General features: G+C 39.2%; 2 protein-coding genes and 1 long non-coding RNA gene across 9 annotated transcripts; 2 read left to right on the plus strand and 1 right to left on the minus strand.

Moving 5' to 3' along the window:
• Nucleotides 1–51863: 51863 nt before the first annotated feature.
• On the plus strand, nt 51864–68386 carry LOC131251514 (prohibitin-3, mitochondrial). Of its 2 annotated transcripts, none has more exons than XM_058252268.1 (2): nt 51864–52896; nt 54789–54867. In XM_058252268.1, the coding sequence occupies exon 1, from the start codon at nt 52023–52025 to the stop codon at nt 52872–52874; it is 852 nt and encodes a 283-aa protein (XP_058108251.1). In that variant the 5' UTR covers nt 51864–52022; the 3' UTR covers nt 52875–52896; nt 54789–54867. The 2 variants fall into 2 exon arrangements, with proteins under 2 accessions (XP_058108251.1, XP_058108250.1); XM_058252267.1 differs by lacking the exon at nt 54789–54867 and adding an exon at nt 67919–68386 and having other exon boundaries at nt 51865–52896.
• A 2395-nt stretch (nt 68387–70781) lies between these two features.
• LOC131251515 (uncharacterized) lies at nt 70782–107441 on the minus strand. 6 transcript variants are annotated; one of them, XM_058252270.1, is made up of 12 exons: nt 106873–107441; nt 105172–105429; nt 96578–96820; nt 96254–96400; nt 94567–96074; nt 84260–84333; nt 84089–84170; nt 83893–84018; nt 83249–83355; nt 74415–74575; nt 71511–71732; nt 70782–71076 (listed from the first exon to the last, which is right to left on the minus strand). In XM_058252270.1, exons 1-12 carry the CDS (start codon nt 107311–107313, stop codon nt 70975–70977), a joined length of 3471 nt encoding a protein of 1156 aa, XP_058108253.1. In that variant the 5' UTR covers nt 107314–107441; the 3' UTR covers nt 70782–70974. The 6 variants fall into 6 exon arrangements, 5 of the variants coding, with proteins under 5 accessions (XP_058108253.1, XP_058108252.1, XP_058108254.1 ...); XM_058252269.1 differs by lacking the exon at nt 70782–71076 and adding an exon at nt 71085–71238; XM_058252271.1 differs by lacking the exons at nt 70782–71076; nt 105172–105429 and adding an exon at nt 71085–71238.
• LOC131251517 (uncharacterized) lies at nt 70968–71453 on the plus strand. Its single transcript, XR_009173923.1, has 2 exons — nt 70968–71084; nt 71120–71453. It is a non-coding gene; the product is annotated as an uncharacterized LOC131251517 (long non-coding RNA).
• Nucleotides 107442–144179: the final 36738 nt, after the last annotated feature.

The following is a 144179-nucleotide window of genomic DNA, read 5'->3' on the forward strand; positions in this document are numbered from 1 at the left end:
TCCAATCACCGGAATGGACCCCACAGGGCCATTTGAAGATCGGAACCGTTTACTCAAACCCCATAACCGTTCATCCGTTTGTTTTCAAATTTTATATGGCCCCTCATTGGGCCATAAGGCACTTACACACCAAATTTGGTGGCCAAGGGGGTGTTGGGTCCGCCCCAAAGCTAATGAGGAATCATAGGGGGCCATTGTGGGAATTCATTGAAACTTAAGGCCAGAGGGCCCAAATCTAACCGACCCTTCGCTAACTAATCAAGGCAAGCATGACTAAATTAAAGATCTAACCGGGGCAGAGTCAGATAAGGCCCGGATCTTGAATAATAGACCAAATCAACCCCATTACTCTTTTAGCCTAAAACCGACGGCTTAGAGTAATCATGACCAAATCTCCACTTTCACTAGTTATAAATAGGCCACCCTATAAATATAGTTAATCCAAACCCTGATCATTGCCCACGAGAAATCTCAATACCTAATTCATTCCAAAAACGCCCCGATTTTTTGAACAAGCTCTAGACCGCTCGTTGGTGGGCCATTAGTTCCAAAATTATAGAGTAATGTTCGTTTTACTGGGCTCGACGTCCATCGCGGGAGTCGGACCTGGGTAGCGTCCAGAACCGCTCAATTTGAGCTGAAGGACGAGTGCATGAGAAGCACAAATACCCTAAAGGAAGAAACTGAAACTTAAGTGAATTGGGTTGTCCACTTTTATGCAAAGTTAAGAGTTTTGGACCATCGGTTTGCGACCAAACTCCACACGTGAAGTAAGAATATTTTCCTACTCATCTCCGTATAGCCGCGACCCCAATCGACTATCGGTGACCGTTGAATAGACTTCTAATCATATCTGTTGATCGGCGCATCCAAATGGCGGGCCAATCATATTCATACATAGATCATCGTTAGGGCTAACTATCCTATGGTGTAAATTAATGCGTACACCTCATAGTGGGCCCTAAAGCTTAGAAAGACCCTCCTATAGGTCTAGTATAGTGAAAACCTAGCCTTTGGGGCCATTTATGCCAAATCTGGCATTATAAAAGTGCCTCATTTGGGCACCCCCTCTCCCCATACGATTTTGCCCTAGAGGAAAGGAAGAGAGAAGAGAGAAAAGGGAGAAAGAAGAAAGGAGGAAGAGAGGAAAAGAGTGAACGTGAGCAAGGTGGACCCTAGATTGAGGTGGGGCCCAAGGAAATCAAACCCCACAACTTTCTACCTCGTCTCCAAGAGGAAACCCTCCTCCGCGACCGCCATTTCATTCCGTTGATCGCCTAGGTAAGATCCATCACCCATTTTTCTTGAAAACCTTATGATGAGGAGGGGTTTACATGGGATTCTAACATGCAATGCTTTGCTTTAGGGATTCCGGCCAATCGACCCAAAATCCACACTCCTAGGTCGTTTCCAAGTCTTCAACAATCCATAGGTGCGGACTATTGTTCTTAGGTGGCCTAGCACCAATTTTAATACGAGATTAATGATTTTAGTTGCTTGGATCTTATATTTGGAGAATCTAGAGAAGCCTAGAAATTTTAGGTTTGTTGAAATAATATGGAATTGTTGGATTGACTCTTGTAATGATTGTTCTTGCCTTTCACATGATTTGGTGTATGGATGATTACACGTTCATGCCTTGTTTAATTTTCCCATGTGATGTTGCTTCATTGGATGCATGATTTATCACTCTTGTACATATGATTTCTCAAGATGGAGGAAGTACTTAGCTTCCTCACAAATCCACACTATCACATGCACTTTGTTCTTGATAATGTTCGCTTGCTTATAGGAATATCCATTCTTGTATGGTTGAGATGTCTGTGAATATGATATTATTATGCTTGTTGATAAGTTAGTTAGTTGACATGTTATGGGTCCCCTCACTCTCCTTGGGTTGGTCAGGAATTTGAGAAGCGACGGTAGTCCCATCAATTGGACTATGCTATGGCTAGACCCATGCGTTTGGGCGAGTGTTTGCGGGTGGCTGTAGTTCGACTACATGGGTCCTTTGTGCCTGATGTCACTCGCCTCATGCTCGCCCGACTCGGGTGGTCTAGCCTACTATCTGACCAACCTTGATTGTTAACCCTGCTTGTTCACACTTGTATGGAACCTGGAACACCCTATAACCGTTGTAGCTCATCAATAACCCACTTGAAATTTGGTCCACAGCCTCGTGAGCCGGGCATGGTGGAATGGAATACTGTGTCCGAGCTGTCGGCCTATGATGGGGTACCGCGCCTCCCCGTAGTGACCGCGAGCAATCCCTTTCTCATGGCACTCCTCATGTGCTTGAAGTCAGGGATGAGGAACCCGACGGGATCAAGGACCGCGGGGTCTCGGCCTCACGCATTGGGGGGTCTTGGCCTCGCAATCCGTTTAGGGCATTGATACGTGGGGTGTACCAAATTCCCAAATCTGCTGGATGAATGGACCTAACTAATCACACGGCTAACATGATCATTGCATCGCACTAGTTAGGGTGGCGACTTGGCAGTCAAGGTCGCACTGAGGGAGTGTTGGCATTGGCGATCGTTAAATGGTGTCGCACGAGGGAGCGTTGTGGAGATGGCATGCATCATGTCATGCTGCATACATGCGCATTAATAAGATTATTTTAAAACACCAACCAGACTCGTTTATAAATGCAGGTGACTCAAGGCTTGAGGAGCCTAGTGAGGCGAGCTTCGAGGAGGAGGACGAGCTGTCCTACTTCTAGTTGATGGACGGTTCTCCTCCAGCTTGAGAGGCGGGATTGGATCGCTGAGCAAGGGCTCAGTTTTATTTTTTTTTGGAGTTACTATTCTTTTACGATTTTATTGGGTAGCATCTTATGCGACCCATGTATTCTTTTGGACATGTATATATATATATATATATATATGTATTTGGTCTCTTTCATTTCAGTGGACTTGTGTGGATGTACTTCATGTTCCAGGAGATTCCAGGCTGCGCATTTAGACTGGATCGCATATTAATGAAAATTGGCTATAAGTGACCCTAGGAACTCGGGAGTCGAGTATATGCACAACCCCCGATTTTCAGGGTGTTACAAAAAGCCCATCATATAGAATTCTTACATTCTCCTACTTGGGCTATATTGAACAATGTCAATGATTAATTTTTTAAAATATTTTTGAAAACATGTTTTAATTTTGAAAAAATGTCCAAATGGTTAACCAATATAATTGTTGGATAATACCAGCAACGCTATTACAATCTTGTCTATTAAGTTTACTAATATCAGATCGTGATAGCCATCACAACATTTAATCATGGTGAAGTAAGACTAAGCGTGGTCACAAATATTGGAAACTAAGAGGTGTGGTATAAGGATTACACATGTAGTGTGATGATATGTGTCAATGGGATCTCTTCAACATATATGAAAACAAAACACGCTCAACTCCTACTAATTGAATACATTTGTGGGATCAATGACTTACATGGATGTTACATGCTCTTGAAATGATGTGATGAGGAGCCCTTTACTGAGTGGATCTGCAATTATCTGCTTAGTGTCGATGAACTTCATAAACACTAGACGATTTTGAACTATTTTCTTCACAATAAGATAATTGATGTCGATATGCTTCGATGTTGATGAACGTTTGTTGTTACTAGAGAAGAAAACTGTAACTGAGTTGTCACAAAAGATTCTCAATGGTTTCAAGATATGATCCAATATCCACAAACCTAAGAGAAACGTTGTAATAATAATGCATGACTGGATGATTCATGACAAGCAATGAACTCAGCTTCCATGGTGGATGAGGTCATGGTTGATTGTTTCACCCTTTTCAAGACAACCCTACTAACCATCATAGTGATGTAACTTAAGATGAACTTATTTGTATCAACGCAGTTAGCATAATCTGCGTCTAGGTATCCAACCAACTCTAAATTATTAGATCTTTTACATGTGAGTCTGAAGTTTTTTATTTTTTGCAGGTAGCGCAACACCATCTTTACAGCTATCCAATGTTGCATTCCTGGATTGGATAAATATCTGCCCATTATTCCAACTACAAAGGCAATATCTGATCGCGTGCACACTTGAGCATACATAATGCTTCCTACTACTAACGCATATGGAAAATCCTTCTTTTGATTCTTTTCCAAATCATTCGTAGGACACTGGAACTGGATGAATTTATCACCCTTTATAATAAGTGGTTGTCCAGGAGCACAGTTTTGCATGTCATACCTTTCGAGTATTCTATCAATATAGGCACTCTGTGACAAGCTAAGCAATCTGCATAATCTCTTATGACGTATCTCAATGCCGATCACATAAGAGGCGTCACCAAAATCCTTCATTTCAAATATTTGAGATAGGAATTTTTTTATATCGGTCAACATTCTTGCGTCACTAGTAGTTAGTGAAATGTCATCAACATACAAAACTAATATAAAAAACTCACTTCCATTGATTGTAACATAGATACAATCATCTACAGTATTTTTTACAAAACCATATGAGAAAAATCACTTCATGAAACTCTAGGTACCACGATCATAATGCCTATTTCAACCTATAGATGAATTTCTTTAGTTTACAAACCATATATTCTGAGTAATCGGGCACAAAACCTTTAGGTTGCAACATATATATGTTATCGTTTAAATCTACATTGAGAAATGTAGTCTTTACATCCATCTGATATAGCTCCAAATCCACAAGAGCCATAAGAGCCATCATGACCCTGAATGAGTAAAGATACTGGTGAAAAGGTCTTCTTAAAATCAATGTCTTCACATTGGTTAAAATCATTGAAAAAATTCTGGCTTTTTTATATCTTTTGACATTACCGTTGGAATCACTTTTGATTTTAAACACCCATTTATAACTAATCGGCTTTATTCCTTGGGGTAACTTAACAAAATCTCATACTTTATTATCCTTCATGGATTTCGACTTGAAATTGCGGTTTAAACTGCTGATATCGAAGTAAGAATGTATGACAAAGGTCCTAAAGTGGGGGTGAATAGGACTTTTCAATTATTATGCCAATTTAAAATCTTAATTGCCTAACTTAAACTAATTTGCAATTAAACCGAGCAAGGTAATATAATTCTAAAGGCTTCCAAGCCAATAAAGGGTCCAATCACATAGGCTACTCAAGATATGCGAATTAAGTAACTAGACTATAATATAATGAACATGTGTGTACGAAATATGCTACCTATCAATCCTAGGCATTCATCTAATCATGCATATATAATTAACGATTCAAACACATAAACATAATTAAATAAATGCCCAAATGACAATTCCAAACACAAGCATATATAGTCGTTCGGCTACGTGTCTACTCCACTCCCGGTGGATGCATCTCTCCTAGAGTATACTGGATTTCACTATTAAATGATTTTAAATTAGGTTAACCATCAACCTTCACAACCTACACAAGGTTAATAAGGAGCCTACACAAAACAACCTTAAATGGCTACACAAGGCAACAAGTCGTACACAAGGACATAATAAGGAGCCTCCGTAAGGCTACCTTAAACACCTACATAAGGCTAACCAGTCCTCCACAAGGACTTGATGTATTCTCCCGCTGGAGGCCTATGAAGGTCTTAGCGATTTTGTGAATAAACTCTGAAATCAGATCCTACACAAGGAGAAGGTTTCAGACTCTTTAGACTCTAATACTCACTTGTAAGTGGATGAGCCCTTCTTTGTAGCTTGTAGGTCGTTTGATCTCTGCTTTGTTGAGCTTCAATCAGCTCCTGGGTGCTCCCTCGATCACGATGCTATGGCTGATCTGATGTTTTAACTTCACAATTGATTTCCTTGCATATGATGTTCCTTTTTGGGTAAGCAAGGTAATGAGAGTAGGTTGAATCTCCTATAACTTGATCGGAAGTGGATTTCTTAGGGGATTCAACTGATGGATGCACTAAAGTATGAAAGAGACTAAGAATATACTAATAAGTTTGGTCTCAATACTCTAGTGAAGGTTTGAGATCATGTTCTTCATTAATAAAAGCTTTGAATACTCATTGAGATGATGAATCACAATGAAAAGAACATGAATCTCATATGGATAAAGTCTAAGATGGCTATTGTAAGCTTGGGATGCACTAGGGACTCTAGGATGCCTTAATCCATGGTTTTCATGAAGTTCTGGATGCTCTTTTTATAGAGAAAAAGTCATAATAGATCTATAACGGTTATATTTCAGTCCTACCGAGGGATCCTTCGGTCGCACCGAACTATCGTCAGTGGGACCGAATTATCTCTTGGTGGTACCGAATTAAGTCCTAAAGTTGTTGGAAGATTTTGATCACTTCAGTGGCACCAATGGTTGTCTTTGGTTACAGTCAGTGGGATCGAATATCATATCGGTGGGACTGAATTAACACCCAATGTTGTTGGACTGTTTTGGTTACTTTCGGTGGCACTGGAGGTTTCTTCAGTGGGACTAAAGATGTCATTCAGTGACACCTACTCCAATCGAAGTTAAGATAGATTTTCTATTTTAAGTTTTTGTCCTGCAATTCTTTCAACAACTTTGAACCTACTAAAGCTAAATAAAAGGATAGAGGATTTTTGGACTTTTTATGGCTTAAAGGGATGATCTAGCTGGTGATTTCTAATTTGGGTCAAGATCATCTAAGGGGTATAGTTTGTTTTGAGGATAAGAGCACCTTTCTACCCTTTGAATATTGTTCGATTCTTCTACTCCAGTTGTGTCTTCGATCTTCATTTTCCAAGGGCTCACCGGTCTTACTTGACACAACAATTCATGTGATTGACAAACAAGTGTATAAGATGAGTGCACTAACAATCTCCCCATTTGTCAATTACGTAACAAAAATAAAATAACCTAAGACCATGTCATCGTCTATACCAATGACATAGCAAAACAATAAAGATTACATATCCATATAGAAATTTACAACTCTAAAACTTTTTAGACATGTAACACAGTAATGCTTCCCCTTTGAATTTCTTCCATGATCATCCTGCAAAATAATTGTCCCTGAAGAAGATATTGGGTTGTTTTGAAGGGTTGATTTTTCTCCCCCTTTTTGTCAGTCATTGGCAAAGGGTCGGGCAGAGAAACTAGCCAATAAAACTAATGATTAAACTCAGTTTAGAGGAAAAATAGACAAATCACATAATTTTAGAATGTAGAAGCAGAAAATATGTAAACATTATGTGAAAATCTCATGTCAAATGAAAGATATTAAAGTAGAATAAATGACATGAACATAAAAGATATCATCATGAAACCTAAAAAGTTTAATCAAAATAACTACCCCAGGCTTGGGTAGTATTATCATCATCCAAAAATATGTCAAGCCCTTAGGGGCATAAGCATCCAAAATAGAGAGTACCATGATGCAGCATCAACATGGATCTCTTTGGAACATTATCTTGAAGACCCACCCTTATAAGAAGGAATGTGAGTGAAGCGAGTGAGAAGTAGCTCCGTGATGTGCTCCCCAGTGTGTTGAAGAGAAATTCAATTCTGGAGAGACAATTATCACATTGTCGGAGGTGAGCTTCCACATTGGACTGTCCTTCAAGAAGTTAACGAACGAGATCATTTTGGTGAAGGAAGCACCCAGTGTTGACTGAGATTGGACTTGGAGTTGGCACTGGGGTGCAACATGAGCCCCGAGTAGTGGCCATGGGAGTGTCTTGAACATCTTCTTCACTCCCGCAGTCATGGTTGTCCTTAAACACTTTTAATTGGAGTAGGGTTTCCTTGGTAAAGCACACTGTAGGATATACTGTATCATGGGTAGGTGGCAACCCTAAAATTTTAGATGTTTGCAGATGACGCTTGGAAAAGGAAGACTTGTGCGGTGAATGCCTTTGACAACTAGGATCAATTGTTTCAAAATGAGAGTGGGTAGGCATATGTCAACTCTCTGATAGATATCATATAGGATATTCAGAACAAATGGAGAGAGTGTATCTCCGGAAACTTCACATGGATACTCATTGGTACCTAGTATATTATGGAGCACTTTTGTGTTTGAGTCCAGATGCGATGAAGGTAAGTAGTTTCTTTTGTTCCTGGGAATCATTGAGTCATCACACAGGGTTCTGGTCACTTCTCCCCAAACACCTAGATGATTTAAGGAACATTCAGTTGGTGAGATATGTGTGACTCTAAGATTTAGAAGTTGGCTCAGCATCAAAGGAGTGATCTCCTTAGTTTTATTCATGTAACTGATGTTGATCGATGGAGGATCATCCTGAGTATCATGACAAGAATTCAAGAATTGATGAATGAGGTCATATCGAATCTCTCCTCCTAAGTAAAGTATGTTATCCCACCTAATTGATCCTAAATAGATGTCTATCGCATATAGTTTTATGAGAAATTTTTTGACAAATCGATCAAAGACAAATTCGTTTGCCATAGCCATGGTAGTAGGATTCGAGTAAGGAGAATGATTTCTAACTCTTCTAAAGGAGGTTTCTCCTCATGCATGTGCTTTGCCTTTGTCCTTAACCATGTTGTGCTGAAATTATATGTTAGAAACAATAAGCACAGATAAGATAAATAAATGAACTTAAATGGAGCTTGTATCTAAAACAAAATTGAGGTTTAAATCTCAGATTTTCAAATTAAGCACATATAGAGCATATAGTGAGTTCCTTAGATGTCTACTTTAAAAACCAAGTTCAAAATATATATCCAGTTATAAACTTTAATATCCAAAAATTCACAGCACATACACAAAGAAATCCTAACATTAAATTAATTGTGATCAGCCACACTCCGTGACATCATCCTACTGACAGGACAGACGCATCGCAATCTACTGTACCGTCCTTTGAAGTGAGTGAAGTGCCTCGCCCATCGACTGCACCATCTGCTTGAGTCGGGACTGATGCTTCAGAATTTGCACTTGTTGCTCCTTAATGCATGCAAGAGTGTCATCCGTAAAGGCAGGGGTTGTAGGTGCAGTGGGTAGTAGCTGAGTGTTAGTAGCTTCCTCGGTAGCATCATTCGCCTTGTCCCGATTTCCTTCTTCAGATATCGGACCACCAGAATCATGCAACGAGAAGAGATTCATCTTCCTAATACTTTGTGCAGTGAATTTTAGTGCCGACAATGATCGTCCATAAGGTTCGCTCAACCCACATTGACGAGCCGGTTTACACAATAAATGCCCAAATGGTATTGCTGTGGAGTTATATTCGAAAGCTGAGATTATCTGGTTGTATATCAATGTGGATAAACATACAGGCTCACCTTTTCCAATGTTGTAAAGGGTCTCCACCATGAATGGCATGAGTTCGGTATAATTGTCGTATCGAGGATAGACATTTGAAATACAAATGAGATGGAGAACATGGAAATCATGCGACATGTTGGTGGCCCACAGCGCATTACCATGATGCCAAGGTACATTCTGTCCATTGCACAGAAACTTGGTCCAAACAACCCTTTTTTTTATTCTGTGGGCAATTAAAGTTTAGCAGGTTATTAAGAGCATAGTGGTACCTTTGTGATTGTTGATATACGATATGGAGTAATCTTAACCATTCGACCTCTGCAATCAACTTCAAAACACATGGAGTCCTTGTCCATAGATTGTGAGAATGTGATAGAAAAGATCGAACCAGATTTTGATTTACAGGCCCCCCAAATGTCAAAATGGGCAGCCATCCTCGACGAGAGAGTATGTCCTGGACATTGAATCTTTCGAGACAATCTAAATCCACATTTCTTTCACAAACAATCTTCCTTTTCAAGAACCTGAAAACAATGAGTCTTGGTGGTATTGGTCTGGATGGATTAGGGTTTGTAGGTCTAGAGGTTTGGCATGTGGTTTGTGTTGAGGGTCAAATATTGCATATTGGACCTCATTTATTTCTTAGTTTTATGAACATGATAATGCTTAATGTTCTATTTTAATCATGTTTGTGTTGCAAGGTGAATTTAAAGAGCTTGGATGGAAAAGATGTTAAAAGCATGGATTTAACGTTCAAGAATCACCAAAGCCAAAGATGCATCTTAGGAGACTAAGATTGAAGAATTCACATGCCAAAGATCTAAGGAAACCAAGTGATGAAGGAAGAGAATCGAAGATTTGAAGTGAAGAAAAGGAAGCCTGAAAATTATCCTGAAAACAGATTCTGGGGCCAAAAAAGTCTATTTTTGAAAAACTGCCAGAATGGTCTTTGATATTATCGAAGACCTGTAGATAATATCGAAGGGACATTGACAACCCTTCGATAATATCGAGAAATTCAGGATTTCAGACCAAACTCGCTGAACAATTCTGGACCCATTTTCGATATATCGACGACTGTTCGATAATATCGAAGGACATACCGAGGACATATCGAAGACCCTTCAATAGCATCGAAACTGCGTAAATTTGAGGCGGTTTCTAGATTTTTCCAAGTCAATGCGAAAGGAGGTGCTGCAAAACTATAAATAGGATTCTCTAGGGTACTCTTGGGCATTATCTAGGGTTTAGAGGAGCAAAGCACAAGGGTGGAGAGCCGTCGCCAAGAATTTTTCTTCCTTTATTCTTTAATTTTTCATGTTTTTTTCTAGAGATTTTAGTTCAATCATGTTTATGGTTGGATAAACCTCTTAGCTAGGGCTAAAAGGTGAAGCTTGTAGCGTGATGGGATATTTCTATCATTTTGATTCATATTTATATTGAACTCTCTTTGATTCTAGTTTGATTATAAGGAATACTTTCAGTTTTTAATAGTTTTTTGTGCTTCAAATTACAATAAATCTGTGATAGCTTTAAGTATGTTCTTTTCATGTATTGAGATTGTGAAATTAGGAAATCTCGTTGTTCACCACCGTCCCTTGAGCATGGTTGGATGATGGAATCCTTCCTAACTTTCACAATTCCCTCGGATTAATTGTGGGATTGGTAAATCCTGTTATGAGTCATTGTCTCATAGGTATGGTTTTGTGATGAAATCACTTCTAGTTCTCACACCGCTCTTCCACTGAGAATTAGGTCAAAGGAAGTTCAGATTTGATTTTACTTAGATATCGTCCAATTGGATAGGATAGGACTCCGATTCCAATCATGTGACTTGAATTAAGCATAGATCTCCCTAATCTCTATAAGTAGATCCTTGGAAATCCTAGTTTCCCACCTTTGAATTTCTTAAGTTTTTCATTTTCTCACAATTACTCTCTCAAATATTCTAGATTTAGGTTTTCATCTTTTTCTAATTCTTCTTCTAGTTGCTTTCAGAATACTCACGAGATTAGTCCTTATGAATTTGACCTCGGTCTCACCGAGATTATTACTACATCGCGACCCTACACTTGGGGTTGTGAACAGTTTTCCCTTGCTTTGTGGCACAAAATTTCTATCTATACCCAGATGTTTCTCCAATGTCGTATTTTTTCTTGGATCGACCTTCACTCATGGAGATTGATTCCGGATTGTCCATGATAGGGGCAAGACTCGTAAGGATGGGACAACCGAAGGAATCAACTATCAAGAGACGTGGGAGAAGGAACGAAAATGGCAAGAAGAATTACTTGAATAGCTGGGTTCGGTAGGAAGCCTCCAGCTGAACTCAGGAAAGTAGAGAAATGATATTTCAAAAAAAAGAAAAGAAAAAAAAAGAGCATTTAATTGAGGGTATTTAAATACCCAATCGTGGTTTGACCGAAATGTCCTTGGAACACAAAAAGGATGCAAAAGCAAATTTTCCTATTTTATATATATATATATATTGTGTTCTAAGGTAGGATTCCATGATATGTGAAGTAGCGATGATCTTAAATGGAATCACAAAAATGACTAGAGGCCAAGAGTCCTCAAATCTAACATTTAGAACAAACATAAGGCTTAATCCTTTGATTTAACAATGTCCAATTGAGAGGCAAGAATCCTCTAATTTACCAATAAAGCTTATATAGGAGGCATGATCCTCTGATATACAAATTTAACTCAATTAAACTCCATATATAATGAAGCTATCAGTCAAGAATTAGTTTGTAAATTGATCCCAAAAGGAATATGCTATTTAATGTTCTTGAATCAATTTTATGAAAGTGTGATTTACTTCTTGACCAATTTCTTTAATCAATCCTCAGAATTTTTATGGCTCACTTTTACTATCAACATCTCCCTTTTAAAGTATCTGATCCATTGCAAGGAGTATCAAAAGATGGGTCAAGGTAACTCGTTGATTTACTGGGAGCAGTCGTTACAAAGGCCTGAGTTATTTTCAGGGCACTTGCATCTATTTTGTGTTACTCATTTGGTAACCATTTTCTTTGAGCCAAAAGAATATTTCTCTAAGTGACTTCTGAATGATTTAGATGTGACTTTGAGATTTGTCTTGGAAGTTGCATGAGGATTTTTAAATATAGGAAATTCCCATTTGTAGTGTCCTATCTTTCCACAGTGATGGCAAGACGATTCAACTGATTTTTATTTTTTTTTGTTTGAAGTAGTTGAATTTGTCATCTTTGATGAGGTAGAGGAATAGTCTGATTCATATCCTAGGCCTGTTATATTTTTGGTCATTTTACCAATGCCTAGGAGTTTCTCAAACTTCTTATTGCTTTGAGTGAATTTTTGGGTTAGTTCTGATATATGATCAGAATTTTGTCTTCATCACTTTCTGACTCACTTGAATCTGAATTAGAGTCATTGGTATCATCCCAAGTGGCTGTCATAACTTTCCCTTTAGACTTCTTTGTAGGACATTTCGTGGAGATGTGACTACATTTTCTACAGTTGTAGCATTGAAGCTCTTTGGACTTGTTGAAGGTTTTACCTGTTTGGCGCTTGTGGTCCAGTTGAGCTCCTTTGTTATTGTATAGTCTTCCATGACTCCTATTAAAGAATCTTTTAAATTTTTTAGCTAGGAGGGCAACCCCTTCATCTCCATCGTCGTTCTCACTCTCTTTTTCCTCTATTGTATTCATGTTTTTAGAGGTTTTGAGAACGTTATTTTTAGATTTTGTGGGTGGTTTAAAGTGTAGTTCAAAAGTTTTTAAGGAACCTACTAGTTCTTCTACTTTTATTTGTTCTATATTCCTACATCCTTCAATGGTAGTGACTTTGGAGTTAAAAAGTTCTGGCAAAGATCTCACAATCTTTCTACAAATCTTAGATATGAGAATTCTCTCCCCAAGTCGCCCCATGGAGTTACATATGTCATTCAGCCTTGTGAAAAACTCCATGAATGTCTCATGTTCTTCCATCTTTATGTGTTCAAATTGGGAAGTCAAGAGTTGCAGCCTTGACATTTTTACTATGTTGGTTCCTTCATGGGTTGTTTCTAATAACTCTTATGCTGCTTTTGAAGTTCAACACATGCTTATTTGATTAAACACTTCTTGTGAAACTCCACGGTAAATATCATTCATGGCTTTGGCTTCACACATTCTCATTTGTTTATCGAATTGAGTCCACTTCTCTTTTGGTTTTGGTTTAGAGATTGTTATGCCATTTTTGAGTACTATTTTTTCTGTAGGTGCAACATATCCATTCTCAACAATCTCCCAAATGTCATGATCCAAAGCTTGAAGAAAATATATCATTCTTGCCTTCCAATATGCAGAATTTAAACCATTAAAGATGGGTGGTCGTGAGACTGATGGTCCCTCTCCTTTGCTCATAATTCTAACTTCAGTCAAGATCTACCTCTAGGTTGTTAAACCTTTCCAAAGGAACCGTCTCTAATACCAATTGAAATTGTGGTTTAGGCTGCTGATATCGAAGTAAGAATGTATAACAAAGGTTCTAGAGGGGCGAATAGGACTTTTCAATTATTATGCCAATTTAAAATCCTAATTGTCTAATTTAAACTAATTTACAATTAAACTGAGCAAGGCAATATAACTCTAAAGGCTTCCAAGCTAATGGAGGGTCCAACACATAGGCTACTCAAGATAGCCTATAGCATAATGAACATGTGTGTACGGAAAATGCTACCTATCAATCTTAGGCATTCATCTAATCATGCATATATAATTAAGGATTCAAACACAATCATAATTAAACAGATACACAAATGACAATTCCAAACACAAGCATGTATAGTGGTTCGGCTACGTGCCTACTCCACTCCCGGTGAACACACTCTCTCTTAGAGTATACCGGATTTTACTATTAAATGGTTTTAGATTAGGTTAACCATTAACCTTCACAACCTACACAAAATTAACTAAGGAGCCCACACAAGCCAACCTTAAATGGCTACACAAGGCAATAAGTCCTACATAAGGACATGACAAGGAGCCTACGCAAAGCAACCTTAAATGCCTACACAAGGCGAAGCCTATACAATGCTAACCGATCCTACGCAAGGACTTGACATATTCTCCCATCAGAGGCCTATGAAGGTCTTTGCGAGTTTGCGAACAAACTCTGAAACTAGATCCTACACAAGGAAGAGGTTTCAGACTCTTTGGACTCTAATACTTACTTATAAGTGGATGAGCCCTTCTTTGTAGCATGTAGGTCATTTGATCTCTGCTTTGTTGAGCTTCAATTAGCTCACAGATGCTCCCCCGATCACGATGTTGTGGTTGATCTGATATTTTAGTTTCACGATCGATTTCCTTGCATATGATGTTCCTTTTTGGGTAAGCAAGGTAATGAGTAGTTGAATCTCCTATAACTTGATGGGAAGTAGATTTCCTAGGGGATTCAACTGATGGATGCACTAAAATATGAAAGAGACTAAGAATATACTAATAGGTTTGGTCTCAATACTCTAGTGAAGACTTGAGATCATGTTTGTCATTAATAAGAGCTTTTAATGCTCATTGAGATGACGAATCACAATGAAAAAGACATGAATCTCATATGGATAGAGTCTAGGATGGCTAGGGTAAGCTTGGGATGAATTAGGGACTCTAGGATGCCTTAATCCACGGTTTGTATGAAGTTCTGAATGCTCTTTTTATAAAGAAAAAGTCTTAACAGATCTATAATGACTATATTTCGGTCCTACCGAGGGATCCTTCGGTCGCATCGAACTATCATTGGTGGGACCGAATTATCTCTCAATGGTACCGAATTAAGTCTTAAAGTTGCTGGAAGATTTTGATCACTTTCGATGGCACCAATGGTTGTCTTCGATTACAGTTGGTGGGGCCGAATATCATATCGGTGGGATTGAATTAACACCCGATGTTGCTGGACTGTTTTGGTCACTTTCGGTGGCACTGAAGGTTTCTTCGGTCTTCGGTGGGACCGAAGATGCCATTGGGTGGCACCTAATCCAACTGAAGTTGAGACAAATTTTCCATTTTAAGTTCTTGTCCTGCAATTCTTTCAACAACTTTGAACCTACTAAAGCCAAAACAAAGGATATACGATTTTTGGACTTTTTATGGCTTAAAGGGATGATCTAGCTGATGATTTCTAATTTGGGTCAAGATCATATAAGGGGTATAATTAGTTTTGAGGATAAGAGCACTTTTCTACCCTTTGAATATTGCTTGATTCTTCTCCTCCAGTTGTGTCTTTAATCTTCATTTTCCAAGGACTCACCGGTCTTACTTGACACAACAATTCACGTGATTGACAAACAATTGTGCAAGATGACAGCATTAACACAACTCGTCCTTTGTAGCATTAAGCTAATGAGAATGGTTGGTACTTTTTTTATCTTATATAAATGATTTATGATCTTTTTCCACTATTATGTTAAACTCATACTCCTGTAGATATACGATGTAATCGTCTTAATTCACAGGCCTCCTCTCTCTTTCAAATCTTCTCAATGGCTCACCCTCTTGAATGTGATTTTGATTTCCTTCATCAGTTGTAACGTTCTGGATTTTTGCTATTTTGAATTTTCAAATACCCTTGAAAATTTCGATCACTTAAACATCGAGTTTAGCCTCGGGATTTGTTCACGTAGGGTCCAAATCTAGCCGATTTATCACTAACTAATCGAGACGACTGTAACTAAATAAAGACCTGCTAAAAGCTAAGACAACCAGGGTCAGATCTTAATTAACAAACCAAATCAATCCAGTTACTCCTTTAACCTAAGAACCAACGGTTTAGGATTATTATGATCGAATCATTGTTTTCACTAATTACAAATAGGACACACTATGAACTTAGCTAATCCAAACCCTAATTATTATGCACAAGAAATCTCGACACCCAATTCATTTCAGAAATGCCCTGATTATCCAAACAAGCTCTGGACCACTCGTTAGTGGGCCAGTGAACTCAAGGCTATAAAAATACGTTCGTCTTAGTGGGCTTGACGTCCATCGCAAGACAACGAGTTGAGATCATGACTTGAATCGCTCAACTTGGACTTGCAAGGTCGATGCATGAGTTGTGTGAATATTCTTGAAATTAACTAAGAACTTAAGTCACTTATCCGCGTTCGATCTTTACCCAAGTTGTGGCTTTCAGACCTTTAGATTACGACCAAATTTAGGACAACAATCTAAGTCAATATCTTGCACATATCTGTATAGCCGCAACCCCGATCGACCATCGAAGACTGTCTATCCATCAATTGACGCATTCAAATGGCAGGCTGATTATGTCTATGCATAGATCATCACTAGGGCTAACTTTCAACAGTGGGTGTGAGACTCGTATCCTAGCCCGTACCGTTCCGTAGGGTTTCGCGGTCCTCCCGGTCGAATTTTGGCAACCCTCGACCTGTATCCAACGTTTACACTTGAACCTGAGTCGTGTCTCATCTATTAGAGTCAGCTCGACTCGAGACTTGTATCCTTGCAATTGCGCCGTCGCCATGGTTCCGACACCGCGTCTCGCGCGCCGATGGGATACTCGAGCCTGAAGATATGGGCCAACATTCATTTCGAGAAAAATGTCATGCGTTGCGAATTCTGAGAGAATCTCTATAACCTGTCACATCAATCAATCAAGTATACATCAATCACAAGTCAAGTACACCACCATACCCCATGCCACCTCACCCCTCACAAGGCAACTCTCTCTCTCTCTCTCTCTCTCTCTCCACCCATCCCTCTTTCACCCAAATTTTAGCTAAGCCCATACTCAAACCATTCCTTACAACATCCATTCCACTCATCCCTTATCATCCCATCACTTCTCTCTCTCCCTCATTTTTCAAACAATTTCCCAAGCAACCAAGAGATCCATCGTCCAAGCTAGCTCCATGAGAGAGAGCTTTGTGTGGCTCACTCCCTACCACCCTATCTCCCATCTCCACCCTTGGATTGCCATCTCCACCATTGAAGGAGCACTTTTGGTGCATTGGAAGGCTAGGGAGGAAGAAGAAGGATAGGTGGGTGATTTTATGATTTGAGAGCCCACATATGATGGGACCCATCTTGATTTATGCATTGTATTGAGGGGCCCATAGTGGCGAGGCCCCTCCGCTATTCTGTTCTTTCTCTTTGGATGTGTGTGGCCCACCCCAATGCACCCCATCATGAGGTATGTATTATATCCATGCCATCCATATGCCGGGCCACCTTGCTGGGCTGTCCAGCAGTAGGCCTGCTGGCCTGTCCGTCTGGACAGGCTCAGATGAAGAGAAACCACAAATATTGGCTTGATAAAAAAAATTTGGTGGGTCCCACACGTATGGACCCACCTTGTACACGTATTGTAGCTAGGTCGTCCAGAGCAGCACCTGCTGCTGTTGACAACTCACGTGGACCTCACCCTGATGCATTAGATCTACATCTAAACCGTCCATCTGCGGATGGTGGGGCCTGGACGAAGGAAACACACGGATATCATCTTTATCCAGATCTGTGGGCCACACGTGTGGCCCACCTTGTTGAGGTACTTATCCAAACCACCCGTAGAAAGCTAGGACGGTGGGTCCCTTGCAGCAAATGCTGCTGGATTGTTAAATCCACACCGTCCATCCAGACATGGGTCTGGACGGTGAACCATTTCAATACACACACACACATAAAATAATAATAATAATAATAATAATAATAATAAAATAAAAAAAATGAGGCAGATTCAAATCCTTGGTGGGCCACATGTGTGGTCCTCACCCTGATGCACTTAATCTCCACCGTCCAGCAAGGACGGTGGGATCCACCATGCTGTGGTGTTTTACCTAAGCCGTACGTCTGACGGGCCCCATGATGGATGTGATGTATATCCATCCAAACCGTCCATCTACATGTGGCCCATGCACGTGATTCATCCTCACCGTCCACTGATTGGGACGGTGGGAATCCCACCCCGATATATATGTTTTATATCCTTGCTGTCCGAGCATGGGACATGGGGCTACCTTGATGTGGCTGGTGGGCCACACGAGTGTGGACCCCACCTTAATGCTTGTGCTGTAGCTGCACCAGCCATCAGGGGACGTGGAGCCCAACAGTGTTGTATTTATTATACTTGCACCGTTCATTTGTGTGGGACCCACCTGATGTATAAACCGTCCAGCACGTGGATGGTGGGTCCCACATTGATGTATATGTTGCATCTACGCCGTCCAGCTGGGACAGTGTTAACCCACCTAATGTATGTGTTGTATCCACCGTCCAGCTGTTGGACGGTGGTATGCACCGTTGATGTATGTACTTCATCCACACCGCCTGAACATGATCGATGGGCCCACCTGCCGTGTTATCGCAGGGCCCACCATAATGTACATGTTTCCTTTATGTCATCCACTTATGCGGCCCAAGGATGCCACCCTCTTGATGTATATGACGCCCATTGGTGCGGCCCATGTGTTGTGGCCCACTTGATGTATATGAGGCCCATTGATGCGACCCACTCGATGTATATAAGGCCCATATGGTAAGGCCTCTTATGATTGTATGAGGTCCATTGAGATTGTATGTGGCCCATTATACTATGTAAGAGACCCTTGTGTGAGGCTATAGGCCCAATATATGTTTGGCCCTATGAACGCCACTCCTTAGGAGCAATGTTGGTTAAATGTCCATATTGATGGGCAATGATGGTTAAATGTCTATATTGTGGCCTTGTCTTAGGCCGATTCTGATTGTCGAGGCCGATTATCGAGGTCGATTTCGATTCTCGAGGCCGATTCCGATTATCGAGGTCAATTTTGATTGTCTAGGCCAATTATCGATGTCGATTATGAGTATGTGAAAGCATAGCATCATGATACATGCCCATGCGCATCATCTGCATGTTTGTTATGAGATGTGGTTGACCATTGCATATGTCATTGGGCATGTTGTTATGAGACTCCCTGATAGGCGAAGATTGTCTCACATGAGCACATGGTATGCATAGGATTGATGCATGACTAGATTGTATGACTTATGCTTCTTACATTGTGTATTGTGATTACTGTATGCCCTAGTGACATCAGGGTCGTAGCCTCCACAGGCATATCATGGATGACCAGATGAGACACTGAAAATCTATTACTAGCATCGAGCTGCCATAGATGTCCCTGGGTGAAAATTCCTAAACCCTCTTGGTACTAGAGGACGCCCCAACGTCTAGACCGAGTGGATATATATGAGCGCATGAGGGCCGTATACTAGTAGGCCGGGTCTCCTACTGTGTCGTAGTCGGTTGGAAGGGAGTGTGGCCTTACCCGCTTGAGGGAGTAGGCATAGCTAGGTTGAGTCTGACCAGCTCGTAAATGAGTTCACTATCGATGAGCCGGGCCAGCATTGGTAGGCGAATAGTGAGGTCTCTTCCACTTACCCAGTTGTATTGTGTGCTTGGTGGGGTGGCAAGCTGGTATGAAGTGTACTAGACCCCGGTGACGATCCCGGAGATGTACAATACTGATATATAGACTTATTGAGCAGGAGTTGCATACTCATTTATTCATTCATTCACTATCCACTCGGGCTGGTGCTGCGCAACTATTTGTCACGTGTACCTTCGCAATGGCTAGAATTTCGGTTGGGACGCGCGACTAACTTGAGATTAGGAGTCTACCACATTGAATTTGACTATCCAAATTTAGATATGAGACTAGTTTGGATAGAAGTCCCCTGTGATGGACCCCATAGCCTGCGATACTACGTACTATCATCCCGACTTCACACTCCTACATGATCATTCGCACTGCATATTGCATTGCATCCTCGGTATTTGATACTTGACTCTTTATGACTACTCATTTGCATAGCTAATTTGTATTGCGTACTCTAATATTGATGACTTATGGACTTGTCAGTATTCCGCTTACTCTGATATCGTATGATTCATGATCTTACCAGTATTTTCAATATTGTATGATTATGGCATCGTATTAAATACTTGGCACTTACCTTATGTACACACTTATACCACCCTTTAAGCTTGCTAGAAGCTTATGCACGATAGATGAGTACTGGTGATGTTGGGTTGCAGCAGCGTGGAGCTTGGAGCATGTAGCTGACTTCTGGAGCTTTGATTTTGACATATATATTTCCCTTTCAGCATTGTATTCAAATATTTATATTAGTGGATATATGATGATGATGTTATTTTTTTTTTATGATTTGGATAAACTTGTGGTTATGTTTCTTACGAGATAAATGTACGTTGAAAAATCCTCCTTGTAGGATCCCAGGATCGGAACCTGGCATATGGGCGCTTGGAGCTGAGAATGGGGTACTACGGAAGCTGTCGGCACTGGATTCGACGATCGGGATTCCTGTGAATCCAATTTCTGGGTTTGGGGTATGACAGTGGGTGTCAACTCCTATGCCCTGTAGTGGCCCCCCAAGGATAGAAACACACTCTCCTAGGGCTAATATAGTAAAAACCCAGCCCTTAGGGCCATTTTTACTAATTCCGGCACTATATAAGGCCCTTGTTTGGGCACCCCCTCCCTCCATATGAATTTTATACCTTAGAGCAAGAGAAAAAGGGAGAAAGGGAGAAGAGAAAGAGGAGAAAGGAGAAGAGAGAGAGAGAGAGAGAGAGCGAGCTTGAGGTATGAATGTTGGTGCACATCCACCATCTTATCCTCTCTAGTCGCCTCGCCATAATCGGAGCCATCGTTGGAGCTTTCCCGGTAATGATTGGGGGTAAGTGTTGAATTCCACTTGTAATCTAGGGTTCAATAGTTGTTTATCCATAATCTCATAAGCTTGTATGCTTGTTTACGCCTTTCGATAATCTTTTCCTAACACCATTACCCTACAAGCACCATGAGCCAAGCAAATCATCACAAGGTGCGGACCATTATTCATACGTTATTTTTTATCGACCCTTGAGGGTCTCAGTTAATGATTTGTTGATGTAAATGACTTGGTTTATATTAATATATTCACATTTAGACTTGACTTCAACATATGTTATAAGATGTTAATAGATGCTCACATGTTTGATGAATTGTCTAAGTGCTTGAGTTGTGTTGTTGTTGCTCACATGTTTGATGAAATGCCTAAGTGTTTGAATTCATTATCTCATTGGTGTTCACATGTTTGATGAAATACTTAAGTGAACGTATTGCTCTATTGATGCTCGCATGTTCGATGAAATGCCTAAGTAGTGTCATTAAACCTATGCTATGATGGAATGACGTATTACTAAGTCCATAGTGATATTTAGGATTACTATAATGTTGGGTCAGTTGGTAAATTGCCCAAATCAAGGAGTGACCCAAGTTAGGTAGGCCACCCTAGGCTTGTTCAATCGACCGGGGTCGAACACGGACGACCGAGAGTAGCTGGACTACACAGGATGCTTGCGCCCAATGCCAGCTGCGTTCGGGTTCTCCTAGGTCAATCAAATTAGTCCACTAGCCGACTAATTATGTATGTTCATAATGTATAATATGACCAAATTGAATCTAGAATACCTCGTTCATAATGGATGAGTCCATTCATAATCGTTAGTGCGATACGATCCCACTAAGACTCATGAGTCGGACATGGTGGTATGGGACACCGTGTCCGAGTTGTCGGCCTATGTTAGGTTGACGAGCCTCCCCATAGTGACTAGTGAGCACTGATGTAGGTGATAAATCATTGTTCGAATAGCCCCCATCAAATTACTCGACCGATGGTTCCGTGCTAGAGTACCGTTCGAACAATCTGAGCATGGATGAATTGGGTAACGAGTCATTTCCTTATGGTGATTTGGTTTTATGTGATAAGCTCGTACCTCGGAATTGAGTAATCATACTCGGTTTGGCTGACGACCCATACTAGATTGATCCTCATACATTTAAGTATCATGTCGTACCTTTGGAATCATTGATTTGTGAGATAAATAGGTGACACCTAAATTTGGATCAAGGGACACTGGTGAGGAGCCACTACGTGGCGCAACGAGACACGTGATCCGGATAAGGACTAGTGATATGACATCGGTAACCTAGCTTCGCCAATATGATGGATGAATAGAACTTAATAATTACTGGGCCAACATAAACATTTATCGCATTAATTTAGGCTGTGGCCACTTAGGTGTTGTAGTCGCGTAATGAGGGAGCGTTGGCATTTGCGAAATAGGCATTGAAGTCGCGTGTGAGGGAGTGTTAGATTGTAAGGTGCATGCATCATTTCATTATCTCATATATGCATTTAACAAGAATATTTAGGAAATGCTTAATTGGTTGTTTATCATTAACTGCATTGATTGTGTTGATAGTATGTGTAACTTAGGACTAATGGAACCACTAAGTTAGTTACTCACTCCCACCTGGGACGGTGTTTTAAAACACCAACTAGGCGTCGTTGTTGTTGCAGGTGCTATCGAGGTCTCCTGTGGGTAGGCTTAGATCGGCTTGTACCACTGCCATTATGTTTTAGAGGATTGGGTGAAAACTGGAAACTTTATACTTTAATCGTCTTGGGTATGTATATTGTAGCTTGTATAATCCTCATTTGGGCGGACACCACTTTTCAATTATATTTTGACTGTTTGCCCTACATTTATTAAAAAAAATTATCTCTACCTTGCTTTGGTTCCGCTAAGTTGAATTACACAGCGCTGATTATTCATGTGCGGACTTAACTTGAATTAAAATAAAGATGCATATATTTTATTAAGTTAACACTTAGGAACTCAGAACCGAAGTCTATGTACTCGAGTGCCGATTTTCGGGGTGTTTCATCAATGAGTTATATAAGAGGTTCATCATGGTGATCCGTAATGAATACAGGCTCGATTGTAGGATTCATACTAACGTGGTCCAGAATAATTACGACCGAAGTTAGTCCTTTCTTCCTCAAATGCAAAATCCCTAATGTTTGTACTACCACTATTTTCAGTATCCTCAATGAATCTGACATTCCAGTATCAATAATCCTAATGAAGTGGGAAGGGTAGTAGATCGATAATATTTTGACTTTTCCAAGTATCCTATAAAGAGAATTTATGGTTATGTGATCAAGTTTTCTTTCCAGCGGGTTATACATCCTCAAACATGTAAATATCGGAGACTTAGTTTTCTCTCATCCCACAACTCAAATGGGTTTTACTTACAGCCTTGCTGAGAACCTTGTTAAGGATACAAACTACAGTTTTGATTGCATCACCCCAACAGATTCTGACAATGTCGAATTGCTTATCATGCTACGCACTATATTCATAAGGGTGTGATTGTGTCTTTCAGCCACACCATTATACTCTGGGGTCCTAGACATGGTGTGCTGAGCGTCAATGCTACGATTTTGTAGTTATTTAGCAAAGGGCCTTGGATTGCAACCTGATTCGTCATATCTGCGATAGTATTCACCACTTATCGAGTTGATTTTCAACTTTAGCTTTATAGATTTTAAAAGCATTCAAGACATCTGATTTTTCACTGATAAGATAAAGGTAACCAAAATGAGAGTAGTCATCTATAAAGGTGATAAAATATTTGTGTCCACTCGAAGATGTTGTAGGGAATGACCCACAAAGGTCTATGTGTATCACCTCCAAGAGTCCTGCACTCCTTGTTGCACTATTTTTTTATTCTTATTTATTTACCCTTAATGCAATCAATACACATTTTATAGTTGGAGAAGTCTAGAGAATTAAGAATCACTTCTTGTACCAGGCAATGATGAATCCTTTCTCGCACTAGGCTATCCAATCTCTCACGAGAGATATGGCATAATCACCTATGTCACAACATGAAAGAATTTTCATACTCTAGTCTTCGTTTGGATCCTACTTTATTCCTATACAGAGCATTTACATTGTAGACGTGTGAGGCATTCAAGTCTAGTTGGTATGGGGTGTTTACCATAGAGTCAGTGCCGATATTAATTGTATCAAAGTAAATACTCAATATTTTATTATCAAATTTAAACGAATAACTCAATTTATCTAAATGAAAAATAGAGATCAAATTACCCCTTATAGAATGCACATAAAATGTATCTACTAGATCTAATGAATGACCTAACCTCAACCTAAGCCTACAGACTCTAATTGCCTCAATGTCAATTTTCACATCGTTGCTTACGTATATTGAGCGTTCTGCATCAGTTGGTGGCCTGCTCTATAACAAGTCTTGCATAGAAGTACAATGTGAATAGTTGTTTATAAATCTATCCACCAAGAATCTTGCGACACATCAATTAGATTGGATTCAAAACAGACCAGAATTGAATTATTACCATTTCTTATGAGTCATTGCTTGTACTTTATACAGTATTTCTTATGATGACTCGACTTCATGCAAAAGAACCAGTTATACTTTTTAGCCTGCTTATGTTTTAATCTGTTTTCAGGGTAATTACCAGCCGGAGAACCTAAAAGACCTGAGGATCTCTTATCGGAACTATGTTTCCTTTTTTTTTATTTCCATTATGTCCACGTCAATGTCCTGAGATTACAATATTGACATTCTGTACAGTTTTAGATGATTTTAGATGTTCAAGTTTTTCCAAAGCAAGGTCCAACTATAAGTGTCTCAGGACTATCTCTATGGACTCTTTCTGTTGAACATAGTTTGACCCAGTTAAGGAAATAACATAATTTGAGTTGGAATTGTAACTGATTAAAATATTATCACATTAACAAATCGTTCACATAAAATAATTCATGAACAAAAGTAAATATCAGACAAATTTTATTATAAGTTCAATTGATTGGGGCCTTCAATCAAACTCCATAGGATAAAGATGGGCCCAACCAATCAATCCTGGTGAGAATCGGTCACATCATCATTACTTAGGATACTCTTTCCATGGGAGGCAATAATAACTTGCAAGTGACTCTCCTGAACATGAAGCCAACTGATCACAATCATGTAAATTTAGGATACTCAACACCTGCGAGTGAGATGAGTGTCTATGCCTTATATCACCAGCACCGTTTACTTCATACCGTCCAAGGCCTTGTCAAATGGTGATCGTCTATGTTTTCGTCATTGTCTGCATTAAACATAAATGTAACTTTATGTAATCCTTTAACTTTATCACAATATTACAAGCCCCAATTCATGAAATTTTTTTACTGATTGAGGTTACTATGGTGGCTAACACAGCCAGATCTAATCTCATGAATTTGGATTAAGATTACGATTTTAATCCCGCACTCAACAGATTATCAATCAAATGGTTCAATTTGGCCTAGTAAGCAGTTGACATTGAATATTGAAATACAGGAAATACATAAGGCGAAACAAACGGCAGGGTTTCATTAGACATTTCAATAGTTCGTGTTAGTTCCTAAAGATAGGTAATGAGTCCACAACTGAGCCGAATCGAGACTCTATATGATATGAACATCATCAATGAATATTTCAATTTTGACCATTTAATATTCACAAGATAGACTATCAAATCCTTTCATTAGAGTTCATAAAATGGACAATTCATGTTCAATACTCAAGGTCCATATCATGGAATTTTAGACACTTAACTGTCTTCCTAATGAACAGTCCAAATTATATGCTCATTATAAATTGAATAGACATCTAAATATAAAATAAATACCTATGAACACAACAAAAGGGAAGCCTTAAGTAAATGTCCAAAATAGGGCTCCATGATGGGCATCAAAGCAGCCCCAAAGATTAGGCTTGGATTAATTTAGGGCAAGGGTCTAAGATATGGCTGAAAAAGGTCAGCTTATGGGCCTAAATTGGAAATCTTAAGAAGTGTGAATTCAGTCCACTGACTTGCCTAGAGAAATTGGCTACAACCCATGTACATTGAACTCAAGCCTAATAAAATCCCAACCCAAGTTGGCCCATGACAAAGAAAGGGTCGGAACCAGGACAAAAACAGGACCTAAAATACTTCAAACAATAGGCTCGAATTAGGTCTCGAACATATGGCCCAATCATGTGGCTCACCATGTAATGACTACAAGCTAAAGCCCATTGGAACTCTGACCTATAGAGATGTGCCAATAAGAATGGTTGTCAACCATTCGATTGGTCTGAAGATAGCCCACAAATAGAATGAAATGGGCTAGTAGATTAGCTAGACAGCCGGGGGGGGGGGGGGGGGGGGCCTTAAGGGCTCATTTTCAAGTAGAACCAACAAATAAAAAAGTAGACAGGGGAAAAACCCTAACCCTAAAGTAGCCTCAACCTCATCCCCTATCGTTCCTTTGAAAATTGGCCACCGCCACGATTTCCAGATGAAAAGTTGTACTCAATGATGATTGTAACCCTCTTGACCACGTCAGAAACAATGGCATATGATTCAATAGCTAGAGAGGAGACCAACAATCGTATGCCGGAATGCAATAGTCTAGCCAGGATGCTTCTGCAAGTGGCCAACGTGCGTAGGAATCCACGATAGCAGCAAAACGAGGGTTCGAAGTCCATATCCTCCATTGGATGTCGCTCACTACCACCATCAATGACCACCACTATCTTCTTAAGTAAAGGAAAGGATTTTCGAACATGAACGACAAGTAAACCCTATGTCGTTGTCTACAATGGCTGCCAATTTTCAACGACCAAAGAAATAGAGGACTGCATAACTGCCCATTTCAAACATGATAGCTATTGGACAACGACTGCGGGTGTGAAATTAAATGTCGTCCATGCTCACCAAATCGAACAATCGTAAGTAAGGTTTTTTTTAAAAAAATGCTTGACCAACAATGACGTTGACAGTGATGAACGGATGTGGCTAGAAACCACCCTCAAAGGGTTTGGAAAATCCCAATCTAGATCTTATAAACAACCCAAAGATTGAACTATATAAAAATGTCATCAAAATCCACTGCTTAATGAATGGTGTGCCTAACATCCCAGATCTGGTCTTGAAGGTTTATTGATGAATCATTCAGATCTAGTCCTGATAGGGTCATAAACGATTCTTTGAAAGATCCGCCATAACTGATGCATAGTAGGCTCTGATACCAGCTATAAACTGTAATGCAGAATTGCAAAGGACCGAGCTATGCATCGTATGGAGATAAATGAAGATGTATGAAAGGTATACTTGATTGAGAAGCCATAGCCATAGGAGATGGCCGGAATCTTCCTCACCTTACACCCTTAAAGAAGCACTATGATGGGATGAAAAGCTTCAGTCGTATGTAAGCATGGGGATCCAACCCTATTTATATAGCTTAAAGGGTTAAGGAGTTTGGAACCCATCGAAACTCCTCTCCCTAAGGTTCCACACGAATTTGTTAATCGTAGTCCAACTAGAACACTATCCATGTGACACAATTGTAATGCACCACCCCTTACACGATTTTAGATGAATCACAACTGAGTGGGTCCACTGGTACTCCTGATCACACCAACCAACCCTTAGGGTAATCCAGATTGTTGATCAATAAGGCCCACCTTATAGAATTTTTACACTGGGCATAAAACTTTGATATGTGGACCATGTCCATCGACTATCTCCTTCCTAATGATAATGGGACTCTTGGATTTTATTATGATAAAGATATACAACAAATGCTTAAATTGAAGTTAATAACATTAGATGTCTATTTCATTGTTAGAGATGGTATTAATCTTTGTGGATCTGACTTAGATTACTACAAGGTGTATTTTTTTAATTGTAGCTCCTACATTTTGAGTTGAACCATATGTGAAACATATTGTTGCTTTTGATTTATAAGATAACTATAACAAAAAATAAAAATAAAAATAATTAGTTATCTCTGATAATTCTACTAGTTCTAGTACTAACGATATCATAAATCAAAGAATGATAACCTTTTTTGGAAAAAAATTATCACTTGTGTCGCCCAAGACTTGCACTTTTTACAAGTCATTGGGCAAATTTGTAGCTTGTGGCTTGTTGCACAGCATGCCAACAATGCTAGTGAACTGAGATCTAATCTTCGGTCTCACCCACAAAATGATAAACAGGAAGAAAAAATAATCTAGAAGTAGAATCCAAGCATACCAACAAACCACAAGACAGAATATACGTGGAAAAACCCCAACAAGGGTTAAAAAACCACGGGTGCAAACTTCCACTATGAAGAAAAATGAGATTACAATCAATATACTAACCTTGGACGTATAGAAAACCCTTAGCCTTGCTTTAGAAAAGAAAATCTTTTTTCATGCCCTAGAATAACCTTAGGACCCCTATTTATAGTTTAAGCAACTCCCTTCCGCACCTTGGCGAAAATCGCCTCAAATTTACGCAGTCCGCACCAAATCCGGACTAGGATCTGCATAGCCTCGACTAGTCAAGCAAGGGCCTCGACTGGTCGAGCGGCCTACTCGACTGGTCTAGCACCCCACTCAACTGGTCGAGCACAATGGAATTCCAAAACATTAGCTCGTTGGACTTTGAGTCGAGCACCGCTCAACCGATCAAGCGGCCCACTCGACCCATCGAGTAGTCTACTCGACCCATCAAGTAGCCTGGTGAAAGGCCTCCATTTTTCAACAGGCGCATTAGTGTGCTGGCTCCACACCTCAACAATCTTCCACTTGGAGACATATCACATAAACCTTTGTCTTCTACATCCGGAGTGCACCATCTCCCCGTCTTCAAGCCTAAAGACCAATCAAAGCTAAACAGAGCTTCAGCTTCTCCCATGTGACTACCTTGGTCAGCATATCCACAGGGTTCTCACTTGTATGGATCTTCTCTAGAGCAATCGATTCATCTTCTAGTAACGAGCATATGAAGTGATATCTGATATTAATATGCTTGGTCCTTGAATGAAAGGTTGAATTCTTAGCCAAGTGTATTGCACTCTGACTGTCACTGTACAGCTTGCAATCTGCTTGCTTCTTTCCCAACTCTTCCAGAAAACTTTGCATCCACACCATCTCCTTGCACGCTTCTGTAGCTGCAACATATTCTGCTTTCGTTGTACTCATGGATACTATCTTCTGTAACTAAGAGACCCAACTGACTGCACACTACCCAGAGTAAAGACATACCCTGTAGTGCTTCTTCTATTGTCGATATCTCCTGCCAAATCTGAATCTACATAGCCTTGTAGCTTGATTTCTGATCCTCTATAACACAACCCTACATTCACATTACCTACCAGGTATCTAAGGATCTACTTCACAGCTTTCCAATGTTCCTTCCCGGAGTTGTTCATGAACTTGCTAACAACTCCCACTGCTTGAGTAATATTCGGCCTCGTATTTACTATAACATACAAGAGGCTCCCAATAGTTGATGCGCATGAGACTTTAGCCATGTAGTCTCATTCCTTCTGCATCTTCGCACCTTGCTCCTCAAAAAGCTTGAAGTGGTTGGCTAATGGAGTGTTAACCGGCATAACACCTCCCATACTGAATCAATCAAGTACCTTAAATATGTACTCTGCCTGTGACAAAAATAGTTTCTTGTTTTTCCTGTCACATTTTATCCTCATGCCTAGGATTTGTTTTGCAGCTCCCAAATTCTTCATGACAAATTCTCTAGACAGTTGTCTTTTGAGATCTGAGATGTCCTTCATGCTTAATCCGGCCACAAGCATATCATCAATGTACAGAATAAGGATGATGTACGACGTATCAAACTTCTTTAAATAGCAACAGTGGTTTGCATGATATCTCCTAAAATCGTTTCCCGACATGAAGCTGTCGAACTTCTTGTACCACTGCCTCGGGGCTTGCTTCAGGTCATATAGACTCTTCTTTAGTCTACACACCTTGTTCTCCTTTTCTGGTGCCACATATTTTGTCAGCTGATGCATATATATCTCTTCTTCAAGGTCCCCATGAAGAAAGGTTGTCTTAACATCTAGCTGCTCTAGATATAAGTCATCTGTAGCCACTCTACTCAAGACCATGCGAATCGTAGACATTTTCACCACTGGTGAAAATATTTCAGTGAAGTCGATACCTGCCATTTGTTGGAACCCTTTCATAGCCAATCTGGCCTCGTATCGTTTCGAACCATCTTGTTCTTCCTTCAGTTTGTAAACCCACTTGTTATGAAGAGCTGTCTTACCCTTAGGTAGAGTGACTAGCTCCCACGTACGATTGGACTCAAAAGAGTTTATCTCATCATCCATGGCCTGCTCCCACTTAACACGTGTATCTAACTGTAATGCCTCTTCAAAATACTCTGGTTCACCATTATTTGTCAGCGGTAGATAATGTAAGAAGAGTGAGTATCGGACCTTGGGTCTCCTCTCCCGAGTAGACTTCACAACCGGTGTCTGTGGCTCTACCTCATTGTGCTCCTGGGCATGCTCATCCTGTAGCACTGTAACACCCATGTCCGGTAACTCTTCCAACTCTACAAATTCTTTCTCATCGGCCTTATTTTGTTGCACACTGTCCTTATGCATCACTTTTTCATTGAAGAATATGTCTTTACTTCTGATAATTTTTGGTTCTCTATATCCTAAAAACGGTAGCCAAAATCATGTTGTCCATAGCCTATAAACGTGCACTTCTTTGACTTTGCATTCAGCTTGTTTCTGTGCTCAGCATCAATGTGAACATATGAAGTGTAACCAAACACTTTGAGATGTGCAAGGTTCACTTCTTTCCCAGTCCACGTTTCTTCTGGTAGCCCACTATCCAATGGTGTTGAGGGACTTCTATTGATGAGATATGCGGTAGTATTTACAGCATCTGCCCAAAACGTCTTAGGCAACCCTGCACGTAACCTCATGCTCCTGGCGCGGTCAAGGATAGTCCGGTTCATGCGTTCAGCCGCACTGTTCCACTGTGGTGTCCTTAGAATTATTTTCTGATGTTTAATTCCATTTGCTGCACAATACTCCTCAAACCTCTTATCATAGTACTCTCCCTTATTATCTGATCTGAGACATTTTACTGTTTGTCTCATTTTCTACTATTACTTTCCACTTCTTAAATACATCAAATACATCAGATTTGTGCTTTAAGAAATAGACCTACAATTTTCTACTATTATCATCAATAAAAGAAACAAAATAACATGAGCCACCAATAGATGATACCCGTGCCGGTCCCCACACATCAATGTGTACAAGCTCCAACAGATGGGTCTTTGAAGCGCGTTCTATTTTTTTGAAACTTATCCTCTTTTGCTTGTCATACATGCAGCCCTCGCAGAATTCCAAGTCAATTGACTTTAGCCCTGGTAGCTTCCATTTTGACAATAACACTTTCATTCTCTTTTCACTCATATGTCCCAACCTCTGATGCCATAACTGGCCATTCACTCCAGTTGATACGACTGCGAGTGAATCATACGATCTGAAAGTCACGTACAAAGTACCTTCCTTCTTGCCTCGAGATATCACCAGGGCACCTTTTGTGACCTTCCAGGTATCACTAGTGAATGTCGTCACATATCCGATATCGGCCAACTGTCCCACTGAGATCAAATTCCGTCTCAAACTCGGTACATGTTTGACATCCTTCAATTTCAAAACCATTCCATTTTCTGACTTATATGAACGCCTCCTTTTCCAACAATACTGCACGGCTCATCATCACCTAGATAGACTTTTCCAAAATCATCTAACACATAATCACACAGAACTTCCTTACACGAAGTGGCATGAAATGAAGCACCCGAGTTTATAACCCAAGACTCATTCCGCGCATCAAGAGATAAGATCAACGCCTTTTTGTCACTCTCCTCAAATAGATTCATTGAATCCTTCCCAACTTGAGAGTTTCCTTCTTGTTTATTAAGGGCCCGCAATCACGTTTCATGTATCCCTTCTTCCTGCAATGCCAACACTCATACTTGTCTTTCGGTCCTTTAGACTTCTTCCTCAACTTAGAACGTCCGTGTTTATTGCCTCCTTTGTTCAGTGATCTTTCTCTTCCTTCAACGTTTAGAGCATTCCCTGAATCCCCTGAAACTCCTTATGTCTTTCTTCTAAATTCTTCGCTAAGAATTAGACCAGCCACATCATCGAACTTCAGCTTTGTCGACTTTGAAGAATTGCTCACGACAATCATCAAATCATCCCAACTGTCTGGCAAACTGGACAAGATTAATAACGTCCTGATCTCATCCTCAAAAGTGATGCCGACGGATTCTAATTGGGTCGTGACTGTATTGAACTCGTTTAAATGTTCAGCTACGCTCCCACCATCTGACATCTTCATATTGAATAGCCGTTTCATAAGATGAACCTTGTTGGACGCTGAGGGTTTCTCATACATCGTAACTAGGGCTTGTATTAATTCTTTTGTGGTCTTCACTTCGGATATATTGAAAGCGTCGCTCTTAGATAAAAAGAGTCAGATCGTTCTTAAAGTGTTCTAATCCAATAAAGACCATTCATCATCTGTCATCTTCTCTAGTTTCTTCTCTTTTCCTCCTAGAGGAATATAAAGGTCCTTCTAATACAGATAATCCTCCATCTGCATCTTCCAGAAGGTAAAGTTTGAACCATTAAACTTCTCAATTCTAGTCTTCTCTTCTTCTGTCATCGCTCCCACTTGAACTAAACCAATAACTTTGATACCAGTTGTTGCACAACACGCCAACAACGCTAGTGAACCGATATCCAATCTCTAGTCTCACCCACAAAATGATAAACAGGAAGAAAAATAATTTAAAAGTAGAATCCAAGCATACCAACAACCACAAGACAGAATATACATAGAAAAACCCCAACAAGGGTAAAAATCACAGGTGCAAACTTCCACTATAAAGAAAAACGAGATTACAATGGACGTATAGAAAACCCCTAGCCTTTCTTTAGAAAAGAAAAATATTTTTCATACCCTGTAATAACCCTAAGACCCCTATTTATAGTTTAGGCAACTCTCTTCCGCACCTTGGCGAAAATTGCCTCAAATTTACGTAGTCTGCACTAAATTCGGACTAGGATATGCATAGCCTCGATTAGTCGAGCAAGGGCCTCGATTGGTTGAGCGGCCCACTCGATCGGTAGAGCATCCCACTTAACTGGTCGAGCACCGCGGAATTCTAAAACATTATCTCACTGGACTTTGAGTTGAGCATCGCTCAACCGGTCGAGCAGCGAGGTGAAAGGCCTCCATTTTTCAATGGGCACATTGGTGTGCTGGCTTCACACCTCAACATGGCCACCTACAAGCCACAAAGTGTTGGATTGTGGCATAGTTAAGAATAAGTTAAGAGAAACATTGTCCTGTAAGTTTAGATAAATTACTTAATGTTGGTATTATGGTTATAAAGGCTTACAATATTTAATAGTCACAAATGAAATTATCTAAACACAATATTATGAGGGCAGATTGCACTCTTGAATCAAATTAATTTCGAAATTAGAGTAGCTACGAGCTTGATTTTGTATGGTAAAGTGTGATGAGGTAAAATATGTATAAATTCAGAAAATGACTTCTAAAATAGTTTGAAATTAAAGATATAGACAAGGAACCATGGTGACGGGAAAAGGAATATTTTTCTGTATGTTGCGGTCTCTACTTGGTGACAAAGAGAATTTAGTTTTAAACAAGAAGAATTCTTGCACTAGAGGAGAAATGAAGATATAATAAGAAATTATAACACATACAAATCAAAATAACAAAGAAATGGAAATCTCAAACTCCGACTATAAATATTTTTAATGTTGTTGGGGGGATATCTTTGATATACTCTTATACGTTCAAATTTGTACTTCAAATCATATTAGAAAGGTTGTCAGAGCTGAATCTCAAGCCAAGAGGATGTAGAAACCTCACTGATCAAAACACGTCCATGTGGCTTTTGACTTTAGTGGCCATTGATTTAGGTGGTCGTACACACTGAAATTATGTGGTGGGATAAGCGTATATTATAACGCATGCGGAAGCTTGGCAGAACTATAAAATTATGGCTAAATCTTAGAGAGAGACGATTAGGACTAATTTAAAAGTATACAATTAAAAACACAATTACCTACTTAAATTAATTTATAAATTAAAAATAAGTAAGACAAATGAACATTAAGGCTTTCAAACCAAAGTGGGTCTAATCACATACTAGTAATTTTGTGTATATAAGCAATAGTAATTTTGTGTATAGTATGTGCTACCTATCAACACCTAACATACATCTAATCATTATATATAATTCATCAAATTAAGTTTATTAGTATAAAGAGAAATGTGCTCAAATGACAAATCCAAACACGGGTATGTATAATGGTTCTGTTTCTCTACTCTACCCCCGGCAGATCCACTCTCCTCGAGTGTACCGGTATTCACTATCAGGGGTTTTAAATCATGTTCACTTCTAACCCATACAACCTTATACAAGGACCTAAATGTACATTCCTTTTGGAGGCTCCCTCTGATACTTAATTAGTTTTCTATTGGAGACTTAGTTTTTTATTGGCTAACCAACAACCTCAGTCTTAACCTAATGACCAACGTTTACTTCCGTCAGAGGCTCTTGCGGATACTAACACGTACGCACTCGTGTTCGATGAATTTGGCCATACACAAGAGCCCAGTCATACACAAGAACTTATTCGAGTTTGGGTTACAAATTCTTACACTCAACCCTACACAATGAAAGAGTGTATGTAGAGTCTTAAAAATGACACTTACTTGTCGGATTGAGCTATTTTGTAGCGCCTTGCTTAAATCCGCTTCTCAATTGCTTCCACGTTTGTTGATGCCGATGGTTCGGCTCTACAAACAAACACTTTACATGCGATGCTCTATTAAGGTGACTAAGGTAATGGAAGGATGATGGAATCTACTACAACTAACTAAATAGTTGATTTCCTAGGGGATTCACTTAAATGAGTGTTATAAGGTGTTTAGACATGGGATATGCTTATAAGCTTGGATTTAGTATTTCAAACAAGGTGGTGATTGAGTTCATATTTAATGTGGAGGTTTAAATCCTTATTAAAATGGTTAAGCTCAAGAAGATGAGTAAAAATTTATTGGTCTGGAGGCTTAAGATTAGGGATATAAGTGAGGAATATCTTAGGCTTCTATTGTACCAAAAATCCATCCATATGCCCAATAACTGAATGTTATATATAGGAATCGAGTTCCAATAGTCAAATAACGGGCAAAATTTTACACTATTGATTGACTGACCAAAGGATGTTGATTGATCGACACCCACACCAATTTAAACCATTAACATATACTGCAACAATTAGTTCGATTCGTGAGAAGTTAGGCATCAAGCATTACAAAAATAAAATCTAAGATATTAAGAAATAACTATCATTAGGTAAAAACGATGCTCGAATAAGTGAATTTGGATGGGACAACACTTGAAAGTGTGTTACTGCTGAACCACAAGTATGTGATGCATGCATCCAGGTAAACTAATAGAAATTATTTTTCACACAAAATCTTTCTAGTTGTAGTAATGTTAATATATGTGTGTGTATGTGTCTGAATTTTAAAGGCCACAAATGCAATATAGAACAAATGAGTTTTGGAACAACCCATTTTCTCAATATGATAATATGGTTGTCACGCCTTGAAATTTGGGGGTCGAGCATATCTCAGCTCCCGAGTTTCAAAACATCACTTATGCAACATATTTAATGATGGATGTATGTTGTCTGTAAGAGTACATAAAACATGGGATAGATTAAGCCAAACTGCAAACATAATTCAGGGATAAGTGAAGGATGCAAGCAGAAGACTTATAGAATCATATGTGTACATGTACAAGTCCCTGAAATACGTATACATGCCAGGTCATACTTACAAGTGTTACTATTAAAAGTACAAATATTAAATGACATCATCTATTACAATAACCCAGAATTCCCCGCACATCAGGACATGGCTCACAAGAACCCGCCTGAGAACTGCAAAAAAGAAAATGCGGCCTCATCATCCTCGAACTCTTGCTCTGCCTCAGAAGTCGCGTCAACATCTGCATCTAAGATAGTCTGGTTGGTGTGTACAACACCGCCCCAGAACGTGGGAGTGAGTGATCAACTTAGTGGAACAATAAAGCAAAGGTTAACATGTTTTCAATTCAATCAAGCAGTAATGATAAAGCAAAACAATCAAACATGTCCTAACTACTGTTGTTAGTGCAAGAATGTATGTATAAATGATGCATGCCCTCGCCTTCCTCCCTCAACGTCTTTATCTTACGTTACGCATGACATCCTCCCGCAGTGCCAACGACTTCCACGCACATGCAAATGTGGTGTATGAACATGATTACTAAGTTGTTATTAGTCCTTTTCATACAGCAGGATTGGGAAGCTAAGGTACCTTCCTCATATTAAATTCCACATAGTGATCCATTCTAGGGTCGTCAGTCCCAGGCCATCTCATACGATCATATGGTTTTAGGTCGTTGCAAAGGGCTCGTCACCAATCAATGTACGCCTATCATACCTTCGTTATTACTCTAAGGCTCGTCGCGTTAATGCAGCATCAAGGTATGCTCAAGGTCACTACAAAGGGTTCATTACCAATCAATGTAGGCCGACGCACGAATATAGTGTCTCATACCACCATAATCGGCTCACGAGTCTAGTGTGCTCACTAGTCACTACGGGGAGGCTCGTCACCCCAGTGTAGGCCACACCAAATTCAGACTAGGATATGCATAGCCTCGACTAGTCGAGCAATGGCCTCGATTGGTCGAGCGGCCCACTCGACCGGTCGAGCATCCCACTTGACTGGTCGAGCACTGCGAAATTCTAAAACATTAGCTCACTGGACTTTGAGTCGAGCATCGCTTAACCAGTCGAGCAGCGCGGTGAAAGGCCTCCATTTTTCAATGGGCGCATTGGTGTGTTGGCTCCACACCTTAACATGGCCACCTATAAGCCACGAAGTGTTGGATTGTGGCATAGTTAAGAATAAGTTAAGAGAAACATTGTCCTGTAAGTTTAGATAAATTACTTAATGTTGGTATTATGGTTATAAAGGCCTACAAAATTTAATAGTCACAAATGAAATTATCTAAACACGATATTATGACGGCGGATTGCATTCTTGAATCAAATTAATTTCAAAATTGAAGTAGCTACAAGCTTGATTTTGTATGGTAAGGTGTGATGAGGTAAAATATGTATAAATTCAAAAAATGACTTCTAAAATAGTTTGAAATTAAAGATATAGACAAGGAACCATGGTGAAGGGAAAAGGAATGTAAGGCAATTTTTTCTGCATGTTGCGGTCTCTACTTGGTGCCAAAGAGAATTTAGTTTTAAAAAAGAAGAATTCTTACACTAGAGGAGAAATAAAGATATAATAAGAAATTATAACACATACAAATCAAAATAACAAAGAAATGGAAATCCCAAACTCCGACTATAAATATTTTTAATGTTGTTGGGGGGATATCTTTGGTATGCTCTTATACGTTCAAATTTGTACTTCAGATCGTATTGGAAAGGTTGTCGGAGCTGAATCTCAAGCCAAGAGGATGTAGAAACCTCACAAATCAAAACACGTCCATGTGGCTTTTGACTTTAGTGGCCCTTGATTTAAGTGGCCGTACACACTGAAATTATGTGGTGGGATAAGAGTATATCATAACACGTGTGGAAGCTTGACAAAACTATAAAATTATGGCTAAATCTTAGAGAAAGGCGATTAGGACTAATTTAAAAGTATACAATTAAAAACACAATTACCTACTTAAATTAATTTATAAATTAAAAATAAGTAAAGCAAATGAACATTAAGTCTTTTAAACCAAAGTGGGTCTAATCACATACTATAAAAGATATGCCGATGAAGCAATTAGTCTATAAGCGATAGTAATTTTGTGTATAATATGTGCTACCTATCAACACCTAGCATACATTTAATCATTATATATAATTCATCAAATTAAGTTCATAAGTATAAAGAGAAATGTGCTCAAATGATAAATCCAAACACGGGTATATATAATGGTTCGGTTTCTCTACTCTACTCCCGGCAGATGCACTCTCCTCGAGTGTACCGGTATTCACTATCAGGGGTTTTAAATCATGTTCACTTCTAACCCATACAACCTTACACAAGGACCTAAATGTACAATCCTTTTGGAGGCTCCCTCAGATACTTAATTAGTTTTCTATTAGAGACTTAGTTTTTTATTAGCTAACCAACAACCTTAGTCTAACCCAATGACCAACATTTACTTCCGTCAGAGGCTCTTGCGGATACTAACACATACACACTTGTGTTCGGTGAATTTGGTCATATACAAGAGCACAGGTCATACACAAGAACTTATTTGAGTTTGGATTACAAATTCTTACACTCAACCCTACACAATGAAGGAGTGTATGTAGACTCTTAAAAATGACACTTACTTGTCGGATTGAGCCATTTTGTAGCCTTGCTTGAATCCGCTCCTCAATTGCTTCCACGTTTGTTGATGCTGATGGTTCGGCTCTACGAACAAACACCTTACATGCGAAGGTGACTAAGGTGATGAAAGGATGGTGGAATCTACTACAACTAACTGAATAGTTGATTTTCTAGGGGATTCACTTAAATGGGTGTTATAGGGTGTTTAGACATGGGATATGCCTATAAGCTTGGATCTAGTCTTTAAAACAAGGTGGTGATTGAGTTTATCTTTAATGTGGAGGTTTAAATCCTTATTAAAATGGTTAAACTCAAGAAGATGAGTAAAACTTCATGGGTCTGGAGGCTTAAGATGAGGGATATGAGTGAGGAATATCTTAAGCTTCTATTATACCAAAAATCCATCCTTATGCCCAATAACTGAATGTTATATATAGGAATCGAGTTCCAATAGTCAAATAACGGGCAAAATTTTGCACTATTGATTGACTGACCAAAGGACATTGATTGATCGACACACACCCCAATTTAAACCATTAACATATACTGCAACAATTAGTTCGATTCGTGAGAAATTAGGCATCAAGCATTGCAAAAATAGAATTTAAGATATTAAAAAATAACTATCATTAGGTAAAAATCATGCTCGAATAAGTGAATTTAGATGGGACAACACTTGAAAGTGTGTAACTGCTGAACCACAAGTATGTGATGCTTGCATCCAGGTAAACTAATAGAAATTATTTTTCACATAAAATCTTTCTAGTTGTAGTAATGTTAATATATGTATGTGTGTGCGCGTGTATTTTAAAGGCCATAAATGCAATATAGAACAAATGAGTTTTGGAACAACTCATTTTCTCAATATGATAATATGGTAATAATAGTTATGACTAATTACACTACCGGCAACAAATCAGTGGTATATATTGAGTCCAACAAAATTATTGAAAATCCCACATGAGGGGGCATTTAGCTCAAAATTCATTTGAAAAAAATCTCAAGGTGCGTTAAGGGCATACTTTTTTTATGCAGGTTCGCAACATATATCATCACCAATATTTGAAATGAATAATATTTCACAAGCTAAATCATCTTCAATGAGACCATAACAGGAAAAAAGAAGAAGCTATTATTAAACCTGAAAATGATGCACAAGATAGAGTGTTTAGCCTCGCCTCTCGAAGTGACCTAAGCGATGTTGATAGAGATGTAAGCCAAACTCAATAATTTTATGGATACGCACCATATTGCTCAAAATGATAAAAGTAACCTCCATCAATACATAATACAGTATATGAGGGATATTGTAAACATAAATAACTGTATAGGTGCCAAACATTAAGGTGTCTTACAAAACATAGAGAGTTAACATTATTCTTCATCGAATTACCTATTGAACCAATATTAGAGTTTCTGGTAAACATTATTTGAAATTTGAGGGTGTCACATTCTTTTTATAACTTTTATTTTAGGTAATTTCATAATTTAGGTCTATATAATTCTAAAAATATTTTATATTTGTTTCTTTTTTATTAATATGCGTGCACATATGTTTTATAAATTATATGGTGTGTATGTTTTGACTACTCAAAATTAGAGTATATATATTTTTCTTAACATATTGTATTTTGCTTCAGGTGGTAAATTTTAGTGGGCCCACTTTTTATGGCCCACTTGAAGTTCAAAATCACATTTTTTTCAAAGTATGTATTTTGATGGGCTTATTGCCATAATTATTTATATTGTATACATGTTAACCACTTTAGGGTATTATATATAATTTACTCAATCATCTTGAAAATTTATGTAAATATACCACAAAATTTGAATGGATTTCAAATCCATATTGCCATACAGAATTTTTTTAAACTCTAAGTTATTCTAAATCAAAGGTGTCAAATGCAACTATTCTAAATTCAAGGTATTCCAAATCCAGGGTGCAAAACACAACTTAAGTATTCTAAACCGAGGGTATTCCACATTTATGGTGCAAAATATACTAGAATATTTCAAATTTAGGGTATTCTAGATCCAAGATATTTCAAATTCACACTCCCGAACAAGGTCTTAATACTTGAATGTATTTTGAGGGAGCATAACTCAAATACTTGGTGTCAGGGTGGCTTAAAACATGCCTTAGCATTAAGTACAAGATTTCCCTTCATACTCGTAAGGCTTGTTAGATAAAAGAATTGACAAACCTACAACACCATGACGGACCCCACAAAAAAATAGTGGTAAATGTCCCCATTCCAACTATTTCGTATGTTGTGACTCACTTGAATTCTGGATCAATATGACTTTTGGTTCTTATGGTCAACATGAGGTGGTGCACCTAAAGGGAGTCGTTGATTGCATGCACATTTCCTTTAAGTGGCAATGTGAGGCACACTGTAACCATTTCTATAAGAAAATAGCTGAATTAATGTCACGCTCCAAAATTTTGGTACCCGAATAGGGTTACTTAATATCCAAAGTCCAAGCACGTGAGCTAAAATTTATATATTATCATTAATATATAAGTAAATACTCAATCCTACAAGGCTATGTATATACAAAATAAAGAAGGACAACTACTAATTCCAAACTTAATTAAATAACATTGTACCGTACTATCTACAACTTAAGCAACTAATTAAATTAAATAACTTAACTTATTACATTAACATTTGAAATTTCAAACTAAACCTAATGCAACTAATAAAAAAGACCCGCCTGCTCGAAATATTCCAACTCGGCACTTGTATGGTTTAAATTAACGTGAGTATAATGACTCAGTAGGATCGTCTCAAACACAAATCTGAAGTTCTAAATTTCTTATGTCTTTAAGTAAAGTAATATATTTGAAATAAACATACAAACAAAACTTATAATAACATCAAGTAAAAGGAATGTAAAAATGATATACATGCGATACTATTCATGATTCCACATAAATAATTAAATAAACATCCATTATTAATTACAACACCGTACTCAATGTATGGCCACATCGCATTAACGTTCACGCACCGATACTTCGTGGTGAAGGACCCATTTATACATTAGCTGGTCAAACTACTGCTCCAATTGTACTTCTGATGTATGTCCGCACACACGATTGTACTCATACGCCGTATACAAAAGACACTCCAAATGATCCAAGGGACACGATGGCCCCAATTGCTTTTACCAATTTATTCTTTTTTTTCATCGTTTCATAATAAATAGAAATACATGTATGTCATGAATGAATCCAAAATCAGTAATAAAATGATTCAGTAAATTATATTTCCCTACAATAATGTAGGTTGTATACAAAATTTGTGGAAATTCAGTGTTGTTAAAATTTAGTCCCTGAAATTACCTAAAAAACTGTTTACTGTAAGGGACAGTAAATTTAGATTTTCTGAGGGTATAGGCCGTGTTTTGTAACTGTGAAAATTTATTCCAAAACCCCTTGACTTTTCTGCAGCTCGACCACGGTGTCCCATACCACCATGTCTGGCTCATGAGTCTTAACGGATCAAGGTACAACGGTTAACGGAATTTCATCGGTAAGTTTGGTACCCTAGATTCAAGCAATAGCATCCATACATGTTTAACATACATCGGACAATCGGCTTACTTGACGAACTCGACTAGCATGAGCGCACGTTGAGTTGAACGACATAGAGTGCGCAAACACTCCGTGTGGCCAAACCACTGTCGACAACTCTAATACCACTCGGGTTCGTCAAATCACGTCCTTCGTGGCGAAAGCAACCTCAGCCACAAACTTAAGGCCGATTACCGATTTTCTGGACTATTTCATAGTCCCAAACACATTCCACTACAATAGATATTCATATCAACACTTAAAACAGTAATGGAACAACAATTCAAATCATACAGTATGTGAGCATTTGAAGCATATCAACTTAACATGGATTTCAGCATAAGTAATACTTGAAGTTAAACAACAAAGAATGTGACTTGCATGTAGGAAATCATACACACTAATAGGAGTGTTGAGAATCGCTTCTCAATGCCCGCAATTAGGATAATATATTACACTTTAGACCATTCAGACATTTCTACAAACACTTAGACTACATAGGTCAACATACATGATGTATGTTGGAATACACGCATTTGGACCATTCCTTTTGCTAAGGAGTTGACACACATACAACTAGCACAAATACACAACAGTTAATTATGGTAAGCACGTATTCATATTTTATACGTATACGATACTTCCTACATATACATAGAATACACAAATCTCAATATAATACGTACATATCAGGAACGCAAACTGAACATAGCATTTGGCATGTGAAATTGCACCCACAACAAGAATAAACCATTAACTAACATTGAAAGCCTTGAAAACCATAACCTATACGAATATAGTCCGCACCTTAAACCAGAAAAAGCACACCGAACTGATTCAGACGATATGTCTTCGTCAACGACGACTAGATAACCTAAGGCAAGAATAGAAATGAGCTACATCAACACATAGACTCTTCTAAGCTCTAAAACAGATTAGGATTAGATTAACTTACCCAAGAAGGAACTTAGAATCCCCGAAATAACGATTCAAAAGTGATGGTTTAAGGATGTAGAATAACAGGAAAGAATCTTGAGATGATTCACCAACTTCTCTTTCACTCTCTCTCTTTTCCTCTCTCTTTCTTAACTAGGGTTAGGAAATTCGTATGGAAAAGAGAGTGAGGGTTTTAAGGTCTTTATATAGGCCTAACATTGATGAAAATAGCCCCAGGGCCAAGGTATACTTAGGTTATAACCAAATCAGGCCTTTCTCGATCCAACGGAGCACTTCTGGTGGTCCTTTTTCCACGTGCGGTCGGACTTAAGCTCACTGACCATGTATCTAGGTCGTGAGATTAATTTAAATTGTTCGGATGGATTACAGATCAGCCGTGGCGGACCACTCTCAATTCAATGGTCACCAAAACTCGATCAGGCCCACAAGCATCATGACATGCCTGGGCCATCTTCCCTGATCCGAGGGTGAAATTGGGTCAGAATTCAATGGTCAGATTGCTTAAAATCGTCGCGCAAGCGACACGACTCAAATTTCATAAAATCATATTTAATTTCTCACCATTCTCACACTCTTCACTCCGGCCTTAATCAAATCGACCCAGGACATCATCTGGACTTGATTTTTGAGGTGATGGTCAAGTCCAACATGGTGACCATAAATGTCTAAGATCATCACTATCGGACTTTCGACGCGTGGTCCAGGTCCGAACCAAATCTTCTAAAAATTCCCAAGAGCAACTGGATTTCGCGTTGAATCCCAGATTTCAGAGTAACATAGCGCTAACGATTCTACAGGTTTTGAGTCCTGCAGATCAAATTTAAAGTGATTGATGCTAATTTCACAAGCAATCGAGTTTAGCGCTAAATAACCCACAAATAACTTCTAAGGAAAATAGAGGTAGTACTCGGGTCTTAGCACGAAATTTTTCGGGTCATTACAATGGTATTAATAGTTATGACTAATTACACTACCGGCAACAAATCAGTGGTATATAGCTCAAAATTCATTTGAAAAAAATCTCAAGGTGCCTTAAGGGCATGTTTTTTTTATGCAGGTTCGCAACATATATCATCACCAATATTTGAAATGATTAATATTTCACAAGCTAAGTCATCTTCATTGAGACCACAACAGGAAAAGAGAAGAAGCTATTATTAAACCTGAAAATGATGCACAAGATAGAGTGTTTAGCCTCGCCTCTCGAAGTGACCTAAGCGATGTTGATAGAGATGCAAGCCAAACTCAATAATTTTATGGATACTCACCATATTGCTCAAAATGATAAAAGTAACCTCCATCAATACATAATACAGTATGTGAGGGATATTGTAAACATAAATAACTGTATAGGTGGCAAACATCAAGGTATCTTACAAAACATAGAGAGTTAGCATTATTCTTCATCGAATTACCTATTGAACCAATATTAGAGTTTCTGGTAAACATTATTTGAAATTTGAGGGTGTCACATTCTTTTTATAACTTTTATTTTAGGTAATTTCATAATTTAGGTTTATATAATTCTAAAAATATTTTATATTTGTTAGTTTCTTTTTTATTAATATGCGTGCACATATGTTTTATAAATTGTATGGTATGTATGTTTCGACCACTCAAAATTAGAGTATATATATTTTTCTTAACATATTGTATTTTGCTTCAGGTGGTAAATTTTAGTGGGCCCACTTTTTATGGCCCACTTGAAGTTCAAAATCATATATTTTTTTTCAAAGTATGTATTTTGATGAGCTTATTGCCATAACTATTTATATTGTATACATGTTAACCACTTTAGGGTATTGTATATAATTTACTCAATCATCCTGAAAATTCATATAAATATACCACAAAATTTGAATGGATTTCAAATCCACATTGCCATACAGAATTTTTTTAAACTCTTAAGTTATTCTAAATCAAAGGTGCCAAATACAACTAAAGTATTCTAAATTCAAGGTATTCCAAATCCAGGGTGCAAAACACAACTAAAGTATTCTAAACCGAGGGTATTCCACATTTAGGGTGCAAAACACACCTAGAATATTTCAAATTTAGGGTTTTTTAAATCCAAGATGTTTCAAATTCACACTCCCAGACAAGGCCTTAATACTTGAATGTATTTTGAGAGAGTATAACTCAGATACTTGGTGTCAGGGTGGCTTAAAACATGCCCTAGCATTAAGTACAAGATTTCCCTTCATACTTGTAAGGCTTGTTAGATAAAAGAATTGGCAAAACCTACAACACCATGACGGACCCCACAAAAAAATAGTAGTAAATTTCCCCATTCCAATTATTTCATATGTTGTGACCCACTTGAATTCTGGATCAATATGACTTTTGGCTCTTATGGTCAACATGAGGTGGTGCACCTAAAGGGAGCCGTTGATTGCATGCACATTTCCTTTAAGTGGCAATGTGAGGCATACTATAACCATTCCTATAAGAAAATAGCTGGATTAATGTCACGCTCCAAAATTCGGGTACTCGAGTAAGGTTACTTAATACCCAAAGTCCAAGCACGTGAGCTAAAATTTATATATTATCATTAATGTACAAGTAAATACTCAATCCTACAAGGCTATGTACATACAAAATAAAGAAGGACAACTACTAATTCCAAACTTAATTAAATAATATTGTACCGTACTATCTACAACTTAAGCAACTAATTAAATTAAATAACTTAACTTATTACATTAATATTTGAAATTTCAAATTAAACCTAATACAACTAATAATAAAGACCCGCCTGCTCGAAATATTCCAACTCGACACTTGTATGGTTTAAATTAACGTGAGTACAATGACTCAGTAGGATCGTCTCAAACACAAATCTGAAGTTCTAGATTTCTTATATCTTTAAGTAAAGTAATATATTTGAAATAAACATACAAACAAAACTTATGATAACATCGAGTAAAAGGAATATAAAAATGATATACATGCGATACTATTCATGATTCCACATAAATAATTAAATAAACATCCATTATTAATTACAACACTGTACTCAATGTATGACCACGTCGCATTAACGCCCACGTACCGATATTTCGTGGTGAGGGACCCATTTATACATTAGCTGGTCAGACTACTTCTCCAGTTGTACTTCTGATATATGTCCGCACACACGATTGTACTCATACGCCGTATACAAAAGAGACTCCAAAAGATCCAAGGGACACGATGACCCTACTTGCTTTTACCATTTTATTCCTTTTTTTTCATCGTTCCATAATAAATAGAAATACATGTATGTCATGAATGAATCCAAAATCAGTAATAAAATGATTCAGTAAATTATATTTTCCTATAATAATGTAGGTTTTATACAGAATTTACAGAAATTCAGTGTTGTTAAAATTTAGTCCCTGAAATTGCCGAAAAGACTGTTTATTGTAAGCGACAGTAAATTTAGATTTTCTGAGGGTATACGCCGTGTTTCGTAATAGTGTGAAAATTTATGCCAAAACCCTTGACTTTTTTTAAAAATTTATTTGAGCTCTTAATTTGTGATTTTCTTTTTATAGTTTTATATATTGATAGAACTAATTATCTTTTAAAATTTTAAAATAAAATAAAAATTTATAAGATTAAAATTTCAACTTAAATAATTAATTAACCATATATACTAACGTTTATATTAATCGCTAAACACCAAATTCTATAATTATCAACAATTTCATAAATAATCTTAATCTCATTTAATTAATTTTAAATAGATTTAGTTCTTAATATTTGAATTGAATTCGTATTACAAGTGAGCGTAATTACTATTAATCTTATAATAGTAACTACAAATTAAATTATAATATAAACTTATAACTTAATTAAACATCTTAAGGTAATTCTTAATTTAGGTCAATAGATTGACTAAAATAAAGTCCTATATCTATATTTTGTATATATTAAATTTATTGAATTAATTATTCTAATATTTTAATCAATGCATCAAATTAAAATTTTAAATTCTTCAAGAGGATTTATGTTACTAATTTAATTTTTATATATCAAATTTTTTACAATTTGTATTTAAATTAATTAATTTATAATATTAAGTTTTTTTCTAGAAATTTGTGAATTAATCCGAAGTTAAATATAATTTTTTTAATTAATTAACAAATTCAGAAATTTAAAGTGAGTTTTATACTATTGATGGTAAAGCATTTCAATTCAAAAGAGTCTATAATTTATAACAACTTGAAACCATAAATTTACGTAAAAATTTTGAGCAATAATTTAAAATTAATAATTCTTAAGAATTTTATATTTTAAATTAATTATATATTAACATTTTATATAAAAAATTAATAAACAAAAGATCACCCCAATGACACAGAATAATTTATTTAAAAATTAAATGATTAATTAACATATTATATAAATTTTAATTATTTAATTATAATAAAATTATATGAAAATTCGAATTTAAAAGCATACATATCTAAAATTCCAAATTCGTATAAGATTACCAACCTTAATTAAAATATAAAAAATAAAAAAAATCTGTTGATGCAACTTGACAGGGCCTGATTCAATATCGATATCTCTCTTTTGATTTCCAGAGTTCTCCTTATCTTCTCTCTCTTTGTTTTTTTTTTTTTTTTAATTGTTTATTTGTTTTCTCTCTCTCTGTCTCTCTCTCTCTCTCTCTCTCTCTCTCTCTCTCTCTATATATATATATGGGGTGGATATGGGACGGTTTATATTAGTGGGAGGGTCCGGTACCCATTACTGTATGAAGAAGAAGGAAGAAGGGCGAGGAGTGGGTTGGTTCGGGCTGTGACATGCTTTCGCACGTCACTGCTGATAACTTTTTTTTTAAAAAAAAAAGATGTGGTGGGTCCCATTGATGATATTATAAATCTACTCCGTCCATCATCTTGGCCTGGCCATGAGAGTAAAGGAATTTTTTGGTTCTTGGTATATCTAAAATGGAACACATATGTATCATCTATTACAACAAAAGTATTAGCTGTATTTGCATTTGTCATGACCTAGGATCTAGCTAACTCCCACACTTTCTCAGTTAAGAGGTATCAAATGAAAGGTTTAAATATTCAATCATACACAATTAAAATTCAAGAAGAAGAAGGAAAAAAAAAACTAAAGATTTAAAATTATCAATGAATGTGATTTCTATATATTTTTAATGACACCGATTCTTAAAATTACTTTGATTAAATGATCTAATGAGAAATTGTTCTTTTTAAAGACAATGTCATGTGGACGCTTATATTTTGGCTGAATTCCAAAAACAAGCTTGCTTTTAAACTGTTTCATAAAACACTCTTAAAATTTTAAAATACAATAAAAAAGCCACATAATTTGACTTTGACTCATGACTCTTATAGAATTCTGTTTGTTGTATTTCAAAAAGACAATAATGCCCCTTTTGTTACTTGTTATGCTTGCGGAATCCACTCCTTTGACAGGAAGTTCTTGGGCAGAAAGGTAGGTGGGGCCCACTATGATGTTTAATCCACCCCATTCATTTGTTTTTCAAGTTCATTTCAAGACATGCGACAAAAAGAGCTGGATCTACTACTGATGTGGGCCACATGAGAGGAAATAATGGGATTGAACAACTACCATTGAAACATTTGTATGGACACAAAAGTTTTGTATCAAGATTATTTTTTGTGTTTTTAGTTCATCCCAGTGGGAATGGCATTATAAACTGTTTGGATGACATATAAACATTAAGGTGGAGTCCATGAAAGTTTCAATTATATTCATTTCATTGCCCACTTTTCCCTCTCGTGTGACCCACTTGAGTCTTAAATTTAGGTCATTTTTATCACGTCTTAAAATGAGCTTGCAAAATGTAGATGAAGTGAAATACTCACAGATATCACAGTGGGTACCACCTAACTTTCCAATGCAACTACTTCCTACAGAAGGCTTTTGTAGGAAATATGAATGAACTAACAATGTGGCAAAAGTAGATTGCGTGATTTGAGGCACACAACGGACCAAGCAAACTAATATGGGTCCCACCATAATGTATGTGTTATATACACATTGTCCATTCATTTTTTTAGACCATTATAGAGCATGAGACAAAAAATGAGGTAGATACAAATCATAGGTGGACCACGTCACAAGAAGCATTGGTGACAATGAGGCCTATTGTTGAAAACTTCTGGGGCTAGATGAGATTTGGAAAAGGCCGATATTTGTATTTTTCTTTCATCCTTGTCTATGAGACCCCCATGAACAGGTTGGTTGGCAAAAAAACATGACGGTGGGACTTAATAAGGTTTCAATGGTGGGTGTCATTGTTCCCACTACTCCATGTGGTGTGGTCCACTTAAGCTTTGAATTTGCCTCATTTTTTGGTTCAAGCCTTAAAACGGTCGCGTAAAATGGATGAACAATGTGGTTATAACACATACAACATATTTGGAGCTACAACAATTTTCCATGTCAACATACCATGGGAGGTTGGTGGTGTGTGGCACACTTCGCAAGCATTTTACAGGAAGTTCCATGTTGGGATGCTATGTGGGGCCCACCGTCATGTTTTTGAGAAATCTACACTGTTCATCCATTTTCCACATCATTTTAAGATGCGAGGCCACAAAATTAGGTGAATCCAGAACTCAAGGTGGCCATGCCAGAGGGAAAACCAGAGAAAGAGTTTCCCATCGTTGAAACGTTCTTGGAATCTACCTTGATGTTTATATGCCATCCAAACCATTTATAACGTCATTCCCACAGGGATGAAGTGAAAACACCATAATCTTAGATTGATATGAAACTTCGTGGCCATACGTGTGTTTCAAATGGTGGTCACTAAATCCTCATTGTTTCCTCTCGTGTGCCCCATTGAGCTTTGGATCCACCTGATTTTTTGTCTCATATCTTAAAATGATCTGAAAAAATGGATGATCGGTGTGGATTTCTCACAAACATCACTATGGCCCCACATAGCCAACACAGGAACTTCCTGCAAAAGGCTTTCGTAGGAATTCCGCTTGAGCCAGCGACCTGACCCATAGGCCCCACCTTGATGTCCCATAGTTCCCACCCGATCGTAGGATTTAAGCAATGGTGGGTGGTTGTGTGGCCCTGAGAAGGTTTCACTGACACGTGTCATTATCACCGCTTATCTTCGATGATAGAAAGATTTGGGTGAGACAATTTCAAATGTGTGAGAGGGAGCCTTCGGGTGAGATTTTGAGATGGAGAGAAGGAGAGGAGATAAAGAGAGGGAAGGGAGAGAGATTGTAACATTTGACGGTTCGGGCAGAGAGAGAGAGAGAGAGAGGTGTGTTTTATTAGAAGAGTGTTCTGAGAATTTTCTTTCAAACTATTATTATTTTTTAAAATATACAACGCCGAATACGTGACATTGTCAGACAGTGAGCTTTTTTTCACTAACGAATAAAAAATTTACGCAGATTTTAAGAAACATTATCTCTTCTTTTTTAACATTATATTTGTAAATTAATTTTATCTATGTAATTCTTAATGATTATTTATAAAAAATATAATTTGATTGACTATACTATGATTCCTGTGGGGCATGATGAAATCCACCAAGCAGGTCCAATATTTGCCAGACCTTTCTTACCACAGTACACGTGGCATGGAGAGGTATCAATCGGGGCTGTTCATCCTCTGGGTCCTATGATGGATGGCACACGTGTCCAGAATCGCAACTACCACAAAATCCAATCCATCATCTAATGCACTGTTTATACTGATCTGATGTCTACAACCATTTGATCCATTCTTCTTTCGAAAGAGGACCCATTTGAAGGAATCGAAACTAGATGGACGGTCTTCATCGATTCATCCCCGCCGTGTGTACCGCAGAAAACAGATCAACCATATTCCCTTCTTGTAACTGTCTGGATTCTTTTCGATCTCGCACGCTCCCTGTCCCCTCTCATCTCACGTGACACATCCCTTTCTTTATCCGCACTCCACCTAACCAATCCATTTGAGAGAAAAATTCAGTACACTAGTAGAGAGTAGCGGATGATACACATGCGCTCAAGATATTACTTATAAATTGCATACGTGGCATAGAACTAAGTCAATAAACTGTCCACATTATTATTCCCAGCGTAGACGTATGATGAACCAAAAATAAAATCTCGATCTGACCATCAAAACTGGTGGACATGTATTGGACGGTTAGAAAGAAAATCCAATGATCCAATTTCAACAAATTAGTGTCCATGAATCAACCGCTGGCTTTATCGACGGTAGGTTCCACTATTTATCCAGTTTAATTGGAGTAAATGTGTACCACCTGAGATCTCCTGACTGCTTGCGTATCAAGCGTCATATGCTACCTGAGTAACATATAAGTAATGACTCCCCTTTTAATGAAAGGGATCCGAGCCGTCTGCACCGCCTGTTTAGCTAAGCTCCGTGCTCCCCACCATTTTCAAATGTGAAATCCGCTCCGTCCATCAGGTGAGAACACTCATTTTCACCGTACAAATAAAATCATCCTGATTAAAAAACTCAGATGGGGACACCAGAAGAAACAAGGTAAAATTGCACATAAAACTCCAAATTCACATGGTGTGTCCCGCCTGAGTTTTGGATAAATCTGATTTTTGGTTATTCACTTCATCCTAGTGCACCAAACCTGATGAATGGATTTGATGAAAAGTAAACCCACGGTGGCCCCACCAACAAACCTATGGTTGGCGTTCCATCTCCATTGTTTCCTGTGGTGTGGCCCACCTGAAATGTGTAGTTAGTAGTATTTCATCCTGATACTTAGAATCGAGGAGCGCACCTGATGGACGGAGTGGATGGAAGACAGACAACATGGTGGTCCCACAGATCTTCGTTGTTCTTCGAAGGGGTTGCAGGGGAGAGGGTTTAGGGTTTTAGCTCTCCCTCCCTCTCAAGCTCTGCCACATTTCATAAACCCTACCAATATAAAAAAACAGAAAAGAAAAAGGACCAAAATCTCCCTCTCCTCCATTTCTATTTACTAAGGATCTCTCTCCATTTCAAAAACCCTACCAGGAGTTAAAAAAAGACAAAAATCTCCCTCTCCCCCCTCTCTATTTCCCAAGAATGGGCAGCAACCAGGCAGCGGTCTCCTTCCTCACAAACCTCGCACGTGCGGCCATTGGCCTCGGCGCCGCCTCGACCCTCCTCTCCTCCTCCCTCTACACCGTCGACGGCGGCCAGCGCGCCGTCCTCTTCGACCGCTTCCGGGGAGTTCTTGACGACACAGTCGGTGAGGGGACCCACTTCCTGGTCCCCTTACTCCAACAGCCGTACATCTTCGACATCCGTACTCGGCCCCACACCTTCTCCTCCATCTCCGGCACCAAGGATCTCCAGATGGTCAATCTCACCCTTCGCCTCCTCTCTCGCCCTGACGTCGAACACCTCCCCCACATCTTCAAAACCCTAGGCCTTGAATACGACGAGAAGGTCTTGCCGTCCATCGGCAACGAGGTCCTCAAGGCTGTCGTCGCCCAATTCAATGCCGACCAGCTCCTCACCGATCGGCCCCACGTTTCTGCTCTCGTCCGTGAGTCCCTCATCCGCCGTGCCCGTGACTTCAACATCGTGCTTGATGACGTCGCCATCACACATCTCTCCTACGGTGCTGAATTCTCCAAGGCCGTTGAGCAGAAGCAGGTTGCGCAGCAGGAGGCTGAGCGGTCCAAGTTTGTGGTGGCCAAGGCTGAGCAGGAGCGGCGGGCTGCGATCATCCGGGCTGAGGGTGAGAGTGAGTCTGCGAAGCTGATCTCGGACGCCACTGCCGCTGCTGGGATGGGGCTGATTGAGCTCAGGAGGATTGAGGCATCGAGGGAGATTGCCGCCACGCTGGCGAAGACACCTAATGTCGCGTACCTCCCCAGCGGGAACAACATGCTGCTGGGGCTGAACCCGTCCCTGGCACCAGGGCGTTGATGGGCCAGAATGACCTGCGGCGGTGATTGAATCTTTCACTCTGGTTTGATTGTTATATTTCTTAGTTTTTTAGCATATCAAGTTGAATGATAAATTGGAGGATTTTGAGTAGCTTCCGACTTTCCATTGGGGGATTTTTCAATTCTCTTTGTGACTGTTTCTTGTTCTGGATTTTTGGCCTAGTCCTAATTTTTGGAACATGGGTTTATGAGAATAGTAACAAAGGTCTTGATTTCAGTTTATATCTGTACTTATTTTTTTGTTGATGTTTGTGGAATGTGTTGGATGATTTTTTATTTTTTTTTGGTGTTTTTTATATTTTCAATGTTTGTTTTGAATGACAATTTCTAATTTGAGTATGATTATGCAGATTTCTTTTGACAATCTTTGGTTTTGTATTCACATTTCACGAATGTTCGATGATATGATTGTATTTAGGGGCATTTGATAGCATGGATTTGGGTTCTGACTCAAGGATCCAAATCCTGGATTTTGGATTATTTCAGTTGTGTTTAGCAGCCTGGATTTTCAATAATGTGGAATCTAGACATTTGTGTTTGGCAGCCTGGATTTTCAATCATGTGGAATCTAGACATTTATGTTTGGCAACCTGGATTTTGGGCCTTGAAGAGGGGAGGATAGAGCAATGATGTCAGTTGGAGAGGATTGAAAATCCAGGATTTTGCACCCTGGCTTTTCTCTCGGATTTTAAAAGGGGCCCTTCCGAGGGTTTTCAGTCTAAGTTGTATTCGAAATAGATGATTCTGGGGAGGGCGAAACATGATTTGGATTGAAAATCCTGGATTCCAGTTCCTAACTGTCCAATATCCATGCTGCCAAACGGCCCCTTGCATTATTTTTGTTGGACCTTATGTTTTCGTGTAATCACTGCATTGTCCATGTTATATGTCTAAAATGGCGTTCTTTTGGTTTTCCATTTTGTTTATTATGTTGTGGAACTGGTGTTGAAAAAATTTTTATTTTGAAAATTTGTATTTTCAGTGTTGAATTTGAGTAATTAATGAAGTGTATTCTTGGCATGTTAGAATTGGTTATGCCGGTTTGATTTTATGTTTATGTTTCATGAATTGTGTTTATGCAATGTATAAGTGATGTATGTAAACATGCTGTTGAATGTGTGGAAGCAAAATTGCTTGATTAGAATAAAATTTGATAGCTAGTTTCTTAACTATTTGTCGATGCGATCAAAGCTGGTTTGCTTAGTAGGTGTAGAACCATGGACTAGTTTCTAGATAAAGTGTTGCTTCAGGTATTTGTTCTCACGGTTGCAACAATTGAGGCCCATGATCCCTTTGAAATAGTGCTGAAAAGTGACATTAGGGTATTTTGATCTGTCTTGAATCTTTCCAAATTCATTAGTGCAGTTTTTGACATTTGCTATTGCGCTATGTTTGGAAGTCCCCAATTCTTGAGGTTGACTCAATGGGCATCAGCCAATATACAAATGAGATACATTCTGGACTTTTCTTGTGATTTGGGGCGGAAAGTGGGAAAACGGAAGTAAAGATTCATGTTGGTTCTACTTTTTGAATTTCCTAAATATCAAACCTACATTGTTAGCTTGGAAGTCATGCCAAGTGCATTGTAGCAGTACATCTAAACATTTTCATTTACTTTCCTCATGAAAAATCTACCACTAGTAAAGATTTTGAAGGGATCTTATGTCATTAATGGTTTTCTATTTCAAGAGATTTGAGTCTTAGGAGATCTTTAATAGGATATAAAAAATACTTGAGGGTATCTTTAATAAGATTTATTAATATCTTGGAAGATCTTAATAATATAAGTTAGAGATAAGTATAAGAGAATAAATGGGGAATATTGAGGTCCATATATTTGTGGTGTTTTTGGATTCTTTTTTCTTAATCTGTGTGTGTGTGTGTGTGTGTGCAGATGCCGTAGGTCAATGAAGATTGGAATTAAAAAAGAGTTCAAGTTTAGGGAGGAAGTATTCTTTTGCAGAAGGAGAAATGTGCGTACGTGCATGCATGGAGAAATGTGCGTACGTGCATGCATGCATGCACGTGTCCATGCCTCTGTAGATGCTGTAGGGCAATGAAGATTGGAATTAAGAAAGATTGTAAGTTTGAGGAGAAAGTATTCTCTTGTAGAGGGAGAAAACCCAATAAAATCAACCCTTTGATTGTGGTGTGTGCAAAATCCATTCTTCTCTTCTTATTTTCTTTCCACCATCCTACAACAGTGTATTGCCATCCTCTTCCCATTTCTGATGCACGAGTGACCCATGATGAGCTTGGGATGTATGTGGACCGAAGAGCGGTTTGCGTAGATTTAGTGAGGAACAAAAATAGGAGAAGATGCAAGCAATGGAATGTGTGCTAGATGGAAAGATCCTCCATCAGAGGGGACCTAAAATAGAGCCCGAATAGGGCCCACAACCAACCAAACAGCAAGAACAGGAAACATGACAATAAAGCACCGTTATGTTTGAAAAAACTTGGAGAAGAAATTGTCATTTCGGTGCATGTCCCTAGGGATGGCTTGAATTCGCAATGAACTAGGATGGATCACCTAAGGTTCTTGTAAGTTGTTATGACTAGAAAGATTGCAAATTTGAGCAATGCCACCTAGAACAACCTACATCTCAGGTGAAGTTTAAACCCCCATCTCAAGATCAAATAAGAGCGACCTCGTGGTTCAGGGAAGTTAAAGCCTACATCTCAAGTGGGCCTTGGATGTTCTCAAATCGATCCCCTCCAACCTTGAGATCCCCTTTAAAAGCCTCCAATGCAATTCCTTAAGGGTGTTGTGTAGGTTAGGCTTCATGACCTCCTAATATAGTTTTGGAACTAGCCACTGTTAGTGAAAATTCCTAGGGTAGCATGCTTGTCTCTAAAACCCTAATCTTGGACTCAATTAGTTGCCAATGTTCTCTTTTATGACCTTGGCGAAGCAGGTCAGTTCAATCCTAGACATCCCATCAATTCATCAAAGGCTTCTATCCATAAGCCTGTGTGGAAGTACCCTTGGCCTCCCCTTTGGCTAAGGGAATCCTCATCAAAAGCCATGGCCTTGTGTTTTGGCAAGTTCTGAGTATTAGTCCCTACCCAAAGTATGCTTCAATTATGACTGATCGACAACACTCAGGACATCTAAACGATGCTCTTACCAAGGTACCAGCAACTACTACTGTTGGGATGGCCAATCTTGACATAGTTGAAGAGGAAATATTGAAGCCATATGGAGCTTCGATCCTAGGACGAAAATGTTAGTTTGGGAAATCAGGGCTTAAACAACGCCAAATGCCAAGTTGCTAAGGCAAATTAAAATGGAATTTCATTGAAGAAAAGTCGATTCCCATGCTCATGTGAGACAAACAAGTACATCCACCTCATAACCCAACCTTACACATGGTGCCATAGTACGATCTTATCTCCTCAACACACAACACTATGTATTTATAACCACTTTGTCCAAATTTAGAATGGAGAAACAAAAGAGGAATTTCCTTAACTCCAATTTGACGCCCAACCAAACCACAAATAAATAGTACAACCCACATTAGAATTTTCAACACCACCAACTATAATCCTCTGGAAGAATCTGTCATTAAATTGAATCAAATGAACCCACCCAAAGAACAAAATCAGCTATCTTGGTGAAATGGGATCTACTTGAACTCAAGATTCTATCAGCTGACTTTCATGGCTCTGATAGGCGTCATCAGGGATGACTCGGGACATTGCATGTTCAAAATGGTTGCCTTCCTATTCGCCAATATTGCAAAATGCATTGCTTTCTTGCATGAATCTCTTTGGCAGCAAAGCTCCATATCTAAAGTTGGAAATTGAGGGTTGCTCAAAGCTACAAATAAAATCTCTTTTGAAACAAATAAATTTGACTGTTTGGATTGAGGCAAAATGAAGGAAAATTGAAGAAAGCAACAATTTTCCTTTGATACGACATTTCCTCTATTTAGGAAACATAAAAAGAGAAGGAAATAAATTTCCTTTCCTCGGGAATAAAGTAATTTTTTTTAAAGCTAGTTTGTGGGAAAAGAGGTTTCACTCTGATGTAACGTTTTAAATGGTAAAATTGGAAGGAAAGATGTTTCCCTTTGAAAATTGCAACCTAAACACTAAAAGTGAAAAATGGAAAGTACTTTTCTTCACAATTTCTATAGCAAAATAAATAGGGGTAAGGTATTTCCTTTCCGTTGTGCTCATATCAACTTTACACTCTTATGCCATCAACCATAATTTACTCTCTTGCTCTGTTTTCAGCCAATCCAAACACTGACACGTGGATGACTAGACATGTTATTGAAAGTGAGTAGTGTAGTGGATGTTCCATCGAAATCTACTTAGAGGAAGTATCAGGAATGGTGGTGGGGTTCACCCCATTTCTCATTTTACGTAAACTTTGATCCTTTTGGTTGTGCTTCCTCCATTCTCTATCATGGTCGTGCATCAAGAATGATTGACAAAAGACTGCAATGATATCAAGGAGGAAGTTGTACATAGGCTTTGGGGTTTGAAGTCGTCAGTAGAAGGTTGATATCTTGTGGTCATGCAACATGTGTTTGGCAAAAGGAATAAAAAACAACGAAAAACACAAACTAAGAAAAATGAAAAGAAGAGAGGAGAAGGTTGCGATGTAGGTAGCCTCCTAATGTCAGGAGGACAATTGATTTAATATATTTTTTTATGGAATGGAAGAACTTGGTTTAAATGGGGTCAAATGGTGTTGCCTTTTTTGTGACATTGTGACAAAATAGGGCCAAATCTTATCATCCAATAGTGACACCGTGATAAAATAGGGCCGAATATTGTGGCCAGATGGTGTAATTGTGATAAAATGTGAGCAAATGATGGAGCCAAACGATCTAATTGTAATTAAATGGGGTCCAATGGTGTATCTGTGATAAATGGAACCAACTAGTGTAGTCAAATGTTGAATTGTGATAAGATCAAATGGTGTGATTGCAACCAAATGGGCCCAAATGGCATGGACGAATGATGAATTGCGAGCAAATGGGGCCAAATGGTGTAACATAGACATTATATTGGCCAATCATAATCATTCATTGAGAGCGTAGTTCAAATGGTGAATGTTGTTTGCAAATGACATAGTTTTGATCGGATAAAAGAGGGAAGGTGTAAAGACAAAGCCATATTAATGGTGGGATGCTTTAGAACTTAAAGATTGCTGACCAAGTTCCCAAAATGACCGCGCTCAATACATTGGGTTAATAATTCATGAGAATAGAGAGAAGAAGGATGTTGCCTATAGAATTCAAGATGGGCGTAAGAAATGGAGATGTTGCTCTGGAGTTTTAGGTGATTGTCATGTATCACTCAAATTGAAGGGGAAATTTTATCGGATAGCTATAAGATTAGTCGTGCTTTATCAGATAGAATGTTGTGCAGTTAAAGCACAACATGTTCATAGGATGAGTGTTGTTGAAATAAGGATGTTAAGATGGATGAGTGGCATCATAGGTGTGCTCCCCACAGACGCGAGTTCGATACCCGATGCACGTGGTTTACGGGTGATTGCATGCATTCGTAAGTAATAGCCTTGCCTCAAAATGGGGTGGGAACACCCTAATGTTATTATAAAAAAAAAAGATGGTTGAGTGGCAAGATGAGACATGATAGAATTAGAAATGAATACATTAGAGGGAACTTAGGAGTAACTCCAATAGGTAATAAGATGAGGGATAGTAGACTTAAATGGTTTAGTCACATGCAACGGAGACCAAGAACCACTTTGGAATAAGTGGTTTTTTTTTTAATGACGAGAGGGTGTCCCCGCCCCTTTAAGGCGAGACTATTCCTTGCGGATGCACGCAATCACTTGTCGACCACGTCCATCGAGTAATCCGCGGGGAGGGGAATCGAACTCGTGTCTTTGAGTTGGTATAAGATTAAGGCTCTAAAAGGGAAAGGGGAAGGCCCAAAGGATGTGGACAAAGGTAATAAGATAAATACTTGATGACCTATGGTCTAAATGTCTGGACTGTGATAGAGTGGAATGGCGGAATGGGATTCATGCAGTCGACCCCAATTATTGGGATAAGGCTTAGATGATGATGAAGATGATGATTATTCATTTGTGAGTGCATGTCTTGAAGAAAGAACCATCAATGTAATGTGTAACATGCACTCTGGGGCACTTATAATGACTATTATAACATTCTTAGAAAGAGAAAACCATTGCTTACATCCTAACCCTTTGATTTGTATGCATCCGCTTTGTGCTGTTCCAAATTCTAAAAGGGAATAAGGATGCGTAGCAATAAAAAAGGATGGGTTTAAATTTGATCCTGCCTTAAAATATGTATTAAAAATGTATTGATGCCACTATAACCACAAGAAACTCTTACAAAGAAATACTTTGTCCTTTAGGGCGTGTTTAGATTGAAGAAAATAGAAGAAGGCAAAGGAAAGCCAAGATGGTGATATAAGCGGAAAGAAAAGTGGCTTCATTGCTAAGGAAAGGAAATCCTTTACACTTGTTTGTGTTGCTACAGAAATTATCCTGGAAAATGCTTTCCTGTTTTATTTTCCATTGTTTGAGTTGCAATTTGGAATGGAAATTTTCTTTTTCTACCAATTTTGTCACTTAAAACGTTACATCAGAGGGAAACCTCTTTTCCTACAAATTAACTTTTTGAAGAAAAGGTTTTACTCACTTTTTGAGGAAAGTAAATTAATTTCCTCTCTTTTTACGTTTTTCAAATAGAGGATGTGTGACATCAAAGGAATTCATTTTGTTTTCCTTAATTTTGCAAGGTTTTCATCCAATCCAGACACGCCGTTAAGTTCTTTTTATTGAGGATTGTGGCTAGAGTTGGGTTACCATAGAGCAATCCGTTTGTGCTCTTCTCAAAAACGTTGGGCAGAGATTGAGGAACATCATATCCTCGATCTTCTTGCTAGGTTAAATCTCGAATTTGAAAGCATATGTACCCAGATTCTTAGTAGGGAGCCCATTCTCTTAGAATTGTCTTACTCCTCTTTACTTTAGCTAGAAGAAAGTAGTTGAAATTATGTTAGAAGCTGTCTCTAGTACTGATGATAGATCGGCCCTTCTTAACTCAATTACTGGTGTAGTGGACAGGGTAGCAAAGGGAGGTCTGATTGAAGTAAGCGATTTGGATCCAACATGGCTATGATATGAGTCGAGGCTACTTTAGCCTTGGTCGTGGGGATGTGGGTTGTGGCTGCCTTGACTCTTGACTTAGTTTGAGGACAGAACACTTTGTCTAGTGATGAGAAGAACAAACTGGTTTGCACTCATTGTGGCTATCCCAGATGTACGAGAGATACTTGTTTGGACTTAGCTGGTCAACTGCCAAGACGGCTTATGCTGCTATTGCTAACTCTGAAGTAGTTAGGGATGAATATCAAAATATGATGTGAAAACTTTTAAGTGGCACTTATGATTCTCCAACTGAATAAATTACAAACCTTCATTGTTCTCTGGAAGGGGCCTCCTCTCATCCGAGTCACCCTTCCTCGTCGAGTATATTGGCATCTGCACATCTAGCGTCAATCTCTTCTCCTCGTCTGTCCTAGATAATTGATTCTGGCGTATTAGATCATATGTCTAGTACAAACTCTCAATTTCACTCTTATTCATCACTGCCTTCATCAGATAGTCATGTTAAAATAGCAGACGGCTTTTATACTCTAGTGGAGGGTATGGGCACCATTAAAGTATGTCCATTCTACATTTATCTTTTGTTCATGTTTCCAACCTGTCATCTAATTTATTATCTGAGTTGCCTTGCTCAGTTTTTCAACTATATTGCAACTTTCTACACTTCTCATCATGGACAAAGGATTTGGATGGCGGTGAGGGAGGTGGCCTCTATCTTTTTCATCTGATGGATACTGTCAGATCTGCCTTCCAGATATCTAGTTAAGCTAGATGCGGATTATGTACTGGCATTGTTGCATTCAAACTAGCATTTGAAGTTTTTGCACACGTTTTTTATTTGCATGTAGCATAGTGTGCATAAGTTATTATGTGAAACATATCAACTTGCTAAACATGGTCGATCTTATTATGCTGATAGCTCTAATGAAACATGTGATGCTTCTTTCAATCTTATTCATTCTCAAATGCGGGAAACCCCTCTTTGTTCCTTCTATATTTGGTTACAAATACAATGTCTCACTGATTGATGTTTGCACTCGAACTACTTGGGTTTACCTTATAAAATCAAATCTTATGGATTTCGATTCCGGATTTTTGAACGGGTGGTTGTATGTACAAGATGAAGTCTTCTCCATCTTCCAAATTTTTCATGAGATGGTTGGCAATTAGTTCAAGGCCAAAATAAAAAATCTTGGGAAATGCATTTCATCTACCTTTCAAAATTATTTCATTGAGAATGGCACTGAATCTCTCAGAAGTTGCCATATGTCCTTGTAATTCGGAACAAAATGGGGTGGCTGAGAGAAAGAATAGCACCTCCTTGAAGTGTTGTGTGTCCTCCTTGAAATGGATGTCCCTAATAATCTATGGGCCAGGGCTATTTTATGTGTTGCATACTTAATAAATCGGATGCCCACTTGTATCCTTAGGGGCAAGACACCCATTCAAGCTTTGTAACTGGAGAAACCCATTTTTCTCATTGCTCCTTGAGTGTTTGGATGCATGTGTTCAAACTATTTAGATGGCAAAGCAGTCAAATGTATCTTCTTAGGTTATTCATGTAACATCTCAAGGGAAGTATATTAGTTATCCTTCTTAGGGGGAGTCCTCAACACCTCCTTGCTTACCGCTGCCTATGCTTGACTCTCCCCGTAAATAGTTTGAACTGTACAGGAATAATGATCAGTTTTAGCTCGAGTGGTTTGTAGGGGAACCCTACCTTTGATCCATTTGACACCACCATCCCGTCTGCTTCTCCATTGTGAATATCCTCCTCTGCAAGCTAGGGGTGTGAAGACATGTTTGATGGAAGAAAAATGATACTATTTTCCCTCTTGACACTCGTCTCCAGTCCAATGTTCCAGATCTAGGTATGTCCTACAATTATGATTCCCATGATGTTCCCATTGCATGCACAAAGGAAAGCGGTCATGTACTGCCCATCTTCCTGCCAATTTTGTTTTGTATGCCTTCTTTCCCTATTGTATTGTACATTCCTTTATAATATTGCTTCCATCTTTGGTGGTCCTTGGATGGACTCCTGCTGTAATTTTGGTTCGTATTTAGTGTTTTGATTGTGGTAATTTTGTTAAGAGGATTGAGTCTAGGGGAAACTAATTGACGTGGGTGCCACTTGTAGATTTAATGGTTCTTTGGAGTTCTCTAGAGATCTGTGTCCAAGATTGGTCTATTTGATTGGGATGTCGCATGGGTCCAGGTGTCTTGCAGGAGCATGGGTTTTGGTGTGCCTCCATGCATGTGTTCTTTGTCTTGAATTGGCTGGAAATGGAATCATGGCCTTTGGTGTTGTTAGACCTTACTTTTGGAGTGCCATGTTGGAGCTTTGATCCAGGTCCTGTATGATTCAGAATCTTCTTTATTTGAGACATTGAGATTGGCCATTTCTAATTTCAGGAAGGAGTTGCATATGCAAGGGGGGTTTTTGGTGGCATGGGAATAAGCTTTGCATTGGTAAGTTCAACTGTAAAAACTGCCCATTATTTGTTTTCAAAATGCCCCTTTGGCTATAGTTCCAAGATGACCACCACACAAGCCTGGACCTAGTAGGGCTTAAGCAATTGCCCGTGTTTACAGGTGGCATTGGGCTGGCAGCTCGGCCCGGCCTTGTAGGGCTAGGATTTGGCCCCTAAATTTAACCCGAAGGCCTGTGCTTGAAATCTAGGCCTGGTGCCCAAGGTAAGGGTAAATGATGAATGACCGGCCCAAATCATTGGCCCGGTCCAGTCATCAAGTGATTAATTAAAAAAAGGATGGAAGGAATAAAGACACTTATCGTTCAAGGGGGGAAAAATGGGATTAAAGACAATTGTTAGTGGTTCCCATTAAACATACATGTGTAGTTTAAGGACTATTGTTGTCATGTGCGACTGCATATGTGCATATCCATATGCAGAAATATGCGCTGTATGCAATCACATGCAACATATGCATGCGATTCCATGTTGGCCAACGGTTGGCCCAATTTTATTTTATTTTTGTAAAAAAACAACTTTTTGCCTATAAATAGGGCTTCAAAACCTCCTCCATTTGCAGTATTCTCACGTCAAAACTCTCTTACTCTCTTCTCTCTGACATTTCTTAATTCCAAGCGGTCTCTCTCTCTCTCTCTCTCTCTCTCTCTCTGTCTCATTTCCTACTTCCAAGTGGTCTTTCGGGCTATTTGATTTTTTATTTTCATGGTAAATGCTTGGGAAATGGGTTATTATTACTCCCTAAGCATGTTTGATTTTTGCGAGTATTTCCACCTCGAAAATCAGTTCAAAAAAGGACTTACTTAAATTTGTGGGCCCCACCATGATATATGTGAGATATCTATGCCATTCATCTGTTTTACTGGAACATTTTAGGGCATGAGCCCAAAAATGAGGCAGATCCAAAGCTCAATTGGCTCACGCCACAAGAAACAACGGTCGTAAAAGTTCTACCGTTGAAAGGTTTTTTCTCCTAGAGCCCAAAAGATTGTTTATTTATCATCTAATCTATTCATAAGGTCTTCGGGACATGGATAAGGGGAAAACACAAATATCAGTATGATCCAAAAGTTCCTGGGCCCTCAAAACGTTTTTAATGGTAGGCCTTCAATTCCCACTGTTTCCTGTGATGTGGTCCGCTTGAACTTTAGATTTGCCTCATTTTTAGGCTCATGCCTTAAAATCAGCTAGCAGAATGGATGGACAACGTGGATAAGACATATACATCATAGTGGGCCCCACATGAAATTCCCATAAATGCACATTTCCTATATATTTAACATGGAATTGAGAAAGAAAACATTCCCTTAATCTCTCTCTCTCTCTCTCTCCCTCTCTCTCTCTCCCCTTTATTCCTTCTCTTGGAAGTTGGAAGATCAAGATTCAAGCACTTGTGTTCAATTCATTGTTTAATTGATTTTATCTCCCAAATGTATTTTAAGTATGTAAAATTAGCTATCCATTAACTTAGGAAAGTTTTCCTTAATTTCTCATTTTTTTAAAAGATTTTTTTCCCATATTTTTGGATTTTTTTAATTGTTATTATTTTTAAAAAAAATATGCGGTTGCATATGCGGTTGTGCAATCACATATACTCATAGGCATATGCGATCACGCATGATTGCATATGCGATTCGACAACATTGTTAAGGACATCTATTGGATTTGGTATCATGCTTCGATGATTGGATCATTGTTATGATAGGACTCATTGTGGATGGGGGATACTCTAAAAGAAGGAAAAAAAATTCAAACCTTTGATCTTTTAACTCTTTTACTTACATGGCTGGCTTGACCTTGTGAGGCTAGAGCCAGTCTAGGGCTTGCCTATCCTGGCCAATTGCCACCCATAATTGGGTTTGTGGATATGGTCTGATTGGCTGGCCTGCTACCTTTAGAATCTTGGCATATGGTATTAGTGGCCGGCCTGGTACCTTCAGAATCTCGGCTAACAAAGGCCAATCCCCAAACTCTGGAGGGAGACCATGAAGTCTTACCTAGGCTAGGCACTTTAGAAATCTCGCTTTTGTAGCTTTAAATAGAGGGCCCTGGGGGATTATCCAGGCTCGTGTGGCTGCGTGTGGCCTCGCATGCCCCTCACATGGCCTTGTGTGTGGCCTCTTTCCCCAATGTAGAGAGAGAGAGAGAGAGAGAGAGAGAGAGAGAGAGAGAGAGAGAGATGCCCCCTAAAACGTTTGAAAAGACAAAAATACCCATAGTAAGTAGTAATAAAGGAAAAAATTCCACTTATGTCCTAAACAAGAATCCTAATCAAACATAAATAATGACTCAATCTAAAACCCTAAACAATGAGATAAAAGGCCTAGGCCCACATCCTTAGATGGGCCATAAAGTTGTATGGTCCATATCGCATATATTAACAAGGTCTTTATGCATGAATTGGCCTATCAGAATTGATTTTCATTTGTCTCTTCAAGGGAGGACTTTAGAAGGAAGGGCCAAAGGCGACTTTTGGTTGGGGTTGCTATCAGTTGTTGGTCTGGCGAGGGCAAGGTTTTAAATATCAGTATTGGCTGGGGTGCTGTCGGAGTGTGTCAATTTGGATACTGTATGGTCAATCATACTGCATATTTAAAACCATTAGACATTGTTATCTCCATGAATTCCTCTATTAGGTTGATCCATCCCTATACAGAAAGAAAATGGGACTTGGAGATGTTCTTTGTAGGTGAGATCGTCACAGTTTTTCCTTTGTAAAAGTGACGTAGCTGGTGTTTGGATCTTGATACGCTGTTTAATGGCCAATGTGATTGCTGGTTGGTCGATCAGGTTAGCGTTCCTTGGATTATCATTCGTTCATCTGCTCTCCTGATGATCTTCCCTGATTCATTTCAAGCTTCAGAGGCCTCCAAGGAGACACGATGCTACATTAGTGTTTGTTTTAGTTTTATAGTTAGGGCTCTCTCTCTCTCTCTCTCTCTCTCTCTCTCTCTTTATATATATATATATATATATATATATATATATATATATATATATTGAAAGATACTCGTTGAACTATAGCTATGTTCATGTGAGGAATTTGGCATCTTGGGGGTTTATATACCCATTGTTTTCCTTGAAGTCATAGAGTTTTCCCTCATTTTGTATCACATTTAGATTGTTATTATAATTTGCCAGAAGACATTTTGGGATTGCTTGATTTTGAGTTTATCTACTGGAAATTAAAGCTTTACTGCTGGAAATTCATGTGTACTGGAAAATTGTTTCTACCTGTTGAAACGTGCGTTTTAGGGTGTGTTTGGTTGCACCAGATATCATGATTTTCATGACATTTTCCACCAAATTGGGCTGTGTTTGTTAACGGCCTCCATTGCACTTAGGAGGGGCGTTGGCTTAGCATCTCCTCAAGTAGGAGAGTGCACGTCATAATTTGTGTTTGTTTGCACCAAATATCATGAAATTTCATGATTAATGTCTTTTTTGGTGCAAAAATATCATGAAATTTGGTTCAACCAAACCCAGCCTTGACTGATTAATCATGAAATATCATGATATTTGGGCAATCAAACACACCCTTAGATTGTATCTTCCGGAGTTTGTGATATTCTTGCTAATTTTCAGTTCTGTTTAAACTTCAAGTTATTTAGGGTGTGTTTGGATGGACCAAATATCATGAAAATTTTCATCATAATGTTTTACACCAAATCAGATGGATTAATCGTAAAATTTCATGATATTTGGTGCAACCAAATGCACCGTTCCCCCATGCTTGCACACACACACACACAAAAATTAACACAAGAGTCGGTCCTTCAGAATCATTTGGTACGTTTGGATTACAGGGTATTCTGTCTTTGTAATGCATGCAAGTTGGGTTTCTTTTTGGTCATCTTAATCTTGTAGAGTTTGCGGACTTGGCATTTCACCTGATTGAGTCAATTCACTTTTTTTTTAATATCTACCTGTCTGGGTTATCATGAGTTGTCAGGACTAGAAAGATGGTCAAGTCAGCACAATTGTCCACGTCAGCTAATTCTAGTCTATGGAAATTGTCCTGTCCGTGGTGTGAAGTTACACATCCAACTATTTGAACTAGGCTTTTCCGAGTCAATTATCTCGAGCATTATCAACAGTGCCAAAGACATGGCCCACTTGCCCTGTGATCGGCAATGCACAGTGACCCCACCCGAAAGACCACTTTGCTGGAAGCTATGCACACAGGTCCCAAAGTAGGGACAAGGTGTCTATGACGTACCCAACTTATATCATTCTGCAGAATCTGCACTAGCTGATTCCATGGTTGAGATCTCTGAGGTTTCAGGTAACATGGTGGCATGCTTGCATCTTACTTTAGTATTTGAAAAGGTTTCTTTCTGATCAAGGATATTGATGTCGATGCGCGAAGCTCCAGTGGAATCATATGGTGGTTGATATAAATCAGAATTTCTAGATTGAATGGCAGATTAGGTCTCCGTTGGTTTTTTCCCCCATTATTCAGTGTGCTGGTATAACACATGCTGCATCTACAATATTTGAGCCAGTCATATGGTAGGCCCCACCATGACTGAGCTGCATATCCTGAAATTAATACCATTCAGAATGGAGAACTTCTCCATCGGGTGTTACTTCTACCCAGCCCTTTTACCTTGAACCTCAGATAAATTGATAGCACTAATCCTGTATGGTATTGTTGTTGTGCTATGGCCCATCCATATTGGGACATGTTGATGAACAGTTTTGATTGTTTTTTCATTTTTTATGGTTAAATTCTTCATCACATACCATTAAGATCATAATGTCAAGTCAGGAAAATGACTAGAAATTCTATGATTTCGTTTTCATTTATGTTTAAACTCGAATCATGTAGGGCTGAAGGATTCCACGAGGTTGAAGGTTGGGTTTTCAGTATCTTTGGTATCTTTGTTTTTGCTGTATCCGTTTGGATGGCATTCTGCCTTAATCCATATTTTGCCCTCCCATGTGCAGCAAAAATGGTGCTTCACTTAATAAAAATTTTGGGACTTACTTTTTCTGTCTTGAACTTCCAAAAAGTCTGTTTGACGCTTGGAAATCTGATGTGGGCCCTCCAAAATTGGAATTAAGGCTTTAATGCCTACCTTTTGTATGGTGAATGTGGTATTGAGAAATGATTGTACATGTATTCTTCTGGGGCAGTGCTCAATTTGGTCTACTTGCAATGCATGATGTGCGTTTTTTTTTTTTTGGATTTATTTTCAAATACCTTGTGGACCCCCTTTTTATTTATTTATTTATTTTATGCTTTACACTAAGCTCTGCTATATTGGATGTAGTTGTTATCTTCTCATTAGAACTGCCAATTTGGTATTGCTTATACCAACGTTGGACCATTCATCTAGTCAATACGTGTCAAATGATTCCATGGATGATCCTAACCACTCCTTTTCCTATTTATTGCAGACAATCTTTCATTGGATGATCCAAGCCACAGCTTTTCCTGTTAACTGCAGATAATCTTTTATTGGATGATCCAAGCCACACCTTTTCCTATTTACTTTAGATCATCTTTCATTGGACGTTCCAATCTGTCAATTGGTTTAACTTTCCCTGTTTATTTAGACCATGTTCTATGTTCCCTAACCATAGCAAAATTACATACTGCAGAGAAGTGGTACAGGAAACGTTCAAGTTTGATTTGGTCAAAGATATGGAAACATGAGAAAATTGGAGAATGAAAATTTTTGTTTTCTAAAAGTTGAGAGTGAAAAAAATGGCTATATATGCACAAGCACATAGGTAATCAAATTGTAGGTTGATGTCATTTCATTCCTCTCTCAAAACTCTAGTTATTCTTATATAAATGATTTGACTCCGCCAAAAAATTTCACCTTCTTCTCAATTCAATAATGGGAGCAATTTTTCTTTTTTAATCTCTCTCAAAAGTTCTGTTCTGATAAATATGTTTCTTGAATTTATTTTTTATATTTAATTCAGTTTCCTCAAAAGCACCCTTTGCGCTCTCAAACATGCTGTGTTTTAGAGGTGGAACTAGTTCTGTGGCCTTCTATTTTTAAACCGAGTCTAGAACATAGATACTAAGTATTTTCCTAACTGCCCATTCCATCTTGATCTGGATAAATATCTAATGAGCTCTACTGGACAAGTGATGGCCTGATCACCTGACCTATTTAGATGATCCTGATCGGTTCTCTCAATTGATTTGCGGACCACCAATTGGGTCCTGGTGCGGCTCAGGTGATTTGTTTCAAGCACATAGCAATGTGCTAGCACACGCAAGATCCAGGCAATTCATTAGGCATCCCATCAATGTGGAGCAAGCAATCTCGTATAGAGATGTGATCCAGTATGAATACTGCTTACCTCTCCATGCAGCGACAACTAGCTGTGTTTGGAGCCAATAGTGGTGTACGGCATGCAACCCATTCAGCAGGTCTGCGCCACTGTGGAAGTGGAACGTCCCAAAAGTTAGGCTGGTCCAACTGTTGGTGGACTACTACGCGAATGGTTACCCACTGTTTTCTAGGGTGTTGTCTTTGTGATGATTGATCTGATCAACCCGTTTTTTGGGCCTCTCATTTTCAGGATGAGCAAGCCGATAAGTTGGATACCACACGCACACCACGGTGGGATCCACAAGCTGCTAGGCAATATATTTTCTTCGACGGACTGGAGGGACAAGAAAGACATTAGGACCGGTTTGGCCGGTTGGTATTTCTTTGGGGAAGTGGGTGCACTAGGTCTTGTTTGCAGCAACCTTACAAAAATGTGGATTCCAAATCCGTAGCAGACGGTTGCTGATCAAATGCTAACCTCTCTTCACTCAAGAGGTAGCAAAATGGCACCCTACAAAATAATTCTCAGCGAAATGTTGGCTGGCGTTTGTAAAAATAAAAATCAGAGAATTAAAAGTTAGGTTCATACGTTTTGATTTCTAAAACTGGAGCTAGAAAAGGGGATTGACATGCACGTTTGATTGTGCATGTCTGATGTGGTGCCAATACAAAATTTAAACTAGATTAAATTTAGAATCGCCATGGCCTAACTACTAGTAGGTGTACCTAGAGTTCCATCTACTTGGGTCAAATTTTCATTAGATCCAACCCATTAATCAGATACGCTGCCTCTCGTTCAGGCTAGAACCCAAGATGGTAGGCCGCACCATAGGAAACAACTTGTATGGAACGCCCACCTTTGGTGTTTGTGTAGAGCCTACAGTGCCCTATATATATATATTTCATCCAACTTGCTTCGTTACGATGAAAGTATTCCCTCAAGAACAATGCTGTTCCAAAACTCAGATGAGCTAACAAAGAAATGAACTTGGAGGTTTAGTTATAATTCCTGGTGTGGTGGCCCACTTGAGTGTTGAATCAACCTGATCTTTGGGATCAAGGGCAAATAAAGGGCAATGAACCTGATGGATGGAGATGCATCTCATGCACTTTAAAGTCAATCCCCTCACAGAGGCGTTACACACCCATTTGCATGCCCACTAAGTAATTACTCGGGAGTTTTCCTTAAATTTATTCTGAGTAATAACAAACGAAGGTGGTTAAAAGTTTTTTTTTTTTTTTTTTAAAACTCATTCTTTGCCTCTATTAAATCTAATCCCAATGAAAATGAAAATAAAATCCATTCAATACTCCTTTAATATCAAAAGGACTTTAATTCTATCAAGGGATGATAACGACCAATCTCCATGCCTGAATCACCCTCCAATTTTTCTTTTTAAAAAAGTTTGCTTTTTTCTTTTTGATATTATTATAATTATTATTTCCTTTTTTGCTTTGAGATAGGTTTTAGCTCACTTAGCCAACGTGAACTTTTCGTAAAAAAATAGCAGGGATTGAAACATTAGGTCTCACTTCCAACCATTTGCGACCACTCAGAGGATAACCAACCTATCAAGTGCCATCCGAACCCTTCCAATAGATTGGGCCCACCATGAAGATTACACTGTGAAAAGCAGCCCCATCTTACTCATCATGTAGGCCACACCATAGAAAACAATATATCTAGCCATTGAAAGAAAAATACAAAGTGTTGAAGGAAAGTGTCAATGAGTACATGCAGCTGACTTTTGCACAAGGTGATCCTGGAGCCAACTTATTGGAGCGCTTGAATGTTGCACATACATGAAGGTTGGAAGTTATTGCTAGGTGGATCATAGCTTGTGGTCCAACCTGTTGGACAGCTTATATCCAACAGGCTGTACAGCAGTGATCAAAATAGTCAACGTGTGATCCACGACTCTAATTTCCTTCAACAACAAAGCTGAATTGCCATAGTTCCACATCGTCGTTCCTACCAAAATTACCAGACCAGAACCATTAAATTGATGATATGACAAAGACGGGATGGATTGCCAAACAAGAACCTAATCCCCTCTTGAATCACCCTTTGTCAAGAGTCCTAATCCATGCCAGCCTTCTTCCCCTCAGTTTCTGAAAACTTCAGCAAAAGATCCTTAAAAGAACTCAAGAGACCTTGAAAGTTCAGTAAATCTTCTCTCGAATGTTCCTCTCGGCATTGTGGAAGCAAGTGAATGACCATTGCTTCAGCTTCTTTGTATGTGAAACAAAGGTTGATGAAAAGATCTAAAAAAGTTAAAGAACGAATAAAAAAGAAAAAGGAAAAAAGAAAAACTCATTGAGGTGATATGTTGACTTTGGAGGTGAGACCATCGATCGTGTGTATTGGAATGTAGATATTGAGAAAAACACAACTGTTGACATTTTCATTTGATGTTCTGTACAAATCTGTACACAAACCATTGGAAGAACACAAATCAAAGAATGCGAAAAACACAACTGTTGACATTTTCATTTGATGTTCTGTACAGATCTGTACACAAACCATTGAAAGAACACAAATCAAAGAATGCAAAGCCACACCTACAGCTCATCACACAGAGCAGCTAAAAAGAAACAATAAGAAAGAACAGCATAAAGAAAAAGGGAAAAAAAAAAAAGAATGAATGAAAGAATACAAAACCGACGGATGTTGTACAAAATCAAGATACACATCTTACAGGTAAAGGGGACATGTTTACTCCTAAATGGATGGCCTTGATTAATGACACAAACTTGAGCACAGCATCTTCAGAAAACCACTTAAGTTTCCATGTGAGAGGGGCCGAAGTCAACTGTTCAAACTGCTTTTTCTTCCCAAGGTCAGGCAAAAAGTTGATTTTCCTGGATGCAGCATGGTTCAAAGACAAGGTCACACACCTACTTTCCCTGGGTTCGATTACCTGGAAATGAAGCATCAGACTGGATTATCTTATGAATCAAGGGATTAAAATCATGTGAGGCTTTCATATTATATTCATTAAGATGAGCAGGATCTCATTTGATCCACACATGTATTGTAGTCAGTGCATTTGACAAAGGAGATCATCCATCATGGTTTAGTTGCATTCTGATGCTCAACGTGAGTCAACATGCAATATTCAATTCGATAAAGTAGAAAATGACCTAATGAATTGCATTTCAGATCATTTCAACTTGGACAAAAAACATAGAATTGTATATTGGGATTTTAACTCGCTTGGGCTTGTATATTGGGTTTGTATTTTTGTAAATTTTGAACTTCGGTTCTGTGAAATAATATTAACATCCTTTCAAAAAAAAAATTTAAAAAATCCTCATTTGAGCTACACTCATCCTATAAACATGTTCTTTAACTTTCCAATATTCTGTCCCATAAAGCACGGCTGGTCCTTATAACTATCCTATAAAATTTCCCTTTAAATTTCAGTGGTACACGACGATCACATAAAACTCTTAGAGGCACATCTCCATTTCTTCCACCCAGCTTGAATTCTATGGGCAACATCCTTCTCAGATTCTCCATCGTCATGAATTATTGACCCAAGGTCATCTTGGGAGACGTTTTAGTCAACAATCTTAATCAATTGCTTGTTTTCACTCCTGTCGTTACTAAAATTGCACTCTATACACTCTATTTTAGTCCATGCAAGCTTAAATCCTTTATATTCTAAAAGACCCATCCATAAATCTAGCTTTGTATTTACACCCTCCCTTGGTTAGTCAATCAAAACTATCTCACCTGCAAAGAACATACACCATTGGATATCTTCTTGCAAATGCTTCGTTAACTTGTCCATAACCATGGGTCACTATTTTTACTGACCCAAAAGTATGGCTCTATTTTCCTATTGTTGATTAGGTTTTTAATCATCATCATCATCGTAATCTAAGCCTTATTCCAACTAATTAGTGTCAGCTACATGAATCCCTTCCACCATTCCACTCAATCAAGGACCATATCCTCAATTAAACCATAGGTCATAAAATCTTTTGCTATGACCTCCATCCACGTCCTCTTGTTGATTAGGTTTTTAACAATCATGATCATCATCATAATCTACGCCTTATCCCAACTAATTGGTGTCAACTACATGAGTCCCTTCCACCATTGCACTCAATGAAGGACCATGTCCTCAGTTAAACTATAGGTCATAAAATATTTTCTTACTACCTCCATCCACATCCTCTTAGACCTTCCCCTTGCGCTTTTAGGGCCTGTTTGATTGGTTGTAATTACATGGAGTCAAAGGTAAATAAGTAATACTTATTTACCAGGGCATTTCTTAGAGAAATACGGCATTCCATACAAACAAGAATCTCAAATTGTGTGTCAAGTATAGTGCAACGTGGCAAAACTCTATGGGCCACACCTTGATTTATGTGTTTCATCCACGCCGTCCATTCATTTTGGCAGCTCATTTTAGGCCATGAGTGATGCAGACATCAGACCATTCAAAGTATATCAACGCATGAGACGTACATTACCTGTATCGATGTGGTTAGATGACGGGTACGGGTCAGGTCTCTAGAGGTTGAAGACCTTACACATGTGTTCGTGACATGTATAAGTTGCTTGAAGGAGATATTTGGACTGTTGGATCGTTTCGGCCCACCTTTTTTGCCAATTTGCCATATCATTGAGGCCCATCGGGCATCTTGGATTTGAGTTTATCCTATGAATATTTTATTTATTCGAGTTTTGAGACAGTGCGCGCGCAATTTTTTGTGCAAATTTCTCTTCTTCTTTTTTTGAAACATTTTTTAGTATGGGTATTTTGGTCATTTAATGTAATTCCGAATTTATAAGGGTGTTTTGCCCTAAACCTCATGATGCTATGTCATGTATATGTAAAAAAAAAAAAGAAAAAAAAAAAGAAGCTTTTCTTCTTCAAGGTTAGACGGATCTTCAAGGTCAGACGATTCCGTCTTCGACTTCTAGTGATTGGAAGAGGGTATGAGACCCAGGGAAGTGATTTCTCATCTCCTTCTCTCTCATTCTTTCTTTTCTCAAGGTATTCTCTTCTTTAAACCTATTTTCTTCATTTTTTTCTAAATTCTCTAGATCTAGAATCTGACTCCATATAAAATAATTAGTTCTAGATTCCTAGTATATGCTCATATTAGGGATAAAATTTTATGGGCGTAGATGTCAGGGATAAGCATATCCAACACCATACTTCGCAGAATTATTGGGTATAGTTGACATTTTAGACATTGAAGGGAATCTTTGCCATGGAATTATCAATCCCTGATATGCCCACTCCATATAAATGGGACCCTTGGTTCAGTGATCCAGACCACTGATCCCATGGTTGGTAAGGATGGGAATGCTTAAAATTCTTCTAGTTTAGAAGATCCTAGCCATCCAATCTTGTGGTCTTCTGTATGGAGTATTGCAGTAGTTTTTTCCCTAACCATCAAAATAAGATCCACCAATGTGTGAAATCTTTGGGCACACCCCCATTTAAGATGGGTCCCATCAGATAAATGGCCAGGATCAACTTGTGTCCCACAAGTACAGAATGTGGGGCACTGTTCACATTCTTATGCATAATTCTTCATCTTTGTAATAATAAAGAAAGCACAGATAAACAGAAATTTACCATTTCCACTATGCCACAGATGGGGCAGCATGAATCAAGGGAGAAATATGGAGAAGATACTCCAACATCATCTGTGCGAGAGCTGAAGTGTACAAGATCTTCAATGCACACAAGCACGTACCCTTCAATCACAAATAGAGATCTCAAAAGCCATGATTCCCCTGTCCATCATAAAATAAAACATGTTAAACACTATCTAGTATTCCTCAAACTTCAAAAAATGAAATATCTAAAACATGAACAGAATAAGTGTTGAGGCTTGAGATCATAATTCACTCAACCGTATTACTACATGGTATGGAATCACTTTAGTTTTGCCAAAAAAGAAAAGCTTAATTCTAACATGAGTTTCAAAGATATATTTCTTTACGAGGTCTGATTTACTAATTTGTGAGGGCAATAGCAATCATCATTTACTGCCTCCAATCAACAGCTTAAATAGGAGGCTGCATAAAATGAGGGCAGGTTTATCACTCAAGCAGGATCAGTCCAACCTTCCAAATTGGACAATTTGATTGGTCCAGGACCACAACTAGGCTATCTTTAGATCAACTCCTGACATAAATTTCAATGGCCATATTTATATTGTACAAAGTCTTAAACTAATGTATGTCACTATTCTTTCCTTTCCAAGATCTGGGATATGGTGTGTTAGTTTTTTTTTTTTTTTCCAGCACAAAGATCCATAGCTGCAAATGGTTGAGAATTCTACTTCCGATTAAGGATTCTCACAGGATTATTCTTGCAGGTGAAGCATGCTTTTTTGTTTCTTTATGCAATGTTAACAAGTTTTAGAAACCATTAAAAATTAGTTCAAGAAATATCAAGAGAACTTGGATTGATGGATCTAGTTAGGTCTCTAAGGGCCCGTTTGGTACATGGGCTTAGGTGGGATGGAATTGCATTTGGTCCCATGCAAATTCCATCCGGCATTTGGGGAGGACAAGAAGGGATGGAATTGCATTTGGTCCAATAGAGGATTTCCTGTGGAATTTGAAATCCACTACACATGTGGACCCCACATTGATGCATGTGTTTTATCTATTCCGTCCATCCATATACGCCCTTTACACGAGACATTCTAGTCATACATGTGTACAAGTGACCGATATCCGTTGTGAATTTGGTTCGTTGATTACAATTCCATGGTCCACCAAATGAGGTTTTGCTTAATCCAATGTTTTTCCCATAGCAAGAACTTTATCCCAAACATGGGGATTGGATGGCCAAAATACCATGGTATTTCCAGACATGTGATCATTGAGCAATAATGGTGTTAATCCCATCTAATGCAATTCCATACCATTTAATCCCATGGACCAAACCGGCCCTAAGATTGTTTGTCCACATGTTTATAAATTGTAGTCATCATCATCATCTTACCCTTTCTCCCTGTAATTTGGGATTCACTCTTAAATGGTAGATTGGCAAAAATTTTATGATTGGCTGACAACCACATATTGACCATCCTCTTTCAACATGACTCTTGAAACTCGCCATGGCAAAGGTTCACATTAACACCACTCATAAGCCAACAACGTCCCACCTAGTATCGATTACCAGCCCAACTATTACATGCATGCCCCAAAGGGTGAACACAAAAATAGCATTATGGAGGGGGAGGTTGCTTAGGGAACTGCTAAGAACAAAGCACCCACAAACATGAAAGGGTATGCCCAAGTAGTTGGCTACAATGTTTTAAATATCGATGATATCAGCCGATATATCCCACGATATATCTTGTATCCCACTTGTGCGATACGAAACCCACGGGTAGTGCCGATATATCCCACATGTTCGACCCGATGAGCATTTTCAATTTTTGATCCCTTTTTATTGTTGAAATTGTTGAGCAGCACGCCAACAACGCAGTGAACTGAGATCCAATCTCAAGTCTCACCCACAAACGATAAACAAGAAAAATATAAGCTAGAAAAATAATCAAAGCATTCCAAACAAACCACAAGACAAGATATACGTGGAAAAACCCCAACAAGGGTAAAAAACCACGGATGCAAACTTCCACTATGAAGAAAAACGAAGATTACAAGGCAATATACTAACCTCTCCTTTGGAAGTATATAGAAAACCCTTTACCCACACCTTAGAATTATTTCCTCATACCTTAGAAAAGCCCTAGGGACACCTATATATAGTTTAGGCAACTTCCCTTTCACACACTTGCGAAAGCCGACTCAAAAATCCGCAGTCCGCATCAAATCCGGAAACGAAACTGCGTAACCTCGACTGGTCGAGTAGGCTGCACGACCGGTCGAGAGGACCCCTCGACCGGTCGAGCACCTCAGAACCCAAAATTGATGCTCGCTGGACTTTGAGTCGAGTCAGTCCACGACTGGTCGTGTGGGCTGCAAGACCGGTCGAGCAGGGGCCACAACCGATTGTGCGGCCCCCAGATGTGGCTCCACATCTCAACAATCTCCCACTTGGAGACACATTGTCATAAACCTTCGTCTTATACATCCGGAGTGTACCACCTTCCCGTCTTCAAGCTTGAAGACCGATCAAAGCTGAACAGAGCTTCAGCTTCTCTCGTGTGACCGCCTTGGTCAGCATATCCGCAGGATTCTCACTTGTATGAATCTTCTCCAGAGCAATTGATTCATCTTCCAGTAACGAACGTATGAAGTGATATCTGATAGCAATATGTTTAGTCCTTGAATGAAAGGCTGAATTCTTAGCCAAGTGTATTGCACTCTGACTGTCACTGTACAGCTTGCAATCTGCTTGCTTCTTACCCAACTCTTCCATGAAACTTTGCATCCACACCATCTCCTTGCACGCTTCTGTAGCCGCAACATATTCTGCTTCTGTCGTACTGATAGATACTATCTTCTGTAACTGAGAGACCCAACTGACTGCAGCACTACCTAGAGTAAAGACATAACCTGTAGTGCTTCTTCTGCTGTCGATATCTCCTGCCAAATCTGAATCCACGTAGCCTTGTAACTTGATTTCCGATCCACCATAACATAGCCCTACATCCTTAGTACCTACCAGGTATCTAAGGAACTACTTCACAGCTTCTCAATGTTCCTTCCCGGGGTTGTTCATGAACTTGCTAACAACTCCCACTGCTTGAGCAATGTCTGGTCTCGTGCTCACCATAGCATACATGAGACTCCTTATAGCTGACGCGTATGGGACTTTAGTCATGTAGTCTCGTTCCTCCTGCGTCTTTGCACCTTGCTCCTTAGATAGCTTGAAGTGGTTGGCTAATGGAGTGCTAACCGGCTTAACACCTCTCATATTGAATCGATCAAGTACCTTGGCTATATATTCTGCCTGTGACAAAACCAGTTTCTTGTTTTCCCTGTCACGCTTTATCCTCATGCCCAGGATTTGTTTTGCTGCACCTAAATCCTTCATGGCAAATTCTCTAGACAGTTGTCTTCTGAAATCTGAAATGTCATTCATGCTTGAACCGACCACAAGCATATCATCAACGTACAGAAGAAGGATGATGTACGACGTATCAAACTTCTTCAAATAACAACAGTGGTCTGCATGACATCTCCTAAAACCGTTTCCCGACATGAAACTGTCGAACTTCTTGTACCACTGCCTCGGGGCCTGCCTCAGGCAATATAGACTCTTTTTTAGTTTACATACCTTGTTCTCCTTTCCTGGTGCCACGTATCCTGTCGGCTGATGCATATATATTTCTTATTCAAGGTCCCCATGAAGAAAGGCTGTCTTACCATCTAGCTGCTCTAGATGTAAGTCCTATGTGGCCACTATACTCAAGACCATACGAATCGTAGACATTTTCACCACAGGTGAAAATATTTCAGTGAAATCGATACCTGCCTTTTGTTGAAACCCTTTCACAACCAATTTAGCTTTGTACTGTTTCGAACCATCGTGCTCCTCCTTCAGTCTGTAAACCCACTTGTTATGAAGAGCTTTCTTACCCTTGGGGAGAGTAACTAGTTCCTATGTAAGATTAGACTCAAGAGAGTCCATCTCATCATCCATGACCTGCTCCCACTTAACCCATGTATCCAACTGTAATGCCTCTTCAAAACACTCTGGTTCACCATTATTTGTCAGCAGTAGATAATGTAAGGAGGGTGAATATCCGACCATGGGTCTCCTCTCCTGAGTAGACCTCCTCACAACCGGTGTATGCAGCTTTGTCTCATAATGCTCCTGTGCATGATCATCCTGTGGCGCTATAACACTCGTGCCCGGTAACTCTTCCAACTCTACGAATTCCTTTTTCTCGACCTTATTTTCCTGCACATTGTCCTTATGCATCACTTTTTCATTGAAAACTACGTCCTTACTTCTGATGATTTTTCTGTTTTTTGCATCACAAAACCCGTAACCAAAATCATGCAGCCCGTAGCCTATAAACGTGCACCTCCTGGATTTCGCATTCAGCTTGTTTCTATGCTCTGCATCAATGTGAACATATGAAGTGCAATCGAACACTCTAAGATGTGCAAGGTTCACTTCTTTCCCAGTCAACGTTTCTTCTGGTAGCACACCATCCAATGGTGCTGAGGGACTTCTATTGATGAGATATGCGGCAGTATTCACAACATCTACCCAAAAGGTCTTGGGCAACCCTGCATGTAACCTCATGCTCCTGGCGTGCTCAAGGATAATCCTGTTAATGCGCTCAACCACACCATTCTGCTGCGGTGTCCCTAAAATCGTTTTCTGATGTTTGATTCCATTTGCTGCATAATACTCCTCAAATCTCTTATCACAGTACTCTCCCCCATTATCAGATCTGAGACATTTTATTGTTTTACCTGTCTCGTTTTCTACCATAACTTTCCACTTCTTAAATACATCAAATACATTAGATTTACGTTTCAAGAAATAGACCCACAGTTCTCTACTAGCATCATCAATAAAGAAAACAAAATAACGTGAGCCACCAAGAGATAATACTTGTGCCGGTCCCCACACATCAGTGTGTACAAGCTCTAATAGATGCGTCTTTGGAGCATGTCCCGTCTTCTTGAAACTTACCCTCTTCTGCTTGCCATACACGCAGTCCTCGCAGAATTCCAAGTCAATAGACTTCAGCCCTAGTAGCTTCCCTTTTGACAATAACACTTTCATCCCCTTTTCACTCATATGTCCCAGCCTCTGATGTCATAACTGCCCATTCACTCCAGTTGATGCGACTGCGAGTGAACTATACGATCCTGAAGTCACGTATAAAGTACCTTCCTTCTTGCCTCGAGATCTCACCAAGGCACCTTTTGTGATCTTCTAGGAATCACTGGTGAATGTCGCCACATAACTAGTATCGGCCAACTGCCCCACTGAGATCAAGTTACGTTTCAAACTCGGTACATGTCTGACATCCTTCAATTTCAAAATCGTTCCGTCTGTCTGATTTACATGAACGTCCCCCTTTCTAACAATACTGCACGGCTCATCATCATCCAGGTAGACTCTCCCGAAGTTACCTGATACATAATTACGCAGAACTTCCTTACATGAAGTGGCATGAAACGAAGCATCCGAGTTTATAACTCAAGACTCATTCCTCGCATCAAGAGACAAGATTAACGCCTCTGTGTCACTCTCCTCAGATAGATTCACTGAATCCTTCCCGCCTTGAGAGCTTCCTTCTTGTTTCTTGAGCACACTGCAATCACGTTTCATGTGCCCCTTCTTGCCGCAACTCCAACACCCATCCTTGTCTTTCGGTCCCTTGGACTTCTTCCTCGACTTAGAACGCCCGTGTTTATTGCTTCCTTTGTTCAACGATCTTCCTCTTCTTTCAACATTTAAAGCATTCCCTAAATCCCCTGAAACTCCTGATGCCTTTCTTCTAGATTCTTCGCTAAGAATTAGACCGACCACATCATCAAATTTCAGCTTTGTCGACCCTGAGGAATTGCTCACAGCAATCACCAAACCATCCCAACTGTCTGGCAGACTGGATAAGATCAATAACACCCTAACCTCATCCTCAAAAACAATGCCAATGGATTCCAACTAGCTCGTGACTGGATTGAACTCGTTTAGATGTTCAACCACGCTCCCACCATCTGACATCTTCATGTTGAATAACTGTTTTATAAGATGAACCTCGTTGGACGCTGAGGGTTTTTCATACATGGTGACTAGGGCTTCCATTAATTTTTTTGTGGTTTTCATCTTGGATATATCGAAGGCGACGCTCTTAAACAAAGAGATTCAGATCATTCCTAAAGCCTTCCAATCCAATAAAAACTATTCATCATCTGTCATCTTCTCTTGTTTCTTCTCTTTTCCTCCTAGAGGAATATAGAGGTCCTTCTGATACAGATAATCCTCCATCTGCATCTTCTAGAAGGCAAAGTTTGAACCATCAAACTTCTCAATTCTAGTCTTCCTTTCTTCCGTCATCGCTCCCAATAGAACTAAACCAATAGCTCTGATACCAGTTGTCGAGCAGCACGCCAACAACGCAGTGAACCAAGATCCAATCTCAAGTCTCACCCACAAACAATAAACAAGAAGAAATATAAGCTAGAATAATCAAAGCATTCCAAACAAACCACAAGACAAGATATACGTGGAAAAATCCCAACAAGGGTAAAAAACCACGGATGCAAACTTCCATTATGAAGAAAAACGAAGATTACAAGGCAACATACTAACCTCTACTTTGGAAGTACATAGAAAACCCTTTGCCCACACCTTAGAATTATTTCCCCATACCCTAAAAAAGCCCTAAGGACTCCTATATATAGTGTAGGCAACTTTCCTTTCGCACACTTGCGAAAGCCGACTTAAAAATCCGCAGTCCGCATCAAATCCGGAAACGAAACTGCGTAACCTCAACTGGTCGAGCAGGCTGCACGACCGGTCGAGAGGACCCCTTGACCGGTCGAGCATGGGCCACGACCGGTCGAGCACCTCGGAATCCAAAATTGATGCTCGTTGGACTTTGAGTCGAGCCAGTCCACGACTAGTTGTGTGGGCTGCACGACCAGTTGAGCAGGGCCCACGACCGGTCATGCGGCCCCCAGATGTGGCTCCACATCTCAACAGAAATTACGTTAAATCAATGTCGAATGGTTATAATTTTATAAATTCATCGGTTCTTCATGTTTTGCATGAAAAATCATGAAATTGGAGCTTTGATTTCGATATCTATTGGTTCTTCATGTTCTCCATGTTTTGTTTTTTTTATTCTTTTTTTCTTTCAAAATTTTCCTTCAACCATCAATTGAGACTAATTTCGAAGTATTTAGGAATATTTGATGAAATGATCATCACATACCATACACTCTAATTTCGAAATTTGAGTGTAGGATGTCCAATTTGGGGAAAATTGGGGACAATTCAAAATTTCCTCAATTTCTCACAAATTGCTTGCAATATTGCACTCCAAACATGAAATCAAGCATGTATGAGGGCTGACCTACTAATTATTAGGTCCTTGCCAATTTTCAGAAAATAAATTCATTTTTAATTAAAAATTAATAATTTTTTAAATTAAAATATTAATTTTTTATTTAAATTTTCCTTTAACCAACTGTCGATTGAGACCAATTTTGAAGTATTTTGGAATGTTTAATGAAATGATCAATACATACACTCTAAATGTTATGCATTCAATTTGAATATAGTTGCATTATTTTAGTCATACAACGCATAGCTTAGGACCCTAAACAAAGGAAACCTATTATGTGCACTTTTTTTTTGAGATGTTATGATTTAAAAGTGTGTATTAAAGTCTTTTTTTAACAATCCTTGAAGTTTTATTGAAAAATTCAACCATTTTCCCAATGTTTCCCCATGTTTCCCAAAAAGCGCGATAAATTACCCAATACAGACAATATATCCTGTGCGATAACCGATATGTATTTGTATCCTAAGGATGTGATATGTAACACAATACCGATATTTCGAACACTGGTTGGCTACACAAAATAGCAGGGAACCCACCAATACGTGATTAGAAAATGACTTGCGTTGCAACGTGGTCAAGCCCTACATTGCACCTCAGAACAACTATTTCACACTACCCAGAAAGGTGAATTGTCATAGAGCTGACATCTCCAATGTTGTCAAAATTGCCATTGTATTGGATACCATAATAGGGGCTAAATCCTATTGAATCAATTTTTCGGATTTTCTTTAAAAAAAAGTTGGAAAAAAAAATCTCTATAGAATCTCTCTCTCTCTCTCTCTCTCTCTCTCTCACACACACACACACACACACACACACACACACACACAAAATAAATAAATAAATAAATAAATAAATAGATAAGAAAAAACAAACATGAGGATTTTTTTTAAGGGGAGGGCCTTTTACATGGCAAAAGAGTAAAAAATAAGAAAAAAATGTATAAAAATGAAAAAATACCGTTTTTTTTTTTGTTTTTTTTTTTTTTTTTAATGTTGTTTGTGCCCTTGTACAATTCATACAATTTGATGCAATAATCATACAATTATGTATGATTTGTGATTTTGGGTGTTTGAAGCTTACACCCATGGGATATGTGATACGAATTGTATTTGATAATCTTGGATATCTAGAACAAACCATCCAAGACGAGCCCTCTGAGCACAAAAGTCTGCAGGTAAATATTTATCTACCCATACAATTCAGAGTCTGATACTACTTCCAAAATGATTAATATGGTAACTGAACCATTTATTGGAAATTTGAAGTTTTGCTTGTTACCTTTGTTTCAAAATCTTAGTTAAAACAAGCAATGTTTCAACAGAAGCCAAGAAGAACTGATAATGAAACAAGCATGCATAACAACTGATAGGCATGTATAGTCCCACAAGAATACAAGACCTTATGAATGTGATAAAACAATTTATGCCACTCAAAAGCATACCATTGCCATTATCGTGCCAAAACAGCAGCATTGAGTACTGAAATATGCTCGGCTCCAAACCTTCACAAATCTGATCCTCAAACAATTTGACCTGAACCTGCTCCCAACTGCCATTTAAATTCTCAACGTCCCACACAACACAGAGATGCAAAATTTATATAAATCAACAAATAGTTTTCTGAGGTGCAGGATTTGTACAAGTGGCCCCATGATTCGGTTATCCAGATTGCTGATTCTGAGGAGGCCTCACCGTGGATGGGGTTGCCCCAAGGACCTCAGACCATAAGATCATAACCCCTACAAATAGACGGCAAATAGAAAAAATACAACAACAGTTCCATTAACAGAAAGTTAGGATCTTTCAGTCTAAGAGCCTTTTTGGAGCAATAAGCCAAACATCAAAAAGTTAGGATCTTTCAGTCTGAGAGACTTTTTGGAGCATCCTCCATATGAGGTGGGCCCATCAGAACAACAGCATTGATCACAACCATGGGCCAAAACATGCGCAATCCTGCCTTCAGCAAACTAAATGTTTGAGGGTCAGTGACTTGCAATTCTCCGAAATATTTATGGTTCTTGACTTGTCACTGTAGTTGGTCACTCTTTCAGAGTAAGAAATATAGGGTGGCAGCTGGAGAAATCACCTTCGTACAGAGCATCTATTACTTGTGTCACTTGAATCACAAACTTGCAGTAGACACAGCAATCTCCTTGATTTCTCAATAGTCCTTGTTATGAAAAGGTATGATGCATCCCCCTTGATGTGCACTCTGATAAAGACAAACTTAAATAAAACTGACTGGTTAGCTAATTCTTAAAACAAGTAAACTAGAAACGAACCTCAAAACCTGTAATCCTATTCCGAACACTACTTCCTTTATGTCTTCAACCCTATGGCACTCCACAACTTTTGAGATGTTTGCTGAGGAACACCAATCCAATCAAACTAAAGTTGTGAGAGAATGGTCTTTAAAAGTTCTCTAACTGGACAACATATTGTGCAAAAATAACCTGTCCCATCAAGTAATCCATCTATGAGTAGGATGTACAGCTTGCTTTCACTGCTCCACAACACACCTACTTCTCTGCATATAGAGAACACCAAAGCAATAAGAAAATTCTTGCATGTTCTTGGACAAGTAACTGTCTACAGAGAACCTAACACGCAGGATTGCAAACTAATAGAAAACAAGACCAATCTAACATCTGGACAAGAGAACTGAAAAGGATTCGTGCTGAAAATACTGGAATTCTCCATTAGTTTACTGATAAGGCATCCAGCTGAAGAATTCCTAATTCCTTTAGGAAGGCAGCAACAGAAATGACTTTGCATGAAATGTCAATGCCATTTGTTGGACAGAAGTTGAACAAAATGCCAATACTGAAACTCTTCCAAATAAAGAGCTTTTTCTTCAGTTGAAGCTCTGAATACTCCTATTTCTAGGACCTTTGGGTCTGTTTGGTTGCCACTTAAGAATGGGTTCATCTAATTTTACTTAAATTTTTAAGTGGCAACTATTAACGCATAAGAAATACAGGTCATACGGCCCACCTACCACCTTCTCTTGTGCATTCTTTAGTTAAATTGGATTAGGTCTCATGGTTAGGACTTAAGAGAAAATTTTGCTTTTATTACTTATGGGTGTTTGTCTTTTTCACTTATTAGTAATATAAAGATAAGAGGGGATGTCTAGACCTATAATCCTCTTTTCCATCTTTTCACAGCTCTTTCCTCTCTTTTACTTCTAGTTTACAAATCTACACCGTATTAGAAGGGGATGAAGTGTTCATGATCATCGCTTCTTTGTGTGAACGTGTGGACTGATTGCCTTAGTCAGATGTGGTGTTCGTGATCGTCGACCCTAGTGATTGGTTGGAACAAGTGGGAATGTGAGCTGGTTATTCTCTTTGAGCGTGGTGTGCATACCGTGTAAAGCGTACAAGTTGAGTGTTAATTGGTTGCAAAAGGTTAGCCCGCGTTCGCATAAGGTTGCGAATCTTGCGATATATATTCTAGTCCCTTGTCCCAAATGGAAGTGAGAAGTGATTTGAGAACTGGATTAATAAATCCATCTAATAACCTCTATTAAATTAAATGGAACAAACTATCTCCAATGGTCTAAAGTCCATTCAAGTATTTTTAATGGCAAAGGGAAAATTGAAATGCTTGACCATAGATAAACCTAATGAGAGTTTTGGCACATATGAACAATGGATCAAGGGAAAATTGAAATTCTTGACCGCGGAGAAACCTGATGAGAGTTCTGGTACATATGAACAATGGATCTAGGTAAAATTGAAATGCTTAACTGTGAAGAAACCTGATGAGAGCATATGAAAAAGGGATCTAAGAGAATGCTCAAATTATGTCATAACTATGGCATAGTATGGAATTATCCATCAGTACCAACAAAATGTTTTTGGATATTGCAAAGTGTGGGATGCATTACGAGAGATGTATTCATCTGACACAAAATCTCTCATACGTACCAATTGTTTGAAGATATATTTGGATTTAAACAAGGAGATAAATCCCTGGGTGAATATTATTCAAAACTTAAAGGAATGTGGGAGGATCAAAATGTGTACCAACCTCACACTACATATTTGGAAAAGCAATGCTAGCAACGTGAGGAGTTTCAGGTGGCTAAATTTGTTTCTGGTTTAAAGCCCAAGTACGAGCCTATTTGCGCAGAGAGTTTAGGTGGGAAGGATGTGCCATCTCTGAATAAGGCATACGCACGCCTCCAACGTGTATCCTTGGGGTCTACGAACAAAGTCAATGATACCTCTACACTTGCATCATTATTATACAAGGTAGAGGTAGTGGTCATAGCGGCTGAGGTAATCAAGACAATTGTGGTGAAGTGAGAGGAGAATGTGGTAGTTGGAAAATGTTGAGATCTTCACGGAAAGCCAGCATAGGCTAATTAAGCATCTCACATTCGAGAGCGCAGTAGGTCTCATCTAGGTAGTTTCACTTATGCAATGCAACAGTCACGTACACTTAGAGAGATGGTTAATCTTACTCAAGAGGAGTATCCAAGTTGTTGAAAAATATGTAGAATTGGCTCATTCTTGATACTTCTATTGCTCCTCCTCCTATGACTACATTAGTGTCCTCAAGTACGGAAAATTCTCTGCTCCATGGATTATTGACTCTAGAGCATCTAACCATATGACAAGTAGTGCATTTTCCTCCGTTCACACAATATTAATGGGATCATCTGTCACCTTGACAAATGGTATGCAGTCTAAAGTATCAAAGTATATGATATAGGTATTATCCATCCATGTTCTTCCCTTTTATTGTCGTCTATTCTTTACATTCTTAAGTTCCCTTTTAAGTCTTTGATCTGCTAGCAAACTCACTAAATCTCTTAATTGCTATATGACTACATTGTGTTTTCTAAGATCTAAAGATGAAGAAAAAGATTGGTGGGGGGCATGAACATGCTAGGTTATACTATCTTGACTGTGAAGTTGGTGTAGTGGCATAGAAGAACATCTCTCCTTATCAATGGCATTACCATCTCGGTCATCCATCCTTGAAGACTCTTAAAAGCGTTATCCATTTCTTGTTTTTTTTTCCTCAATTCTTGAGTTTGAAGTGTGTCAATTAAGTAAACATCATCATGTTACTTTCCCACCACGAATGGATGTGTAGTTCAATTTCCTTTTCCTTAGTCCATTCAGATTTTTGGGGAACAGTTAAAATTTCCAGTAGGTTAGGATATAAGTATTTTGTTACATTCATTAATGATTTTTCATGAATGAATTGGATTTACTTAATGAAAGATAGATCTGAATTATTCTCTATTTTAAAGAATTTTCATATGAAGTAGAAAAACAGTTTAACTAAAAAATGTTCGTGCTTCGTTCAGATAATACCAAGAAATATATATCTCAATCCTTTAGTCTACATTTTTCTGAAACATGTATATTGCATCAAATGTTGTGTGCCCACACCTAACAACAAAATGGTGTTGTAGAACGAAAGCTTATTAATTCACATGAATATTTCCAAAATTTATTGGACAGATGTAGCACTAATGGCATTTATTTATTTATTTATTTATTTTTTTAAATGCCTTTAGGGCCCGTTTGGCCAGGAGGATTGGAAGGGATTGGATGGTATTGGAAGGGATTGGAAGTTAAATCCCGGGATTGGCCGGGCGTGCCAAACAGACTGGGTGATCTGATCCCGGATATAGCAATCCCATGGATCTTAAGACAAATCCACTAACAACACCATCATTACCTTTAAATCCCATCCAATCCACCCTAATCCGTTCAAATTTGCCTGGGACGTGTTTGGTTCGAGGGATTGGAAGGGATGGGAAGGTTTAATCGTGGGATTGGCCAGGCGTGCCAAACAGACTCGATATAGCAATCCCATGGATCTTAAGACAATCCACTGACAACACCATCATTACCTTGAAATCCATGCCATCCACCCTAATACCATTCAATCCCTTCCAATCCACCCGGCCAAACGGGCCCTTAGCTGTTTTAATGGGTAAATTACCTCATGAAGTTTTACTTCTAGATACTCCTTTGTTTTCTTTGCCTTTTAAAGTTTTTTAAATATGTATATTTTGTTTACCAATTGGAGTTAGGCCACAATAAATTCGATCCTAGAGCCATGAAATGTATTTTCCTTAGGTACTCATAGGCACAAAGAGGTAATCATTGTTATAGTCCCTCACTTCGAAGACTATATGTGTGTAGATGTTACATTTTTAGTCCACTTCGTTCTTCTCATAAGACAATAAATCTCTTGATGTGGAAGTTGTGTCAACACTTGTGGTGGAAGAAGAAAAAATCAAATCTCCCTCTACCGACTCCTTCATTCCCACTGCTCCTCAACTAAAAGTCTGCTCATGGCGAAAACGGATAGATAGTGCGATCAATTGTAATATGTCATCAACCATATCTTCTTCCAAGCCTAGTGTTCTAGTGACTTCACCATATAAATCTGATGTTCCCATCGCCTTGAGAAAAGGTAAGTGTGCGTGTAGTCGTCATTCATCTCCAAATGTCTTCTTTCAATGCTTGTCTCCCACTTTTTGCAAAGTTGTGCTATCATTATCCTCTCATGCTATTCCAAGTCATCTTGGGAAGCACTGTTACATGAGTGGAAGCAAGCAATGGAAGAGAAGGGTTGCTCTTTATCAAAATAATACTAGGAAGCTCACCAATTTACTTGCCGGTAACGTGTTGTTGGGAGCTCACCAGTTTACTATATAGAATATAGATAAAATGTTAAGTTGAGGTTGATGCCAACACTAATATTTGCTAATAAGATCTAGGTGTCAATAATTGTTATGGGCTCCAACTCATTGAACTGAAAAGGAAGTGGCTATGTCGAGTAGCAAACTGCCAAAGAGTGCATCAAATTCACTCATAAAACTTACCTACATCTCAGGTCTCTTGCATGCATGTGGTTGAGTATATGGTATTGATTTTCACAACTTCATGTTGTGCTTCTTTAGTTGGGTGAATCAAGATATGTTTGGTCAAAGTGTTATAACGAGTGAACTGCTTGTTATTTATTGCTGAGACATGCACCTATAAAGAAAGTCTTTGCAACCGAATTGAGTTAAGGCACTGAGTGACATGTCAATGCTATGCGGTTTGTCCCAAGAAGTAATTGTGCGGTCAATAAGAAGAGAGCTGGTGCCTTTTGGAGGACTCCTTGTGAAACCTCAGTCATTAAGCAAGATGCACCGACCAGACTACACTAAACCTTGCACATGGAATCGAACCAACTGATGAACAACAAGAGAAATTAGGATCTTCGGGTTGTATTTCTTACTGTTATGCATGTAGTAGCATTAGGAATTTGGCTTGTGAAGATGGAGATTTTTCGAACTGCTTTCCTTAGCATTAATATAGCCTGAGGAATCCAAACTTGGCCTCATACTCTTTCTGAGGGAAATGAGGGCAATGGTCATTATCTTGATAAAGGCCTTGTCAATAGTGGCCTTACTTCGATTGCCCTCCCCGTGGATTACCCGATGCACGTGGTTGGTAGGTGATTGCGTGCATCTGCAGGGAATAGTCTCGCCCCAAAAGGGGGTGAGGACACCTTGTCCTCATTAAAAAATAAAAATAAATAAATAAAAGTGGCCTCACTCCAAGAGAGGTCACCAAAAATGTCAGGATCTCTAACCCAAGCGCTTCAACAATTCAAGGGACGTTAACAAGTTGGAGAAATTCTTATAGCTGATGGAAACATCTGAGCTATACTATAATTAAGTTGAAGGCTTATCTTTTTTATCTCCTTCAATTCATCTGATTTTGGGCTTTCCCCAATATGCATGGTAAAGACTTCTGACCTATAATAACCCTACGTGCTTCAACAGGACAAGGGATGCTAACAACCTGGAGAAATTCTTGGGGCTGATGGAAACATGACCTATGCTATAATTAAGTTGGTGGCTTATCTAGTCTATCTTCTTCTATTCATCTGATTTTGGGCTTAGCCCAATATGCATGGTGAAGACTTCTACTGTGAAAGCATTTACAGACTAACATACCCAGAAGCAGCTCTTGTTGCATGTGGAAGACTCTCATACCTTAGTTCACAAGTTTCATTATTAAAGCAGTCTAATATTAGTATTTCATACTTCATCATCATTTCCTTTAATATGAAACTAACTAGATACGGGCCATCTTGTATACACAAAATATATGAATCATAAACTCAAACCTTTTTTAGGGGAATCGTCACCACAGTCATCTTCTAAGCCTTATCCCAACTTATTGGGGCTTTTCTAGGAGAATGGAAGTAGTAAATATCATAAGATATAATTTCACTTCGAATTTTAACTTGGATACCACAACGAAAAAAAAAAAAGAAGAAGAGGGCCTTGTTTTTTCAGATTTATAAAACAAAGTGACACTCAGATGGACCCATTGAGATGTGAGTTTGGTTGGACCAGCTCAAGAGAAGAAACTTTCCCTTCCCAAAATCAGCATATGAGTTGGTCCGGGGTTGAGATTCTTCTTCATGTCTTTCGATATTTTTTGGGTGATCATGAAATTGGTGCCTAGTTGATAGAAGACAAATCTTGAAAACATACAAATCTACTCTCCCTTTTCAAGATTCCAGCCTTGGCTGCATCCGGCCGAAAAAAGATTCAGTGCAATTTTCTTTGGGAAGGGAGAGGAGATGGTTTGAAATTTCACATCATCAATTGGGAAGACGTTAAGAAGCTGAAAGCGGAAGCTGGGATTGGGATTGGCTGCTGAATGAGCTTGTTTTAAGAGATGACAAACAGAAAGAGGTGCAGTCAACTTTATGTTCTCTCGCCCAATTAGGGTGAACGACCGCTTCAAACAAGGTGGAGTCAAGGCTTTGCTTTAGGATTTTTTGTAAGTTTGGATGGACATCTTGTTTTGTGAGTCTATCAATTCAAATGGTAACAATTCGGTATCGAATATATTTCCTTGGCATTGGCAGCTTGCATGGACCCTTTGTCCTCAACTGGGGCAAGGCGTAATACTTTTCTTCCTGATGTAGACATTCTTTCCGATGAGCTAGATGAGGATGGGGTTAATCTTCTCTCTGTGTTATGCAATCACCACCCCACATTAGTAGTTCTTGCAGTCCAATTCGATAAACTTTTGTGATTAATCAAAAGGAAAAAAATGCCAAATCAATGTACTCTCCTCCATATTCTTTTATGCTCAATACCATATAACATCTTATGTATGCCAAATTAAGGGATAGTCCTAAATTTAGGTTATGGGTTAGATGTGATTTAACCATATAGGACTAATAAAAACAAAGAGGGTTTGTGTGGTGGTTGTATAGATAATAAAGTAAAATAGAAAAGGGAAAGAAAAAGGAGGATACTGAATTGAGCCTGGATTAAAATCTTCAATATCACTTGAAACCTCTAATTCAATATTAAAGTCACGCCAATCGTTCAAAGATTTCTCAACTCCAAAAGGGGTTGATGGAGTTACCACCGAAGAAAGGAAGCACTGAAACTTTTGTTTATATTCATTTATGAATCCGAACAATATGACATAACAAACTCATTCTAACTAAAGGCCTAGCTCTTGATAGGGTGGAATTGCGTAAAAGGATTCATGTAGTTGACCCCAATAAATTGGGATAAGGCTTAGATGATGATGATGATGATGATTCATTCATGCTCTAAAGAGAACTAGTACATGGCTTTTTATTGAAGATGAAACTAGTAAAAGAAGCTACATACAATTAATAGGACATATTTCCCATGTAATCACTCCATATTCCCATGCAACTTAGTTTCCAATTCTACTATGTTGTTGGAAATCCACGTTTTAAGTTCCCAGGCATTTCCCCTCTCTCAAGCCAACACCCACTTTAGAGCCTGTTTAGATTCATTGTAACTTTTTTTTTTTGGCAACGCACCTCATTTCTAAGGAAAATTTACTACTTGATATACATATCAATAAATATCCAAAATCAATGATCAGTCTCTTATTGTCAGACGTGGAAGCATGGTTAGAATTGACTAGTGGCAGCCCCACATATTTAAGATCATCTAACAATGGGCTGTGCGACCCTATGTGGAAATAGGCTTAGTTAAGATCAACTAAAATGGGCTCCACATGGTTAAGATGATCAAGCCATGGGCCCCACATGGTGATGATTAACTAATGGTTAAGATCACAACTTGTGGAAATACAAATGTTTAGAATTGACTAACCATGGGGCTAGTTCAAATCATCTCATGGTAGGCTCCATGTGGAGATACTAATGGTTAGGATTGACTCAAGATGAACCCATATGGTTGAGATCATCTAAAAGCTAAAGTAGGGTTGAGATGGGAAAGGAGAAAGGAAAATGAATTTTCCACTCAAATAAGGAAGTTGTATTTCTAGGTTTTAAAATGGAAATTGAAAAGGGTCATTTTACTAGAAATTTGGAAAATGGACAATGATTTTCCATAAATTTTTAAAAAACATAAAAGAAAAACAAATAAAAAGGATTTTTTCTACATAAAATCAATTTCCACTTTTCTTTTCTTTTTCTTTTTTCTTTTAAGAGAAAGATTATTGAAATTTATTAAAAGCTTGCTCAAAAGTGAGAAAAGAAAACAACCCAACTTTACATCTCAAACAGAGAGTAAAGATCCATAGAATTAATTGCTTTTACATAAGAAGCTCAACCTAAGATGCCAAATTTGACCTTACAAATAATATCCTCTGACGAGGATCCCCTATTTCAAAAGGAAACATCATTCAGTTAATTGTTCAATAGTGTCCCTAAAAGTTCCATATGTGGCTATTCATAGAGCCATGACACAATATGCCAGTTAATAATAAACTCCAACTAAAAGAAGCTCAATACTTCAATTCATTGGCCCATCAATACTTAATCCTAAACTAACTCCAACTGGTGCAATAAAAGAAAATGAGGAAACTACGCTAAAGAACCCTAAAACTCGATAGGAATCCCCATATACCAACACTATGGGGATTTGTGCAACAGTATGGCGTACAACTCCAAACGATACCCCAAAAAAAAAAAACTCAAAATCTTATACAGTTTATATTAAAAGTGGGAAACTTGCACCCTATGGGACTGGTGGACCACACAGTCCGACTGCTGGGTAGTTTTAGCCATCCAACTGACTTTGTGGACCCACAGGTCAATCATACCATTGATCTTGTCCAAGTATTCATCAGGACCATTGGTAGGGTTCAATTTGGACCCCGATGCGGTCCAGATCTTTGGCGTGAACGGTTAGATGGATGTGATCTTCAATCTGAAAGATATTCCACATCTTTAATCAAGACAATCAAATGGACCTAATCTTCAATTGACCACCAAGACCCCTCATAGTCTCCCATTGGATGATCAGACAGTCCTATATTGGGAAAGTCCTGGGTGTGAGCCTTCTCTAAGACCACGTGAACTCATAGAACTTCGAGAAACGTGGCAAATGCTCTATACACCCCTCATGAAAGTTCATATCTAGAACCGTATTGGTTATGACAAAAAATCATGTAGTAAATTGATGTAGAACAGATCTCTTAATATGAGGACCGAACGCCCTCCACAGATGTGCGCCCAACGAGGACTGTTATAGGTTAAAGAGGGGCTGCTTAAGGTGGTAAAGGGTAGAATGAAGGGCTTAAAGGGTTAATAGGGGTAGATTTATGGAGAAGGTTTTAGGACTTGAAAGTTAAGGGTTGAAGGTCTGATTAGTAACTTATGAGAGGTAGAACTGAACAAGAAAACAATAACTTATGAGAGGTAGAACTGAACAAGAAAACAATAAGTATAGAAGAAAGTAAAAAGAGTGGAGGATATACCTTGCAGTCTCACTAAGGTTTATTAGGAGTCTCACCTAGAAGATTTAATGAAATCTCACCATTAACAAAACTATTCATTCAATCTCAAATCTAGAATGGTTTACAATACCATGACTTCCCCTTTTATAGACTCAATAGAACTTTCGTACATTAACTCAAGGACTTAGGAAATCTAAAAGACACTCTACTTTCATGAAGAATTAATAACTTAGGAAAACTAAAGCTTTAGTCCCAAAGAGGACTAATAAATGAAAACAATTTCCTAAGAACATCTTTCTAGAACTCTACTTTCTAAACAAGCTCTTAAATGAAAACAACTTCCAATAAAGATATGACTTGTTGCTGTAGTAGGATTATGGGCCCAATCTATGGGTCTTTTGGACAGCCATGGGTTTTCTTGGGCCCACAGCTATACACTTTGAGGCCCATGGGCCCGTCTTCATCATAAACATAATCAACTCAATCCATATTATCACACAATGAAGGATAAGAAGTCCCTAAACATTTTTCTGTGTAGAAAATCCCCACGTGGGCCAAACAATGTGACTACTATGGCTAGTTCAAACTCATAATGCATGGAATTGTCAGGAAAAAAAAATGCTATGCATCTCTTTCTCAAAACCCTTGCAACTTCTATGGGCAGCCCAAATTCAACGCATTAACTCCATAATTGTTAGACATGAAATTATAGATCAAATAGCGTAGGATGACCACCGGAATATTTATTTATTATTTCTAAGGTCTTATAAGTATGCAACAAATTAAACAAATAGATATTCTGTCCCAAAGGAATAACATTTCGAAGGTTAACACTTTTAAACATAGACAATCCTAGTATATATACATAAGCAACTTGCATTATAACAATTTTTTGCAATGAAGAATACCGTGAAAATACAAAAAATACTTGAAATTGTGAGAAGCTCAAGCTGAAACTAGCCACTGTCTAGCATCTATCTCCTTTCAGACAATGAAAAGAGTGTTGATATGTAACTTACATCTCTACATGGCCTGATGCCCGGTGAAGTATGCAATCGCAACGCATATATTGCAAACAAGACTCAGAAACTCTAGAGTCTGCAACATTCTCATGGAAATAGTTCTTTATGAATTCATCTGTCGCGAGAGTGGGGCATATTGGCAGGTTCTTAACTTCATTCTTCCAAGCTTGTTTCTTATCTGTATCATAGGAATTCCGGAAACTGTTTTTGTTAAAAATCAGTTGCTCAAGCCTATCATCCATACTGACTTCACCTAACTCCAAAACGCCATTTAACTTTTGAGATAGCAGTTCCACATTGCCTTGCATGAGATTCTCCTCAGACAGAGAAACAATTCTTCTCCTTGGCTTCCTTTTGCCTTCTTTTTTCTCCAAGCAGTCCACATCTTGACTTGAAATGTCACCAATGATATCACCACCAACATCATTCAGAGTGCTGTCTGGGCGAAATGGTTTGAAAATATCTGGTTTTAGAACTTCTACACTGGAGGCTGGTTCAGCACAATACAGCAGGGATCTGCCGTTTTCTCTCGTGTCTGGTTTTTCATGCCTCATGTCATTATACCTCCCCTCAAAGTGAAGTACATTCCGATCACTACCCATGCTCCTGTTCATGGAGTCTCTGTTCAAGGGCCTGTCGGCTCCTGGAAAAGATGTCCAAAATTTGCAGGAATCATCATCACTGCTGGTATCACTGTCTGATGATGCCAAAGAAAAAGACTCGGCTGATAGCTGCAAGAATTCTTCCTCTAAATTATGGCGGCGATGCAGTAAATCCTCTTGGTAATGAGGAGGAGATCCATGATGAATAGAAGATGACCGGGATTCCATAATTTCATTGATGGCTGTCAATGATGTCACACTAACCTTCCTTTCCATCCCATCACTTCCCTGAACAGTGAATGTATCAGCAGAAGGCAGAAGATTCAGTTCTTCATGAGGAGCTTTCGGTTGCTCTTGTTCTGATTCCATTCTGGCAATTTGCAAGACAGGTTTGGCTTCTTGGCTACCATCCATCATCGAAGACTCCAAAGTGGTTTTGCCAATGGAATCAAAGTAATCACGGCCACTGAAACCAATAGAAGTATCTGTAAATGAGATGTCAGATTCTAAGACATTTGTACTGCTCTCATCTCCGGAATCTTGCGCAGAATCTGGGACATACCTTGAGCTTTCCCCAAGATGCTTATGACCTTTCCTGTTTTTCCTATACTTTTCTTTAACAGGACTTAATACGGTGAACTTGCTATCATCTGCCCTATCCTCAGAATTTTGATCCATCCACTCCCTAAATTCTCGCAACCAAAGAACAGACCGCTCCTTTTTCATAAACTCAACCTTGTTCATTAAACCAACTATCTCTGCTTCACCGTCAGAAATAGCATTCTCATCTCTTCTCGGATACCCACTACTATCACATGACACTGATTCTTGATCAGCAGATTCTGAACCAAAAAAACTCCTCTGTGCTTCATCTTCAATAAAGGCAAGACGAGTCAGCTTTCTCTACAAGAAAAGGCAGGTTTTAAATATCTTAGTGAACCATTTTCGAGCTATAGATTAACCAGGTGTACAGCACAAAGCTCCATACTGGAAGTCACAGTTTAAAGCACAAAAATACGATTATAAAGTTGCTAAAGAATGGTAAAGAACTAACAGAACCATTCATCGTCAAAACCACCTACCCTTGTGGTGTTGAAACTGCCCTCTTCACTTTCCTCCTTTGCGGGAGAATAAAATCCATAGCCAGCAGGCTGCTTCTGCCTGCCTGCAAGAATGATCTGCCTCTTCCAAGTTTCTCGTGTGCTCATTCCTCTTTCATCAAATGTCAACTAAAGCACAAATAAAACAGATTTAAAGTGCATCTAAACTCTGCAGCATCACAGGGCAACCATGCTTGCTGAAATTTGGCAAATTCTAACTTCACCGTCAAGATATGCATGGATATGTAGCTATGCAAGTATGTAAAGAATGTGTGATATTTGCAGCAAAGAAAACTGAAAACTTACTTTCTCTGGATGGGTGAAAAAGCTGAAAACTTGTGCTCGGTACCATCTGGAGCAACAAACCGGGTTTCCTTCCAACCATAAGTTCTTGAGTGATGGAAGGCTGCCAAGGAGCTCCAATTCTGAAAAATTGGAAATAATATTGTACGAAAGATCAAGCCCTTCAACTGACTTCAAATTCTCAATCCCACGCAAAGTGGTTAAAGCATTGTTCCTCAAAACAAGTTTAACAATTGGGCACGAAACCTGCAAATCAAACCAGTCCTGGGTGTCGGTTCACATCATGTTCATAATTTAGAATAGAAAAAGAACAGGCAAAAGGACATTGAGATTGCAAAGTACAAAGAAAAAAGAACAGTCCGCATTGTTTTGGCATTTAATTATGACATTCAAAATAAGCAAGCTGATCTTCATTTATGACGTTCAAAATGTGATCTCTCAAAAAAAAAAAAAATGTTCATTTTGGCGAATGGAAATATTAGAAATAACTACATGACCCTAGAGACGGTAACATTTCTGACCATTCTGCTCCATGGTGTACAATGATACCCAAAACAATATCCATAAGTAAGCATACTGATTAAGTTGGTTATTTACTACTAGTCTATCCAATATCATTGGCACGAATGGCCTTGTTAGTGCAGCCAGACTTGGTGTATCGTCAGATTGCTGCGTGGGGCATAACGACAATGGGAATAATGCCATATAGAGACTTTCAACTTCGCGATCACGATTGCAGTGAATTGAGAGTTTTGCCAACGAAAGGGCCGTGATAGATGACAACAGGCCAGATCATCAACTCGGAAACACACCAGATGGCACGATTTACGGGCCTAAGATGATGGGACCCAATGGACAATCAAGGGATTAGAGTCCTCTCTCTTTACCTCTCACAAAGGAGAAAACAATTTTAGAAGAATCCAAAGCTATGGCCTCTCACATATGGACCTTACTTGTATAATAAAGTCTCTAAATAGTATAAATCTTACTCAAATTCCTAAACCAATCATAAGAGACATTCTAAAATTAAAAAACAATCAGAGGAGGTTTTTCTAAACTAAGCTACAACAAAAAAAACAGCTAGCATAAAGTTGTTGAATCCTTGAGAACAAGCAACTTTAGGCATCTTCTTCTATTTGGGGGGCCTATGAAATCCTCTAAAGCATTCTCCAGGGTTCAATCCCTGGTAGTGTTACCTTTTGAAAAAAAAAAGAAAAAAAGAAGAAGAAGAAGAAGAAGAAATCCTCTTAAAGCATTCTCCACATCACATGACACCAGCATGTAGGAGGATGGAAAGACATTGTAAACATGTCCAGAGTCGAAGAGAGCAAGGAGTACAGCTATCACAAAGTTGCATCGAAGAATCAGAATTTCATCTGCCACATCTCATGCATAAGACATTGGATTTATGTGTTCTTGGGCCTGTTGGAAAGTAACTTGATAAGCTTTCAAATGGAACCAGCTTCAGGTCATTTTAACATCGTTTGTACCCGAAAGTGAGCCAAAAGTTGCTGCACATGGTTTAGGATACCAATTAGTGCAATTGGTATCAACAACGATCAAGGTACTCAACTATCTGCCCAGAACATGTGATGGAAGCAGACAGCAATGAAGATGTCACGATGTTGATACCAACTAATGCAGACCCCAAAGAGTATGCAAATGGATCAAAGAAAGAGGAGAAAAAATCTAGGAAAGAACCACAATAATCTACTAGCCTAGTGCTAGTGATAACCAAAAACCCCTATCCAATCTTCTATGAAATCAAAGAAATGGCAAACCCAAAGAACTTTTATTTCCAATGCACCAATTAGCTTTACACCTCTAGGCAAATCCTTATATAGGCTTAAAACAAAAGAAAGAAACCCTAATTATCCAAAAAACCTTGAATTTTGTCACAACCCGGTAGGGCCTTACATAGTTTGGCCATAGCTCATTCTAACTGCATCGAAATTGCATGACCCTGTGCTTGTTTGAAAGCTAACTCACTGGGCTATCAAAGGGGACCAATTTTGTGTGTCATTCAGACATCGTTTGCAGCCCCCATAAGTGGCCCATTAAAAGAGTAACGAAAATACAGAAAGGTATGTACAAATAATCCATGTATAAATCTAAGCCTAAAAACTAAAAATACTATGAACAGTGAGATCCATCTGATTGATTTCCTTAGCACCAGAATGCAATCTGACCACTGATCTCATCAGATTTATCCTCATACTATACGTCTGGCCAGGTGATCTATAAAGACAATCAACACGGTCAAATTCTTCAGACCATTGATCAGTCGGTTTCTGCGGCCTGGTTGCATCAGTGTGGGGTCATGGATGACCTTGTGATGGACTCTGTTTTTGGATTTGATGAATTCATGTTGTCCAAAGACTCAAAACGATATATACTATCTAAGTTGTCCGTAAACGGTTCGTACAATCCTCCGAAGTAAATAATAATAATAATAAACGTGTATCTTCAGGCACAGCTCCAAACAGTCCAGATAGTTGTCCATAAACGGTTCGTACAATACTCCAAAGATAGTGTATCTTCAGGAACAACTCCAAACAATCCTCGAAAACACAAGTGTTGAACAGTCCGATCGTGGACCATGCTGAAATTAATAGTGGAGCAAACTCGATCCATATGCTGCCTACATCACTTACTGACTAATACCTGATGGCGGACGCGAATCGCATCCTACCCCTGCCCGGACGAAATAAGAGATGGGCAAGACGTGTTTGGAAACTATTGGATCTTCAAGCGGTGCTCATAACCCTTCATTAATGAGAGAAGATTATGGCATTTCTAACTCTGTTTGGTCTCGAGTACTAACTCATCCAAGTAAAAATCTGAAGTTAAAAAGAAAAGCTAGAGTCTTACTTTTGTGATGCAGATTTCCTGTGACAGTAATCTACGAGGGTCCCACCGTGATTTTAGTGAGAAATCCACTCTGTCCATTGGTTTTGTCAGATCATATTAAGACATGAGACAAAAAATGGAAATCGGATTGCATACTGAGTTACTCAATACACTCTTATCGTACTGAGTAAAGTCTGATGGGCCCACTGTGAATGTATGTGGTTTATCCATACCGTCCATCCATTTTTCCAGCTCATTTTAGGAGTTGAGCCCAAAATCGAAGCTTATCCAAAGCTAAAGTGGACCATACCACAGGAAACAATGGAAATAATGATTTCCACTATTGAAACCTTGTTAGGCTCCACAGTGATGTTTATTTGTCACCCAATCTGTTCAAAAGATCATACAAACATGGATGAAGGGAAAAAACAAATATAAGCTTGATCCAAAATTTTTGTAGCCCCCAAGAATTTTTCAACGGTAGACATTCAATTCACACTGCTTCTTGTGGTGTGGTCCATTTTAGCTTTGTATATGCTTCATTTTTGGGCTAAAGCCCTAAAACTATCCGGTAAAATGTATGGACAGATTGGATTAAATACATAAATCACAGTGGACCCCATAGAGTTTACTCAGTACGCAATCCGCTTCCCAAAAAATAGGCAGATCTAAGACTCAAGTAGGCCACACTACAAGAAAAAGTGGGTAGGGAAATGGCTATCGTCGAAACCTCCCTAGGTCGACAATGATGTTTATATGCCATCCAAATGGTTTATAGCATCATTCCTATTGGGATGAACTGAAAATACAAATATTAGCCTAATCCGAAACTTTTGTGATACCACAAAATTTTCAATTGTAGACGTTCAATCCACACAATTTTTACCCACTTGATATTTGGATCTACCTCATTTTTTGTCTCATGCCCTAATATAATCTGGGAAAACAAATGGACGGAGTGGATTTCTCACTAACATCATGGTGGGCCCCACCTAGATTCCTGTTGCATGAAGTTCCTTTGAAAGGTTTTGGCAAGAAATCACGTCCTTTGAGATAATGACAATTGTGAGTAGATTTGGGAGTTAAGTAGGTGCTACCTAGTGGTGGCACCCTTACCATAGGGCCCACCTTGATGATGTTTTGTATATCCACACCATCCATTCATTTTTCTAGCCCATTTTAGGATGTGCTCTGAAGCATTAAGTAGTTCCAATCTCAAGTAGAACACACCACAAGAAACAGTGGTGATTGAATGCCAACCATTAAAATCTTCTCAAGGCCCACCATAAGTAGATACGTAATGTTTATTTTCCACACAACTCGTTGATAAGGTCAACCACACCTGAATGAAGGGAAAATACAAAGATGGCTTGATCCAAAACTTTTGTGGCCTACAAAAAGCTTTTAATGGTCATTCACCACATTTTCCAGTGGTGTGGGCCACTGGACATTTGGATCTGCTTGTTTTGGGATAACGTCCTAAAATGAGCTGAAAAAACAGATGGGTGGCGTGCATATACAACACTTTCATGAAGGTGGGCCCCACACGGTAAGGGTAACACCCACTACGGTGTTACCTGGGTAACACCTAATCCCTTCCCAGTAGATTTCGGAAGTGGATTGCATGGTGTGCCACACACCACCGACAATGGTGGTGTGTTGACATCACCAAGTTCTATGGGCCTCACCATGATGTATTTGTTATATCCAAACTGTCTATCTATTTGACGAGATCATTTAGGGCATGAGCCCAAAAATTAGGCAGATCCAAAGTTCAAGTGGACTACACCATAGAAAGCAGTGGAGATTGAACGCCTACCATTGAAAACTTCTTGGAGGCCATAGAAGTTTTGGATCAAGCTAATATTTATGTTTTCCCTTCATCCAAGTTTGTGCAACCTTATGAATAGGTCAGATGGCAAATAAACAATATGGTGGGCCCTAGAAAGGTTTCAACGGTGGCCCTCATTCTCCCCATTGCTTTTTATGGTGTGGTCCACTTGAGCTTTGGATCTAGCTCATTTTTTGGCCCATGCCTTAAAATGATCTCACCAAATGAATGGATAGTTGGATATAAAACATACATCATGGTGGGGCTCATAGAGCTTGGTGATGTCAACACACTACCGAGGTCACCATGCAATCTGTTTCTGCTAAATTTTGGCTCTAAAGGAGGCGTTTCTTTCAAGTGGTAGACTAGAAGTTGTCTTTGGACTCCAAAATGCATCCATTACAAACGTCACCTAATCTCATATACACCAATCTAGACCATTAAAATTACAGTCCCTTGTCATGTAAGTGAGAGACGATTCAGTGCACTACTTCCTGCTATGAGAATCTAGGTGGAGCCCACCATGATGTTAGCGAGAAATCAACTCCGTCTAGTTGTTTCCTAGATCATAATAGGACATGGGACAACAAATGAAGTTGATCCAAAAATCAAATAGGCCGAAACTAAAAAGATTAAACATCCACGGTTGAAATTTTCATGGGATTGCAGAAGTTTTGAATCGGGCTAATATTTGTGTTTTCAATTCATCTCAGTAGCAATGAAATTATGAATGGTATGGATGGCATATAAACGTCACTGTGGACCCCAAGGAGGTTTCAACGGTAAGCATTTCCCTACCCGCCTTTTCATGTAGTGCGGCTTACTTGAGTTTTAGATATGCCTTATTTTTTGTCCCATGTCCTAATATGACTTAAAAAAACAAATGGACGGAGTGGATTTCTCATGAACATCACAATAGGCCCCACCTAGATTACCATCGCAGTAAGTTCCTGTGAAAGCCTTTCGCAGGAAATCCAATCACAAAAGGTAAGACTCCATCCACTCTTTCTAACTCTTGATTTTCATTTGAGATGAGTTTGTACTCAAGCACAAACGGCATTAGAAATGCCGTAAGCCCCTATCATTAATGGGAGTTATGAGCCCCGCATAAAACTCCAATAGCTTCTTAACATGTCTTGCCCGTCTCTTATTTGGTGCGGGCAGAGGTAGGACGCAATCCACGTCCCCTGATGGAACATTGGAAGGGCAAAAGTTGTAGATGTGGATATAGACAATGAGGTTGAAGGATGAAGTATGGAACTTGGAAGGAAAAAATAGAACATAGATGATTGGTAACTCTCCAAATTGTGGTTTTGTGAGCCTCACAACACAATCTAGAAGAGTTCCCTAACAAAGGAGCACAACACCTATAGGAAAACCCATTACAGGTTTGAATGAAGAGCTAAATGAAACTTCATTCATCATTTATTCGTAAAGAGTACATACATTAATATGTACTTTTCCCAAAGTAAAAGAAACCATTCATTAATTCCCAAGAGTCTTTTTTATAGAATATTAGAAGGTGACGCTGGATAACTAACCGCTTGCTGTAAAAGCTCGAACTGATAAAGCGTGGCAAATCAATCCCTTTATTTCATAAGCCCAAAGTCAGGCCCTCGACTAAACCCCCCTCATGGGCCCCACTTCATACAAGTCCCGCCTCACACAGGCCGCACACTCCGAGTGTATTCCTGCTTCCCACAGGCCATCCCACTCGAGCTTGGTGTGAAAATGCCCCTGCATTAATCACCCCTGGTGAAGAGTCTCGAACACGAGACCTCCCGCTCTAATACCATTTTTGACACAGGACAACTAACCACTTGCACTAAAAGCTCGAACTAAAAAAGTTTGAACTAATAGAGCGTAGCGAATCAATCGCTTTATCTCATAGCCCAAGTTAGGCCCTCGGCCGACCCCCCCCCCCGTGGGCTCCATTTCACATGGGTCCCGCCTCACATGGGCGGCCCACCCCAAGTATGCCCCCGCTTCACACAGGCCACCCCACTCGAGCCTAGTGTGAAAATGTCCCCACATTAATCACCCCCGGTGAGGAGTCGAACACGAGACCTCCCATTCTGATACCACTTTTGACGCAGGACAACTAACCACTTGTTCTAAAAGCTCGAACTAAAAAAGTTTGAACTGATAAAGCGTAGCGAATCAATCCCTTTATCTCATAGCCCAAGTCAGGCCCTCGATTAAACCTCCCTCGTGGGCCCCACTTCACATGGGTCCCGCCTCGCATGGGTAGCCCACCTCGAGTGTGCCGTCACTTCACACAGGCCACCCCACTCGAGCCCGATGTGACAATGCCCATGCATTAATCACCCCGGTTATGAGTCTCGAACACGAGATCTCCCGCTCTGATACCACTTTTGACGCAAGACAACTAACCACTTGTTCTAAAAGCTCAAACTAAAAAAAGTTTGAACTGATAGAGTGTGGCGAATTAATCCCTTTATCTTATAGCCTAAGTCAAGCCCTCGGCCGAACCCCCCTCGCGGGCCCCACTTCACATGGGTCCCGCCTCACACGAGCTGACCACCCTGAGTGTGCCCCCGCTTTACACAAGCCACCCCACTCAAGCCCAGTGTGAACATGTCCCTGCATTAATTACCCCCAGTGAGGAGTCTCAAATACGAGACCTCCCGCTCTAATATCACTTTTAATGCAGGACAACTAACCACTTGCTCAAAAAGCACTAACTAAAAAAAGTTTGAACTAATAGAGTATGGTGAATCAATCCATTTATCTCATAAGCCCAAATCAAGCCCTCGACCGAACCCCCCTCGTGGGCCCCACTTTAGAAGACAAATCTTTTAAATTAGGAATGGTTCACAAGTGAGATTTTGGTTGGATAGGTGGTACATGAATGTTGGTTCCCATCAAATGTTGGTTATCTAGTCCTATGAACATGTTCGTACCTTAACTGCCCAACATGCTTATACTATAAAGTATGGCTGGTCTTTCAGCTATCCCACAGAAGTTCCCCTTCAATTTCATTGGTATGTGGCAATCACATAAAATTCCAAAGGCACATCTCCACTTTGTCTACCTACTCTAATTCTACAAGCAACATTTTTCTCAATCTCTCCAATCTCCTTAATTATCAACTCAAGGTATCAAAAATGACCATTTTTTGGTACTTCTTGGTCAACAATCTTAATTAATTTCTCATTCTAATGCAATCAAATAGTAGTAAAAAAATATGGATAATTGTAAATACCTCCCCTCTAGTTTGGGTTACTGATCTATTGCAAGTACCTACCCTTTGCTTGAGACCATAGAGAAATCTACACCAAATGACAATAATACCCTCGTCTTAGGAGTTCATTTTGCCCACTTGTGGGGCCTGCTGTTATGTATAAATGGCATCCAACTAGTCTAGCAAGGTCCCTCCACCATAAGTATTGGACACCAAAAAAATAGGCTAATCCAATCATCAGATGGGCCACACCCACCCAAAATCCTCCAAATTTACATGGTGGGCCACGCAATGGTTGGATCAGCTTGATTTTTTGGGATTTCTCATTGTCGTGATGGAGCGACCACATTGAACGGGTTGAATGACATATATGCACTGTGGTTAGCCCACACGTCTAGTTATCTACGAGACAAGGGTAAAACAGTCAATTTCTCAAATATAATAATGCTAATAGATCATATGGGGGAAGCTGCAACAAATCTAGAAACCATAGGGGAGGCACTTGGAAAAATCCAAATCAAAGAGAAGGTTCATAAACCAGAGGAGAGGTGTTTACAATTATCTCTAAAAGATACATAAAACCTTATGCAGTTCAGAGGTTGAATAATCCCAATTCAAAAACCTAGAATGAGAAGAATTTTTCAATCCAAACATACTATTAAGTAAACCATAGCCATCTAATTCAAGGAAAATTAAGTTGCTCAAACCTACCTCACTCAAAGATGCAACTGTACGAAGGTGGTTGAATCCAAGATCCAAGTGCCTCAATTTCGTACACCTCCGCAGATTATCCACTTTTGCAAATCGGTTGCGACTTAGATCCAAGGTTTCGACAGAAGAAAGTAGTTGCAATGACTCGTCCATGAGAACTAACCCGTTGCATGCGCATGAAACAAAAGACAACTTATTCCAAGTTGGTGACTCCTTTATATCCACAATTCTACTAGCAAACACATGCCTCAGTGCATCCTACATCAATCAATAAAAGGGTTCAAAAGAAATAATATTTGTGAAATTCAAAAAAAATTGTCCATAAAACCAAGATATAATAAATTAAAAGGTCTTCCACTCTCCTGGAACTACACATATTTATAGCCTGTTAGCAGCACAAAAATAGGGTACCTGCAAGTCATAACAATATGATTATCCAGATCGTTCATCAAGTGGGTTCCATCATGGATGGGTCACTTTGTGAAAATTCCACTGATCTGGAGTCCCAACTCATCATGTTTTCCAATTCAATGCTGACCCTTGCCAATATCTTTTTTTATGCCATCCATTTGTAGTTCAACAGTCAGATGGTTATATCATCTGATCAATACCTTGTCCCGTTCCCAGCAGGCGTGGGAGATGAATAGGTTTGGATTTGACCATTTCTCCATGAGTCTGATTCTTGTGCTGCGCACAGGTTAGTAAAACCAGTCCACTGTGCACACATTTTCTATGATGTTTCGCTAAACAAAATGGCCTCTTTTTTTTCTTTTTTCTTTTTTTCTTTTTTTTGGCTCAGCACAGCAAATGCAGAAGTGGAGTCCAACTTTTGGCGACCCAGTGTGTTCATCTTACGGTCCCATTGTGGATTGGCTATAACCCAAAACGCTCCTCCATCTGGTGATATTAGCAATCGGATTGGTAACCCATAAAACAGATGGTTTGTCCATCCATCCATATTCAACTGGAGAAAATGCCCAATCATGTTGGTAAGATTTCCCAATGGGGGAGATTTTGCAGATGGCCCAGTAGACAAATGTCCTTGATAACAGAAAGGTGGGCCTGCCTGTACAGTTTCAGATAGATAGAAAATTTTAATAATAATAATAATAATAATAATTCAGTGTGCCTGCCAATCTATATTGCCTCAAAGAGATCAGAAAATATATAAAGCTCAGGCTGAACAGGCTGTAAGGCTCCAGTTCAGGGCAGAGCCCCTTGTAGTGGGGCCCACTTTACACATTCAGACTACAATTTTGGTGGGCACACCATCGATGGGCACTGCTGCTTAAACCACCCCATCAGAAAATCCTAACCATCTTATTATTGGCCAGCAAATGAATGCTTAAAACCGAAGTTCAGCCAATTATCCCTATAGGTACAGAATAAAGCCCACCAATTGGAGCACCAGAATTCTTTGACAGATCAGCATTATGCTCGATCGCTCATAGAAACCAGGGTGAAGAAATTTAAATAACTGAAAGGTGGGTCCCACCAACACCGATTTGGCAATCGAGCACTGTATATTTCCTCATAAGTAAAATGGCAAAAGAAAAATCAGAAAGGGAGTCACTGTATGAATCCAACGATCTGCATACCTTTATGGGACTTGAAAGAGTACACTCAAAATGGAAAAAAAAAAAAGTGTCCTCAAATCAATCAGCAGGGTGTGAATATCAATTCCAAGAGAAAGGAAATTACCGTAGAATTGTGACAGATGATCTTCTCCAGAGTGTGCCTCAATTCAAGAAGCCCTCGGGCGGCCGATGACGAGAGATCGCACCCTCTGAGCTCCAAAATCCTCAGCCGCCCGAACGGCAGCAATGAGATCGGTGTGGGGTCCCGGGCTGGTTGTGGGAGGACCGACACAACCTTCAGCGACGTCAGGAGCCGTAGGATCCGGCGGAGCTGCTCGAGGGCCCGGTGGTCGCCAAGATCAGAGATGTAGGCCCGGAGGTAGTCGATGGGAGCCCCAGCTAGGAGCGATTCTAGCTCTTGAAGCTGCTCGATGCGGGACTGCACGTAGTGGAGGCCGACAGGGTTGAGTTTCAGAACTAGGGTTCCGTCGAGGAGGGCGCTGGATTGGACCTCGACGAATTTGACGAGGGCGTCGAGGTAGCGATCGCCGGTCACGATTGCCATTTCAAAAGGCTAGGTTTGATGCGAGTTATTCGAATTAGGGTTAGAATTTAGGAATTAGGGTTTCTGAGAGAGAGACAGAGAGAGAGAGAGAGAGAGAGAGAGAGAGAGAGAGACGGCCATGGCCGTAAGGAAGGAGAAATGCAGGCAAAGATATTTTTATATAAGCAACTGAGGTTACAGTACCTGATCTGATGCTGATGAAGAGGGAAACGGATTGGCCACTGCCCGGGCTGGTGGTCGGTGCTCTGTGGGACCCAACATGATGTATGTGTTTCATCCGTTCCGTTCATCCATTTTAACAGATCATTTTAAAGAGTCCCAAAATTGAAAGGGATATAAATCTCCTGTGGTCCACACCACAGGAAAACAATATTGATTGGATATCCACCATTTAAATCCTCCTGAGGCCCACTGTACTGTTTATTTGAAATCCAATCTGTTGATAGGTCATACAGACCCAGACGAAGGGAAAAAACGAATATCAGATTGATCCAAAACTTTTATGGCCCCCAAAAATTTTTAAATGGTCAACGTTCATTCAAAACTGTTTCAACGGTGGATGCTTCTGGTTTCACTGTTTCATGTGATATGGCCAGTTTTGGATCTGACTAATTTTTGGATTCCTAGCATATTGTGGTCTTACGAAACGGATGGACGTATTGGATTCGTTACGAGAATCCTTATGGGCCCCACAAGCTTCTCATCAGGAAGCGTCATGGGTAACTGGGGTCGCCCAAGCGCGTCGAGTTTAGTCTGTTGATCCGTGTTCTCAGCCATCGATTTATTTTCTCGGAGGATTTATGATCTGTGGCACGCTGGCACTGTCTTTACAAAAAGAACTGGGTACCCGGACTACCGGTACAGTAACGTCTTTTCCGTCAACATGCCACGTGTAGGACATCCGTACCATGAAAACGTAGAGCCCATAATGTATATTACCATCACCAAAATAAGGCAGGTCCGCTCATTAAGTGGGCCACGGTTTTGGAATCAATGGATTACAACGATCTGAGTCGACATATTAGTGTGGCCTGTCTAGGTAACAGATGAGCTTGAATTTCCAAATGGGTGATGTTGATGGTGGGGCCTACTGTTCTCACGGTACTGATTTCCTAATAAGTTGACATGTTAGCGGCAAGATTGTACGGTACAACAAATTCACCCTTTGCAAAACGTGAATTGATCACGTACGGTACAGGCAAATGCCATCTTATCCGCTGAAAAGCCACTTTTTAAGGACATCGGCACCATTAAAAGAGTAGCCCCACAAAATGAAAATCACCTGGGCCAAAAAATCCGTCAGTTCTTCCGATCATCAGGTGGTCCACACAGTTGGAACTAGTGAAAAACCGATGGTTTGAATCAACATGAAGGTGTGGCCCACGTAGTCGGTGGACTAATCTGATTTTGAAAAGGGAGATTTAAATGGCAGTTACTACCGTTTTAACGGTGCTGATGTCCTACAAAAGCAGTATGTTGGCAGAAAATACTATATGTTTTGATACCCTTGCGTGTATGTGACAAGCTGACCTGCGATAAATACAGGTTTTTCGGTTCTGACAAGTAGGACCCATGGCCAGGTAATTTGGATGACGTATAGTGTGACCATTGGTATGTACCACGCCTAGATAACCTCCTTGATAGGAGAATATCAACTTTTGAACGTGTGGCCTGCACCGTAAGTAGATGCAACGTTTACAAATTACAACAAGATAAAATCAAAATTGTAAAGATGATATTTTAAAATACTTTAATATTAAATTATTGAGAAAATATACTCATGTGCGGAATTAAATAAAAGATTCCACCGCCGTACTAATAAAATGATAATGGTTATAAATTTCTCTACGCCTCTGTTACATCTGCATTTGACCGTGGAATTACACGTTTAAATGAATTTCTTTACACCATATTAAATTTGTATTTGACCATAGAATTACATGTTTAAATAAGAGTTATAACCATAATACTTTTAATATGCATTGCCAATCTATTTCACAATTGAAATAAGCCTGATAGTAACATTTGCACCTACGATAATATGATCTATGAGATTTTTTTTAAGGAATGTTTCATCTTTGATTGTGGGAAAAGTGTGCGGGCATGCTAAAGTTTACACGATTCAAAGCTTGAATGAACAGTTGGTGTTCTCATAAATAGATTTTAGCATATTGGATATTGGGATAAAAAATCCAAGGTTTCTAAACTACTAATATTTGCACTTCTATTTAGTTGATTTGTCAAAATATAGATGTTAGTTCTTTCGAATGAGTTCTTTTTTACTTTATGATAATAAACGTGAGTTTACGAACTTAAAGACTTGTTCTTTCATCAACACTTTTATGTTTATAATTTTTAAATAAATAAGGATACATATATAAATTAAAGAAGAAAAAATGTTGTCAATTTTATTAATATTTATAAATGATACTTATTATAAATAATAAGCTACGAGATAACCAAATGAATATATAGAAAAGGAAATCATAAATACATGGTGCACTTATTATAACAAACATCGAAAAGAATGTGATTAGCTAAATCAAAACTTAGATGATCACGGTCCTCCAAGTTAAGGTTGCAGAAATTTATTTTTACTAATAAGATATTGTAGTAGGAGCCGCTATACAATCTCTGTGTAAAGTTAGGTTAGGATATGCTAAGAAAGATAAATTAAAATATATGTTAATGTGTTTAATGTAGGATCTTGAACTCTTATTCGATTGCTCATTCTATAGATTATTGAGGCGGTGAATCCTTATTGGGGTTTCCTTATTGATCATGTATCATTCGCTCTTATGTCATTAGCTTTTCAGATTTTAAAAAAATATATATATCCTTGATTACTTCAGAACTGACAACTTTAATTGGGAAACAAGACTCTTGTCAGATCTGGATTTCTTGGTTTCTCATATATTCTTTTCGTAATTGATCTTCTGCGAAGGTGTTTGTGGTCCACTAAAGATCAAGTCTAAATATATAAAGATTCATTTGATCGAGACAACTAGGTCAAGGCCTAGATCCAGGCCAATCCTGGCCACTTAACAGCTTTGGTGATGGCTTATTATGTGGATTAGACTATGGACCACCAAAGTTCCTCTAGATGTGGGCCATCAGATGAGATACCGGGAACCCCCATGAGTCGATTGAGGTGTCAGATCGACCATGGCCACTCTCATGGTAATTCCCTTCCTTTATTTCAAGGTGTTAGATGGCCTGGCTCAAACCTCCTCCTATACCTAACCATCTTATATATGATGGTCTTGAGTGACAAAAGAAATTGACACCCAATATCATGGGGACATTAGTCTATACCTAATCTAGTTCTCTTACATGGAATGTGAAACTTGACCGAGACAATGTGTCTGTTTCTCTAGATCTAGGTTCGAGCCATGGCTGGGTTTGTTTGGACATTGGTCTGATCTTCAAATATTCGAAAACGCTACAACTTCTCAAAATGTCTTTAGAGAGATTTCTCATTTTGGAAGAATTATAAAAGATGGCCTTTCCGAGAATATCGTAACATATTTAATTTTTTGGCGAGTCTCTTATGGTTGTGTTGGGCACATTACTTCATTAATGGACATGATAATCATAATCATGTTTCACATATTAACTTTTCTAAAGGTGACCATAATGATTTATGCCTTTGCACTTATAATGAAAACTTTTCTAAAGGTGGCCATAATGATTTATGCCTTTGCATATATATAGGGATGCCTATCGAATGAAGCATACCCTCAAATGAGAATAAGTTTTGTACCAGTTTCAGCCACCCAGTGTTGACTCGTGGTAACATTTGATTGGTCCATGTTAGGGTACTGAGAATAGGTGCAAACACAATTCACGGTGAATGTACAATTCTAATCCGTCTGTATGTTGTCTATCACCAAGCAGCTGAAAATACAAATAATCAACGGTTCAAAAGTGTGGGCATATTTGAATTAATTTGACCATTTGATCGTCCATCAATTTGATTTTTACGTGTTATCGCAGCTTAAATGAACCCATGATTTGGACGGTTGAAATTGAAGTAATCCTCGCGTAATCTGGGTCATCTATCTGATGGATGCATGGTGCTTGTGAGCCCCATTGCCGATGGGTCATACGACAAAATTCACTTTTGTTGGAGGTTTCTAACCATCTAATTGGTGGTCTATCTAAATGGACGGTTCGAAAGAGAGAGAGACAGTCAGTTAAAATTCACCCGGTGAAATCCGATGGTTAGCATTGTTCAATTTCCGTGTTAGAACAATCCAGGACAGGCCCACATCTGGATCATATTGACTTACATGTATTCTGCGTGTAGAACGCCCGAGTGTGCATTGTATGCTGAGAAATCATACAGTAGTAGAGCTCTTAGAACTGGAGCCCTCTCTGCACTGTATGCCTAATTTGGGAATGCAAAAATCAGGACCGTCCATTTAGTGAGTTACCATAGTCAGTACACATGTTTCAAAAGCCATATCAATCAGACAATCATAGCCATCAATCCTTCTCACTTTTCCTCGCTTTATGTCTACCATCACCCATTTTTTATTTGTTATGTCGATTTGAAGCAATTGATTGGATCAATTGGACCATCTTATGACCGTTCAAACTAGAATTTACAAGATGGACGGTCCGATTGAGAAATCTCCCCATCATGTGTACAGATGAACGGAGCTCCACCGTATTCTAACGTGGAATGGCATAATTCTATAATGAATCTGTCCAGTCTAATCATTTGTTTTAATGCCTGCGGTTGAGAGTACTGTGAAAACGATTGAATTTCTTTTTTAAGTAAGCATGTGAAACGCACGCTTCAAAGATGAATCCTATCATGCAACTCTCCTCATGGATGTTTCATGCACTGCCTCGTCTGATTACATGAAAAACGTTTGCGTTGATCGGAACCGATGATCTTGTGGGCCACCACTTTGATGGGGTATATGCCAACAGTTGCATTGACTGAAATACAACGCTATCCAGTTATTTTTAATGTCTCTCGTTAATTGTGGGCCATTGATTCATTAGTGCATTTTCAGGCAGCTGATCTGGTCAATACTACATTCTAATTCGTATTATGGTCTACCCTATCCAAATGATGCCCACCAGATCAACGGTCCTGATCAGATGAAGCTGGGTGAGATGCATGATAAGATCTCACACCAGAAACATGGATATTTTCCAACCGAGCAAGCGAGTCCAAGCAGTGGAAATAACCGAAGAAAATAAATGTAGATATGTACACGTGGTACATGTGAAATGAGGTGGCTACACCGTACGTGAACGCGGATTGCGTCCTACCGCCCAGTCCAGGCTAGGAACGGGCAGGACGTTTGAGTAGTCACCGTGATGTGTGGTTTTTATCCACACCGTCCATTCATTTTTTTGTATCATTTCAGTGTCCAAAACCGAAAATCAGGCAAATCCAACCCTCAGGTGGACCACACCACAGGAAGCAGCGGTGATAATGATTCTCACCGTTGAAACTTTTCTATGGCTTACAGTGATTTTTATTTGCCATCCAAACCTATTCATAAAGTTACATGGACCCGGATTAAGAGAAAACACAAATATCAGCTCGATGCAAAACTTTTCAGACCCCTGAGAAGTTTTCAACACTAAAAGTTTAATACTTATTGTGTGGTCCACCTGTCTTGGATTTTCCTTAGTTTTATGTTTACGTCCAGAAGTGATAGAAAAAATAAATGGACGGTGTGGATAAAACTCATACACCACGGTGGCCATTCAAAGCTCCTTCCCGTTCCCAACTGGAGGGGGGTCTTGAACGCAATCCACGTTCCACCGTACGGCTCGGATTGCGTGGGCTCCGTCTGTGGGCCGAATGTGATATATATGTTTTATCCACACCATCCATCTATATTGCCAAATCATTTTAAGATATGAGCCCAAAAGTGAGATAGATCCAATACTCAAGTGGACCACACAACACCGATTGAGTTCTTACCATTAAAAACAAACTGCTTCCTTTGGGTCCGTGCGGTTTTATCAATAGGTTGGATGGCGGATGTCCATTAATATGGATCCTAGGAAGTTTTCAAGGTTGGATGGCGGATGTCCATTAATATGGATCTTAGGAAGTTTTCAATGGTGGCCGTTCAATGACAACTGTTTACTGTGGAGTGGTCCACCTGAGATATATATCTGCTTTAAATATCACATAAGGTGGGCCCCACGGTGAGGACTGCACCACCTGGCTGGATCCGGTTGCACCTAATCCGCGTGGGCGCCGATTAGCTACTGACAGGTTGAGTAGCGAGACTCGCTACTGAAGTGACGTTACTAAGTTTCGTGGGCCCCACCACGATGTATGTTTTATATCCACACCGTCCATCCATTTTCATAGATCATTTTAGGGCAAGATCCAAAGAATGAGTTAAATCCAAAGCTCCAGTGGACCCCAGCACAGAAAACAGTGGGGGCATTGATGCCCACCATTAAAAACTTCTAAAAGCTACAAGAGTTTTAGATCAATCTGATATTTGTGTTTTCCGTTCTTTCGTTTCTTTTTCAACTTTTGAACAGGTTGTATTTCAAATAGACATTACGGTGGACCTTAGGATAGTTTCAACCGTGGGGATCACTCTCCCCACTATTTTCTGTGGTGGGGTCCACTACAGATTTTTATCTGCTTCATTCTTTGGTTCATACTCAAAAATGATATCTCAAAATGGATGGACGGTGTGGATACAACACATACATCATAGTGGGCCCAAATAACTTGGTGACGTCGCTTCAGTAGCCTAGTCGCTACTCAACCTGTCAGCATCTAATCCGCGTCCCGCGTTGGTTGACTGTAGCAAGTGGTGGGTCCTGGCTTGGATGCTTACTAAGTCTAAAAATCACATCATAAGGTTCGTGCACATCTACAGAGAAAGAACCATTGATCCTCCTGGCATAGGATCGGATTCGTATACACACCTGTTTGACGGGCCCACCATGTTGTATACGTAAAATCCACTCTGTCCATCAGTAGAGAAGTATCATGTACATCATGTACATCGTACATACAAAGGATCGGCCTGTCAGAAAACTCAGGTGAGACACTTCAATGGGAATAATGTAAGTTTGCTACTGAAACTTCTAACTTCATTTGGTAGAATGCCTTGGTTTTTTATTAGGCTGTTTTTTGTGATCCTCTTTTCACGGGTGAATTACACCTATGATGAAAGATGCACACCTTGGTGGTCCTGCGCACAAACCAATGGTGAGCATTCCATTTTCTTATTGTTGTAGACTTGTAGTGTGGCCTACCTAAGTTGTGAATTTGGCTGTTTCTAGGCACCTGGGCCTAAGATTGAGGATGGAAAATGATGGATGGAGTACATTTTACATATACAACATTATGGTATTCAATTGGGCTTTTTAGGGGCTGTGCAAAGCAAGAGTTTTGACCATTCCATTCATTAGTATAGGATGCTATCATCTATGGAGAGTATGGTCTTGGTAACCATAGCAGAGAAGGGATAAAAAGGGTAAGAAGATAACATAAAAAGAAGAGAAAGGAAATAACTTTAAAATTTTATTTTATTTTTTAAAAACGCCTCATTCAAAAAAAGGAGAAGGCTGAAAGAACTTTTAGATGTGTCCTATACACAATAATTTAACTATCAATACTGATGCATGCACATATCACGCCTTTGAGATACAAATTTGTGAACGCATGCCCGGAGGTGTTCCCGCACTGTTTCCTTACCAGTTGAGATGGTCTTAAACCATAAATAATATAATTGGCTTAGAGTCACCACTATCCAAATGTATTTAGAATCTACAGTAAGTTAGTACTGCAAAATCATGTTGAGTTGGGGAATTAAAAGGTCCCCAACCTTAATGACTCTTGTGATTGGCTTGTATTCAGAGATTTCTATTAAGGGCCTCAATGATGAAGAAGGAATGGGTTAAGCACTATTCTTTTCCTATATAAATGTATATTCTCTACTTTGTGGAATATATAATTCTTTTAGAGATTATTTAGTTTTAAAGAATTCTATCAAACTCAGCTATATATGATCATACTATGGAGACGATGCACTTGACATCGATCACAAGTAATGAGGTAATAATTGTAACGCACCGAACTTTTTGATACTCGAGTATCACAAGTTCTCGAGCTTTACCAAGAAAGGCAAAGCAAAACGTATTTGAGAACGATACCAAAATCAAGGCATCTACCCTTGAGTTGGAAATAAGATCATGTACACGTTAACCCACACCAATAAACTAGTAGATAACTTTCCCTTTCATAACTATTTAGACATGACTTCTTTTACGAAAATTACCTAGAAACATGTTTACAATAATGTGGAACCATCGGATCTCCCAAAACTCCCAAATCAGAAACAATTACGAAAATGCCATCACCTTAGACCCTGAATTCTAAAATCACATGATTCCCATGATCCGAACCATGTAAAAACTTATATTAAGACTAATCAATTTAAGTTGATCGTATGTAACCAATTTCAGCCATTGGATCAGCAAGATCAATGACTAATCAAAATAATCATTAGAACGACTCATTTAGGACTGAAATTCACTTCCCACTCTAGTATTGTAACACCCCGGGTTTTTAGGGGCCGTATAAGAACTCGACTTCCGAATTTTCAGGTGCCATGAGTGCCCTAATGGGCTTCATACTTTAATTACATTTAGATAATCTTATAAACAATAGAGGATTTAGCAAGGCATGAAGCATAAGTACGTCATAAAGCAATATCAATTGGTACTAAATATAAAAATATCCAAACCACGAATCCAAAATCATCTAAATAGGGAACTAGTCCCACCCATACATGACCCAAAGTGATTAGGGCCCTGGTCCATACCCCGCGATAGCCTGAACTCAAACTAAAAGGATCCGCCGAAAGTCTGGAAGCAGGAAAGCTCCTCTTCCCTATACTTGCTCACCTCGCTCGACTTGTTGAGCTCCACCTCACCTGCATCTACTAAATGATCTGGTTGGTGTTTTAAAACACCGTCCCAAAGTGGGAGTGAGTAGCTAACTTAATGGTTATTATTAGCTTTAAGTTACAACTAGCGGCAATTTTATGATGAATTTAATGAAAGAGATACATTTACAGATCCCTAAATAGTCTTGTTAATGCATATGCATGTATTATAATATGATGCATGACCTCGCAACAACACTCCCTCGGAGCGACTTCGTCTAACGATCGCGCATGACCAACACTCCCTCATTGCGACCTCAACTGTCGAGTCGCCAAATTCTAGCTAATGCGATATGTGAATAATGTTAGCCGAGTATTTAATTAATTCCGTTCATCGAACAGATTGGAAAAACTGGTACACCCTACGTATCATTGCCCTTAACTAGTTGTAAGGTCAAGGCCTCTCAATGTGCGAGGCCAGGACCCTGCGATCCTTGATCCCATCGGGTTCCCCATCCCCGATTTCAAGCATATGGGGAGTGCTGAGAAGAAGGATCGCTCGTGGTCACTACGGGGAGGCTCGTCACCCCAGCGTAGGCTGACAACTCAGACATAGTGTCTCATTCCACCATGCCCGGCTCTTGAGTCAGTGGATCGGTTTCAGATGGTTATCAATAGACTTCGATAGTTGAAGGGTGTTCTAGGTTCCATACAGGGGTGAGCAGACATGGTTAACAAACATATACGCTTATGAGATTTGGGGTAAACAACTATTGAAACCCTAAATTATATTTAAAATTCAACACTTACCTCCAACCATTGTCGAGAAAGCTTCAACGACGACTTCGGCTATGGCGAGGTGGCTAAAGAGGGGATAAGAGGGTGGAGGTGCACCAATACCCACACCATAAGGTCTCTCTCTTCTCCATTCTCCTCCTTTTCTTCTCCCTTTCTTCCTTTTTTCTCTTACTTTAGGGCATGAAATTTGTATGGGAGGAGGGAGTGCCCAAATAAGGCCTTTATATAGTGCCAAATTTAGTGTAAATGGCCCTAAGGGTTGGGTTTTTACTATACTAGCATTATGAGAGGGTTTTTCTAGCCTCTAGGGCCCACTACGGGGTGTGCATATTGATATACACCATAGGATGGTTAACTCTAATGATGATCTACGTATGGACATGTTCGACCCGCCATTTGGATGCGCCGATCGACAGATATGGTTAGAAGTCTTTTCAACGGTCACCAATGGTCGATCGGGGCCGTGGCTATACGGATATGAGCAGAGAAATATTCTTACTCTACGTGTGAAGTTTGGTTATAAACTGATTGTCAGAAATCCTTAACTTTGCATAAGAGTGGACGACCCAATTCACTTAAGTTTCAACCTCTTCCTTTAGAGTATTTGCACTTCTTATGCACTTGTTCTTTGACTCAAGTTGAGTGGTTCTGAACAGTACCCAGGTCTAACTCCCGCGATGGACTTCAAGCTCAATAAGACGAACATTATTCTATAGTTTTGGAACTAGTGGCCCAACAACGAGCGGTTTAGAGCTTGTTTGGAAAATTGGGGCATTTCTGGAATGAATTAGGTATTGAGATTTCTTGTAGGAAATGATTAGGGTTTAGATTAACTATGTTCATAATGTGGCATATTTATAAGTAGTGAAAGTGAAGATTTGATCATGTTTATTCTAAACCGTCGGTTTAAGGCTAAAAGAGTAACGGGGTTGATTTGGTCTATTAGTCAAGATCCAGGCCTTATCTAACTCGGCTTTGGTTAGATCTTTAATTTAATTATGATTGTCTTGATTAGTTAGCGATGAGTCGGTTAGATTTGGGCCCTACGTGAGTAAATCATGTGGCTAAACTTGATGTTTAAGTGATCGGGCGGATTCGTTGGCTTCCTACGATTGATTAATCGGACTTGTGCGGTTCTTTAATGGTATCACCCGTGTATAAACTAACATTGAGTGCCAATGGTTAGTAAGTGATAATATAAGTTAATTACATTAAAAAAAATTTAAGGATTTTTGAAAATCCAAAACAGTGAAAATCCATAATGTTACAACTATAAGCTCTAATGTGAGCTGACCAAGGCCAGTGGACGGTGGGGATTTACCCCAAATCCCCATTTGGACCCCATGTTCAGGTGTACGTGTACAAGGTGTGCATACACCATAAGACACCAGAACTTGAGTCACGGTCAAACAACAACCAAACCGTGAAATCTCGAAATCAACGGGATTTTCCCACCGCGCATGCAATGGACAGAGTTCCGTTGGAAATGTTGTGGTCCATCTCGATGATCATCTGCGATGATTCGGACTGTCCATCGTGTCCAGAGAACGGGTTCGACCACAACCTAGTTCAGTTCGCACACCGGTAGGACCTCACGCGCACACAAAGCCAGACACAACGGAGCCGTGTCCGGAAACTCCTGCTTATTCTCCTGTTCTCGCGTCCGCAGATTCAAACTCATCCCATTCAGGGATGTAGTGGGACCCACTACCAAGAAATCAGAGTAAATCTGATCCGTTCGCCAGATATAATGCCCACCTCCGAAATATGCTAGGAGAAACCTCGTCCAGAGAATCCCGTTAAACCCCGCCACTTCAGGGAATGAATTCCTCACCAACAGAGCTGCCTGGATCGGGATCTCTGACCGTTGCTTTCCTAAATGTGTGATCAAGACCATCCATTCGGTGACTGCATAGGGACAACCTCAAGATCTGATAAAGCTACATAGGAAACAGGGGCGTTACCAGACAGACAAAGCACCACTCGCAGAAAATCTACGTTCGGTTTCACTGCGCACCCAACCGCGTAAGGCTTACGCACACTGCCTTCTTGCGCAAGAATGGTCTAGAAGGACTTCCCACACCTATAAAAATTGACCGCACGGCATGGTGGGGAGAACGTCAGGAAAGAATAGTAGAAGAAAGAAGAGGGGGAAGAGAGAATCACGCCCTTGCTGCTGGAAGCCGTCCTAGCAAGAAAAAGAGAGAGAAAGAGAGGAAGAAATACCGGCTCTCGTTGCAATTGCTGAGCTAAGACTCAAGTCCAGGTAAACCATACACCGCCCTTCCTAGATTACCCTTTCCTTCCTCGTCTTCTTTCCTTTCTTTCAACGGTTCAAACCGGAATATCCAAAACCGAGTTGAAGTAAGTCGACATAGCCAGGAAAGACTCGAGTTAAATCAAGTAAAGATTAACCACAAGGATTCCTTGAATTCATATGGACAATTTAAGATGGATTAGAATAAAAATCTAACCATTCATGCATTTACTGCTAGGTTAAATTTCCAATCAATTTCCAATCCTACAACACATACTCACCATCTAAAGCAGAAACGAATATTAAAAGGTGAGGGTTTCATCCTTTACGCTTACATGAATTTAAGATGATATATTTATTTCGCCTTTCATCCCTTCTTGATATTTTATTGCGCCTATTACGTACCTTTGTCTTAAATTGAATTGGTGTATTTTATCCTGCCCTTTTCGTTCCTTTTATCTGTTCTCGAATTATCATTACATTCCCTCTGTTTTCATTTTAAATTGTTATCATCAACTATTGGCCCTTTGAGATTTTTACACGATATTCACTCATGAGAGGCTTTCCTGAATTTATATGAGGCTACAGATACCAGCCTTGCTCTTGCCTTTAATCGTCCTGAGTTGGCCTTAACCACTCTCCTCGGTTCGAGTTGACCTTCGTCACTCGCCTCTTATTTGAGTTGATTATTGACACTCGTCTCTTTATACCTTAAGGGCTAGGGCAGATGTCTTGATATTCTTAACTGACCATGGATAAAAGAATTCTCTGTTAATGCAAGTACTATGTGGGAATCCCTCCTTTAGCGATCGATTAAATATCGTGGATGTAATGCGCTTTCGGTAGCGGCCTTGGGGCGACACGTAATTCCATGTTCTCAGGTGAGAGTGCAACAGCTGGTGTGTGTAAATTGTTCTATATACGTGACACATCAGTTTGGAGAACTGGATGTCGCTTAGTTGCTCCTTTTCCGGTTTTGGGGGTTGGTTGTCGTTTTAGTCGCTCCAATCCGGGTTGCGAGATTCACCTGGTCATGTGTGATGTTTGTCCTGGGACAACCGCATAAAACCATGTTAAGCGTGGGACACACTGGCGAATATCCGTAGTATGGGATGCAGGTCAAGTCAGATGACTGTGATCGTAATCCATATTGTGGCAATCACTGAGAGTGCTACACTGCATATACTTTGCTAGGCATCCATCTCATGTAGATTGCTTGTGCATTGATACCTCTTATAGTGTAGAGTACTTAACGTATCAGAACCTTTACGTTGTTTTATGAATCTCTTGAATTACTGTTAATCTTAAAGGATAACCATCACTATGAGTAGGGCGTTGACCCTCTCCCAACCGTATAGATAATGTAGGTGACATACAGGTCAAAGACCCAGAAGACCAGACTTCGACAAGAGAATTTGCTGAATAGGCTGGAAGAATCAGTTTATAGTTTATTTCTTTATAATTCCGCTACGCAACTCAGACCTGTAATAAGCTCCCATTGTGTGAGCATTTGACTATTATTTGAATTATGGAATGATGAATTTGGTTATCTTTATTCTTGTGATTACTACCTTCTTGAATGTAATTGGATGTGATCTATAACAAGGGTGGGATGTGATCCCTAGAACATCCAAATTTTACATCCTTAACACCCGATTTTCTCAGGCACGAGTATAAACTCTGGCCGTGAAAACTCGGGATGTTACAATAATATAGAAAGAAAAGAGATAAACTGATTCTTAATTTTTTTAATACACCAAGATTCAATTATTCAACAAGGTGCAAAGCATTCATCAGATAATCATTAACAAAAACAAAGGAGAAAGTATAATGGGGGCACGTATGAGAAGGGAAATGTTGTAGCGGCAGTATAAATTAAGTAACAAGCATCAAAATGACTACATGAGGTATTCGTGAATTAAGAAGATGTGAGATGGGATAGAGGAGACTTGTCACTGTTCAGTTAGAAGAGATGATCAGATACTTTGAGTTATGGCCCTACTTCACATTATTTGAATTGTTTGGATGACTTAGATTGGTTGAGAAAGAGGATGGATAAATTGGGCAAGGCTAGCTTCTTTTCTATTCTTTTCCTCTCCTTCACTCTCAATTTCTTTCTTTTCCTTTCTCTTTCTTCTCCCTCTCTCTTAAGGTCAGTTGGCTTCCAACTAACCTTCTCCCTCATGTGAGGAAGTGATCTCTTTTTATAAAGGTGCTGGTGGAATTTAGATTTCCATCAGATGCCTAGTTGGCTCAGCTCGAGCCCCAAGGCAAGCCACATGGGTAACTCTGATTGGTGGATTGGTGCTAGCCTTAAAAAACAATGCTATTAGACCTCAACTAATGGCATGATGTGTTTTTCTTTCCGAGTTAATTCTTATGGAACATGTTCATAAGGGTTTAAGAGGTATAACCTCTGATGTTGTTAGGTACATGAGATTGGATACAATGACTTGATAGCCTAAGGAGAGTTGTGCCTTATGGATTCTATTTTCTTGTCATGGCTATACAAGTTCATGTACTTGTTATATGATTGGATGTTTATAATGCCCCAGATTTTTGTTAACTTAGGAATTGGATGTCCTTAGGCATTGCTTTTGATTTTTTGATTTGAGTGTATGTCTGTGTGTACATTCACACATGTTTGGGACCAAAAGGAGTAATTTTGGGTCCACCAAAACCACCTGACGGAGTGTAAGTTGCGAATTATGGAAAACATGGACATGAAGGTTCCGTTCCACCGAGAAAGACTCGGTTGCACCGAACAAACTAGGATAGTAAAGTTCAGTTGCACTGAGAAAACATTGAGTGACCGAGCAAACTAGGATAGCAAGGTTCAGTTGCACCGAGCAACCCATGACAACAATGTATAGAAAAATACAACAATTGACAACTTAAGTATGCTGACTTCAAAAATACATTTCTTCAATATAACTCCGTTTGAGGTGATTCAAAAGCTAAAATGAAGTTTGATAAGTTTAGTTTTATACAAAAATAAATAAAATTAAAATTAAACTTAAAATGAATTTGATTTTAACACATTTTAGGAACTGTGCATAAAATGTCAGTTTCAGACAGCTTGTACTTTTGGAATTTTAAGAATTTTCTGGAACTCAAAATGGAATAAAATTTTTTGGAACAAAAGTAAACTTAATTATAAATTACCATAAAAATTAAAAGAAAAAATGGTAACTAAAAGTGTCAAAAATGTTACAAGCAACTGACTTGTTGAAATTGAAAATTTTTGTAATTGCAAGTTACCGATGGACCAGACATATCTTTTTCATCTTAGAGTTTTAATTTTCGGTATCTTCTTGAGAAATTCTTCTAATCACACTAGAAATAATCTTGTGCGGTTAAATTAGGATTTTCTATTTTAAAATATATTTTACTAATCTAGATAATTTATAGTTTAGTCAAATTAGGACTCTTGATTATGATGATTAAAGTCGAATCGCCATTTTTACTAATTACAAAAAGACTAGGCTGTGAACTTAACTAATCCAAATTTTAGTTGCCACATATAAGAAATCTCACAATCTAGTTTATTTAAGAAAATACTTGACTAACCAAACAAGCTCTAAATTGCTTATTAGTGGGCCACTAAACCCAAAACTGTAAAAAGACATTCATCTTTACGAGTTTGACACCCATCGCTGGACAAACAACCAAGATTGTACCTTGAATCGTTCAACTTGGGCTCGTGAGGTGAGCACATGAAGTATGTGCATGCCCTTAGAAACTTAAGTTAATTGTTTCCGTTCGAACTTTGCTGAAGTTATGGCATTCAGAACATTATATCACGATCAAATTAAGGACGTTAACCTAGGTTATTTTCCAACACATTCGTAGAGCCACGACCTCGATCGACGATCGTTAACCGTCGAACTAACTTTTGATCATAATCGTTAATCGGTGTGTCCCATTTGTGGAGCGATTGAATCCTTGGATAGATTACCACTTAGGGCAACTATCATACGACTTAGATTAACCCGTACACCCTCTAATACACCTCAAAAGCTAGAATCCACCTCCCATAGGGTTATGATATAAAATACCTTGTTCCTAGGGTCATCAAACACACATTTAACGCCATATAACCCTTTTGTTGGGCAATCCCTCCCTTTCGTACGATTTTCCTCTAGGCTTTGAAGGAGAAAGAAGAGAGGGATGGGAGAAATGGTGGGGCTCAGTACCAGCTCACACCATCCGATCTCATGCTAGTCAAATCTTGCATGATCCCACCTCTACGCTTAGTTTTGTGTCTTCCATGGTCGAAATATGTTGATTTCGGGTTGGGTTCTTCACCCCTTGCTAGGTAAGAGGTTCCCCAGTTTCCCTTCTACCTCTTCCTTTCATTTTTTACCTTTTTGAGCCATTAGGGTTGAAACTCCCTTTCGTTTTCGTCGTTTCTCGGAAACCCTAACGCTAAAGTTTGTTTATGCTAGGACTTAGGGTCACGATGATCGATTGGGAATGGCTCATGCTATTATGGAAGCTGTATTTAAACATGGTTCCATGTGGATGTCGTTGTATGCCTCTTCCAGACCCCGATTTGTTGAATCGACTTGGGGTTTGCTCGAATTAAGTTATGTAAAATCCTCAACCATTGATTAATGTCTAATTAGGTTATAATTTAAGCTACTAGCGATGAGGTTGCAGATGAATTAGGGTTTGGAGTATTTTTCCAAATTTTCAACACTAAGGCTGCATCTATGTTCAGGATTTTCAACTCTTAGGTGAAAATCTACCCTCAAGCTTCTACCTGGCATTTTGGATAATTAAACGTGTCTATTTTTTTATTTATTTAATAACATGCTAGATGAAATGCTTGAGTGATATGAAATTCATAATATTAGAACTCTTCAGCCGCAATTTCCTTCTCTACTAACAACAAACATTCATCAAGGTCGAGGTATATTGAATCAAATATCTTGTTATAAAGGAAATAGTTCAGAATCATCTAGTGTCTGTGGAGTTCATCGGCACTAAGCAGATGATTGCGGATTCACTCACTAAAGAGCTTCCTATCACGTCATTTCAGTATCATGTAACATTTATGGGAATTATTGATCCCATATATGTTTTCAGTTAGTGGGAGTTGAGCATGTTTTATTTTTCATAGACATTAAGGAGATCTCATTTGATAAAGTTTTGATAATTCTGATATAAAGTTTATTTCTACTTCTCTTTATACATGCACTATTTGTTTTAAGTAAGCAGAACTAAAGTTGTATCTTATTAGAGACATTTTGAAGCTCTAGGACCTCTTAAGGATAGACACATATCATCACATTACATGTGTAATTCTTATACCACATTTCTTAGTTCTTGATTTATATCGTTTAGACTGATAGTATTTGTCACCATGCTTAGTCTTATTACGCTTAGATTAAATGTTGTGATGATTGCCGCGATCTGATACTAGTGGTCTTAAAGGACCAGATTATAATAACATTACCCGTATTATCCAACAATCGCATAGGTTAACCATTAGGATATTTTCTTCAAAATTAAAATAATTTTTTAAAAGATTAATCATTGACATTGATCAATATGACACAAGTGGGAGATTGTAAGAATTTTATAAGGTGGGCTTTATTGATCAACGCTCTGGATTATCCTAGGGGTTGGATAGTGTGATCGGGAATACCAGTGGACCCCACTCAGTTGTGATATATCTACAATTGTGTAAGGGGTGGTGTGCTACAACTGTGATATACACATAATGGTTTATTTGAACTGAGATTACCAAATTCATGTGAAGCCTTAGGGAGAGGAGTTTCAATGGGTTTCAAACTCTTCAATCCTCTAAAACTATATAAACAGGGTTGTGCCCTCAATCCTACATATAACAAAAGCTTCAATTCCTATCTCAGTGCTTCTCTAAGGGTGTAAGGTGTGGAAGACTATGTCATCAAGCCTACAGTGATAGCGTCTCGATCAGGTACGCAATCTATTCATCTTCATTGATCTCCATATTCGATGCATAACCCGATCCTTCTGAATTCCGCATATTGTTTACAAACAGATCCTCGACCCAATCTACATTACGCCTTCTTAGTCGCCTTCACGTATCTCAAAACACATTTCACTACATTTGTCTGGTTTCCTATGCTCTTGTATAAATTGAATGATAACCCTAATTTCATATGCCAAATCTAGGTGAGTAATGGTACTTCAAGAAAAAAAAATCTTTAATCTTTATAAATTAAGCCCTAGATGTTTATAAATTATAGATTGCATGTTGAATTTTACATGCATGCATATCTTCCAATCCCTTGGGTTGCTCTATATACACTTTATTAATATCGCTGTTTAAGAATGCAAATTTCATGTATATCTGCTGAAGCATCGAGTCCTTTGAAGCCACCAAGGCTATTATAGCACGCGCATTTGAGAATTTAGTCGCAGGTGTATATGTTTCAGCATAATATTTCTTATAGGTTTAAGAGAAACCCTTAGCCACCACATGGACCTTGTAATGCTTTACTTCACATGTAGCTTTTTGCTTTGTTTTATAATGCTCTACTTAACAATTGGGTGTGTTGAGAATCATTGCGAAGTCCTAATTTAATACTTAGTTATTAAGTATATTTTGGTTGAATTAAATTAGAAAGTAGTTAGTTAGGAAATTTCCTTCTAAGAGTTATAGTGTTACTAGGATAAAGAAAGAGTGATATATATAAAGGGTCCAGGTGAGTATGTATGTACACAAGATATGCAAAAACATTCTCTCTCTCTCTCTCTCACTTAATAAAGTTTTTATCTTTTAGTATTTCTTTATCTTTCTCTTCTCTGCACTCTCTTCTTTTGTCTTATTATTTTTTATCTTTTTTCTTCATGTATGCCAAGACCATTCTTTTCATAGTTTGCTCATATGATTTCTATATGATATCAAATCCTCATTGGTGACGTCATGTTTTCAGTATTTCTACTTTCAATTTATGTTAGTTTCATCCTTTGCAATTTTTATTTTTTTATTTGGTTTTGGCGTGCTCGATCAAGTCGACATTCACTACTATTGTTTATGGAGTTCTTACGAGAAGAACTATGAAAGTTGAAAAGTGTAGGTATGAAGCTATTTGATGGGCCATGATTTTAGGATATTGTCGACAGTTACAATCCCAAAGTGGGGCCAAGTAGGGCTTTGCAAATTGAAGGAACCATAATAGGAATCTCTTGTGAATCAGATATGCTTTACTATTTTAGGAAATTGGTTTTGATGAAAGAACTATATATGGGATTGCTTGGTCACCAGTGTATGAGAAAGTAAGTGGCACCAAGAGCATTTTTGGAAGCACAATTAATAATTATAATCAAGGAGGCAATGACTCTATAGTGGGGTTTTCTAAAAATATAAATGATTTGGATAACCGGATGGAGGGAATTGGCATAAAGATGAAAAATGACACTTAAGTAGCGACCATCTTGAAAAATTTACAAATTAATTTTGATACTATAAGAATGTTAATTTAACAAAATAAGCCTTTTTATGGAGGAGACGTACGTTACTTCAAGAAAATAATCTTCTAGAAAGAAGGAGATTGGAAGGTCTGGTTTTGAAAAAGTAGAGAGAAGTAATAATGCTTTGTTTTCGTAAACATGTGGTTAACCTTATGGAAGAAGGAGATGACATGACTTGGGAAGAAATTCTCTCTCTCTCTCTCTCTCTCTCTCTCTCTCTCTCTTTGTTTTTTTTTCTTTTGGTTATCTGTACGTAATTATAAACCTTAACTGGCATGCTGATATCTGATCTTCAACCCTTCAAATGAATGGTTAATTCAACGATTGGTTGAGATGGCAGTCCGAAATCATTACTATTATGTAAATCTATTCGATTGATGGATGTCGAATGGGCAATTCAAACGATGATCCAAATTCATTAAACAATTATCCATTAGGGGAGTTATTTGATACTCCGGTACATCACGACACTTACATGCAAGTAGTCAGAAATTGTACACGCAGTGTATATTAACTCAAAATAAAACTGATTAAATTGTAAAAGCCATTCTCCTTAAGTCAAAGTCCCAAGATTCAATCACTTGAACTAATCATAATTACTCATAACTATTGATTTGTGGACACTTATTTTTTTAAATAAGACCATTGGATGTTTTTAATTTCTAATGGTTCAATAAATTTCCACCCATCATACATCTATAATGAGACCCATGATTTAGACCGTTTAATTTGATTGAAGTGTATGCCTAGTATATAAAGCCCTATGTATCATCTATCATGCTTTGCTAGAGTATCAAAGTTTTTCTTCATCCATTAACCCTGGCTAGGCTTGTGCAATCAATTTGACTTTTGGACATGTCCCACCTGCAGTAACGAGGCAGCATGGATTCTTACAGCCCTAATCTCGATGGGCCCACCATGATGTATGTGTTATATCCGCTCTATCTATCCAAATCGCTAGCTCATTTTAGGACGTGCACTCAAACACGAGGCAGATCCAAAGCTCAAGTGGATAACACCGTAGGAAACAAAGGGGATTGAACACCCAATATTGAAAACTTCTTGAGGGCTATAGAAGTTTTTAATTAAGCTAATATTTGTGTTTTCACTTCATCCAAATCATGGTCACCACATGAATGGTCTGGATGACATGTAAACATAGTGGTGGGTGCTAAGAAGGTTTCAATGGTTCGTATCTTTATCCGAATTGTTTCTTATTATACGGTCTACTTAGCTTTGGATCTACCTCATATTTAGGATCACATTCTAATATGAGCGGGCAAAACGGATGGACGGAGTGGATATGACACATACATCATGATGGACCTTAAAGAGCTTAGGGCTAAATGGGGTAATCTGGGCTCCAAAATATAGTAGTTGTGTGCATGCAAATGCATGTACTTACTCTCTCAGTTTATCAAGTAACCCTTCCATGAATGCCAGCTGCATTGGTAGGTAGTCTATCAGTAACGTGTGATTGACTGATGCAGTTCTAAGAGTGTGACCCATTGAAGGTGGGTCCTGACGTTGAACTATCAAGATTGGCAATCACATGTCATGTATAAGCTGATGTGACCTTGTTCACCGAAACTCCATTTTTTAACTTTATTCTTTTAAAAAGAAAACTAATATAATTAATCAAATGTTTAAAACTTCATATATTTTAAAAGAAAGGAGAAAAACTGGTTTTTGGGTCAAACAGAATTAAACACACATGTAAGAGATGGATTTATTTATATGAATATTACTTGGAAAGAAAATTTTTGGTAGAAGAAAAAAGCATCATTCTACTATATATATACATACATTATGCATACAGTTCATACATATAGAGATTTGAATTACTTCTATTAAAAATTTCTATTTTAGCCTTGTTTATGTATTATGCCCAAACATATATGCACATATATAGTTGCATCTTGTTTTTTTTTTTTCCCCCTCTCTTTGTTTTTAATCAAAACCATAATAAGCCCAAACTTTTTATCTTTTGATTATTTGGCATTCAATTTTCATACTGTGTTCTTTTAGGGGCCATTTGAATGCCACCAAATGAGATACTTTTTCTACTTACATTAGTAGATACGTGGCTTATTTCAGATAAGTTTGGTTTATGATTGGTTATAATTAACTTTTTTATTAAAAAGAAATTAATCACTTTGGTTAATTTTTTATAGCTTTTCTACTTTTCTTAAGTTGTAAAAGAAAGGCATCGAGTGAGACAGAAGAGTGGAGAAGCTAATAAATATGTTGTTTACCAAACATGCTTATCTTCTTAGTAAGTAGGAATTAAGACAACCTACTTATAGCATAACTAGCTTATCTTAAGCAACTTACAATCCAAACACTCCCATAATGATCAAGATAGACTTAATGCCTGTTTGGGTACCACCTAATAAGTTACTTTTTCTACTTACAGCAGTAAATAAGTAAAATATTTGGGATAAGTAAGCTAGTTTATAATCAATTATAAGTAGCTTTTTTATTTAAAGTTACTTAATTACTTTAGTTTAATAAGTAGAAATTAAGATAAGCTACTTAAAGTATAAGTAATTTATATTAAGTAATTAATGACAAACATTTCCTACACTGCGTTTTTCCTAATGCTGCTCTGCTAACCATCAACTCAAATACTAGGAATAGAGTTGGGCATCGAGTCGAGTCGGACCGAGTTAGGGTTGACTCGACTCGATCCGGTTTTGAAATAGGCCTGATTCGAACTTGATCCATCCAGTATGCGACTCGATCCGAGTTCGGTCTGGCTTGGACTGATCCGGACCAAGTTTGATCTCTTTAGAAGTACCAAGTCGGGTTGAGTTGGCATCGAGTCGGATTGAGAGATGAGGGAGGGAGGGAGGGAGGCAGTGGAGAGGAGAGAGAGGAAGAGGAGGAGGAGGGTGATGGTGGTGGGTGGTTGTTGGGCTTGGAAGAGGAAGAGGAAGAGGAGGAGGAGGATGAGGGAGGGAGTGGAGAGGAGGAGGATGAGGAGGGTGATGGTGGTGGGTGGTTGTCGGGCTTAGAAGAGGATGAGTATGATAGAGGGAGAGAGATGTTGGGATTGGGTCAGGGTGGGGTTAGAGAGTCTGGTCAAGTCGGGTTTCGGATTGAGTCGAGTCTAACCGGATCAAGTCGAGTCTAACCGGATCGAGTTACTGGGTAACTCGAACTCGACTCGGTTTGAGTTTGGATTATGCGAAGCTTACTCGGTTTGGACCGAGTCAGACGAGTTATGTTAGCCGGATTGGGTTGTCCTGTGCCCACCTCTAATCAGGAATACTCGCCACTAAGATAACAATTTAAACAGATTCTGCAGCAATCATTGAAGCCTGCTGGGGAACGCGGAGTACAAGCGGCTCGGATTCAGCTAGGTGGGTGCGACCCTGGCTGTGGAGTCAATGTCGATACATCCATGGTATATACATGCTGCTGTTCATTTTCCAGCTTATTTTAGAGGCAGATAAAAATCTCGGCTGTCCACATTAACAGCGTCTTGAGGGCTAAACAAGTTTTAAATCAAGCTGCTATTTATGTTTTGGCTTCATTCATTCAGGTCCATGTTGGCAAATAAACATTACGGTGGACCTCAGGAAGTTATTAATGGTATGGTTACAGTGACCGCTGTTTCTGATGGTGTAATTCACCTGGGATCTGTATCAAATTCATTTTTGGACCATGCCCTGAAATAAGCTGGTAATCTAGATGGACAGCGTGTCGATGTACAATGCATACATCAAGGTGGGCCTTACAATAAGGATCGGATCCACCTGGCTGGATCCGGGTTCGCAACTGATCCGCGTTCTCTTTAGAGAGCCTGGGAAACGGAAACGGATTGGCTACTCCACCTGCCACTAGCCAGGTGGCTAGTGGTCCGTACAGACATTTTTACGTATTATTTTAGGGCTTGAGGGATATAAATCTCAGGTGGACCACAACACAGGAAAACAATAGTGATTAGATATACACATTAAATTCCTCCTAAGGCCCACCGTACTTTTTACTTGACATCTAATTTGTTGATTAGGTTATACAAACCTAGATGAAGGGAAAAAAACAAAGATCAGCTTGATCCAAAACTTTTATGGTCTTCAGAAAGTTTTTAATGGCTGACATTCAATCAATACTGTTTCTTGTAATGTGGTCCACTTGAGACTGGGAAATACCTCAATTTTAGTTTCGTATGATAAAATTATCTAAAAAACTAAATGCACGGGATGGGGTTCCACGGAGCACCGACCACTAGCCATTAGCTAGTTGCGGGGAGAGTAGCCAAACAAGGTGTGGTACGAAGGGAAGCGGATTGCGTGGTGTGTCCCTCCCTGGTGTGTCAATGTCACCAAGTTCTGTGTCCCACCATTATGTACTTGTTATATCCACACCGTCCATTTCTTTTGTGAGATTATTTTATGCTAAAAGTCCAAAACGAGGCAGATCCAAACCTCAAGTGGGCCACACCACAGAAAACAGTTGGGACAGTGACGGCTACTGTTGAAACCTTCGTATGGCCCACCATCCAACCTGTTCATAGGAAACGGATTGGCTACTCAATGGCTGGTGGTCTGTGCTCTGTGGGCCCCACCATGATGTATGTGTTTCATCATGCCGTGCATCTATTTTTATAAATCATTTTATGGTATTACAGAAAAAATGAGGTATATCTCAATCTCAAGTGGACCACGTTACAGGAAACAGTGTTGAATGAACGTTGACCATTAAAAACATTTTGGGGGCCATAAAAGTTTTGGATCAACCTGATATTTATTTTTTCCCTTTGTTTGTGTCTTTATGACCTAATCAACAGATTTGATGTCAAATAAACAGTACAGTGGGCCTTAGGAGGATTTTCATGGTGGATATCCAATCATTATTGTTTTCCTGTGGTGTGGTCCACCTAAGATTTATATCCCTATCATTATTTTTTTTAACAATCCCTGAAATGATCTGTAAAAATGGATGAACGGAATGGATGAAACACATACATCATGGTGGGGCCCACAGAACACCGACCATCAGCCACGGGGCTGGTGTCAGGGGAAGTAGCGAATCCGTCTCCCTGTTCATATGGTCACTTGAACCTATGTAAATGGAAAACACAAATATCAACTTGATTCAAAACTTCCGTGGCCTCAGGACGTTTTCAAGGGTAGGCGTTTAATCTCCACCGTGGACGGAGAGTATGCGATCACACATCTCCCACCGTCCAATGCCTGCAGGAGGGAATCTTTTAGCTCGAATTTTCAAAATGGACTTGTGAAATTCAAAATTGTACTTATGGTAGGTGTCACAGCAACTGTCGGTGCTGCTTCAGCGAATCAAACTCGGAATTATCATCGTACGCGCCAGCCAAAAGTCTGCCTAATAATAACCAGGTGTCCGGTTGGAATAAGTGAGGTCCCATGGTTTCAGCGAGTGGGGCCCAATTTCTCTATTCCAGATGGATGATATAATCAGAGTGAATTGCCCGTGCACGCTCCCACCAACAGGAAGTTCCTGTAGCTGGAAGCTATATGGGCCCAATATCCGTGTGACATCTACTCCGTCCATCCATGGACGACATGAAAGGAAACAGTGGGGATGGGAACTGCCACTGTTCAAACCATCGTCAGTAGTTATGTGATCCAAACCATTCATAAGGTTATTCCCTCCAGGATGAACTGATCAATACACTAATATTAGCTAAATCCAAAACTTATGTGGTCGCATGAAAGGTTTCAATGGTGGGCATTCTATCACTACTGTTTCCTCTGGCATTACTCATTTGAGTTTTTGGATCCGCTTCATTTTTGGACTCAAGTCCTAACATGAGCTTGTGAAACTGATAAATGGAGTGGATGTCACACAGACATCATGATAGGCCCACATAGCCTCCATTGTGCTGCACACCACGAGTTCCTTGGTGTATTCACATCACCAGATTCTATGGGCTGCACAATAATATATGTGTTATATCCACACTGTCCATCCATTTTGTGAGATCATTTTAAGGTATGGCCCCAAAAATAAGGTAGATCCAAAACTCAAGTGAACCACGTCCACCCTACAGAAAGTAGTGGTATAATAGTGCCTACAGTTGGAACCTTCCCAAGGCCCACCATGATGTTTATTTTCCACATAACCTGTTTGTAACGTCACAAAATCTTGGATGAAAGATAAACACAAATATCAACTTAATCCAAACTTCTTTGGCCCCTAAGAAGTTTTCAATGGTAGGCGTTCATTCTCCATTGCTTTTTGAGGTGGATCTGTCTCTTTTTATGTCCATACCTCAAAATAATCTCGAAAAATATATACGGTGTGGAGTAAGGCGGGGCCCACATTACCTGGTGACGTCAACACACCATGTAGATCCGTGAACTTCCTGTTTGGGGGCCCACATGTTGGGATATCTTGAAGTGGAAACCTTGCCTCTTCTTTCTTGCACAAGTTTTAAATGAAAGCTCCCCTTTGTTAAAAACAAAAAAAACAAAAGAAAACCTTTGAATAAGACTTCTATATTAGTTTTACACCATTAAAAACTGGTGGTGGCTTTTCAAATGTAGAAAGACCATGTCTGCATGAAAATCCAGACTGCAGCATATCTCTGGGACATCTATGAATGGACAACCGAGCATATATAACCTTAAATACAATATTAACCATACGGCTTTTCCCTTTGAAATTGGACAACTCGTTATTATTTTATTTCCAACCATCAATTTCTGATGCTGGGGAGGACGTGAGGTCGAGCACCGTCTTCCTCAAGAGAATAACTATTCCGAATCCACGGAACTTCTTTGGACTCCTCACAAAGACTTCTCGAATCCACGAGGAAAGAAAGTAGAAAATAGAAATAAATTCTAATAAATTCGAAATTGATTAATGAATGAGTAAAAACGAGTTCACAACCCTTTAAATAGGGGTACCAAGTAATGTGAAAGAAATCAGAATCAAACTACAACTCAAACTCCTAGAATCCGCGACTTACTATAAATAGTAAACTTACTATTTATAGACGGTCGTGATGTCTACTAGTGCGCAAGGTTTTCGGCCAAAAATAGTAAGTGTCCTATTTGGCTTCACCAAACTGTTCTCCTAATTATTCTAAGCTCTTTTCACGTTGGGCGCAACTCCTAAAGCCCGACGGATGAAGAGTTATAATCAAACTAAAACTTACTATTTATAGTAAAAACGAAATTAAAATAGGGAAAAGACTGTCGATCAAGGGTTTTTTCACAATTCCGGGTTGCGCAACCCGGCGTAACTGGGTTGGTTGGCTAAAGTAGCTCGTTCTACACCAAAATCATATATTTTACGTCAGATAACTCATTTCGGATTGCGAGATACGCCCGATCTAAGGTCCGATGGTCCGAATCACTGCTGTCGTCGACCGGGCCTCTTCTAATCCATCTTGGCCATGAAACTGTCCGCGACCCGCTCTACATCAATTTCACACCTATAAATGGCTGGTTAGGATTGATTGATCAAAGAGATTTTAGATGTATGATTCAGATATAATGGGTCCCATGAATTAGATGGCCTAGATGGTTTCACGTTAGCGCCACAAGCAAGAGGATGAGTCTTTCAATGAGTATTGCCTTCTCTATTAAGTCACCCCCACCCCCCCACGTCGTGTTCCACGAGTGAAGGTGTCACCCTCAGCTCCCACCACGCAATGAGACAAATCTCGTTCTTGGAAATTTCTATTTTTCCTAACAATATTATCCCGAAAATCTTTGTTGAAGAACACACACACACACACACACACACACATATATATATATATATATATAATTTTATTAATAAATAATTTAAAAATTAAAATATAGGTATAAATTAATTTATTTTAAAGGTTAAATAAATTTTACTTTCAAATCGCTATTATTTTGCAATAAAATGAAAAAGTTCTAAGATTCTGAAAATCTCGCAATATTATCATGATAATATCAATTTATCAAAATATCGGGAGCATGAAAGACATATGTATTGTATACTAGCATAATCCAATCGACAATGATTACGTAGATTTTTTAGGACTCTAATTCACCGTTGCTTAGTTGGCTTTTGCTTAGATAAGTTATCTTCCGCTTCTTCATTTGCATTTTTTTTCATCCATTGTGACAAATGTCATTGATATTTTGAAAATCTTGTGTTATTGTTGTGGAATTATTGTGATTTTAATATTATTTAGAAGTTAAAATAATTGATCTTATGTGCTCTTACACTCAATTTTTAAATTTATTTATTAATTTATAGTAAATATTTTTAACTCGAGAGATCTTTTGTATGATAGTGTGAGAAAAATCTCAAAATATGAAAATCTCCCGGGAAATTGTCTCCATGTTCTCATCTTTTACTATTTTCAATCATTTTCCCAATTTTACCCATCTTAATGAAAGAGACGTATTATTCTACTTCCAGTTATAGGCTCCTAGTTGCATTTGTCCATTTAGGCAGTCCCATCAGCCGTTCTCAACTGTCTATTCACTTCATTATGGACCACTATGCGAGAATCATACTATTAATTAAATGATCCAATCCCCTCTTGATTTGACCTGATGTTCCTTACTCATCCATTTTCTAAGCAATGGATGGGGATAGTTATAATTGCTTAACAAAAGAGATTCTTTAAAATTAAAAGCAATTAATCTATGATGACTCTTAACAGATAGCTGGATCAAATTGTTGAATGGGCTTATTTTTGTATAAACAATCTTGATTGTATTAAATTCCAAAGATAAATGGTTAATATTTATCAGATTGGTGTGATGTTTGCATATAGCTAAGGAATGTGTGGTAGATATAATGAAAGGATTGGATCAATGATTTGGACTAAGTGTCTCAACATAGTTAGGAACATTATAGCTTACAATACTTCGAGAGCATTGGAGCATTTCTCTCAAAAATTAAAAAAAAAAATAATCTACAATGTTAAGCTTATGGGCCTCAGTGGATATGAGATGCCTTGATAATGTCTTAGACTTATTATCTTTGTTTCTGCCTCGCAGATATAAGAATATAAAGAATCAATGAAGATTTACTAGAGATGGCCAAAGATTCCTTGTTAGGATGGATAGCATTGTCCATCGGAGCCAACTTAGTGTCGATTTTCTTTTTTCCCTATTCACGTGAGTGTCTAAGTTTGCTATAGATGGTTCCTTGAATAGGGCCTTTGGTCACTTGCATCGGCATGAAGTAGTTTTAAGTATCAAAGACGAAAGACATCATCGTGCCCAAGCTTGAATAGTCTTGTGATTGCTCTAGCTCTATTAAATCTACATGACTTAAGGATGTGTGGATGGAGAGGCTTTGGCTCTTCGTATAAGTCTACTGATGGGGATTTTCTCCTCATGGCTCGACCGGTCGAGGAGTCTGTTCGACCGGTCGAGGGTAGTGCTCAACTAGTCGAGTGGCGCTCGACTCAAAATCCAGCGAGCAATTGGTTTTGGAACTCCATGGTGCTCGACCAGTCGAGGGAGGTGCTCGACCGGTCGAGTGGGCCGCTCGACCAGTCGAGGACCTTGCTCGACCAGTCGAGGTTACGCAGATTCATGTCCGGATTTTATGCGGACTGCGTAAATTTGAGGCGGTTTCGCAAGAGGTGCGAAAGGGAGTTTTCAAAACTATAAATATGGGTCCCTAGGGTTGTTTTAGGTAATGCAAGCGAGTTTCCTAAAGCTTTGTAAGGGTTTGCTAAAGGGTTTAGGGCTATTAAAGGTGTGCGTGCGTGAGAGAGAGAGAGAGAGAGAGAGAGAGAGAGAGAGAGTTTGTGGAAGGGAGGTTCTGCTTGTAGAGGTGATCTACTTCGTAGTCGACGTCTCAACCCTTATATGTCCTCGTAATCGGTGAGATCTCTCCATCTTTCTTTATTCTCTTATTGTTCATCCACTCCTGCATGAGTAAGAAGATTTGATCCAAGCGGTGTGTGCTTGTGATCGGTTGTAACGTTCTACTTCATAGTGAATTGTTGATCTGGACGAGGTCCCGTAGTTTTTACCTCTTTGAGGGTTTTCCACATAAAAATCTCTTGTGTCGCTTGGTTTGTGCTTTGATTTATTTCATTGCTTTATTATCCCATAATTCTGGTGTTTTTAGAAGGCTAGATCCTAAGGTTTTGTGCAACGGCCCCCAACAAAGTGGTATCAGAGCGTCCAGGTTTATTGAATGGAGTGGGATCAGTTCTGAATTATGGAAGGTGGCTCATCAAGGATGATCAGTCTCAATGGTTCTAACTGGACCATATAGAAGGCTAAGATGGAGGACTTGCTTTATTGCAAGGACTTGTATGCTCCAATCTTAAACATATCAGCAAAAACAAAGGATATGACAGATGATGATTGGAATAAATTGGACTAGAAGGCGGTGGGGTTTATTAGACAATGGTTGGACGATTCCGTATTCCACTATGTGTCTACGGAGACCTCAACCTCTAGCCTATGGCTGACACTGAAAGGGTTGTATGAGAGGAAGACAGTCGACAATAAGATTTTTCTGATAAAACGACTTGTGAATCTCAAGTTCAAAGATGATAGTTTTGTGGCTGAGCACATGAATGATGTCAGCAATATATTGAACCAGCTCTCCACTATGAAGATGGTCTTGGACAATGAATTACAGGCTTTACTATTACTTAGCTCATTGCCCGATAGTTGGGAGACATTGGTGGTGTCTCTAACTCCATGTCAGACGGAAATGTGTCTATGAAATAAGTAACTAGTTGTCTCTTCAATGAGGAGACAAGGAGGAAGTCTCAAGGGTCTACTCAGCAAGAGGCCCTTGTGACACAAGAACGGAGGAGAGGAAAGAACAGAAAGGGCGGGAAGGCCCGAAATAAATCAAGATGCAAGTCCAGCGTCAGAAAGGATGTTGAATGCTGGAATTGTGGCAAATGAATGTCGTAATAAGAAGAACGACAAGAAAGGAAAAGGAAAGAAGAAAGAAGATGAATCGGACTCCACTGCGGTCGCTTTAGATGGCAACGTTGTAGTTATTCTTTCAGTAAATCATGATGTTTATCTCACAACTACGAGTCAAGACACCACTGAGTGATAGACTTGGGAGCCTCGTTTCATGCGACTCCACAGAGGGATTCTTCACAAGCTACAAGTCAGGTGACTTTGGGACCGTGAAGACGGGTAATTCTGGCATATTGAAGATCGTAGGGGTTGGTGATATTTTTATGAAAATCGATGTGGGCTGCACTTTGATTCTCAGGGATGTGAGACATATTCTAGACCTTCGTCTCAACTTAATATCGACGGGAAGGTTGGATGATGATGGCTATGAAAGCCGATTTGTTGGTGGGCGCTGGAAGCTCATCAAGGGTTTGTTGATCGCAACTAGAGGGAAGAAGTGTTGCATCCTGTACAAGGCAAGTGTTAGTGTGTGCAAGGGTGGGTTGAATGCAGTGGAAGATTTAGCTATTGACATGTGGCATGGGCGTCTAGAACATATGAGTGAAAAAGGGCTTCAACTACTAGTAAAGAAGCGACTCCTTCCAGACGTGACAGGTATACCTCTCAAAACCTGTATTGATTGTTTATCAGGGAAACAACATAAAGTTTCATTCGTTAAATCTGCTTCTCATGTTAATAAAGTGTATGCATTAGATTTGGTTTATTCTGATGTTTGTGGTCCTATGAGGACAAAAACCTTGGGTGGGGCATTATATTTTGTCACTTTTATAGATGATCCATTTAGGAGGGTTTGAATTTATGTTTTGAAATCTAAGGACGAGGTCTTTGGTGTGTTTAAATTGTTTCATGCTATGGTCGAGAGAGACATGTAGAATATTGAAGTGCATCCGCACTGACAATTGTGGTGAATACATCAGTGACTTTCACGAGTATTATAAGTCCCTGGGTATATGACATGAACAGACGGTTCCCAAGACCCCCCAACATAATAGTGTGGCTGAGCGAATGAATTGCACCATTGTAAAGAGAATCAGATGCATATTATTCCATATGAAGTTGCCCAAGACATTCTGGGGAGAAGCAATGCATATAACAGTGTATTTAATAAACATGTCTCCATCAACCCTGTTGAATAGAGAAGTCCTGAGAAGGTGTAAGACCCGTATCCTAGTCCGTATTGTTCCATCGAATCCCGCGATCCTTTCCGTTTAATTCCAGCAACCTGTGACCGATAATCAACGTTTGCGCATGACCCTAAGTCGTATCCTATAGAATTGAGTCGGCTTTATTCGAGACTTGTACCATTGCGACCACACCGTCGCCGCGGTTCCAACGCCGCGACTCGTGCACCGATCCGTTACCCTGGCAGGGAGATGTGAGCTGGCGTTTATTTCGAAGAAAATGCCGCGCATTTGTAATTTCAAGAGAATCTTTACAACATGTCAAATCAATCCCATCAATCAATCCATCAATCAATTACATACATGTCAAGTACAACATCACCTCACCCATCACTCACATCCATCACTCTCTCTCTTTACATCCCATCTCTCTCTCTCTCTCATTTCTCAACTCAATCCCAAGCAAACAAGAGAGTTCATGTCCAAGCTCTCTTCTATATGAGAGAGTGCATGTGTGTGGCCCACTTTCCCATCCCAAATCCTCCATCCTAGCCATTCACTTCTTATCTTCTACCATCAAAGTGAAGCTTAAGGAGATCGGCATTCCAACGGACTGAGAAGATCGACCGGTGGGTGCTTATTAGACTAGATTTTTCATGTTTTATGATGGGCCAAGTGAGGCCTACCGAATCAATGGTATGGATCTCACTTTGGACCATTAGGTGTGGCCGATGGCCCACCTTGATGCTCATGATCATTCCATGATGGGGCCATTCTCCATGGACCCCATCATGATGTTTATTTTCCTTGCATACATAGGGTCATCTAGACTGTCTATTTTAGTGGAGAAGGGATCTCCACTGTTGGATTTCAATTTAATGGGCCCACATGCAATGGGACCTACTTGATGTATGATTAGATGTTTAAAACGAAGGGCCCATAATGTCAGGGTCCCTCCATCATGCGTGTCCCACTCTCTTTTTCTCTCTCTCCCTCTCTTGTTATTTATGTATTTTGTGTATGATGGAATGTCCATATGGCCCACCTGAATGGACCCCACCATGAAGCATGGTTTAGACCCAATCCATATGTGGGTGAGGCCCACCTTGCATGTGTATGTGATCCACACCACCCCACCATATGGTGGCCCGCCTAAGTAGGGCCCACCACAATGCATGTGTTAGGTCAAAAACGTCTAGCGTCCAGGGACGCTGGACGGAAATTAAAACACAAATATTAGCTTGTTTTTTTAAGCCTTTGGAAAGGGGTCACTCATATAGGCCCTACCTGGATGTATAAGATCAATTCACACCGTCCATCCCTTTCCTCATACTATTTTAGGCATTGAGTCGAAAAATGGGGCTGATCCAACTTTCCGGCTGGCCATGCTTCAGAAAAACAGTGATTTTCACCGTTTAAATGCACTTACATTTTTCTACATGCCGAAAGATGTCCAATATTGGACTTGACGGATTTGTTATGGTCTGTAGAGACCAATGGCTGGGGTAGATCTACCTGATGCGGGCCCCACATATGAAAAACCCTCAAAAAATGGGTTTTCAAAAAAAAAAAAAATGCAAGGCAGCGCCTGCTGCATCAGAAGCAACAGACCGCTGCTGCGTGTAGCGGGAGGACGACATGGTCCAACGGCTCCAGCCGTGGGCCCCACCTTGATGTTTATTTGTCATCCAATCCATTCATATGGTGGGCCCTCAGGGCAGTGGACCACCCTCCAAAATTCAGGTCCATCCAAGACTCAGGTGGCCCACATTATAGGAAACAGTGTCAATTGAACTCTACCATTGAAACCCCTTTTGGGTCCACAGAATTTTTGAATCAAGCTAAAATTTGTTTTTACTCTTCATCTAGGTCTGCGTGACCTTATAGACAGAATGGATGGCATATAAGCATTATGGTGGGCCCCACGTGGGGCCCACAATGATGCATATGTTTTATTCATACCATCCACAGGCAGTGGACGGTTGGAGCCCACAAGTGATGTATGGGTTTTAGTCACACCATCCAGGCAGACGGTGGGACCCCCTTTATGTGTTTAATTCACACTGTCTCATGACAGTGGGGTCCATCATGATGCATGTGTTGCCTCTAGCCTTCCAACCATTTTAAAGCTCATTTTTATGGTGTAAAGAATGGGGCAGATCTAAAGATCAAGTGGACCCCACCATTTTAAGTACTGGTCAATGACGCCCACCGTTCAAAAACCTCTAAGGGCCATAGTAGCTTCCCATTTAGTTGATATTTGTTTCCCACTTCATTTGTCGCTATGTTAATTTATAATTAGGTTGGATGAGAAACATATTTTTTGGTGGGCCTTAGGAATTTTAAATGGTGGAAGTCATTATCACCACTTATCTTATGTATGGCCCATTTGATATGCATAGGGCCCAGTCGGGGCGACCCATTTGATATGCATAGGGCCTAGTTGGGGCGACCCATTTGATATAAATGGCCATGTTATTAGGCCCATCTTGATGTAATTGTGGCCCGTTATCGAGACCCACCTTGATGTGTATGAGGCCGTTGTTGAGGCCCACCTTGTTATGAATGTAAGGCCCATATGATTAGGCCCACTTTGATGTACACGAGGCCCATCTTACGAGGCCCATTGTGATGTTTTCAAAGGCCCATGGGATATGACCCATTGCAATGTACATAAGGCCCATTGATGCGGCCCACTTGATTTATATAAGGCCCATATGAGGCAGCCCATTTGATGTATCTGAGGCCTATGGGTCGAGGCCCAATAAGATGTATATAAGTCCATTGCAATGTGTGATTACCTATGGTTTGTGTAATGATATTTTATGGTGGGCCATGCCTTGGGAACAATGTTGGTTTGATGTCCACATTGTAAGTGCAATGTTGGTTAAATGTCCGCATTGTAACTTTCTTAAGGCCCATTGATAGGCCCATACTTGTTGATAGTTCACCACTTTATAACATGCTTAGTATATCTCCACGATTCATGCCCATACGCATCATATGTATGCTTGATATGAGGAATGTTTGATCATTGCATAAGCTGTTGGGCTGAGACATTTACGGGACTCCTTATGAGATGGAGTGCCCCACATGAGCGCGTGGTACGCGCGAGATTGCTGCATGACTGACGGTGTGACTCATGCATTTCGTATTGTGTGTCATGATTCACTGCACGCCCTAGCGACATCAGGGCCGTGGTTCCACAGACACATCGTGTATGGCCGTATTGGATACTGGAAATGCTTGGTTCTAGCACTGTGGGCACTTAGGATGTCTTTGGGTGAAAGTCCCAGAACCTTTTTGGTACCAGGAGATGCTCCAACATCTAGACCGAGTGGATACACGAGCGCCCGAGTGCTGAATACCAGTAGGCCGCGTCTCCCACTGTGTCGTGGTCGGTTAGAAGGGGGTGTGGCCTTATTCGCCCGAGTGAGGGGGCTATAAGCTAGGCTGAGTTTGACCAGCTCGCAGATGAGTCCTCTATCGACGAGCCGGGTAGGTATTGGCAGACTACTGGTCAGGTGGATAGTGTGGTCTCTTCCACTTGCTTGACTGTGCAGCTAGGGAGGAGGCAGTCAGTGTGAAGTGTATTAGACCCTGGTGATATCAAGAGAGGAACTGTACTGATATGTGTACTTGATGAGTACTGACACGCTTGCTTTGCATCTGGCATATGACATTTGACTACATAGGCCTCGCATCGCATGACCTTGGTATGGCCGATAACATTCATGCCTTGCATCACATCGTTTTAGAATAGCCGATTGCATTCATGGACTTACCCGCATATTTCCGCATTACTCTGATATTGTACACTTGGCACTCACCTTACACACACTTTCACCACCCTCTAAGCTTTCTATAAGCTTATGCACGATAGATGCGTGCAGGTGGCGTTAGGTTGCAGCAGCGTTGAGCTTGGAGCGTGCAGCCGAGCTTCTGGAGTTTCTATTACTTTCATTATATTGTATTTCCTTTTCATACGCATTGTACTTAAAATTTTTGATATAGTGGATATGTGGTGTTGTTGTTTTGTGACTTGGTTATGCTTGTGTCTATGCTCTATTAAAATTTTTTTTATACTGAAAATCCTCCTTGTAGGATCCCAGGATCGAAATCTGGTGTATGGGCGCTAGGAACTGAGAATGGGGTATTACGAAAGCTGTTGGCACCGGATTCGGTGATCGAAAATTTTGTGAGCCCGTTTTTCGAGTTTGGGGCGTGATAGAAGGTGTGGACTGGACATGATCCATTGTACAGTCATCTTAGGGTGTTTGGATGTAAGGCATCCATTCACGTACCAAAGGACGAGAGGTCCAAACTTGATATGAAGATCATACAGTGTGTGTTCTTGGGGTACGGTGATGAAAAGTTCAGTTACAGATTATGGGATCCAACCAAGAAGAAGCTCGTCAAGAACAGAGATGTGATATTATTTGAAGATCAATGTATAGAAGACATCCATAGGTCAAATAAAAACCAGCCTTGTTCAAGTGAGTTAGAGGATATGGATCAGGTTATTCTTCCCGTGGTACCTGATGACGGGGGAGTACAGCAAGGTGCAGAGGACGAGTGAGTTCCTACAGAAGATGAACTGGGGGAGCAGCCCCTACCTGATCCACCTGTTGAGCCACATATGAGGACGTCATCTAGGGACAGAAAGTCATCCAAGAGGTATTTACTGCATGAGTACATTATGCTCACTGATGGGGGAGAGCCAAAAGATTATTCTAAGGCCCTAGTCGACAAGCATAAGTCCCCGTCTGGGGAGCCAGTTTTCTGTGTTGCCCTGCCGGAATTTTTTGCAATTTTAGGTCTACTTCAAAAATTCATATCTCTTTCGTTACAACTCTAATTTAGGTGATTTAAAAGCCATATTTAAGGTTGATGAGTCTAGTTTTATATAAAAATAAGAAAAAATAAAATAAAAATTAAAATATAGTTAAACTTAAGTTATTTTTCCAACTATCCTAAAATTATTAATTTCGGACAGCTGTTGCTCTAGAATTTTAATAATTTATTTCAAACCTCCAAATGATATGAAATTTTGTGAGATGACTTTAAACTTAATTATAAAGTATTGTAAAAAATTTAAAAATAATTAATTTACCAAAAGTATAAGAAACCTTATAAGAAATAGAGACATTTTGTAATCATATAAAAATAAAAATAAAAATCGTTAGTTTCAAACAAATGTCATTTCTAGAATTTTAATATTTTTTTCTACAACTCCAAATAAAATAAAATTTAGTGGAGTGAGTTTAAACTTAATAATAAACTATTATAAAATTTTAAAAAAAATAATTTTATTACTAAATATATAAAAAACATTATAAGAAATAGAGACATTTTGAAATCATACAAAATTCATTGGTTTTGGACAACCGTTACTTCCAAAAAATTTTATAATTTTTCTGGAGCTTAAAATGAACTAAAAATT

This window comes from Magnolia sinica, chromosome 7 (genome assembly GCF_029962835.1).
Source record: "Magnolia sinica isolate HGM2019 chromosome 7, MsV1, whole genome shotgun sequence".
Lineage (NCBI taxonomy): Eukaryota > Viridiplantae > Streptophyta > Magnoliopsida > Magnoliales > Magnoliaceae > Magnolia > Magnolia sinica.

Excerpts from the sequence above, each read along its gene's own strand:
- LOC131251515 (XM_058252269.1), bottom strand. The coding sequence starts at position 107,313 with ATGGCAATCGTGACCGGCGATCGCTACCTCGACGCCCTCGTCAAATTC. Across the intron at positions 84,019-84,088 it reads ATAGGATTACAGGTTTTGAG|AGTGCACATCAAGGGGGATG; the intron begins GTTCGTTTCTAG and ends TGTCTTTATCAG. Across the intron at positions 83,356-83,892 it reads AATAGATGCTCTGTACGAAG|TTGGGAGCAGGTTCAGGTCA; the intron begins GTGATTTCTCCA and ends TTTAAATGGCAG.
- LOC131251514 (XM_058252268.1), top strand. The coding sequence starts at position 52,023 with ATGGGCAGCAACCAGGCAGCGGTCTCCTTCCTCACAAACCTCGCACGT.